Source organism: Falco cherrug, chromosome 18 (assembly GCF_023634085.1).
Source record: "Falco cherrug isolate bFalChe1 chromosome 18, bFalChe1.pri, whole genome shotgun sequence".
Taxonomy (NCBI): domain Eukaryota; kingdom Metazoa; phylum Chordata; class Aves; order Falconiformes; family Falconidae; genus Falco; species Falco cherrug.
Genome location: NC_073714.1, coordinates 432,759 through 569,372, shown reverse-complemented (window position 1 = coordinate 569,372; position 136,614 = coordinate 432,759).

Below are 136,614 nucleotides of genomic sequence, written 5' to 3'. Positions count from 1 at the left end.
GCTGGGGGCGGTCTGTGGTGGGCTCGGACGTGCTGTGATGGGCTGGGACGGGCTATGGTGGACTGGGACGTGCTGTGTTGGGCTGGGACGGGCTGGGACGGGCTGTGGTGTGCTGGGACGGGCTGTGGTGGCCTGGGATGGTCTGTGGTGGGCTGGGACAGGCTGTGACGGTCTGTGGTGGGCTGGGACGGGGCTGTGGTGGGGCCGGTCTGTGGTGGGCTGGGACAGGCTGTGGTGGGCAGGGACAGGCTGGGACAGGCTGGGACGGGCTGTAGTGGGCTGGGACGGGCTGTGGTGTGCTGGGACGGGCTGTGGTGTGCTGGGACGGGCTGTGGTGTGCTGGGACGGGGCTGTGGTGGGCCGGGACGGGCCGTGTTGGGCTGTGGTGCGCCGTGTTTAGCTGGGACGGGCCGTGGTGTTCTGTGATGAGCCATGGCGGGCCGTGGTTGGCCGTGGTGGGCCGGAACGGGCCGTGGTTAGCCGTGGTGGGCTGAAACAGGCTGGGACGGACTCTGGTGTGGTGGGATGGGGCTGCGGTGGGCTGGGACGGGCTGGTACTTGATGTGGTGGGCTGGGACGGACTGGGACGGGGCTGTGACGGGCTAGTGGTGGTCTGGGACGAGCTGGGGAAAAAGCTGTGGGGGGGCTGAGACGGGCTGTGGTGGTCCTGGGACGGGCTGTGGTCGGTCTGGGACGGCCTGTGGTGGTCTGGGACGGCCTGTGGTGTTCTGGGACGGGCTGTGGTGAGCTGGGACGGGCTGTGGGTGAGCTGGGACGGGCTGTGGTGAGCTGGGACGGGCTGTGGTGAGGTGGGACGGCCTGCGACGGGCTGCGACGGGCTGTGGTGGGCTGTGACGGGCTGTGGTGGGCTGCGACGGGCTGTGATGGGCTGCCGTGGGCTGGGACGGGCTGCCGTGGGCTGGGACGGGTTGCCGTGGGCTGGGACGGGCTGGGACGGGCTCCGGTAGTCTGGGACGGGCTGGGACGGGCCGCGGTGGGCTGGGACGGGCCGCGGTGGGCTGGGCGGGCTGGTACTTGATGTGGTGGGCTGGGACAGGCTGGGACGGGCTGTGACGGGCTGTGGTGCTCTGGGACGAGCTGGGAAAAGCTGTGGTGCGGCTGCGACGGGCTGTGGTGGGCTGTGGTTGGCTAGGTACAGGCTGTGGTGGGGCTGGGAATGGGCTGTGGAGGGCTGTGGTGGGCTGGGACGGGCTGTGGTGGGCTGGGACGGGCTGTGGTGCTGCTGTGGTGTCCATTGGTGAGCTGGGATGGGCTGTGGGGGGCTGGTATGGGCTGTGGTGGGCTGTGGTTGTCTGGTACGTGCTGTGGTTGTCTGGGACGGGCTGTGGAGGGCTGTGGTGGGCTGGGACGGGCTGTGGTGGGCCGTGGTGGGCTCTGGCAGGGCGGGGTGGGCCGTGGTAGGCCGTGGCGGGCCGTGGGGGGCCGTGGTGGGCTGCAGTGGGTTGGGACGGGCTGTGGTGGAATGGGATAAGCTGTGGTGGGCTGGGACAGTCTATGGTGGGCTGTGGTGGGATGGGAAAAGCTGTGGTGGGCTGTGGTGGGCTGGGACCGTCTGTGATAGGTTGGGACGGGCTGTGGTGCTGTGGTGGGCTGGTACGGGCTGTGGCGGTCTTGGATGGGCTGTGGCGTGCCAAGACGGGCTGTGGCGGTCTGGGACGGCTGTGGTGGGTTGTGGCAGGCTGTGGTGGGCCGTGGCGGGCCTTGGTGGGCCGTGGCGGGCCGGGCAGTGGTGGGCTGTGGTGGGCCTTGGCGGGCTGTGGAGGGCTGTGGAGGGCTGTGGTGGGCTGTGACGGGCAGTGGTGGGCTGGGACGGGCTGTGGTGGGCCGTGGCGGGCTGTATTGGGACGGGCTGGGACAGGTTGTGGTGGGATGGGATAAGCTGTGGTGGGCTGGGACGGGCTGTGGTGTGCTGGGACGGGCTGTGGTGTTCTGGGACAGGCTGGGACGGGCTGGGACGGGCTGTGGTGGGCTGGGGACGGGCTGGGATGGGCTGGGATGGGTTCTGGGGGGCTGTGGTGATCTCTGGTGTGCTGTGGTGGCCTGTGGTGGGCTCTGGTGGTCTGGAATGGGCTGTGGTGGGCTGGGACGTGCTGGGACGGGCTGTGGTGGGCTGGGACGGGCTGGGACGGGCTGTGGTGTGCTGGGACGGGCTGTGGTAAGCTGTAACGGGCTGTGGTGGACTGGGACGGGCCGTGGTGGACTGGGACGGGCCGTGGTGGGCTGGGACGGGCTCCGCTGGGCTGAGGTGGGCCTTGGTGGGCGGGAACGGGCCATGGTGGGCAGGGACGGGCTGTGGTGTGCTGGGACGGGCTGTGGTAAGCTGTAACGGGCTGTGGTGGGCTGGGATGGGCCGTGGTGGGCTCGGGCGGGCCGTGGTGGGCTGGGACGGTCTGTGGTGGGCTGGGACGGGCCGTGGTGGGCCGGGACGGGCTGTGGTGGGCTGGGACGGTCTGGGACGGGGCTGTGGTGGGCCGGGACGGGCTGTGGTGTGCTGGGACGGGCTGGGACGAGCTGTGGTGGAATGGGACGGGCCGTGGTGGAATGGGATGGGCTGTGGGGGGGCTGGGACGGGCTGTGGTGGGCTGCGGTGGGCTGGGACGGGCTGTGGTGGGCGCGGACGGGCTGGGATGGTCTGTGGTGTGCTGGGACGAGCTGTGGTGGGTTGTGGAGAGCTGGGATGGGCTGTGACGGCCTGTGGTGGGCTGGGACGGGCTCTGGTGGTCTGGGACGGGCTGGGACGAGCTGGGACGGGCTGGGATGGGTTGTGGTGGGCTGGGACGGGCTGTGGTGGGCTGGGATGGCCTTGGACGGGCTGTGGTGTGCTGCGACGGGCTGTGGTGGTCTGTGACAAGCTCTTGTGGGCTGTGGTGGGCTGGGACGAGCTGTGGTGGGCCCTGGTGGGCTCTGGTGGGCTGGGACGGGCTGTCGTGGGCTGGGACAGTCTGGGACGGGCCGTGGTGGGCTGGGACGGGCCGTGGTGGGCTGGGACGGGCTGGGACGGGCTGTGGTGTGCTGGGACGGGCTGTGGTGGCCTGGGATGGTCTGTGGTGGGCTGGGACAGGCTGTGACGGTCTGTGGTGGGCTGGGACAGTCTGTGGTGGGCTGGGACGGGCTGTGGTGGGCCGGTCTGTGGTGGGCTGGGACAGGCTGTGGTGGGCGGGGGACAGGCTGGGACAGGCTGGGACGGGCTGTAGTGGGCTGGGACGGGCTGTGGTGTGCTGGGACGGGCTGTGGTGTGCTGGGACGGGCTGTGGTGTGCTGGGACGGGCTGTGGTGGGCCGGGACGGGCCGTGTTGGGCTGTGGTGCGCCGTGTTTAGCTGGGACGGGCCGTGGTGTTCTGTGATGAGCCATGGCGGGCCGTGGTTGGCCGTGGTGGGCCGGAACGGGCCGTGGTTAGCCGTGGTGGGCTGAAACAGGCTGGGACGGACTCTGGTGTGGTGGGATGGGCTGCGGTGGGCTGGGACGGGCTGGTACTTGATGTGGTGGGCTGGGACGGACTGGGACGGGCTGTGACGGGCTAGTGGTGGTCTGGGACGAGCTGGGAAAAGCTGTGGGGGGCTGAGACGGGCTGTGGTGGTCTGGGACGGGCTGTGGTGGTCTGGGACGGCCTGTGGTGTTCTGGGACGGCCTGTGGTGTTCTGGGACGGGCTGTGGTGAGCTGGGACGGGCTGTGGTGAGCTGGGACGGGCTGTGGTGAGCTGGGACGGGCTGCGACGGGCTGCGACGGGCTGTGGTGGGCTGCGACGGGCTGTGGTGGGCTGCGACGGGCTGTGATGGGCTGCCGTGGGCTGGGACGGGCTGCCGTGGGCTGGGACGGGTTGCCGTGGGCTGGGACGGGCTGGGACGGGCTCCGGTAGTCTGGGACGGGCTGGGACGGGCCGCGGTGGGCTGGGACGGGCCGCGGTGGGCTGGGCGGGCTGGTACTTGATGTGGTGGGCTGGGACAGGCTGGGACGGGCTGTGACGGGCTGTGGTGCTCTGGGACGAGCTGGGAAAAGCTGTGGTGGGCTGCGACGGGCTGTGGTGGGCTGTGGTTGGCTGGTACAGGCTGTGGTGGGCTGGGATGGGCTGTGGAGGGCTGTGGTGGGCTGGGACGGGCTGTGGTGGGCTGGGACGGGCTGTGGTGTGCTGTGGTGTCCATTGGTGAGCTGGGATGGGCTGTGGGGGGCTGGTATGGGCTGTGGTGGGCTGTGGTTGTCTGGTACGTGCTGTGGTTGTCTGGGACGGGCTGTGGAGGGCTGTGGTGGGCTGGGACGGGCTGTGGTGGGCTGGGACGGGCTGTGGTGGGCCGTGGTGGGCTCTGGCAGGGCGGGGTGGGCCGTGGTAGGCCGTGGCGGGCCGTGGGGGGCCGTGGTGGGCTGCAGTGGGTTGGGACGGGCTGTGGTGGAATGGGATAAGCTGTGGTGGGCTGGGACAGTCTATGGTGGGCTGTGGTGGGATGGGAAAAGCTGTGGTGGGCTGTGGTGGGCTGGGACCGTCTGTGATAGGTTGGGACGGGCTGTGGTGGGCTGTGGTGGGCTGGTACGGGCTGTGGTGGGCTGGGACGGGCTGTGGTGGGCTGGGACGGGCTGTAGTGGGCTGTGGTGGGCTGTGGAGGGCTGGGACGGGCTGTAGTGTGCCGTGGTGGGCTGGGCCGGGCCGGGTGGGCTGGGATGGGCTGGGACGGGCTGTGGTGGGTTGTTATGGGTCGTGGTGGGCTGGGACGGGCTGTGGTGTGCTGTGGTAGCCTGTGGTGGGCTGTGATGGGCTGTGGTAAGCTGGGACGGGATGTGGTAAGCTGGGACAGGCTTTCGTGGGCTTGGACGGGCCGTCATGGGCTGGGACGGGCTGTGACGGGCTGTGGTGCTCTGGGACGAGCTGGGAAAAGCTGTGGTGGGCTGCGACGGGCTGTGGTGGGCTGTGGTTGGCTGGTACAGGCTGTGGTGGGCTGGGATGGGCTGTGGAGGGCTGTGGTGGGCTGGGACGGGCTGTGGTGGGCTGGGACGGGCTGTGGTGTGCTGTGGTGTCCATTGGTGAGCTGGGATGGGCTGTGGGGGGCTGGTATGGGCTGTGGTGGGCTGTGGTTGTCTGGTACGTGCTGTGGTTGTCTGGGACGGGCTGTGGAGGGCTGTGGTGGGCTGGAACGGGCTGTGGTGGGCTGGGACGGGCTGTGGTGGGCTGGGACGGGCTGTAGTGGGCTGTGGTGGGCTGTGGAGGGCTGGGACGGGCTGTAGTGTGCCGTGGTGGGCTGGGCCGGGCCGGGTGGGCTGGGATGGGCTGGGACGGGCTGTGGTGGGTTGTTATGGGTCGTGGTGGGCTGGGACGGGCTGTGGTGTGCTGTGGTAGCCTGTGGTGGGCTGTGATGGGCTGTGGTAAGCTGGGACGGGATGTGGTAAGCTGGGACAGGCTTTCGTGGGCTTGGACGGGCCGTCATGGGCTGGGACGGGCTGTGGTGGGCTGTGACGGGCTGTGACATGCTGGTACGGGCTGGGACGGGCTGGGACAAGCTGTAGTGTGTTGGGACGGGCTGCGGTGGGCTGCGAGGGGCTGCGGTGGGCGGGGACAGGCTGCGGTGGGCGGGGACGGGCTGTGGTGGGCTGGGACAGGCTGGGACGGGCTGGTGTGGGCTGGGACGGGGTGTGGTGTGCTGGGACAGGCTGGGACATGCTGGGACGGGCTGGGACGGGCTGGGACAAGCTGTAGTGTTCTGGGACGGGCTGCGGTGGGCGGGGACGGGCTGCTGTGGGCGGGGGATGGGCTGCGGTGGGCGGGGGACGGGCTGGGACAGGCTGGGACGGGCTGTGGTGGGCTGGGACGGGCTGTGGTGGAATGGGACGGGCTGGGACGGGCTGTGGTGGGCTGGGATGGGCTGTGGTGGGCTGGGACGGGCTGGGACGGGCTGTGGTGGGCTTCTATGGGCTGGTACTTTATGTGGTGGGCTGGGACGGGCTGGGACGGGCTGTGGTGGGCTGGGATGAGCTGGGACAAGCTGTGGTGGGCTGGGACGGGCTGTGGTGGGCTGGGACGGGCTGTGGTGGGCTGGGACGGGCTGTGGTGGCCTGTGGTGGGCTGGGACGGGCTGTGGTGGTCTGGGATGGGCTGGGACAGGCTGTGGTGAGCCGTGGTAAGCCATGGGGGGGCTGTGGTGGGCTGGGACGGGCTGTGGTGGGCTGTGGTGTGCCATGGTGGGCTGGGACAGGCTGCGGTGGGCTGGGACAGGCTGTGGTGGGACGGGGACGGGCTGTGGTTCGTTGTGGTGGGCTGGGACGGGCTGTGGTGGGCTGGGACGAGCTGTGATGAGCTGAGACGGGCTGTGATGGGCCGGGGTGGGCCGGGACAGGCTCTGGTGGGCTGTGGAGGGCTGGGCCGGGCTCTGGTGGGCTGGGACGGACTTGGACGCACTGTGGTGGGCTGGGACGGGCTGGGACGAGTTGTGGTGAGTGTGGTGGGCTGGGACGGGCTGGGACGGACTGTGTTTGGCTGGGACGGGCTGTGGTGGGCTGTGTTGGGCTGGGACGGTCTGTGGTGGGCTGGGACGGTCTGTGGAGGGCTAGGGACGGGCTGTGGTGGGCTGGGACGGGCTGTGGTGGTCTGGGACGGGTTGTGGTGAGCTGAGATGGGCTGTGGTGGGCTTTGGTGGGCTGGGGTGGGCTCGGACGGGCCGTAGTGGGCTGGGACGGGCTGTGGTGGGCTTCTATGGGCTGGTACTTTATGTGGTGGGCTGGGACGGGCTGTGACGGGCTGTGGTGGGCTGGGACGAGCTGGGACAAGCTGTGGTGGGCCGGGACGGGCTCTGGTGGGCTGGGACGGGCTGTGGTGAGCTGGGACGGGCTGTGGTGGCCTGTGGTGGGCTGGGACGGGCTGTGGTGGTCTGGAATGGGCTGGGACAGGCTGTGGTGTGCTGGGACGAGCTGTGGTGGGTTGTGGTGGGCTGGGATGAGCTGGGACGGGCTGGGACGGGCTGTGGTGGGCTGTGGTGGGCTGTGGTGGGCTGGGACGGGCTGTGGTGGGCTGTGGTGGGCTGGGACGGGCTGTGGTGGGCTGGGACGGGCTGTGGTGGGCGGGGACGGGCTGTGGTGGGCGGGGGACGGGCGGGGACGGGCTGTGGAGTGCTGGGACAGGCTTGTGGTGGGCTGGGCTGGGCTGGCACGGGCTGTGGTGGCCTGTGGTGGTCTGGGACGGGCTCTGGTGGGCTGGGACGGGCTCTGGTGGGCTCGGACGGGCTGTGGTGGGCCGTGATGGGCTGTGGTGGGCCGGGACGGGCTGGGCCGTGCTGGGACGGGTTGGCATGGGCTCTGACGGGCTGGGACGGGCTGTGGTGGGCTGGGAAGAGCTGTGGTGGGCTGAGGCGGGCTGGGACGGGCTGCGGTGGGCTGGGACGGCCTGCGGCGGGCTGGGACGGCCTGCGGTGGGCTGGAACGGCCTGCGGTGGGCTGGGACGGGATGCGGTGGGATGGGACCGTCTGTGGTGGGCTGGGACGGGCTGTGGTGTGCTGGGAAGGACTGTGGTGGGCTGTGGTAAGCTGTAGCTGGCTCCGGTTGGCTGGGACAGTCTAAGGTGGGCTGGGGTGGGCTGGGACGGGCTGTGGTGGGCTGGGACGGGCTGGGACGGGCTGTGGTGGGCTGGGATGGGCTGTGGTGAGCTGGGAAGGACTGTGGTGGGCTGTGGTAAGCTGTAGCTGGCTCCGGTTAACTGGGACAGTCTAAGGTGGGCTGGGGTGGGCTGGGACGGGCTGTGGTGGGCTGGGACGGGCTGCGGTGGGCTGGGACGGGCTCTGCTGGGCTGAGGTGGGCCTTGGTGGGCGGGAACGGGCCATGGTGGGCGGGGACGGGCTGTGGTGTGCTGGTACGGGCTGGGACGGACTGGGACGGGCTGGGACGGGCTGTGGTGTGCTGGGACGGGCTGTGGTGGGCGGACACAGGCTGTGGTGTGCTGGGACGGGCTGGGACGGGCTGTGGTGGGCGGGGACAAGCTGTGGTGGGCTGGGACGAGATGTGGTGGGCCATGGTGGGCTGGGACGGGCCGTGGTGGGCAGTGGTGGGCTGTGGCGGGCTGGGACGGGCTCTGGTGGGCTGTGGTGTGATGGGACGGGCTGTGGTGGGCTGGGACGGGCTGTGGTGGGCTGGGACGGGCTGTGGTCGGCTGGGACGGGCTGTGGTAAACTGGGACGGGCTGTTATGGGCTGGGGCAGGCTGTGGTGGGCTGCGGTGAGCTGGGGCGGGCTGTGGTGGGCTGGGACATGCTGGGACGGGCTGTGGAAGGCTGCGGTGATCTCTTTTGTGCTGTGGTGGCCTGTGGTGGGCTAGGACGGGCTGGGATAGGATGGGACGGGCTGTGGTGGGCTGGGACGGGCTGTGGTGGGCTGTAGTGGGCTGGGACAAGCTGTGGTGGGCTGGGACAGGCTTTGATGATCTGGGACAGGCTGTGGTGGTCTGGGACGGCCTGTGGTGTGCTGTGGCGGGATGGGACGGGCTGGGACGGGCTGTGGTGGGCTGGGATGGCCTGTGGTGGGCCGTGATGGGCTGGGACGGGCCTTGGTGAAATGTGGTGGGCCGTGGTGGGCTGTGGTGGGCCATGGTGGGTCGTTTTGTGCCGGGATGGGATGGGGTGGGCTGTGGTGGGCCGTGATGGGCTGGGACGGGTCGTGGTGGGCTGCGACGGGCCGTGGTGGGCCGTGGTGGGCGGTGATGGGCCGTGGTGGGCTGGGATGGGCTCTGGTGGTCTCAAACCGGCTGTGGTGGGTTGGGAAGGGCTGGAATGGGCTTTGGTGGGTTGGGACAGGCTGTGGTGGGCTGGGACGGGCTGTGGTGGGCTTGGACCTGATGTGGTGGTCAGGGACGGGTTCTGGTAGGTCCGGGACGGGCTGTGGCGGGCTGGGATGGGCTGTGATAAGCTGTAACCGGCTGTGGTGGGCTGTGGTGGTCTGGGACGGGTTGTGGTGAGCTGAGATGGGCTGTGGTGGGCTTTGGTGGGCTGGGGTGGGCTCGGACGGGCCGTGGTGGGCTGGGACGGGCTGTGGTGGGCTTCTATGGGCTGGTACTTTATGTGGTGGTCTGGGATGGGCTGGGACAGGCTGTGGTGGGCCGTGGTAAGCCATGGTGGGCTGTGGTGGTCTGGGACGGGCTGTGGTGGTCTGTGGTGTGCCATGGTGGGCTGGGACAGGCTGCGGTGGGCTGGAAAGGGCTGTGGTGGGCTGGAACGGGCTGTGGTGGGCTGGGACAGGCTGTGGTGGGATGGGGACGGGCTGTGGTTGGTTGTGGTGGGCTGGGACGGGCTGTGGTGGGCTGGGACGAGCTGTGATGAGCTGAGACGGGCTGTGATGGGCCGGGGTGGGCCGGGACAGGGTCTGGTGGGCTGTGGAGGGCTGGGACGGGCTCTGGTGGGCTGGGACGGACTTGGGCGCACTGTGGTGGGCTGGGACGGGCTGGGACGGCCTGTGTAGGGCTGGGAGGGGCTGTGGTGGGCTGTGGTGGGCTGTGGGGGGCTGGGAAGGGCTGTGGTGGGCTGGGACGGGCTAGAACGGCTATGGTGGGCTGTGGTGGGCTTGGATGGGCTGTGCTGTGCTGGAATGGTCTGGGACGAGTTGTGGTGAGTGTGGTGGGCTGGGACGGATTGTGTTTAGCTGGGACGGGCTGTGGTGGGCCGTGGTGGGCTGGGACAGGCTGTGGTGAGCTGAGACGGGCTGTGGTGGGCTGTGTCGGGCTGGTACGAGCTGTGACGGGGTGGGACGGGCTGTGGTGGTCTGCGGTAGGCTGTGGTGTGCTGTAGTGGCCTGTGATGGGCTGGGTGGGGCTGTGGTGGGCTGGGACGGGCTGTGGTGGGCTGGGACGGGCTGTGGTGGGCTGGGACGGGCTGTGGTGGGCTGGGACGGGCTGTGGTGGGCTGGGACAGGCTGTGGTGGGCTGGGATAAGCTGTGTTGGGCTGGGACGGGCTGTGTTAGGCTGGGATGGGCTGTGGAGGATTGGGACGGGCTATGGAGAGCTGTGGAGAGCTGGGACGGTCTGTGGTGGGCTGGGACAGGCTGTGGTGGGCTTGGACCTGCTGTGGTGGTCGGGGACGGGTTGTGGTAGGTCCGGGATGGGCTGTCGTGGTCCGGGACGGGCTGTGGTGGGCTGGGAAGGCCTGGGACGGGCTGGGACGAGCTGGGACAAGCTGTGGTGGGTGGGGACGGGCTGTGGTGGGCGGGGACGGGCTGGGACGAGCTGGGACGGGCTGTGGTGGGCTGCGGTAGGCTGTGGTGCTCTGTAGTGGTCTGTGGTGTTCTGTAGTGGTCTCTGGTGGGCTGGGACGGGCTGTGGTGGGCTGGGATGGGCTGTCGTGGGCTGGGAAGGGCTGTCGTGGGCTGTGGGGGCCTGGGACATGCTGGGAAGGGCTGTGGTGCGCTGGGACATGCTGTGACGAGCTGGGACGAGCTGTGACGGGCTGTGGTGTGTTGTAGTGGCCTGTGGTATGCTGTAGTGGCCTGTGGTGGGCTGGGACGGGCTGTGGTGGGCTGGGACAAACTGTGGTGGGCTGGGATGAGCTGGGACAGGCTGGGACGGGCTGGGACGGGCTGTGGTGGGCTGTGGTGGGCTGGGACGGGCTGTGGTGGGCTGGGACGGGCTGTGGTGGGCTGTGGAGGGCTGGGACGGGATGTAGTGTGCCGTGGTGGGCTGGGACGGGCCGTGGTGGGCTGGGATGAACTGTGGTGGTCTGTGGTGGGCTGGGGCGGGCTGTGGTGGGCTGGGACGGGCCATGGCGGGCTGGGACGGGCCGTGGCGGGCTGGGACGGGCCGTGGCGGGTTGGGACGGGCCGTGGCGGGCTGGGACGGGCCGTGGCGGGCTGGGACGGGCCGTGGCGGGCCGGGACGGGCCATGGTGGGCCAGGAAAGGCTGTGTTTGGCTGGGACAGGCTGTGGTGGGCCGGGACGGGCCGTGGTGGGCCGGGACGGGCCGTGGTGGGCTGGGACGGGCCGCTAAGTGCCGGGACGGGCCGTGGTGGGCTGGGACGGGCCGTGGTGGGCCGCGATGGGTTGTGGAGGACTGGGACGAACTGTGGTGGTCTGTGGTGGTCTGTGGTGGGCCGTGGTGGGCTGTGATGGGCTGTGGTATGCTGGGACGGGATGTGGTAAGCTGGGACGGGCTTTCGTGGGCTGGGACGGGTTGTCGTGGGCTGGGACGGGCTGGGACGGGCCGTGGTGAGCTGGGACGGGCCGTGGTCGGCTGGGACAGCCCGTGGTGGGCTGGGACAGGTTGTGGTGAGCTGGGACGGGCCGTGGTGGGCCGGGACGGGCCGTGGCGGACTGGGACGAACTGTGGTGGGCTGGGATGAACTGTGGTGGTCTGTGGTGGTCTGGGACGGGCTGTGGTGATCTGGGATGGGCTGTGGTAGGCTGGGACAAACTGTGGCAGGCTGGGACGGGCTGTGGCGGGCTGGGACGGGCTGTGGTGGTTTGGGACGGGCTGTGGTGTGCTGTGGTGGGTTGTGGTGATTTGAGACGGGCTATGGTGGGCTGTGGTGGGCCGGGACGGGCTTTGGTGGGCTGAAACGGGTGGTGGGCCGGGACGGTCTGTGGGGGGCCTAGACGGGCCGTGGTGGGCCAGGACGGGCCGTGGTGGGCTGTGGTGGGCTGTGGCGGTCTGGGACGGTCTATGGTCACTGGGACAGGCTGTGGTGGACTGTGGTGTGCTGGGACGGGCTGTGGCGGGCTGGGACGAGCTGTGGCGGGCGGGGACGGGCTGTGGTGGTCGGGGACGGGCTGTGGTGTACTGGGACGGGCTGTGGTGTGCTGGGACGGGATGGGACGGGCTGTGGTGGGCGGGGACAGTCTGTGGTGGGCTGTGGTGGGCTGGGACGGGCTGTGGTGGGCTGGGACGGGCTGTGGTGGGCCGTGGTGGGCAGGGACGGGCCGTGGTGGGCTCTGGTGGGCCGTTTTGGGCCTGGATGGGAAGGGGTGGGCTGTGGTGGGCCGTGGTGGGATGGGGCAGGCTGTGGTGGGCTGGGACAGGCCGTGGTGGGCTGTGGTGGGCCGTGGCTCGCTGCGGTGGGCCGTGGTGGGCTGGGACGGGCTGGGGCGGTCTGTGGTGGGCTCGGACGTGCTGTGATGGGCTGGGACGGGCTATGGTGGACTGGGACGTGCTGTGTTGGGCTGGGACGGGCTGGGACGGGCTGTGGTGTGCTGGGACGGGCTGTGGTGGCCTGGGACGGTCTGTGGTGGGCTGGGACAGGCTGTGACAGTCTGTGGTGGGCTGGGACGGGCTGTGGTGGGCCGGTCTGTGGTGGGCTGGGACAGGCTGTGGTGGGCGGGGACAGGCTGGGACAGGCTGGGACGGGCTGTAGTGGGCTGGGACGGGCTGGGACGGGCTGTGGTGTGCTGGGACGGGCTGTGGTGGGCTGGGACGGTCTGTGGTGGGCTGGGACAGGCTGTGACGGTCTGTGGTGGGCTGGGACAGGCTGTGGTGGGCTGGGACGGGCTGTGGTGGGCCGGTCTGTGGTGGGCTGGGACAGTCTGTGGTGGGCTGGGACGGGCTGTGGTGGGCGGGGACGGGCTGGGACAGGCTGGGACGGGCTGTGGTGGGCTGGGACGGGCTGTGGTTGGCTGGGACGGGCTGTGGTGGGCTGGGACAGGCTGGGATAGGCTGAGACAGGCTGTGGTGGCCTGGGACATTCTGTGGTGGGCTCTGGTGGTCTGGAACGGGCTGTGGTTGGGCTGGGACGGGCTGTGGTGGGCTGGGACAAGCTGTGGTTTGCGGGAACGGGCTGCGGTGGGCGGGGACGGGCTGTGGTGGGCGGAGACGGGCTGTGGTGGGCGGAGACGGCCTGGGACGGTCTGTGGTGGGCTGGGACATTCTGTGGTGGGCTGGGACGGGCTGGGAGGAGCAGGGACGGGGTGTGGTGGGCTGGGACGGGGTGTGGTGGGCTGGGACGGGCTGTGGTGGGCGGTGACGGGCTGTGGTGGGCCGGTCTGTGGTGGGCTGGGACAGTCTGTGGTGGGCTGGGACGGGCTGTGGTGGGCGGGGACGCGCTGGGACGGGCTGGGTCGGGCCGTGGTGGGCTGGGACAGGGTGTGGTGGGCGGGGAGGGGTTTTGTTGGGTGAGGACGGGCTGTGGTGGGCGGGGACGGGCTTTGGTGGGCTGGGATGGGCTCTAGTGGTCTGGAACGGGCTGTACTGGGCTGGGACGGGCTGGGACGTGTTGGGACGGGCTGAGGTGGGCCGTGGTGGGCCGGGACGGGCCGTGGTGGGCTATGGTGGGCCGTGGTGGGCTGGGACGGGCTGTGGTGGCCTGGGACGGGCTGTGGTGGAGTGTGGTGGGCTGGGATGGGCCGTGGTGTGCTGGGACGGGCTATCGTGGGCTGGAACGGGCTGTGGTGGGCCGGGATGGGCCGTGGTTGGCCCGGATGGACCGTGGTGGGCCGTGGTGGGCCGGGACGGGCCCTGGTGGGTGGGGACGGGCCGTGGTGGGTCGTGGAGGGCTGGGACAGGCTGTTATGGGTCGGAACGTGCTGTGGTGGGCCGGGACGGGCTCTGGTGGGCTGGGACAGGCACTGGTGGGCCGGGACGGGCTGTGGTGTGCTGTGGTGGGTTGTGGTGATTTGAGACGGGCTATGGTGGGCTGTGGTGGGCCGGGACGGGCTGTGGTGGGCTGAAACGGGTGGTGGGCCGGGACGGTCTGTGGGGGGCCTAGACGGGCCGTGGTGGGCCAGGACGGGCCGTGGTGGGCTGTGGTGGGCTGTGGCGGTCTGGGACGGTCTATGGTCACTGGGACAGGCTGTGGTGGACTGTGGTGTGCTGGGACGGGCTGTGGCGGGCTGGGACGAGCTGTGGCGGGCTGGGACGAGCTGTGGCGGGCGGGGACGGGCTGTGGTGGTCGGGGACGGGCTGTGGTGTACTGGGACGGGCTGTGGTGTGCTGGGACGGGATGGGACGGGCTGTGGTGGGCGGGGACAATCTGTGGTGGGCTGTGGTGGGCTGGGACGGGCTGTGGTGGGCTGGGACGGGCTGTGGTGGGCCGTGGTGGGCAGGGACGGGCCGTGGTGGGCTCTGGTGGGCCGTTTTGGGCCTGGATGGGAAGGGGTGGGCTGTGGTGGGCCGTGGTGGGATGGGGCAGGCTGTGGTGGGCTGGGACAGGCCGTGGTGGGCTGTGGTGGGCCGTGGCTCGCTGCGGTGGGCCGTGGTGGGCTGGGACGGGCTGGGGCGGTCTGTGGTGGGCTCGGACGTGCTGTGATGGGCTGGGACGGGCTATGGTGGACTGGGACGTGCTGTGTTGGGCTGGGACGGGCTGTGGTGTGCTGGGACGGGCTGTGGTGGCCTGGGACGGTCTGTGGTGGGCTGGGACAGGCTGTGACAGTCTGTGGTGGGCTGGGACAGTCTGTGGTGGGCTGGGACGGGCTGTGGTGGGCCGGTCTGTGGTGGGCTGGGACAGGCTGTGGTGGGCGGGGACAGGCTGGGACAGGCTGGGACGGGCTGTAGTGGGCTGGGACGGGCTGGGACGGGCTGTGGTGTGCTGGGACGGGCTGTGGTGGGCTGGGACGGTCTGTGGTGGGCTGGGACAGGCTGTGACGGTCTGTGGTGGGCTGGGACAGGCTGTGGTGGGCTGGGACGGGCTGTGGTGGGCCGGTCTGTGGTGGGCTGGGACAGTCTGTGGTGGGCGGGGACGGGCTGGGACAGGCTGGGACGGGCTGTGGTGGGCTGGGACGGGCTGTGGTTGGCTGGGACGGGCTGTGGTGGGCTGGGACAGGCTGGGATAGGCTGAGACAGGCTGTGGTGGCCTGGGACATTCTGTGGTGGGCTCTGGTGGTCTGGAACGGGCTGTGGTTGGGCTGGGACGGGCTGTGGTGGGCTGGGACAAGCTGTGGTTTGCGGGAACGGGCTGCGGTGGGCGGGGACGGGCTGTGGTGGGCGGAGACGGGCTGTGGTGGGCGGAGACGGCCTGGGACGGTCTGTGGTGGGCTGGGACATTCTGTGGTGGGCTGGGACGGGCTGGGAGGAGCAGGGACGGGGTGTGGTGGGCTGGGACGGGGTGTGGTGGGCTGGGACGGGCTGTGGTGGGCGGTGACGGGCTGTGGTGGGCCGGTCTGTGGTGGGCTGGGACAGTCTGTGGTGGGCTGGGACGGGCTGTGGTGGGCGGGGACGCGCTGGGACGGGCTGGGTCGGGCCGTGGTGGGCTGGGACAGGGTGTGGTGGGCGGGGAGGGGTTTTGTTGGGTGAGGACGGGCTGTGGTGGGCGGGGACGGGCTTTGGTGGGCTGGGATGGGCTCTAGTGGTCTGGAACGGGCTGTACTGGGCTGGGACGGGCTGGGACGTGTTGGGACGGGCTGAGGTGGGCCGTGGTGGGCCGGGACGGGCCGTGGTGGGCCGTGGTGGGCTATGGTGGGCCGTGGTGGGCTGGGATGGGCTGTGGTGGCCTGGGACGGGCTGTGGTGGAGTGTGGTGGGCTGGGATGGGCCGTGGTGTGCTGGGACGGGCTATCGTGGGCTGGAACGGGCTGTGGTGGGCCGGGATGGGCCGTGGTTGGCCCGGATGGACCGTGGTGGGCCGTGGTGGGCCGGGACGGGCCCTGGTGGGTGGGGACGGGCCGTGGTGGGTCGTGGAGGGCTGGGACAGGCTGTTATGGGTCGGAACGTGCTGTGGTGGGCCGGGACGGGCTCTGGTGGGCTGGGACAGGCACTGGTGGGCCGGGACGGGCTGTGGTGTGCTGTGGTGGGTTGTGGTGATTTGAGACGGGCTATGGTGGGCTGTGGTGGGCCGGGACGGGCTGTGGTGGGCTGAAACGGGTGGTGGGCCGGGACGGTCTGTGGGGGGCCTAGACGGGCCGTGGTGGGCCAGGACGGGCCGTGGTGGGCTGTGGTGGGCTGTGGCGGTCTGGGACGGTCTATGGTCACTGGGACAGGCTGTGGTGGACTGTGGTGTGCTGGGACGGGCTGTGGCGGGCTGGGACGAGCTGTGGCGGGCTGGGACGAGCTGTGGCGGGCGGGGACGGGCTGTGCCGGGCGGGGACGGGCTGTGGTGTACTGGGACGGGCTGTGGTGTGCTGGGACGGGATGGGACGGGCTGTGGTGGGCGGGGACAATCTGTGGTGGGCTGTGGTGGGCTGGGACGGGCTGTGGTGGGCTGGGACGGGCTGTGGTGGGCCGTGGTGGGCAGGGACGGGCCGTGGTGGGCTCTGGTGGGCCGTTTTGGGCCTGGATGGGAAGGGGTGGGCTGTGGTGGGCCGTGGTGGGATGGGGCAGGCTGTGGTGGGCTGGGACAGGCCGTGGTGGGCTGTGGTGGGCCGTGGCTCGCTGCGGTGGGCCGTGGTGGGCTGGGACGGGCTGGGGCGGTCTGTGGTGGGCTCGGACGTGCTGTGATGGGCTGGGACGGGCTATGGTGGACTGGGACGTGCTGTGTTGGGCTGGGACGGGCTGGGACGGGCTGTGGTGTGCTGGGACGGGCTGTGGTGGCCTGGGACGGTCTGTGGTGGGCTGGGACAGGCTGTGACAGTCTGTGGTGGGCTGGGACAGTCTGTGGTGGGCTGGGACGGGCTGTGGTGGGCCGGTCTGTGGTGGGCTGGGACAGGCTGTGGTGGGCGGGGACAGGCTGGGACAGGCTGGGACGGGCTGTAGTGGGCTGGGACGGGCTGGGACGGGCTGTGGTGTGCTGGGACGGGCTGTGGTGGGCTGGGACGGTCTGTGGTGGGCTGGGACAGGCTGTGACGGTCTGTGGTGGGCTGGGACAGGCTGTGGTGGGCTGGGACGGGCTGTGGTGGGCCGGTCTGTGGTGGGCTGGGACAGTCTGTGGTGGGCTGGGACGGGCTGTGGTGGGCGGGGACGGGCTGGGACAGGCTGGGACGGGCTGTGCTGATCTGGGACGGGCTGGGACGGGCTGGGATGGGCTCTGGTGGGCTGGGACGGGCTGGGACAAGCTGAGACAGGCTGTGGTGGCCTGGGACATTCTGTGGTGGGCTCTGGTGGGCTCTGGTGGTCTGGAACGGGCTGTGGTTGGGCTGGGACGGGCTGGGACGGGCTGTGGTGGGCTGGGACAAGCTGTGGTTTGCGGGAACGGGCTGCGGTGGGCGGGGACGGGCTGCGGTGGGCGGAGACGGGCTGTGGTGGGCGGAGACGGCCTGGGACGGTCTGTGGTGGGCTGGGACATTCTGTGGTGGGCTGGGACGGGCTGGGAGGAGCAGGGACGGGGTGTGGTGGGCTGGGACGGGGTGTGGTGGGCTGGGACGGGCTGTGGTGGGCGGTGACGGTCTGTGGTGTGCTGGGAAGGGCTGGGAAGGGCTGCGACGGGCTGGGATGGGCTGGGACGGGCTGTGGTGGGCGGGGACGCGCTGGGACGGGCTGGGTCGGGCCGTGGTGGGCTGGGACAGGGTGTGGTGGGCGGGGAGGGGTTTTGTTGGGTGAGGACGGGCTGTGGTGGGCGGGGACGGGCTTTGGTGGGCTGGGATGGGCTCTAGTGGTCTGGAACGGGCTGTACTGGGCTGGGACGGGCTGGGACGTGTTGGGACGGGCTGAGGTGGGCCGTGGTGGGCCGGGACGGGCCGTGGTGGGCCGTGGTGGGCTATGGTGGGCCGTGGTGGGCTGGGACGGGCTGTGGTGGCCTGGGACGGGCTGTGGTGGAGTGTGGTGGGCTGGGATGGGCCGTGGTGTGCTGGGACGGGCTATCGTGGGCTGGAACGGGCTGTGGTGGGCCGGGATGGGCCGTGGTTGGCCCGGATGGACCGTGGTGGGCCGTGGTGGGCCGGGACGGGCCCTGGTGGGTGGGGACGGGCCGTGGTGGGTCGTGGAGGGCTGGGACAGGCTGTTATGGGTCGGAACGTGCTGTGGTGGGCCGGGACGGGCTCTGGTGGGCTGGGACAGGCACTGGTGGGCCGGGACGGGCTGTGGTGTGCTGTGGTGGGTTGTGGTGATTTGAGACGGGCTATGGTGGGCTGTGGTGGGCCGGGACGGGCTGTGGTGGGCTGAAACGGGTGGTGGTCTGGGACGGTCTGTGGGGGGCCTAGACGGGCCGTGGTGGGCCAGGACGGGCCGTGGTGGGCTGTGGTGGGCTGTGGCGGTCTGGGACGGTCTATGGTCACTGGGACAGGCTGTGGTGGACTGTGGTGTGCTGGGACGGGCTGTGGCGGGCTGGGACGAGCTGTGGCGGGCGCTGACGGGCTGTGGTGGTCGGGGACGGGCTGTGCCGGGCGGGGACGGGCTGTGGTGGGCTGGGACGGGCTGTGGTGTGCTGGGACGGGATGGGACGGGCTGTGGTGGGCGGGGACAGTCTGTGGTGGGCTGTGGTGGGCTGGGACGGGCTGTGGTGGGCTGGGACGGGCTGTGGTGGGCCGGGACGGGCTGTGGTGGGCCGTGGTGGGCAGGGACGGGCCGTGGTGGGCTCTGGTGGGCCGTTTTGGGCCTGGATGGGAAGGGGTGGGCTGTGGTGGGCCGTGGTGGGATGGGGCAGGCTGTGGTGGGCTGGGACAGGCCGTGGTGGGCTGTGGTGGGCCGTGGCTCGCTGCGGTGGGCCGTGGTGGGCTGGGACGGGCTGGGGCGGTCTGTGGTGGGCTCGGACGTGCTGTGATGGGCTGGGACGGGCTATGGTGGACTGGGACGTGCTGTGTTGGGCTGGGACGGGCTGGGACGGGCTGTGGTGTGCTGGGACGGGCTGTGGTGGCCTGGGACGGTCTGTGGTGGGCTGGGACAGGCTGTGACAGTCTGTGGTGGGCTGGGACAGTCTGTGGTGGGCTGGGACGGGCTGTGGTGGGCCGGTCTGTGGTGGGCTGGGACAGGCTGTGGTGGGCGGGGACAGGCTGGGACAGGCTGGGACGGGCTGTAGTGGGCTGGGACGGGCTGGGACGGGCTGTGGTGTGCTGGGACGGGCTGTGGTGGGCTGGGACGGTCTGTGGTGGGCTGGGACAGGCTGTGACGGTCTGTGGTGGGCTGGGACAGGCTGTGGTGGGCTGGGACGGGCTGTGGTGGGCCGGTCTGTGGTGGGCTGGGACAGTCTGTGGTGGGCTGGGACGGGCTGTGGTGGGCGGGGACGGGCTGGGACAGGCTGGGACGGGCTGTGCTGATCTGGGACGGGCTGGGACGGGCTGGGATGGGCTCTGGTGGGCTGGGACGGGCTGGGACAAGCTGAGACAGGCTGTGGTGGCCTGGGACATTCTGTGGTGGGCTCTGGTGGGCTCTGGTGGTCTGGAACGGGCTGTGGTTGGGCTGGGACGGGCTGGGACGGGCTGTGGTGGGCTGGGACAAGCTGTGGTTTGCGGGAACGGGCTGCGGTGGGCGGGGACGGGCTGCGGTGGGCGGAGACGGGCTGTGGTGGGCGGAGACGGCCTGGGACGGTCTGTGGTGGGCTGGGACATTCTGTGGTGGGCTGGGACGGGCTGGGAGGAGCAGGGACGGGGTGTGGTGGGCTGGGACGGGCTGTGGTGGGCGGTGACGGTCTGTGGTGTGCTGGGAAGGGCTGGGAAGGGCTGCGACGGGCTGGGATGGGCTGGGACGGGCTGTGGTGGGCGGGGACGCGCTGGGACGGGCTGGGTCGGGCCGTGGTGGGCTGGGACAGGGTGTGGTGGGCGGGGAGGGGTTTTGTTGGGTGAGGACGGGCTGTGGTGGGCGGGGACGGGCTTTGGTGGGCTGGGATGGGCTCTAGTGGTCTGGAACGGGCTGTACTGGGCTGGGACGGGCTGGGACGTGTTGGGACGGGCTGAGGTGGGCCGTGGTGGGCCGGGACGGGCCGTGGTGGGCTATGGTGGGCCGTGGTGGGCTGGGACGGGCTGTGGTGGCCTGGGACGGGCTGTGGTGGAGTGTGGTGGGCTGGGATGGGCCGTGGTGTGCTGGGACGGGCTATCGTGGGCTGGAACGGGCTGTGGTGGGCCGGGATGGGCCGTGGTTGGCCCGGATGGACCGTGGTGGGCCGTGGTGGGCCGGGACGGGCCCTGGTGGGTGGGGACGGGCCGTGGTGGGTCGTGGAGGGCTGGGACAGGCTGTTATGGGTCGGAACGTGCTGTGGTGGGCCGGGACGGGCTCTGGTGGGCTGGGACAGGCACTGGTGGGCCGGGACGGGCTGTGGTGTGCTGTGGTGGGTTGTGGTGATTTGAGACGGGCTATGGTGGGCTGTGGTGGGCCGGGACGGGCTGTGGTGGGCTGAAACGGGTGGTGGTCTGGGACGGTCTGTGGGGGGCCTAGACGGGCCGTGGTGGGCTGTGGTGGGCTGTGGCGGTCTGGGACGGTCTATGGTCACTGGGACAGGCTGTGGTGGACTGTGGTGTGCTGGGACGGGCTGTGGCGGGCTGGGACGAGCTGTGGCGGGCGCTGACGGGCTGTGGTGGTCGGGGACGGGCTGTGCCGGGCGGGGACGGGCTGTGGTGGGCTGGGACGGGCTGTGGTGTGCTGGGACGGGATGGGACGGGCTGTGGTGGGCGGGGACAGTCTGTGGTGGGCTGTGGTGGGCTGGGACGGGCTGTGGTGGGCTGGGACGGGCTGTGGTGGGCCGGGACGGGCTGTGGTGGGCCGTGGTGGGCAGGGACGGGCCGTGGTGGGCTCTGGTGGGCCGTTTTGGGCCTGGATGGGAAGGGGTGGGCTGTGGTGGGCCGTGGTGGGATGGGGCAGGCTGTGGTGGGCTGGGACAGGCCGTGGTGGGCTGTGGTGGGCCGTGGCTCGCTGCGGTGGGCCGTGGTGGGCTGGGACGGGCTGGGGCGGTCTGTGGTGGGCTCGGACGTGCTGTGATGGGCTGGGACGGGCTATGGTGGACTGGGACGTGCTGTGTTGGGCTGGGACGGGCTGGGACGGGCTGTGGTGTGCTGGGACGGGCTGTGGTGGCCTGGGATGGTCTGTGGTGGGCTGGGACAGGCTGTGACGGTCTGTGGTGGGCTGGGACGGGCTGTGGTGGGCCGGTCTGTGGTGGGCTGGGACAGGCTGTGGTGGGCAGGGACAGGCTGGGACAGGCTGGGACGGGCTGTAGTGGGCTGGGACGGGCTGTGGTGTGCTGGGACGGGCTGTGGTGTGCTGGGACGGGCTGTGGTGTGCTGGGACGGGCTGTGGTGGGCCGGGACGGGCCGTGTTGGGCTGTGGTGCGCCGTGTTTAGCTGGGACGGGCCGTGGTGTTCTGTGATGAGCCATGGCGGGCCGTGGTTGGCCGTGGTGGGCCGGAACGGGCCGTGGTTAGCCGTGGTGGGCTGAAACAGGCTGGGACGGACTCTGGTGTGGTGGGATGGGCTGCGGTGGGCTGGGACGGGCTGGTACTTGATGTGGTGGGCTGGGACGGACTGGGACGGGCTGTGACGGGCTAGTGGTGGTCTGGGACGAGCTGGGAAAAGCTGTGGGGGGCTGAGACGGGCTGTGGTGGTCTGGGACGGGCTGTGGTGGTCTGGGACGGCCTGTGGTGGTCTGGGACGGCCTGTGGTGTTCTGGGACGGGCTGTGGTGAGCTGGGACGGGCTGTGGTGAGCTGGGACGGGCTGTGGTGAGCTGGGACGGGCTGTGGTGAGGTGGGACGGCCTGCGACGGGCTGCGACGGGCTGTGGTGGGCTGTGACGGGCTGTGGTGGGCTGCGACGGGCTGTGATGGGCTGCCGTGGGCTGGGACGGGCTGCCGTGGGCTGGGACGGGTTGCCGTGGGCTGGGACGGGCTGGGACGGGCTCCGGTAGTCTGGGACGGGCTGGGACGGGCCGCGGTGGGCTGGGACGGGCCGCGGTGGGCTGGGCGGGCTGGTACTTGATGTGGTGGGCTGGGACAGGCTGGGACGGGCTGTGACGGGCTGTGGTGCTCTGGGACGAGCTGGGAAAAGCTGTGGTGGGCTGCGACGGGCTGTGGTGGGCTGTGGTTGGCTGGTACAGGCTGTGGTGGGCTGGGATGGGCTGTGGAGGGCTGTGGTGGGCTGGGACGGGCTGTGGTGGGCTGGGACGGGCTGTGGTGTGCTGTGGTGTCCATTGGTGAGCTGGGATGGGCTGTGGGGGGCTGGTATGGGCTGTGGTGGGCTGTGGTTGTCTGGTACGTGCTGTGGTTGTCTGGGACGGGCTGTGGAGGGCTGTGGTGGGCTGGGACGGGCTGTGGTGGGCTGGGACGGGCTGTGGTGGGCCGTGGTGGGCTCTGGCAGGGCGGGGTGGGCCGTGGTAGGCCGTGGCGGGCCGTGGGGGGCCGTGGTGGGCTGCAGTGGGTTGGGACGGGCTGTGGTGGAATGGGATAAGCTGTGGTGGGCTGGGACAGTCTATGGTGGGCTGTGGTGGGATGGGAAAAGCTGTGGTGGGCTGTGGTGGGCTGGGACCGTCTGTGATAGGTTGGGACGGGCTGTGGTGGGCTGTGGTGGGCTGGTACGGGCTGTGGCGGTCTTGGATGGGCTGTGGCGTGCCAAGACGGGCTGTGGCGGTCTGGGACGGCTGTGGTGGGTTGTGGCAGGCTGTGGTGGGCCGTGGCGGGCCTTGGTGGGCCGTGGCGGGCCGGGCAGTGGTGGGCTGTGGTGGGCCTTGGCGGGCTGTGGAGGGCTGTGGAGGGCTGTGGTGGGCTGTGACGGGCAGTGGTGGGCTGGGACGGGCTGTGGTGGGCCGTGGCGGGCTGTATTGGGACGGGCTGGGACAGGTTGTGGTGGGATGGGATAAGCTGTGGTGGGCTGGGACGGGCTGTGGTGTGCTGGGACGGGCTGTGGTGTTCTGGGACAGGCTGGGACGGGCTGGGACGGGCTGTGGTGGGCTGGGACGGGCTGGGATGGGCTGGGATGGGTTCTGGGGGGCTGTGGTGATCTCTGGTGTGCTGTGGTGGCCTGTGGTGGGCTCTGGTGGTCTGGAATGGGCTGTGGTGGGCTGGGACGTGCTGGGACGGGCTGTGGTGGGCTGGGACGGGCTGGGACGGGCTGTGGTGTGCTGGGACGGGCTGTGGTAAGCTGTAACGGGCTGTGGTGGACTGGGACGGGCCGTGGTGGACTGGGACGGGCCGTGGTGGGCTGGGACGGGCTCTGCTGGGCTGAGGTGGGCCTTGGTGGGCGGGAACGGGCCATGGTGGGCAGGGACGGGCTGTGGTGTGCTGGGACGGGCTGTGGTAAGCTGTAACGGGCTGTGGTGGGCTGGGATGGGCCGTGGTGGGCTCGGGCGGGCCGTGGTGGGCTGGGACGGTCTGTGGTGGGCTGGGACGGGCCGTGGTGGGCCGGGACGGGCTGTGGTGGGCTGGGACGGTCTGGGACGGGCTGTGGTGGGCCGGGACGGGCTGTGGTGAGCTGGGACGGGCTGTGGTGGCCTGTGGTGGGCTGGGACGGGCTGTGGTGGTCTGGGATGGGCTGGGACAGGCTGTGGTGTGCTGGGACGAGCTGTGGTGGGTTGTGGTGGGCTGGGATGAGCTGGGACGGGCTGGGACGGGCTGTGGTGGGCTGTGGTGGGCTGTGGTGGGCTGGGACGGGCTGTGGTGGGCTGTGGTGGGCTGGGACGGGCTGTGGTGGGCTGGGACGGGCTGTGGTGGGCGGGGACGGGCTGTGGTGGGCGGGGACGGGCGGGGACGGGCTGTGGAGTGCTGGGACAGGCTGTGGTGGGCTGGGCTGGGCTGGCACGGGCTGTGGTGGCCTGTGGTGGTCTGGGACGGGCTCTGGTGGGCTGGGACGGGCTCTGGTGGGCTCGGACGGGCTGTGGTGGGCCGTGATGGGCTGTGGTGGGCCGGGACGGGCTGGGCCGTGCTGGGACGGGTTGGCATGGGCTCTGACGGGCTGGGACGGGCTGTGGTGGGCTGGGAAGAGCTGTGGTGGGCTGAGGCGGGCTGGGACGGGCTGCGGTGGGCTGGGACGGCCTGCGGCGGGCTGGGACGGCCTGCGGTGGGCTGGAACGGCCTGCGGTGGGCTGGGACGGGATGCGGTGGGATGGGACCGTCTGTGGTGGGCTGGGACGGGCTGTGGTGTGCTGGGAAGGACTGTGGTGGGCTGTGGTAAGCTGTAGCTGGCTCCGGTTGGCTGGGACAGTCTAAGGTGGGCTGGGGTGGGCTGGGACGGGCTGTGGTGGGCTGGGACGGGCTGGGACGGGCTGTGGTGGGCTGGGATGGGCTGTGGTGAGCTGGGAAGGACTGTGGTGGGCTGTGGTAAGCTGCAGCTGGCTCCGGTTAACTGGGACAGTCTAAGGTGGGCTGGGGTGGGCTGGGACGGGCTGTGGTGGGCTGGGACGGGCTGCGGTGGGCTGGGACGGGCTCTGCTGGGCTGAGGTGGGCCTTGGTGGGCGGGAACGGGCCATGGTGGGCGGGGACGGGCTGTGGTGTGCTGGTACGGGCTGGGACGGACTGGGACGGGCTGGGACGGGCTGTGGTGTGCTGGGACGGGCTGTGGTGGGCGGACACAGGCTGTGGTGTGCTGGGACGGGCTGGGACGGGCTGTGGTGGGCGGGGACAAGCTGTGGTGGGCTGGGACGAGATGTGGTGGGCCATGGTGGGCTGGGACGGGCCGTGGTGGGCAGTGGTGGGCTGTGGCGGGCTGGGACGGGCTCTGGTGGGCTGTGGTGTGATGGGACGGGCTGTGGTGGGCTGGGACGGGCTGTGGTGGGCTGGGACGGGCTGTGGTCGGCTGGGACGGGCTGTGGTAAACTGGGACGGGCTGTTATGGGCTGGGGCAGGCTGTGGTGGGCTGCGGTGAGCTGGGGCGGGCTGTGGTGGGCTGGGACGGGCTGTGGTAGGCCGTGGTGGGCTCTGGCAGTGCGGGGTGGGCCGTGGTAGGCCGTGGTGGTCCGTGGTGGGCTGCAGTGGGCTGGGACGGACTGTGGTGGAATGGGATAAGCTGTGTTGGGCTGGGACAGTCTATGGTGGGCTGTGCTGGGATGGGAAAAGCTGTGGTGGGCTGTGGTGGGCTGCGGTGGGCTGGGACCGTCTGTGATAGGTTGGGATGGGCTGTGGTGGGCTGTGGTGGGCTGGGACGGGCTGTGGCGGTCTTGGATGGGCTGTGGCGTGCCCAGACGGGCTGTGGCGGTCTGGGACGGCTGTGGTGGGTTGTGGCAGGCTGTGGCGGGCCTTGGTGGGCCATGGCGGGCCGGGCAGTGGTGGGCTGTGGTGGGCTGTGGTGGGCCGTGGTGGGCTGTGGTGGGCTGTGGAGGGCTGTGGAGGGCTGTGGAGGGCTGTGACGGGCAGTGGTGGGCCGTGGCGGGCTGTATTGGGCCGTGGTGGGCTGTTGTGGGCTGGGACGGGCTGGGACAGGTTGTGGTGGGATGGGATAAGCTGTGGTGGGCTGGGACGGGCTGTGGTGGGCTGGGACGGGCTGTGGTGTTCTGGGACGGGCTGGCACCACCTGGGACGGGCTGTGGTGGGCTGGGACAGGCTGGGACGGTCTGTGGTGGACTGGGACGGTCTGTGGTGGGCTGGGACAGTCTGTGGTGGGCTGGAACGGGCTGTGGTGGGCGGGGACGGGCTGGGAGGATCTGGGACGGGCTGGGACGGGCTGTGGTGGGCTGGGACGGGCTGTGGTGGGCTGGGACGGGCTGTGATGGGCTGTGATGGGTTCTGGGGGGCTGTGGTGATCTGTGGTGTGCTGTGGTGGCCTGTGGTGGGCTGGGACGGGCTGTGGTGGGCTCTGGTGGGCTCTGGTGGTCTGGAACGGGCTGTGGTGTGCTGGGACGGGCTGTGGTGTGCTGGGACGGGCTGTGGTGGGCTGGGACGGGATGTGGTGGGCCGTGGTGGGCTGTGGCGGGCCGTGGTTGGCTAGGACGGGCCGTGGTGGGCTGTGGTGGGCCGTGGTGTTCAGGGACGGGCTGTGGTGGGCTGTGGCGGGTTCTGGTGAGGTTGAGACGGGCTGTGGTGGGCTGGGACGGGCTGGGACAGGCTGTAATGGGCGGGGACGGCCTGTGGTGGGCTGGGACGGGCTGGGACGGGCTGTGGTGGGCTGTGGTGGGCTGGGACGGGCTGTGGTGGGCTGGGACGGGCTGTGGTGGGCTGGGACGGTCTGGGACAGGCTGTGATGGGCTGGGACGTGTTCTGGGTGGCTGTGGTGATCTCTGGTGTGCTGTGGTGGCCTATGGTGGGCTGGGACGGGCTGTGGTGGGCTCTGCTGGTCTGGAACGGGCTGTGGTGGGCTGTGGTGGGCTGGGACAAGCTGTGGTGGACTGGGACGGGCTGGGACGGGTTGTGGTGGGCTGTGATGGGCTGTGGTGTGCTGGGACGGGCTGTGTTGGGCTGGGACGGGCTGTGGTTTTCTGGGACGAGCTGGGACGGGCTGGAACGGGCTGTGGTGGGCGGGGACGGGCTGTGGTGGGCTGGGACGAGATGTGGTGGGCCGTGGTGGGCTGGGACGGGCCGTGGTGAACTGTGGTGGGCAGTGGTGGGCCGTGGTGGGCTGTGACGGGCTGGGACGGGCTCTGGTGGGCTGTGGTGTGATGGGACGGGCTGTGGTGGGCTGGGATGGGCTGTGGTGGGCTGTGACGGGCTGTGGTGGGCTGTGACAGGCTGTGACATGCTGGGACGGGCTGGGACGGGCTGGGACAAGCTGTAGTGTGTTGGGACGGGCTGCGGTGGGCTGCGAGGGGCTGCGGTGGGCGGGGACAGGCTGCGGTGGGCGGGGACGGGCTGTGGTGGGCTGGGACAGGCTGGGACGGGCTGGTGTGGGCTGGGACGGGGTGTGGTGTGCTGGGACAGGCTGGGACATGCTGGGACGGGCTGGGACAAGCTGTCGTGTTCTGGGACGGGCTGCGGTGGGCGGGGACGGGCTGCGGTGGGCGGGGACGGGCTGCGGTGGGCGGGGACGGGCTGGGACAGGCTGGGACGGGCTGTGGTGGGCTGGGACGGGCTGTGGTGGGCTGGGACGGGCTGGGACGGGCTGTGGTGGGCTTCTATGGGCTGGTACTTTATGTGGTGGGCTGGGACGGGCTGGGACGGGCTGTGGTGGGCTGGGATGAGCTGGGACAAGCTGTGGTGGGCTGTGACGGGCTGTGGTGGGCTGGGACGGGCTGTGGTGGGCTGGGACGGGCTGTGGTGGCCTGTGGTGGACTGGGACGGGCTGTGGTGGTCTGGGATGGGCTGGGACAGGCTGTGGTGAGCCGTGGTACGCCATGGGGGGCTGTGGTGGGCTGGGACGGGCTGTGGTGGGCTGTGGTGTGCCATGGTGGGCTGGGACAGGCTGCGGTGGGCTGGAAAGGGCTGTGGTGGGCTGGGACAGGCTGTGGTGGGACGGGGACGGGCTGTGGTTCGTTGTGGTGGGCTGGGACGGGCTGTGGTGGGCTGGGATGAGCTGTGATGAGCTGAGACGGGCTGTGATGGGCCGGGGTGGGCCGGGACAGGCTCTGGTGGGCTGTGGAGGGCTGGGCCGGGCTCTGGTGGGCTGGGACGGACTTGGACGCACTGTGGTGGGCTGGGACGGGCTGGGACGAGTTGTGGTGAGTGTGGTGGGCTGGGACGGGCTGGGACGGACTGTGTTTGGCTGGGACGGGCTGTGGTGGGCTGTGGTGGGCTGGGACGGTCTGTGGTGGGCTGGGACGGTCTGTGGAGGGCTAGGGACGGGCTGTGGTGGGCTGGGACGGGCTGTGGTGGTCTGGGACGGGCTGTGATGGGCTGGGATGGGCTGTGAAAAGCTGTAACCGGCTGTTGTGGGCTGTGGTGGTCTGGGACGGGTTGTGGTAAGCTGAGATGGGCTGTGGTGGGCTTTGGTGGGCTGGGGTGGGCTCGGACGGGCCGTAGTGGGCTGGGACGGGCTGTGGTGGGCTTCTATGGGCTGGTACTTTATGTGGTGGGCTGTGACGGGCTGTGACGGGCTGTGGTGGGCTGGGACGAGCTGGGACAAGCTGTGGTGGGCCGGGACGGGCTCTGGTGGGCTGGGACGGGCTGTGGTGAGCTGGGACGGGCTGTGGTGGCCTGTGGTGGGCTGGGACGGGCTGTGGTGGTCTGGGATGGGCTGGGACAGGCTGTGGTGTGCTGGGACGAGCTGTGGTGGGTTGTGGTGGGCTGGGATGAGCTGGGACGGGCTGGGACAGGCTGTGGTGGGCTGTGGTGGGCTGGGACGGGCTGTGGTGGGCTGGGACGGGCTGTAGTGGGCTGTGGTGGGCTGGGACGGGCTGTGGTGGGCTGTGGTGGGCTGGGACGGGCTGTGGTGGGCTGGGACGGGCTGTGGTGGGCGGGGACGGGCTGTGGTGGGCGGGGACGGGCGGGGACGGGCTGTGGAGTGCTGGGACAGGCTGTGGTGGGCTGGGCTGGGCTGGCACGGGCTGTGGTGGGCTGTGGTGGTCTGGGACGGGCTGTGGTGGTCTGGGACGGGCTGTGGTGGTCTGGGACGGGCTGTGGTGGGCCGTGATGGGCTGTGGTGGGCCGGGACGGGCTGGGCCGTGCTGGGACGGGTTGGCATGGGCTCTGACGGGCTGGGACGGGCTGTGGTGGGCTGGGAAGAGCTGTGGTGGGCTGAGGCGGGCTGGGGCGGGCTGCGGCGGGATGGGACGGGCTGCGGCGGGCTGGGACGGGCTGCGGCGGGCTGGGACGGCCTGCGGTGGGCTGGAACGGCCTACGGTGGGCTGGGACGGGATGCGGTGGGATGGGACGGTCTGTGGTGGGCTGGGACGGGCTGTGGTGTGCTGGGAAGGACTGTGGTGGGCTGTGGTAAGCTGTAGCTGGCTCCGGTTGGCTGGGACAGTCTAAGGTGGGCTGGGGTGGGCTGGGACGGGCTGTGGTGGGCTGGGACGGGCTGCGGTGGGCTGGGACGGGCTCTGCTGGGCTGAGGTGGGCCTTGGTGGGTGGGAACGGGCCATGGTGGGCGGGGACGGGCTGTGGTGTGCTGGTACGGGCTGGGACGGACTGTGACGGGCTGGGACGGGCTGTGGTGTGCTGGGACGGGCTGTGGTGGGCGGACACAGGCTGTGGTGTGCTGGGACGGGCTGGGACGGGCTGTGGTGGGCGGGGACAAGCTGTGGTGGGCTGGGACGAGATGTGGTGGGCCATGGTGGGCTGGGACGGGCCGTGGTGGGCAGTGGTGGGCTGTGGCGGGCTGGGACGGGCTCTGGTGGGCTGTGGTGTGATGGGACGGGCTGTGGTGGGCTGGGACGGGCTGTGGTGGGCTGGGACGGGCTGTGGTCGGCTGGGACGGGCTGTGGTAAACTGGGACGGGCTGTTATGGGCTGGGACAGGCTGTGGTGGGCTGTGGTGAGCTGGGGCGGGCTGTGGTGGGCTGGGACGGGCTGTGGTAGGCCGTGGTGGGCTCTGGCAGTGCGGGGTGGGCCGTGGTAGGCCGTGGTGGTCCGTGGTGGGCTGCAGTGGGCTGGGACGGGCTGTGGTGGAATGGGATAAGCTGTGTTGGGCTGGGACAGTCTATGGTGGGCTGTGCTGGGATGGGAAAAGCTGTGGTGGGCTGTGGTGGGCTGCGGTGGGCTGGGACCGTCTGTGATAGGTTGGGACGGGCTGTGGTGGGCTGGGACGGGCTGTGGCGGTCTTGGATGGGCTGTGGCGTGCCCAGACGGGCTGTGGCGGTCTGGGACGGCTGTGGTGGGTTGTGGCAGGCTGTGGCGGGCCTTGGTGGGCCGTGGCGGGCCGGGCAGTGGTGGGCTGTGGTGGGCTGTGGTGGGCCGTGGTGCGACGTGGTGGGCTGTGGTGGGCTGTGGAGGGCTGTGGAGGGCTGTGACGGGCAGTGGTGGGCCGTGGCGGGCTGTATTGGGCCGTGGTGGGCTGTTGTGGGCTGGGACGGGCTGGGACAGGTTGTGGTGGGATGGGATAAGCTGTGGTGGGCTGGGACGGGCTGTGGTGGGCTGGGACGGGCTGTGGTGTTCTGGGACGGGCTGGCACCGCCTGGGACGGGCTGTGGTGGGCTGGGACAGGCTGGGACGGTCTGTGGTGGACTGGGACGGTCTGTGGTGGGCTGGGACAGTCTGTGGTGGGCTGGAACGGGCTGTGGTGGGCGGGGACGGGCTGGGAGGATCTGGGACGGGCTGGGACGGGCTGTGGTGGGCTGGGACGGGCTGTGGTGGGCTGGGACGGGCTGTGATGGGTTCTGGGGGGCTGTGGTGATCTGTGGTGTGCTGTGGTGGCCTGTGGTGGGCTGGGACGGGCTGTGGTGGGCTCTGGTGGGCTCTGGTGGTCTGGAAAGGGCTGTGGTGGGCTGGGACGGGATGTGGTGTGCTGGGACGGGCTGTGGTGGGCTGGGACGGGATGTGGTGGGCCGTGGTGGGCTGTGGCGGGCCGTGGTTGGCTAGGACGGGCCGTGGTGGGCTGTGGTGGGCCGTGGTGTTCAGGGACGGCCTGTGGTGGGCTGTGGCGGGTTCTGGTGAGGTTGAGAAGGGCTGTGGTGGGCTGGGACGGGCTGGGATGGGCTGTAATGGGCGGGGACGGCCTGTGGTGGGCTGGGACGGGCTGTGGTGGGCTGGGACGGGCTGGGACGGGCTGTGGTGGGCTGTGGTGGGCTGGGACGGGCTGTGGTGGGCTGGGACGGGCTGTGGTGGGCTGGGACGGTCTGGGACAGGCTGTGATGGGCTGGGACGTGTTCTGGGTGGCTGTGGTGATCTCTGGTGTGCTGTGGTGGCCTATGGTGGGCTGGGACGGGCTGTGGTGGGCTCTGCTGGTCTGGAACGGGCTGTGGTGGGCTGTGGTGGGCTGGGACAAGCTGTGGTGGACTGGGACGGGCTGGGACGGGTTGTGGTGGGCTGTGATGGGCTGTGGTGTGCTGGGACGGGCTGTGTTGGGCTGGGACGGGCTGTGGTTTTCTGGGATGAGCTGGGACGGGCTGGAACGGGCTGTGGTGGGCGGGGACGGGCTGTGGTGGGCTGGGACGAGATGTGGTGGGCCGTGGTGGGCTGGGGCGGGCCGTGGTGAACTGTGGTGGGCAGTGGTGGGCCGTGGTGGGCTGTGACGGGCTGGGACGGGCTCTGGTGGGCTGTGGTGTGATGGGACGGGCTGTGGTGGGCTAGGACGGGCTGTGGTGGGCTGTGACAGGCTGTGACATGCTGGGACGGGCTGGGACGGGCTGGGACAAGCTGTAGTGTGTTGGGACGGGCTGCGGTGGGCTGCGAGGGGCTGCGGTGGGCGGGGACAGGCTGCGGTGGGCGGGGACGGGCTGTGGTGGGCTGGGACAGGCTGGGACGGGCTGGTGTGGGCTGGGACGGGGTGTGGTGTGCTGGGACAGGCTGGGACATGCTGGGACGGGCTGGGACGGGCTGGGACAAGCTGTCGTGTTCTGGGACAGGCTGCGGTGGGCGGGGACGGGCTGCGGTGGGCGGGGATGGGCTGCGGTGGGCGGGGACGGGCTGGGACAGGCTGGGACGGGCTGGGACAGGCTGGGACGAGGTGTGGTGGAATGGGACGGGCTGGGACGGGCTGTGGTAGGCTGGGACGGGCTGTGGTGGGCCGGGATGGGCTGTGGTAGGCTGTGGTGATCTGAGACGGGCTGTGGTAAGCTGGGACGGACTCTGGTTGGCGGGGATGTGCTGTGGTGGGCGTGGATGTGCTGTGGTGGGCGGGGACGGGCTGTGGTGCGCGGGGACGGGCGGGGACGGGCTGTGGAGTGCTGGGACGGGCTGTGGTGGGCTGGGCTGGGCTGGCACGGGCTGTGGTGGGCTGTGGTGGTCTGGGACGGGCTGTGGTGGTCTGGGACGGGCTCTGGTGGGCTGGGACGGGCTGTGGTGGGCCGTGATGGGCTGTGGTGGGCCGGGACGGGCTGGGCCGTGCTGGGACGGGTTGGCATGGGCTCTGACGGGCTGGGACGGGCTGTGGTGGGCTGGGAAGAGCTGTGGTGGGCTGAGGCGGGCTGGGACGGGCTGCGGCGGGCTGGGACGGGCTGCGGCGGGCTGGGACGGGCTGCGGCGGGCTGGGACGGGCTGCGGCGGGCTGGGACGGCCTGCGGCGGGCTGGGATGGCCTGCGGTGGGCTGGAACGGCCTGCGGTGGGCTGGGACGGCCTGCGGTGGGCTGGGACGGGATGCGGTGGGATGGGACGGTCTGTGGTGTGCTGGGACGGGCTGTGGTGTGCTGGGAAGGACTGTGGTGGGCTGTGGTAAGCTGTAGCTGGCTCCGGTTGGCTGGGACAGTCTAAGGTGGGCTGGGGTGGGCTGGGACGGGCTGTGGTGGGCTGGGATGGGCTGGGACGGGCTGTGGTGGGCTGGGATGGGCTGTGGTGAGCTAGGAAGGACTGTGGTGGGCTGTGGTAAGCTGTAGCTGGCTCCGGTTGGCTGGGACAGTCTAAGGTGGGCTGGGGTGGGCTGGGACGGGCTGTGGTGGTCTGGGACGGGCTGTGGTGGGCTGGGACGGGCTGCGGTGGGCTGGGACGGGCTCTGCTGGGCTGAGGTGGGCCTTGGTGGGCGGGAACGGGCCATGGTGGGCAGGGACAGGCTGTGGTGTGCTGGTACGGGCTGGGACGGACTGGGACGGGCTGGGACGGGCTGTGGTGTGCTGGGACGGTCTGTGGTGGGCGGACACAGGCTGTGGTGTGCTGGGACGGGCTGGGACGGGCTGTGGTGGGCGGGGACAAGCTGTGGTGGGCTGGGACGAGATGTGGTGGGCCATGGTGGGCTGGGACGGGCCGTGGTGGGCAGTGGTGGGCTGTGGCGGGCTGGGACGGGCTCTGGTGGGCTGTGGTGTGATGGGACGGGCTGTGGTGGGCTGGGACGGGCTGTGGTGGGCTGGGACGGGCTGTGGTCGGCTGGGACGGGCTGTGGTAAACTGGGACGGGCTGGTACGGGCTGGGACGTGCTGTAGTGTGCTGGGACGGGCTGTTATGGGCTGGGACAGGCTGTGGTGGGCTGCGGTGAGCTGGGGCGGGCTGTGGTGGGCTGGGACGGGCTGTGGTAGGCCGTGGTGGGCTCTGGCAGTGCGGGGTGGGCCGTGGTAGGCCGTGGTGGTCCGTGGTGGGCTGCAGTGGGCTGGGACGGGCTGTGGTGGAATGGGATAAGCTGTGTTGGGCTGGGACAGTCTATGGTGGGCTGTGCTGGGATGGGAAAAGCTGTGGTGGGCTGCGGTGGGCTGGGACCGTCTGTGATAGGTTGGGACGGGCTGTGGTGGGCTGGGACGGGCTGTGGCGGTCTGGGACGGCTGTGGTGGGTTGTGGCAGGCTGTGGTGGGCCGTGGAGGGCCTTGGTGGGCGGTGGCGGGCCAGGCAGTGGTGGGCTGTGGTGGGCTGGGACGGGCTCTGGTGGGCTGTGGTGTGATGGGACGGGCTGTGGTGGGCTGGGACGGGCTGTGGTGGGCTGGGACGGGCTGTGGTGGGCTGTGACAGGCTGGGACATGCTGGGACGGGCTGGGACGGGCTGGGACAAGCTGTAGTGTGTTGGGACGGGCTGCGGTGGGCTGGGACGGGCTACGGTGGGCGGGGACAGGCTGCGGTGGGTGGGGACGGGCTGTGGTGGGCTGGGACAGGCTGGGACGGGCTGGTGTGGGCTGGGACGGGGTGTGGTGTGCTGGGACAGGCTGGGACATGCTGGGACGGGCTGGGACGGGCTGGGACAAGCTGTAGTGTGTTGGGAGGGGCTGCGGTGGGCTGGGAGGGGCTGCGGTGGGCGGGGACGGGCTGCGGTGGGCGGGGATGGGCTGCGGTGGGCGGGGACGGGCTGGGACAGGCTGGGACGGGCTGGGACAGGCTGGGACGAGGTGTGGTGGAATGGGATGGGCTGGGACAGGCTGTGGTGGGCTGGGACGGGCTGTGGTGGGCTGGGACGGGTTGTGGTGGGCCGTGGTGGGCCGTTTTGGGCCGGGATGGGAAGGGGTGGGCTGTGGTGGGTCGTGGTGGGCTGGAACAGGTCATGGTGGGCTGAGACGGCCCGTGGTGAGCTGTGGTGGGCCGTGGTGGGCTGTGGTGGGCCGTGGTTTGCTGTGGTGGGCCGTGGTGGGCTGGGACGGGCCGTGGTGGGCTGGGACAGGCTGTGGTGGGTTCTGGTGGGCTGTGGTGGGCTGTGACGGGCTGTGGAGGGCTGTGGTGGGCTGGGACGGTCTGGGACGGGCTGTGGTGTGTTGGGACGGGCTGTGGTGTGCTGGGACGGGCTGTGGAGGGCTGTAGTGGGCTGGGACAGACTGTGGTGGACTGGGACGGGCTGTGGTGGGCTGGGACGGGCTGTGGTGGGCTGGGATGGGCTGTGGTGGGCCGTGGCAGGCCAGGGTGGGCCGTGGTGGGCTGGCACGGGCTTTGGCAGGCTGCGGTGGGCTGTAGTGGGCTGGGACGGGCTGTGGTGTGCTGGGACGGGCTGCGACGGGCTGTGGTGGGCTGGGACTGGCTGTGGTAAGCTGGGACTGGCTGTGGTGGGCTGGGACTGGCTGTGGTGAGCTGGGACGGGTTGGCACAACCTGGGATGGGCTGGGACGGGCTGTGGTGGGCTGGGACGGGCTGTGGTGTTCTGGGACGAGCTAGGACGAGCTGGGACGGGTTGGGACGGGCTGGGATGGGCTGTGGTGGGCGGGGACGGGCTGGGACAGGCTCTGGTGGTCTGGAACGGGCTGTGGTGGGTGGGACTGGATGGGACGGGCTGTGGTGGGCTGGGATGGGTTGGGACGGGCTGTGGTGGGCTGTGATGGGCTGTGGTGTGCTGGGATGGGCTGTGGTGGGCTGGGACGGGCTGTGGTGTGCTGGGACGGGCTGTGGTGTTCTGGGACGGGCTGACACCGCCTGGGACGGGCTGTGGTGGGCTGGGACAGGCTGGGACGGTCTGTGGTGGACTGGGACGGTCTGTGGTGGACTGGGACGGTCTGTGGTGGGCTGGGACAGTCTGTGGTGGGCTGGAACGGGCTGTGGTGGGCTGGGACGGGCTGGGACAGGCTGGGACAGGCTGTGGTGGGCTGGGACGGGCTGTAGTGGGCTGGGACAGTCTGGGATAGGCTGAGACAGGCTATGGTGGCCTGGGATATTCTGTGGTGGGCTCTGGTGGGCTCTGGTGGTCTGGAACGGGCTGTGGTGGGCTGGGACGGGCTCTGGTGGGCTGGGACGGGCTCTGGTGGGTTGGGAAGGGGCGGGGTGGGCTGTGGTGTGCTGGTACGGGCTGTGGTTGGCTGGGACGGGCTGGGACGGGCTGTGGTGGTCTGGGACGGGCTGTGGTGGGCTGTGGTGAGCTGGGACAGGCTCTGGTGGGTTGGGACGGGCAGTGGTGGGCTGTGGTGTGCTGGGACGGGCTGTGGTGTGCTGGGACTGGCTGTGGTGGGCTGGGACGGGCTGTGGTGGGCTGGGACGAGCTGTGACGGGCTGGGATGGGCTGTGGTGGGCGGGGACGGGCTGTGGTGGGCCGTGGTGGGCTGTGGTGGGCCGTGGTGGGCTGGGACGACCCGTGGTGAACTGTGATGGGCCTTGGTGGGCTGTGGTGGCCGTCGTGGGCCGTTTTGGGCCGGTATGGGAAGGGATGGTCTGTGGTGGGCCGTGGTGGGCTGGGACAGGTCATGGTGGGCTGAGACAGCCCGTGGTGAACTGTGGTAGGCTGTGGTGGGCCGTGGTGGGCTGGGACGGGCCGTGGTGGGCTGTGGTGGGCCGTGGTGGTCTGGGACAGGCTGTGGTGGGCTTTGGTGGGTTCTGGTGAGCTTGAGATGGGCTGTGGTGGGCTGGGACGGGCTGGGACGGGCTGGGACGGGCTGTGGTGGGCTGTGACAGGCTGTGGTGTTCTAGGTTGGGCTGTGGTGGGCTGAAACGGGCTGTGGTGGGCCGTGGTGGGCGGGGACGGGCGTTGGTGAACCGTGGTGGGCTGTGGTGGGCCGTGGTGGGCCGGGATGGGAAGGTGTGGGCTGTGGTGGTCTGTGGTGGGCTGGGACAGGTCGTGGTGAGCTGGGATGGGCCGTGGTGGGCTGTGGTGGGCCATGGTTCGCTGTGGTGGGCCGTGGTGGGCTGGGAGAGCCCGTGGTGGGCCGTGGTGGTCTGAGACGAGCTATGGTGGGCAGTGGTGGGTTCTGGTGAGCTTGAGACGGGCTGTGGTTGGCTGGGACGGGCTGGAACGAGCTCTGGTGGTCTGGGACGGGCTGTGGTGGTCTCGGACAGGCTGGGACGGGCCGTAGTGGGCCGTGGTGGGCTGGGACGGGCCGTGGTGGGCTGGGACGTGCTGGGATGGACTGGGACGGGCTGTGGTAAACTGGGACGGGCTGTGGTGAGCTGGGACGGGCTGTGGTGAACCGTGGTGGTGTGTGGTGGGCCGTGGTGGGCTGGGACGGGCTGTGGTGGGCTGTGGTGGGCCGTGGTGGGCTGGGACAGGCCGTGGTGGCCTGGGACGGGCCGTGGTGGCCTGGGATGGGATGTGGTGGGCCGTGGTGGGCTGTGGCGGGCCGTGGTGGGCTGGGACGGGCCGTGGTGGGCTGTGGTGGGCCGTGGTGGTCTGGGACGGCTGTGGTAAACTGGGACGGGCTGGGACTGCCTGTGGTGGGCTGGGACCGGCTGTGGTGGGCTGGGACTGGCTGTGGTGGGCTAGGACTGGCTGTGGTGTGCTGGGACTGGCTGTGCTGGGCTGGGACTGGCTGTGGTGAGCTGGGACGAGCTGGGACGGGCTGGGATGGGCTGTGGTGGGCTGGGACGGGCTGCGGTGGGTTGTGGTGGGCCGTTTTGGGCCGGGATGGGAAGGGGTGGGCTGTGGTGGGCCGTGGTGGGCTGTGGTGGGCCGTGGTTGGCTGGGACGGGCTGTAGTGGGCTGTGGTGGGCCGAGGTTCCTTGGACGGGCCGTGGTGGACTGGGACGGGCCGTGGTGGCCTGGGACGGGCCGTGGTGGCCTGGGATGGGCTGTGGTGGGCTGGGACGGGATGTGGTGGGCCGTGGTGGGCTGTGGCGGGCCGTGGTGGACTAGGACGGGCCGTGGTGGGCTGTGGTGGGCCGTGGTGGTCTGGGACGGGCTGTGGTGGGCTGTGGTGGGTTCTGGTGAGCTTGAGACGGGCTGTGGTGGTCTGGGACGGGCTGGGATGGGCTGTAATGGGCGGGGACGGGCTGTGGTGGGCTGGGACGGGCTGTGGTGGGCTGGGACGGGCTGTGGTGGGCTGGGATGGGCCGTGGTGAACTGTGGTGGGCTGTGGTGGGCAGTGGTGGGCTGGGACGGGCCGTGTTGGGCTGTGGGGGGATGTGGTGGGTTCTGGTGAGCTTGAGTCGGGCTGTGGTGGGCTGGGACGGGCTGGGACGGGTTCTGGTGGTCTGGGACGGGCTTGGACGGGCTGTGGTGGGCGGGGACGGGCTGTGGTGTGCGGGGACAGGCTGGGACGGGCTGTGGTGGGCTGGGACGGGCTGTGGTGAACTTTGGTGGGCTGGGGCGGGTTGAGGCGGGCTGTGGTGTGCTGGGACGGGCTGTGGAGGGTTGGGATGGGCCGTGGTGGGCCGTGGTGGGCTGGGACAGGCTGTGGTGGGCTGGGACGGGACGGGCTGGGCTAGGACGGGACAGGCTGGGACGGGCTGTGCTGGGAAGGGACGGGACGGGTTGTGGTGGGCTGGGACGGGACGGGCTGTTCTGGGACGGGACGGGCTGTGGTGGGACGGGACGGGCTGTGGTGGGACGGGACGGGACGGGCTGGGATGTGCCGGGACTGGCTTTGGTGGGCCGGGCCGGCTGTGGTGGGCTGGGACGGGCTGTGGTGGGCTGGGACGGGACGGGCTGGGACGGGACGGGACAGGCTGGGACGGGCTGTGCTGGGAAGGGACGGGACGGGTTGTGGTGGGCTGGGACGGGACGGGCTGTTCTGGGACGGGACGGGCTGTGGTGGGACGGGACGGGACGGGCTGGGATGGGCCGGGACTGGCTTTGGTGGGCCGGGACAGGCCGTGGTGGGCGGGACGGGCCGGGACGGGCCGTGGGGGGCTGGGATGGGCCGTGGTGGGGTGGGACGGGCTGTGGTGGGCTGGAACAGGCTGGGAAGGGCTGTGGTGGGTGTGGTGGGCTGGGAAGGGCTGTGGTGAGCTGAGACGGGCTGTGGTGGGCTGCGATGGAAAAAGATGGTGGCAGACCTGGTAAGGAGGTCTGCCTGCTCTTCCCTCCTACGTGCCTGGATAACCCTGGGGCAAAGCAGAGCTCTACTGGCTTGGGTAGAGCTAAAACACCTCAAGAGGAGGGAGCTGTCGGCGCTGTTTTGACTGAATGGAGGCAGGGGGTAGTACCTGTTATGTGAAGGCTATAGGGGAACGTCCTTGCCTTTGTTTAGTCTTACAAAAGTCCCTCGTATAGAGAACTTCCTTGGGTCTAAGCCTCTTTTCAAAAGCTCGTTTATCAGAGCTCCTGAAGTCGGGCCTCCCTTGCCACGACAGTGTAATCTTTAGCTCTCCCTTCCTTTCTCCCTTAGGTTGAAAACAGCTTTTCTATTTCTGTCCCCATCTGCAAACAGTTCCACAAGAACATCGTAGGGAAAGGAGGTGCCAACATGAAGAAGGTGAGATATTGTTGCTAACACAGGTGGGCTGGGACGGGCCGAGGTGGGCCAGGACGGGCCATGGTGGGCCGGAATGGGCTGTGGTGGGCCGGGACTAGTCGGGCTAGGCCAGGCCGTGGTGGGCCGGGACTAGCTGGGCCGGGCCGGGCCGTGGTGGGCCGGGCCGGGCTGGGACGGGCCGGGCCGGGCTGGGACGGGCCGCGGTGATCTGGGACAGGTTGTGGTGGGCTCGGACGGGCTGCGACGGGCTGGGACGGGCCGTGGTGGGCTGGGACGGTCTGAGGCGGGCTGGTATGGGCTGTGGTGGGCTGTGACCGGCTGTGGTGGGCTGTGGTTGGCTGGTACGGGCTGTGGTGGGCTCATACGGGCTGTGGAGGGCTGTGGTGGGCTGGGACAGGCTGTGGTGGGCTAGGACGGGCTGGGAAGGATTGGGACAGTCTGGGACATGCTGTGGTGGGCTGTGGTGGGCTGGAACGGGCTATGTCTGGCTGGGATGAGCTGGGACGGGCTGTGGTGGGCTGGGACGGGCTGTGGTGGGCTGGGACGGGCTGTGGTGGGCTGGGACGGTCTGGGACAGGCTGTGATGGGCTGGGACGTGTTCTGGGTGGCTGTGGTGATCTCTGGTGTGCTGTGGTGGCCTATGGTGGGCTGGGACGGGCTGTGGTGGGCTCTGCTGGTCTGGAACGGGCTGTGGTGGGCTGTGGTGGGCTGGGACAAGCTGTGGTGGACTGGGACGGGCTGGGACGGGTTGTGGTGGGCTGTGATGGGCTGTGGTGTGCTGGGACGGGCTGTGTTGGGCTGGGACGGGCTGTGGTTTTCTGGGACGAGCTGGGACGGGCTGGAATGGGCTGTGGTGGGCGGGGACGGGCTGTGGTGGGCTGGGACGAGATGTGGTGGGCCGTGGTGGGCTGGGACGGGCCGTGGTGAACTGTGGTGGGCAGTGGTGGGCCGTGGTGGGCTGTGACGGGCTGGGCCGGGCTCTGGTGGGCTGTGGTGGTCTGTGGTGGTCTGGGACGTGCCGTGGTGGGCTGGGACAGGCTGTGGTGGCCTGGGACGGGCCGTGGTGGGCCGGGACGGGCCGTGGTGGGCTGGGACGGGTTGTGGCGGGCTGGGACGAACTGTGGTGGTCTGTGGTGGGCTGGGACGGGTTCTGGTGGTATGGACCGGGCTGTGGTGGGCTGGGAAGGGCTGGAATGGGCTGTGGTGTGTTGGGACGGGCTGTGGTGGGCTGGGACGGGCCGTGGTGGGCTGGGACGGGCCGTGGTGGGCTGGGACGGGCCGTGGTGGGCTGGGACGGGCTCTGGTGGGCTGGGACGGGCTGTGGTGGGCTGGGACGGGCTGTGGTAAGCTGGGACGGGCCGTGATGGGTTGTTATGGGCCGTGGTGGGCTGGGACGGGCTGTGGTGGTCTGTGGTGGACCGTGGTGGGCTGTGATGGGCTGTGGTAAGCTGGGACGGGATGTGGTAAGCTGGGACGGGCTGTGGTGGGCTGGGATAAGCTGTGTTGGGCTGGGACGGTCTGTGGTGGGCTGGGACAGGCTGTGGTGGGCTTGGACCTGCTGTGGTGGTCGGGGACGGGTTGTGGTAGGTCCGGGACGGGCTGGGAAGGCCTGGGACGGGCTGGGACGAGCTGGGACGGGCTGTGGTGGGCGGGGACGGGCTGTGGTGGTCTGGAACGGGCTGTGATGGGCTGGGATGGGCTGGGACATGCTGGGACGGTCTGTGGTGGACTGGGACGGTCTGTGGTGTGCTGGGACGGGCTGGGATGGGCTGTGACGGGCTGGGATGGGCTGGGACGGGCTGTGGCTGGCGGTGACAGGCTGTGGTGGGCTGTGGTGGGCTGGGACGGGCTGTGGTGTGCGGTGACGGTCTGTAGTGAGCTGGGACAGGCTGGGAAGGGCTGTGGTGGGCTGTGGTGGGCTGGAACGGTTTGTGTTGATATGGAACGGGCTGTGATGGGATGGGACGGGCTGGGACATGCTGGGACGGTCTGTGGTGGACTGGGACGGTCTGTGGTTTGGTGGGACGGGCTGGGACGGGCTGTGGTGTGCTGGGACGGGCTGTAGTGGGCTGTGGTGGGCTGGGACGGGCTGGGACAGGCTGTGGTGGGCTGTGGTGGGTTCTGCAGAGCTTGAGACGGGCTGTGGTGGGCTGGAACGAGCTGGGACGGGCTGTGGTGGGCTGGGACGGGCTGTGGTGGTCTGGGACGGGCTGTGGTGGGCGGGGACATTCTGTGGTGGGCGGGGACGGGCTGTGGTGGTCTGGAACGGTCTGTGGTGGGCTGGGACGGTCTGTGGTGGGCTGGGACGGGATGCGGCGGGCTGCAACGGGCTAGGACGGGCTGGGACGGGCTGTGGTGTGCTGGGACGGGCTGTGCTGGTCTGTGGTGGGCTGGGACGGGCGGGGACAGGCTGTGGTGGGCTGGGACGAGCTGGGATGGGCTGCGACGGGCTGGGAAGGGCTGGGACGGGCTGGGATGGGCTGTGGTGTGCTGGGACGGGCTGTGGTGGGCTGGGACAGGCTGGGACGGGCTGTGGTGGGCTGTGGTGGACAGGGACGGTCTGTGGTGTGCTAGGACAGGCTGTGGTGGGCTGTGACGGGCTGCGATGGGCTGGGACGGGCTGGGACGTGCTGTGGTGTGCTGGGACGGGCTGGGACGGGCTGTGGTGGGCTGTGGTGGGCTGGGACGGGCTGTGGTGGGCTGGGACAGGCTGGGATAGGCTGAGACAGGCTGTGGTGGCCTGGGACATTCTGTGGTGGGCTGGGACGGGCTCTGGTGGTCTGGAACGAGCTGTGGTGGGCGGGGACGGGCTGTGGTGGGCCGGGACGGGCTGTGGTGGGCGGGGATGGGCTGTGGTGGGCGGGGATGGGCTGTGGTGGGCGGAGACGGGTTGTGGTGGGCTGTGACGGTGTGTGGTGGGCTGGGACGGTCTGTGGTGGGCTGGGACATTCTGTGGTGGGCTGGGACATTCTGTGACGGGCTGTGGTGGGCCGGGACGGGCTGTGGTGGGCCAGGACGGGCTGTGGTGGGCCGGGGCGGGCTGTGACATTCTGTGGTGGGCTGGGACGGGCTGGGACGGGCTCTGGTGGGCTGGGATGGGCTGTGGTGGGCTGGGACGGGCTGTGTTGTGCAGGGACGGGCTGTGGCTGGTGGTGACGGGCTGTGGTGGGCTGGGACAGGCTGGGAAGGGCTGTGGTGTGCGGTGACGGTCTGTAGTGAGCTGGGACAGGCTGGGAAGGGCTGTGGTGGGCTGTGGTGGGCTGGAACGGTTTGTGTTGATCTGGCACGGGCTGTGATGGGCTGGGACGGGCTGGGACGGGCTGGGACATGCTGGGACGGTCTGTGGTGGACTGGGACGGTCTGTGGTTTGGTGGGACGGGCTGGGACGGGCTGGGACGGGCTGTGGTGTGCTGGGACGGGCTGTGGTGGGCTGTGGTGGGCTGGGACGGGCTGGGACGGGCTGTGGTGGGCTGTGGTGGATTCTGCTGAGCTTGAGACGGGCTGTGGTGGGCTGGAACGAGCTGGGACGGGCTGTGGTGGGCTGGGACGGGCTGTGGTGGGCGGGGACGGGCTGTGGTGGTCTGGAACGGTCTGTGGTGGGCTGGGACGGGCTGTGGTGGGCTGGGACGGGCTGCGACAAGCTGTGACGGGCTGGGACGGGCTGTGGTGTGCTGGGACGGGCTGTGCTGGTCTGTGGTGGGCTGGGACAGGCGGGGACGGGCTGTGGTGGGCTGGGACGGGCTGGGATGGGCTGGCACGGGCTGGGACGGGCTGTGTTGGGCTAGGGACGGGCTGTGGTGTGCTGGGACGGGCTGTGGTTCGCTGGGACGGGCCATGGTAATCCGGGACGGGCTCTGGTAGGCCGGGACGGGCTGTGGTGGGCTGTGGTGAGTTGGGACGGGCTGTGGTCGACTGTGGTGGGCTGGGACGGGCTGCGGTGGGCTGGGAGGGGATGTGGTGGACAGGGACGGGCTGTGGTGGGTGGGGACGTGCTGTGGTGGGCTTGGACGGGCTGGGACAGTCTGTAGTGGGCTGTGGTGGGCTGGCACGGTCTGGGACGGGATGTGGTGAGCTGGGACGGGCTGTGGGCTGGGACGGGCTCGGACGGGCCGTGGTGGGCCGGGACGGGCCGTGGTGGGCTGGGACGGGCTGTGGTAAGCCGGGATGGGCTCTGGTGGGCCGGGACGGGCTGTGGTGGGCTGTGGTGGGTTGGGACTGGCTGTGGTGGGCTGTGGTGGGCTGTGATGAGCTGGGACAGGCTGGGACGGTCTGTGGTGGGCTGGGACGGGCTGTGGTGGGCTGGGACGGGCTGGGACTGGCTGTGGTGGGCTGTGGTGGGCTGGGACGCGCTGTGGTGGGCTGCGACAAGCTAGGACTGGCCGTGGTGGGATGGGACGAGCTGTGGTGGGCTGGGACGGGCTGCGGTAGGCTGGGACGGGCTGCGGTGGGCTGGGACGGGCCATGGTAGGCCGGGACGGGCCGTGGTGCGCTGGGACGGGCCTTGGTGGGCTGGGACAGGCTGTGGTGTGCCGGGACGGGCCGTGGTGGGCCAGGACAGGCCGTGGTGGACCGGGACGGGCTGTGTTTGGCTGGGACAGGCTGTGGTGGGCTGGGACGGGCCGTGGTGGGACGGGACGAGCCGTGGTGGGCCGGGACGGGCCGTGGTGGGCTGGGACAGGCCGTGGCGGGCTGGGACGGGTTGTGGAGGACTGGGACGAACTGTGGTGGTCTGTGGTGGGCTGGGACGGGCCGTGGTGGGCTGGGACGGGCTGGGACGAGCTGTGCCGGGCTGGCACGGGCTGTGGTGGGCTGCGGTAGGCTGTGGTGTGCTGTAGTGGTCTGTGATGGGTGGGACGGGTTGTGGTGGGCTGGGACGGGCTGTCGTGGGCTGGGACGGGCTGTCGTGGGCTCGGACCAGCTGTCGTGGGCTGTGGGGGCCTGGGACATGCTGTGGTGGGCTGGGAAGGGCTGGGACGAGCTGTGACGGGCTGGGACGAGCTGTGACGGGCTGTGGTGTGCTGTAGTGGCCTGTGGTGGGCTGTAGTGGCCTGTGGTGGGCTGGGACGGGCTGTGGTGGGCTGGGACAAACTGTGGTGGGCTGTGGTGGGCTGGGACGGGCTGTGGTGCGCTGGGATGGGCTGTAGTGGGCTGTGGTGTGCTGTGGAGGGCTGGGACGGGCTGTGATGTGCCGTGGTGGGCTGGGACGGGCCGTGGTGGGCTGGGATGGGCTAGGACAGGCTGTGGTGGGCTGGGGCGGGCTGTGGTGGGCTGTGGTGGGCTGGGACTGGCTGTGGTGGGCTGTGGTGGGCTGGGACGCGCTGTGGTGGGCTGCGACAAGCTGGGACGGGCCGTGGTGGGCTGGGACGGGCCGTGGTGGGCTGGGACAGGCTGTGGTGGGCTGGTACGGGCTGTGGCGGGCTGGAGCGGGCTGTGGTGGGTTGTGGTGAGCTGGGACGGGCTGACATGGGCTGTGGTGGGCTGTGGTAAGCTGGGACGGGTTGTGGTGGGCTGGGATGGGCTGGGACTTTCTATGGTGAGCTGCGACGGTCTGTGGTGGGCTGGAACGGGCTGTGGTGGGCTGGGACAGGCTGTGGTGGTCTGTGGTGGGCTGGGACGGGCCGTGGTGGGCTGGGACGAGCTGTGCCGGGCTGGGACGGGCTGTGGTGGGCTGCGGTAGGCTGTGGTGTGCTGTAGTGGTCTGTGATGGGCTGGGTCGGACTGTGGTGGGCTGGGACGGGCTGTGGTGGGCTGGGACGGGCTGTCGTGGGCTGGGACGGGCTGTGGTGGGCTGGGACGGGCTGTCATGGGCTGTGGGGGCCTGGGACATGCTGTGGTGGGCTGGGAAGGGCTGGGACGAGCTGTGACGGGCTGGGACGAGCTGTGACGGGCTGTGGTGTGCTGTAGTGGCCTGTGGTGGGCTGGGACGGGCTGTGGTGGGCTGGGACAAACTGTGGTGGGCTATAGTGGGCTGGGATGAGCTGGGACAGGCTGGGACGGGTTGTGGTGGGCTGTGGTGGGCTGGGACGGGCTGTGGTGCGCTGGGATGGGCTGTAGTGGGCTGTGGTGTGCTGTGGAGGGCTGGGACGGGCTGTGATGTGCCGTGGTGGGCTGGGACGGGCCGTGGTGGGCTGGGATGGGCTAGGACGGGCTGTGGTGGGCTGGGGCGGGCTGTGGTGGGCTGGGACGCGCTGTGGTGGGCTGCGACAAGCTGGGACTGGCCGTGGTGGGCTGGGACGGGCTGTGGTGGGCTGGGACGGGCTGTGGTGGGCTGGTACGGGCTGTGGCGGGCTGGAGCGGGCTGTGGTGGGTTGTGGTGAGCTGGGACGGGCTGACACGGGCTGTGGTGGGCTGTGGTAAGCTGGGACGGGTTGTGTTGGGCTGGGATGGGCTGGGACTTTCTGTGATGAGCTGCGACGGTCTGTGGTGGGCTGGAACGGTCTGTGGTGGGCTGGAACGGGCTGTGGTGGGCTGGGACAGGCTGTGGTGGGCCGGGACGGGCCGTGGTGGGCCGGGACGGGCCGTGGTTGGCCGGGACAGGGCGTAGTGGGCCGGGCCGGGCCGTGGTGGGCCGGGACGGGCCTTGTTTGGCTGGGACGGGCCGTGGCGGTTTGGGACGGGTTGTGGCGGGCTGGGACGAACTGTGGTGGTCTGTTGTGGCCTGGGACGGGCCGCGGTGGGCTGGGACGGTCTGGGACGAGCTGTGACGGGCTGGGACGAGCTGTGACGGGCTGGGACGAGCTGTGACGGGCTAGGACGGGCTGGGACGGGCTGTGGTGGGCTGCGGTAGGCTGTGGTGTGCTGTAGTGGTCTGTGGTGGGCTGGGACGGGCTGTCGTGGGCTGGGACGGGCTGTCGTGGGCTGGGACGGGCTGTCGTGGGCTGTGGGGGCCTGGGACATGCTGTGGTGGGCTGGGAAGGGCTGGGACGAGCTGTGCCGGGCTGGGGCGAGCTGTGATGGGCTGTGGTCTGTTGTAGTGGCCTGTGGTGGGCTGGGGTAGGCTGTGGTGGGCTGGAACAAGCCGTAGTAGTCCGGGACGGGCCGTGGTGGGCCGGGACGGGCCATGGTGGGTTGTTATGGGCCATGGTGGGCTGGGACAGGCTGTGGTGGGCTGTGGTGGACCGTGGTGGGCTGTATGGGCTGTGGTAAGCTGGGACGGGCTTTCACGGGCTGGGACGGGCTGGGACGGGCCGTGGTGAGCTGGGACGGGCCGTGGTGGGCTGGGACAGCCCGCGGTGGGCTTTGACAGGCTGTGGTTGGCCGCGACGGGACGTGGTGGGCTGGGCCGGGCCGTGGTGGGCCGGGCCGGGCCGTGGCGGGCTGGGACGAACTGTGGTGGGCTGGGATGAACTGTGGTGGTCAGTGGTGGGCTGGGACGGGCTGTGGTGAGCTGGGACGGGCTGTGGTGGGCTGGGACGGGCCGTGGCGGGCTGGGACGGGCCGTGGCGAGCTGGGACAGGCTGTGGTGGGCTGGGACGGGCCGTGGCGGGATGGGATGGGCCGTGGCGAGCTGGGACGGGCCGTGGCAGGCTGGGACGGGCCGTGGTGGGCTGTGGTGGGCTGTGGTGGGCTGGGGCAGGCTGTGGTGGGCCGTAGTGGGCTGTGGTCAGCCGTGTTGGGCCGGGACGAGCTGTGGTGGGCTGGGACGGGCTGTGGTGGGCTGGGACGGGCTGTGGTGGGCTGGGACGGGCTGGGACGGGTTGCGGTGGGCTGGGACGGGCTGCGCTGGGCTGGGATGGGCTGCGCTGGGCTGGGACGGGCTGTGCTGGGCTGGGACGGGCTGCGGTGGGCTGGGACATGCTGGGACGGGCTGTGGTAGGCTGAGACAGGCTGGTACGTGCTGTGGTGAGAGGAGACGGGCCGTGGTGGGCTTGGACGGGCCGTGGTGGGCTAGGACAGACTGGTACTTGATGTGGTGGGCTGGTACGGGCTGTGGTGGGCTGGTACGGGCTGTGGTGGTCTGGGACAAGCTGGGACTGGCTGTTGTGGGCTGGGACGGGCTGTGGTGGGCTGGGACGGGCTGTGGCTGGTGGTGACGGGCTGTGGTGGGCTGGGACAGGCTGGGAAGGGCTGTGGTGTGCGGTGACGGTCTGTAGTGAGCTGGGACAGGCTGGGAAGGGCTGTGGTGGGCTGTGGTGGGCTGGAACGGTTTGTGTTGATCTGGCACGGGGTGTGATGGGCTGGGACGGGCTGGGACATGCTGGGACGGTCTGTGGTGGACTGGGACGGTCTGTGGTTTGGTGGGACGGGCTGGGACGGGCTGGGACGGGCTGTGGTGTGCTGGGACGGGCTGTGGTGGGCTGTGGTGGTCTGGGACGGGCTGGGACGGGCTGTGGTGGGCTGTGGTGGGTTCTGCTGAGCTTGAGACGGGCTGTGGTGGGCTGGAACGAGCTGGGACGGGCTGTGGTGGGCTGGGACAGGCTGTGGTGGTCTGGGACGGGCTGTGGTGGGCGGGGACGGGCTGTGGTGGGCGGGGACGGGCTGTGGTGGTCTGGAACGGTCTGCGGTGGGCTGGGACGGGCTTTGGTGGGCTGGGACGGGCTGGGACGGGCTGTGGTGTGCTGGGACGGGCTGTGCTGGTCTGTGGTGGGCTGGGACAGGCGGGGACGGGCTGTTGTGGGCTGGGACGGGCTGGGATGGGCTGGCACGGGCTGGGACGGGCTGTGTTGGGCTAGGGACGGGCTGTGGTGTGCTGGGACGGGCTGTGGTTCGCTGGGACGGGCCATGGTAATCCGGGACGGGCTCTGGTAGGCCGGGACAGGCTGTGGTGGGCTGTGGTGAGTTGGGACGGGCTGTGGTCGACTGTGGTGGGCTGGGACGGGCTGCGGTGGGCTGGGAGGGGATGTGGTGGACAGGGACGGGCTGTGGTGGGTGGGGACGTGCTGTGGTGGGCTTGGATGGGCTGGGACGGTCTGTAGTGGGCTGTGGTGGGCTGGCACGGTCTGGGACGGGATGTGGTGAGCTGGGACGGGCTGTGGGCTGGGACGGGCTCGGACGGGCCGTGGTGGGCCAGGACGGGCCGTGGTGGGCCGGGACGGGCTGTGGTAAGCCGGGATGGGCTCTGGTGGGCCGGGACGGGCTGTGGTGGGCTGTGGTGGGTTGGGACTGGCTGTGGTGGGCTGTGGTGGGCTGGGATGAGCTGGGAAAGCTGGGACGGGTTGTGGTGGGCTGGGACGGGCTGTGGTGGGCTGGGACGGGCTGGGACTGGCTGTGGTGGGCTGTGGTGGGCTGGGACGCGCTGTGGTGGGCTGCGACAAGCTGGGACTGGCCGTGGTGGGATGAGACGAGCTGTGGTGGGCTGGGACGGGCTGCGGTGGGCTGGGACGGGCCATGGTGGGCCGGGACGGGCCGTGGTGCACCGGGACGGGCCTTGGTGGGCTGGGACAGGCCGTGGTGGGCCGGGACGGGCCGTGGTGGGCCAGGACAGGCCGTGGTGGACCGGGACGGGCTGTGTTTGGCTGGGACAGGCTGTGGTGGGCTGGGACGGGCCGTGGTGGGACGGGACGAGCCGTGGTGGGCCGGGACGGGCCGTGGTGGGCTGGGACGGGCCGTGGCAGGCTGGGACGGGTTGTGGAGGACTGGGACGAACTGTGGTGGTCTGTGGTGGGCTGGGACGGGCCGTGGTGGGCTGGGACGGGCTGGGACGAGCTGTGCTGGGCTGGGACGGGCTGTGGTGGGCTGCGGTAGGCTGTGGTGTGCTGTAGTGGTCTGTGATGGGCTGGGACGGGTTGTGGTGGGCTGGGACGGGCTGTCGTGGGCTGGGACGGGTTGTCGTGGGCTGGGACCGGCTGTCATGGGCTGTGGGGACTGGGACATGCTGTGGTGGGCTGGGAAGGGCTGGGACGAGCTGTGACGGGCTGGGACGAGCTGTGACAGGCTGTGGTGTGCTGTAGTGGCCTGTGGTGGGCTGTAGTGGCCTGTGGTGGGCTGGGACGGGCTGTGGTGGGCTGGGACAAACTGTGGTGGGCTATGGTGGGCTGGGATGAGCTGGGACAGGCTGGGACGGGTTGTGGTGGGCTCTGGTGGGCTGGGACAGGCTGTGGTGCGCTGGGATGGGCTGTAGTGGGCTGTGGTGTGCTGTGGAGGGCTGGGACGGGCTGTGATGTGCCGTGGTGGGCTGGGACGGGCCGTGGTGGGCTGGGATGGGCTAGGACGGGCTGTGGTGGGCTGGGGCGGGCTGTGGTGGGCTGTGGTGGGCTGGGACTGGCTGTGGTGGGCTGTGGTGGGCTGGGACGCGCTGTGGTGGGCTGCGACAAGCTGGGACGGGCCGTGGTGGGCTGGGACGGGCCGTGGTGGGCTGGGACGGGCTGTGGTGGGCTGGTACGGGCTGTGGCGGGCTGGAGCGGGCTGTGGTGGGTTGTGGTGAGTTGGGACGGGCTGACACGGGCTGTGGTGGGCTGTGGTAAGCTGGGACGGGTTGTGGTGGGCTGGGATGGGCTGGGACTTTCTGTGGTGAGCTGCGACGGTCTGTGGTGGGCTGGAACGGGCTGTGGTGGGCTGGGACAGGCTGTGGTGGTCTGTGGTGGGCTGGGACGGGCCGTGGTGGGCTGGGACGAGCTGTGCCGGGCTGGGACGGGCTGTGGTGGGCTGCGGTAGGCTGTGGTGTGCTGTAGTGGTCTGTGATGGGCTGGGTCGGACTGTGGTGGGCTGGGACGGGCTGTGGTGGGCTGGGACGGGCTGTCGTGGGCTGGGACGGGCTGTGGTGGGCTGGGACGGGCTGTCGTGGGCTGTGGGGGCCTGGGACATGCTGTGGTGGGCTGGGAAGGGCTGGGACGAGCTGTGACGGGCTGGGACGAGCTGTGACGGGCTGTGGTGTGCTGTAGTGGCCTGTGGTGGGCTGGGACGGGCTGTGGTGGGCTGGGACAAACTGTGGTGGGCTATGGTGGGCTGGGATGAGCTGGGACAGGCTGGGACGGGTTGTGGTGGGCTGTGGTGGGCTGGGACGGGCTGTGGTGCGCTGGGATGGGCTGTAGTGGGCTGTGGTGTACTGTGGAGGGCTGGGACGGGCTGTGATGTGCCGTGGTGGGCTGGGACGGGCCGTGGTGGGCTGGGATAGGCTAGGACGGGCTGTGGTGGGCTGGGGCGGGCTGTGGTGGGCTGGGACGGGCTGGGACTGGCTGTGGTGGGATGGGACGCGCTGTGGTGGGCTGCGACAAGCTGGGACTGGCCGTGGTGGGCTGGGACGGGCTGTGGTGGGCTGGGACGGGCTGTGGTGGGCTTGGACGGGCTGTGGTGTGCTGGGACGGGCTGGGACGGGCTGTGGTGGGCTGGGACGGGCTGACACGGGCTGTGGTGCGCTGTGGTAAGCTGGGACGGGTTGTGTTGGGCTGGGATGGGCTGGGACTTTCTGTGGTGAGCTGCGACGGTCTGTGGTGGGCTGGAACGGGCTGTGGTGGGCTGGAACGGGCTGTGGTGGGCTGGGACAGGCTGTGGTGGGCTGGGACGGGCCGTGGTGGGACGGGACGAGCCGTGGTGGGCCGGGACGGGCCGTGGTGGGCTGGGACAGGCCGTGGCGGGCTGGGACGGGTTGTGGAGGACTGGGACGAACTGTGGTGGTCTGTGGTGGGCTGGGACGGGCCGTGGTGGGCTGGGACGGGCTGGGACGAGCTGTGCCGGGCTGGCACGGGCTGTGGTGGGCTGCGGTAGGCTGTGGTGTGCTGTAGTGGTCTGTGATGGGTGGGACGGGTTGTGGTGGGCTGGGACGGGCTGTCGTGGGATGGGACGGGCTGTCGTGGGCTGGGACCGGCTGTCGTGGGCTGTGGGGGCCTGGGACATGCTGTGGTGGGCTGGGAAGGGCTGGGACGAGCTGTGACGGGCTGGGACGAGCTGTGACGGGCTGTGGTGTGCTGTAGTGGCCTGTGGTGGACTGTAGTGGCCTGTGGTGGGCTGGGACGGGCTGTGGTGGGCTGGGACAAACTGTGGTGGGCTATGGTGGGCTGGGATGTGCTGGGACAGGCTGGGACGGGTTGTGGTGGGCTGTGGTGGGCTGGGACGGGCTGTGGTGCGCTGGGATGGGCTGTAGTGGGCTGTGGTGTGCTGTGGAGGGCTGGGACGGGCTGTGATGTGCCGTGGTGGGCTGGGACGGGCCGTGGTGGGCTGGGATGGGCTAGGACGGGCTGTGGTGGGCTGGGGCGGGCTGTGGTGGGCTGGGACGCGCTGTGGTGGGCTGCGACAAGCTGGGACTGGCCGTGGTGGGCTGGGACGGGCTGTGGTGGGCTGGGACGGGCTGTGGTGGGCTGGTACGGGCTGTGGCGGGCTGGAGCGGGCTGTGGTGGGTTGTGGTGAGCTGGGACGGGCTGACACGGGCTGTGGTGGGCTGTGGTAAGCTGGGACGGGTTGTGTTGGGCTGGGATGGGCTGGGACTTTCTGTGGTGAGCTGCGACGGTCTGTGGTGGGCTGGAACGGTCTGTGGTGGGCTGGAACGGGCTGTGGTGGGCTGGGACAGGCCGTGGTGGGCCGGGACGGGCCGTGGTGGGCCGGGACGGGCCGTGGTTGGCCGGGACAGGGCGTAGTGGGCCGGGACGGGCCGTGGTGGGCCGGGACGGGCCTTGTTTGGCTGGGACGGGCCGTGGCGGTTTGGGACGGGTTGTGGCGGGCTGGGACGAACTGTGGTGGTCTGTTGTGGGCTGGGACGGGCCGCGGTGGGCTGGGACGGTCTGGGACGAGCTGTGACGGGCTGGGACGAGCTGTGACGGGCTGGGACGAGCTGTGACGGGCTAGGACGGGCTGTGACGGGCTGTGGTGGGCTGCGGTAGGCTGTGGTGTGCTGTAGTGGTCTGTGGTGGGCTGGGACGGGCTGTCGTGGGATGGGACGGGCTGTCGTGGGCTGGGACGGGCTGTCGTGGGCTGTGGGGGCCTGGGACATGCTGTGGTGGGCTGGGAAGGGCTGGGACGAGCTGTGCCGGGCTGGGGCGAGCTGTGATGGGCTGTGGTCTGTTGTAGTGGCCTGTGGTGGGCTGGGGTAGGCTGTGGTGGGCTGGAACAAGCCGTAGTAGTCCGGGACGGGCCGTGGTGGGCCGGGACGGGCCATGGTGGGTTGTTATGGGCCATGGTGGGCTGGGACAGGCTGTGGTGGGCTGTGGTGGACCGTGGTGGGCTGTGATGGGCTGTGGTAAGCTGGGACGGGCTTTCACGGGCTGGGACGGGCTGGGACGGGCCGTGGTGAGCTGGGACGGGCCGTGGTGGGCTGGGACAGCCCGCGGTGGGCTTTGACAGGCTGTGGTTGGCCGCGACGGGACGTGGTGGGCTGGGCCGGGCCGTGGTGGGCCGGGCCGGGCCGTGGCGGGCTGGGACGAACTGTGGTGGGCTGGGATGAACTGTGGTGGTCAGTGGTGGGCTGGGACGGGCTGTGGTGAGCTGGGACGGGCTGTGGTGGGCTGGGACGGGCCGTGGCGGGCTGGGACGGGCCGTGGCGAGCTGGGACAGGCTGTGGTGGGCTGGGACGGGCCGTGGCGGGATGGGATGGGCCGTGGCGAGCTGGGACGGGCCGTGGCAGGCTGGGACGGGCCGTGGTGGGCTGTGGTGGGCTGTGGTGGGCTGGGGCAGGCTGTGGTGGGCCGTAGTGGGCTGTGGTCGGCCGTGTTGGGCCGGGACGAGCTGTGGTGGGCTGGGACGGGCTGTGGTGGGCTGGGACGGGCTGTGGTGGGCTGGGACGGGCTGGGACGGGTTGCGGTGGGCTGGGACGGGCTGCGCTGGGCTGAGACGGGCTGCGCTGGGCTGGGACGGGCTGTGCTGGGCTGGGACGGGCTGCGGTGGGCTGGGACATGCTGGGACGGGCTGTGGTAGGCTGAGACAGGCTGGTACGTGCTGTGGTGAGAGGAGACGGGCCGTGGTGGGCTTGGACGGGCCGTGGTGGGCTAGGACAGACTGGTACTTGATGTGGTGGGCTGGTACGGGCTGTGGTGGGCTGGTACGGGCTGTGGTGGTCTGGGACAAGCTGGGACTGGCTGTTGTGGGCTGGGACGGGCTGTGGTGGGCTGGGACGGGCTGTGGCTGGTGGTGACGGGCTGTGGTGGGCTGGGACAGGCTGGGAAGGGCTGTGGTGTGCGGTGACGGTCTGTAGTGAGCTGGGACAGGCTGGGAAGGGCTGTGGTGGGCTGTGGTGGGCTGGAACGGTTTGTGTTGATCTGGCACGGGGTGTGATGGGCTGGGACGGGCTGGGACATGCTGGGACGGGCTGTGGTGTGCTGGGACGGGCTGTGGTGGGCTGTGGTGGTCTGGGACGGGCTTGGACGGGCTGTGGTGGGCTGTGGTGGGTTCTGCTGAGCTTGAGACGGGCTGTGGTGGGCTGGAACGAGCTGGGACGGGCTGTGGTGGGCTGGGACGGGCTGTGGTGGGCTGGGACGGGCTGTGGTGGGCTGGGACGGGCTGTGGTGGGCGGGGACGGGCTGTGGTGGGCGGGGACGGGCTGTGGTGGTCTGGAACGGTCTGTGGTGGGCTGGGACGGGCTGTGGTGAGCTGCGACGGTCTGTGGTGGGCTGGAACGGGCTGTGGTGGGCTGGGACAGGCTGTGGTGGTCTGTGGTGGGCTGGGACGGGCCGTGGTGGGCTGGGACGAGCTGTGCCGGGCTGGGACGGGCTGTGGTGGGCTGCGGTAGGCTGTGGTGTGCTGTAGTGGTCTGTGATGGGCTGGGTCGGACTGTGGTGGGCTGGGACGGGCTGTGGTGGGCTGGGACGGGCTGTCGTGGGCTGGGACGGGCTGTGGTGGGCTGTGACGGGCTGTGACGGGCTGTCGTGGGCTGGGATGGGCTGGGATGGTCTGGGACGGGCTGTGGTGGGCTGTGGTGGTTTGTGGTGAGCTGTGGTGGGCTGGGACGGGCTGTGGTAGGCGAGGACAGGTTGTGGTGGGCGGAGACGGGCTGGGACGGGCTGTGGTGGGCTGTGGTGGGCTGGGACGGGCTGTGGTGTGCTGGGACGAGCTGTGGTGTGCTGGCACGGGCTGTGGTGGGCTGGCACGAGCTGCGCTGAACTGGGACGGGCTGTGGTGGTCTGGGACAAGCTGGGACTGGCTGTGGTGGGCTGTGACGGGCTGTGACGGGCTGTCGTGGGCTGGGGTGGGCTGGGACAGGCTGTGGTGGGCTGTGGTGGGCTGGGACGGGCTGTGGTGGGCAGGGACAGGCTGGGACCAGCTGTGGTGGACTGGGACGAGCTGGGACGGGCTGTGGTGGGCTGGGACGAGCTGTGACGGGCTGTGGTGGGCTGGGACGAGCTGTGACGGGCTGTGGTGGGCTGGGACAAGCTGGGACGGGCTGTGGTGGGCTGGGACGAGCTGGGACGGGCTGTGGTGGGCTGGGACAGGCTGTGGTGGGCTGGGACGAGCTGGGACGGGCTGGCACGGGCTGTGGTGGGCTGGTACGGTCTGTGGTGGGCTGGGACGGGCTGTCGTGGGCTGGGGTGGGCTGGGACAGGCTGTGGTGGGCTGTGGTGGGCTGGGACGGGCTGTGGTGGGCTGGGACGATCTGGGACGAGCTGGGACGGGCTGTGGTGGGCTGGGATGGGCTGTGGTGAGCTGGGACGGGCTGGGACGGGCTGTGGGTGGCTGGGACGGGCTGTGGTGGGCTGGGACTTGCTGTGGTGTGCTGTGGTTTGTCCATCAAACAGCTTCTCTGTTTTTCTGTCTCTCAGGCCAACAGTTTTACCGTCTCCTCGGTCTCTGCCCCCTCTTGGCTTCATCGTTTCATTATTAGAAAGAAAGGACAGAACCGGGCCAAAATAACTCAGCAGATGCCAAAGGTATGGGTGAGCTGGTTAGCTTAGCACCCCCGGCGTAGAAAAAGGTTTAGTCCAGATCACTCGTCACGAAAGAGAGAGGTGTATTCTAGCGTGGGTAAACCCAGGGGGAAATGACACAGATCTTTGCCGTTCAAGGGAACCCTCTCTTTTACTGCTGCAAACACGGTTCCTCCTATGCTATTGTCATGGGTTGAGCCCTTCCAAGGAAGCTTTATGTGGTGCTGTTTTGAGAACTGATGTAGTAGGATACCTGGAAATGGCGAGTGCAGCAAGGCTTCTCCCTGGGGAGTTAGACGGTATCTAGATAAAGGCTAAATGAGTAAACTTCTCCAAAGCCCTTGCAGAAACCGGGACGGCACCAGAGCCTTGGGCTCTAGGCACTGCCATATGGCCGAAATTGTTAAGTTTCTGACTTGTAAAATTGTGGGGATTTGCTCTGGGCTTTTTGGGAAGGAGCGCATCTCTCAGTGGCAGGGATCGATGGTGTAGGCCTGACCAAAAGCATTGGCCTGGCTTGGATCTTGGCAAATTCTGAAGAGATTCATTGTCCTTCACCTCAAGGTTCACATCAAATTCACTGGAGGAGAGGATAACATCACTTTGGAAGGACCTACAGAAGATGTGCATGTGGCTCAGGAACAGATTGAAGCCATGCTCAAGGAACTGGTGAGCTGCAGTTACTAGTTCCAGTAAGAAACTGGGGGAAGAAGGGGCAACAGAGCAGAGGTGATGAGGTGTTTGTCACATCCATAGGATGTCTTGGCATGCTTAATCGAACTTGCAGGAGACAAATTGTGTGGCAGGTGGATGACACCCCTTGGTCATCCATAGCATCCTTGAAAAGTCAGCATTAATTTTTTTGGTGCGGAGAAGGAAGGATTCTCTTTGTTATAGCTGGAGAGGCATAGAAGTGAGTCTTTTCAATGTTTCATGAGCACAATGCTCTCTTCTCAAAGCAGAGGAATGCTTGTGCTCTGCTGAAGAGCAGAAGTGCTTGTAGCTGACCGCTGGTGAGTCAGTGCCAATACTGGCAGTAGGCAGTTACTTAGGGCACGAGACAGAAGCGGTGGCCTGTCCTACCTGGCCCTATATAATATAATATATAATATTGGACATACATACATATATAGATATAGATATAAAAATATAATTCTTTTTAGATCCACGGGATGGATTACGCAATAATCAAGGCTGACCGCCAATTCCACCGACACCTCATTGGCAAGAACGCAGCTAAACGGTAAGTGGAGTGCCTTTCTAGTCCTTCCCATGCTCACACTCTTCGTGTTTAGTAGATGGTATCAGGGGCTCTGTAGCTCACCCAGTGTGCTGTCTCCATCACGTTTCCTCTGCTTTCCTGGAGTGGTGGTGGTACAAGGAGAGAAATGGGCCGTGAGGCCTTGCGATGGCTTTAACGTGTGAAAGTACCTTGGGAGCCTGAACAGTAGTGGAATTACTTCTCTGTGCGAATGACATTTTAGCAGCCAGTTGTGGGTGGTGGAAATGTGCTTGGTGAGCTTCTCCCTGTAGAGGAATGAAGGCGGTGGGTTGATTAGCATTGATAACACGCAGCTGTGGCCTTGCCTCAGAGGCAGTGGGTTGATTGACGTGGATGACGTGCAGGTGTAGCTGGTTCCCGCTAAGGGGTTAAATAGCCCTGTGGCTTGTGGGAGAGGGTGTCAGCTGGAGGAGGAGCAGTGTGGTCTGGCCTCTGGAGGAAGGCGCTACAGCACCGGCAGTAGAATATGGCCAACGCTAAAGCCTTGTTGCGGTCTGCTAGTTTGATAGCACTGCAACGTGTCCCCAGCCAAGAGTTTGGGGTAGAAAGGAACGATTATCCTCTGCTCTAAATGTGATACTGTTTGGGGAAGAAACACGCCTCGCTCTGACAAGGGAACAATGGGCTCTGTAGATGCCACGGTATTTACTTGGACAGGCTCTCGTGTGGCACAGGTCTGCTCTCACTGAACTCCAGGGGGAAGAGGCAATTTCCCCTGTCTCAACCCTACCCCACCGAGCCCTTCCCAGAGGCGGCTTTACTTCTTCAACAGCCTCTGAGCAGTGATAATCAAGGTGCCTTGCTTCCAGGTCTTTGCCTAGCAGACGGCGTCACCACAGTCCTTGCCTCGAAGTGAACAGGATGAAGGATCTGTACAAGGTGTCTGTGCGCATTCCCCCGGACAACGAGAAGAGCAACCCGATCAGAATGGAAGGAGACCCACAGGGGGTCCCACAGGCCAAGAAAGAGCTGCTGGAACTCGCTTCCCGTATGGTGAGTGGGTAGGACGTGATGTTTGGGAGACTGCAGGGTTTGCGCTCTCGTGTTCCCTTGTAACCTTCTGGTGCGAGTGTGTGCCCCTTGCCCACGGAGCACTTGGATCTCATGACAAGTGCAAGTTCCTCTTCACAAATGTCTTCCCCTGTTCCCTTGGGTAGCCTTTCTCTGTCAACGCAGAGTGAATTTTGTCTGGAGAAAAGAGGGACAGTGCTGGCAAGTAAACCGTCGGGCAGCAAACCGCTAAGTCAAAGTAGATGGCTCTCCGGCTGAACACTCAGTGTGCCCTCTGTTCCCATCAGGAAAATGAACACGCTGCGGACCTAATCGTTTTGGGCCGGTATGGGAAGGGATGGGCTGTGGTGGGCCGTGGTGGGCTGGGACAGGTCATGGTGGTCTGAGATGGCCCGTGGTGAACTGTGGTGGGCTGTGGTGGGCCGTGGTGGGCTGGAATGGGCCGTGGTGGGCTGTGGTGTGCCGTTTTGAGCCGGTATGGGAAGGGATGTTCTGGGACAGGTCATGGTTGGCTGGGACAGGTCATGGAGGGCTGAGATGGCCCGTGGTGAACTGTGGTGGGCTGTGGTGGGCCGTGGTGGGCTGGGCTGGGCCGTGGTGGGCCGTGGTGGTCTGGGACAGGCTGTGGTGGGCTGTGGTGGGTTCTGGTGAGCTTGAGACGGGCTGTGCTGGGCTGGGACGGGCTGTGGTGGGCTGGGACGGGCTGTGGTGGGCTGGGACGGGCTGTGGTGGGCAGGGACGGGCTGTGGTGGGCTTGGACGGGCTGTGGTGTGCTGGGACGGGCTGGGACGGGCTGTGGTGGGCTGGGACGGGCTGTGGTGGGCTGGGACGGGCTGTGGTGGGCTGGGACGGGCTGTGGTGGGCTGGGACGGGCTGTGGTGGGCTGGGACGGGCTGTGGTGGGCTGGGACAGGCTGTGGTGGGCGGGGACGGGCTGTGGTGGGCTGGGACGGGCTTTGGTAAGCTGTAACGGGCTGTGGTAAGCTGTAACGGGCTGTGGTGGGCGGGGACGGGCTGTGGTGGGCGGGGACGGGCTGGGACGAGGTCTGGTGGGCGGAGACTGGCTGTGGTGGACTGGGACGGGCTGTGGTCGGCGGGGATGGGCTGTGGTGGGCCGTGGTGGTCTGGGACAGGCTGTGGTGGGCTGTGTTGGGTTCTGGTGAGCTTGAGACGGGCTGTGCTGGGCTGGGACGGGCTCTGGTGGGCTGGGACGGGCTCTGGTGGGCTGGGACGGGCTGGGACGGGCTGGGACGGGCTGTGGTGGGCAGGGACGGGCTGTGGTGGGCAGGGACGGGCTGTGGTGGGCTTGGACGGGCTGTGGTGTGCTGGGACGGGCTGGGACGGGCTGTGGTGGGCTGGGCCGTGCTGGGACGGGCTGGGCCGTGCTGGGACGGGCTGTGGTGGGCTGGGACGGGCTGTGGTGGGCTGGGACGGGCTGTGGTGGGCTGGGACGGGCTTTGGTAAGCTGTAACGGGCTGTGGTAAGCTGTAACGGGCTGTGGTGGGCGGGGACGGGCTGTGGTGGGCGGGGACGGGCTGGGAGGAGCTCTGGTGGGCGGAGACTGGCTGTGGTGGACTGGGACGGGCTGTGGTCGGCGGGGATGGGCTGTGGTGGGTGGGGACGGGCTGTGCTGGTCTGTGGTGGGCTGGAACGTGCTGTGGTGATCTGGGACGGGCTGTGGTGATCTGGGACGGGCTGTGGTAAGCTGTAACGGTCTGTGGTGGGCTGGGACTGGCTGTGGTTAGCTGGGACGGGCTGCGATGAGCTGAGATTGGCTGGGACGGGCTGGGATGGGCTGTGGTGGGCTGGGACGGGCTGTGGTGGGCCGTGGTGGGCGGGGACGGGCCGTGGTGAATTGTGGTGCGCCGTGCTTGGCCGTTTTGGGCCGGGATGGGAAGGGGTGGGCTGGGACAGGTCGTGGTGGGCTGGGATGGGCCGTGGGTGGGCGGTGGCGGGCTGGGACGGGCTGTGGCGGGCTGGGACGGGCTGTGGCGGGCTGGGACGGGCTGTGGTAAACTGGGACGGGTTGGGACAGGCTGGGATGGGCTGTGGTGGGCTGGGACGGGCTGTGGTGGGCCGTGGTGGGCGGGGACGGGCCGTGGTGAACCGTGGTGGGCCGTGTTGGGCCGTTTTGGGCCGGGATGGGAAGGGGTGGGCTGGGACGGGCCGTGGTGGGCTGGGACGGGCCGTGGTGGGCTGGGACGGGCCGTGGTGGGCTGTGGTGGGCCGTGGTTCGCTGTGGTGGGCCGTGGTGGGCTGGGACGGGCCGTGGTTATCTGTGGTGGGCCGTGGTGGTCTGGTACGGGCTATGGTGGGCTGTGGTGGGTTCTGGTGAGCTTGAGATGGGCTGTGGTGGGCTGGGACAGTCTGGGACGAGCTCTGGAGGTCTGGGACAGGCTGTGGTGGGCTCGGACGGGCTGGGACGGGCCGTGGTGGGCCGTTGTGGGCTGGGACGGTCCGTTGTGGGCTGGGACGGGCTGTGGTGGACTGGGACGGGCTGTGGTGGGCTGGAACGGGCTGTGGTGAGCTGGGACGGGCTGTGGTGGTGCATGGTGGGCTGGGACGGGCCGTGGTGAACCGTGGTGGGCTGTGGTGGGCCGTCGTGGGCCGTTTTGGGCCGGTATGGGAAGGGATGGGCTGTGGTGGGCCGTGGTGGGCTGGGACAGGTCATGGTGGTCTGAGACGGCCCGTGGTGAACTGTGGTGGGCCGTGGTGGGCTGTGGTGGGCCGTGGTGGGCTGGGACAGGCCGTGGTGGGCTGTGGTGGGCCGTGGTGGTCTGGGGCAGGCTGTGGTGGGCTTTGGTGGGTTCTTGTGAGCTTGAGATGGGCTGTGGTGGGCTGGGACGGGCTGGGACGGGCTGTGGTTGGCTGCGACGGACTGTGGTGGGCTGCGACGGGCTGTGGTGGGCTGGGACGGGCTGTGGTGGGCTGGGACGGGCTGTGGTGGGCTGGGACGGGCTGTGGTGGGCTGGGACGGGCTGTGGTGGGCGGGCATGGGCTGTGGTGGGCTGGGACGGGCTGTGGTGGGCGGAGACGGGCTGTGGTGGGCTTTCGTGGGCTGTGGTGGACGGGGACGGGCTGTGGTGGGCTGGGACGGGCTTTGGTAAGCTGTAACGGGCTGTGGTGGGCGGGGATGGACTGTGGTGGGCAGGGACGGGCTGGGACGAGCTCTGGTGGGCGTAGACTGGCTGTGGTGGACTGGGACGGGCTGTGGTCGACGGGGATGGGCGGGGACGGGCTGTGGTGGGCTGTGGTGGGCTGGAACGGGCTGTGGTGATCTGGGACGGGCTGTGGTGATCTGGGACGGGCTGTGGTGATCTGGGACGGGCTGTGGTGATCTGGGACGGGCTGTGGTGATCTGGGACGGGCTGTGGTAAGCTGTAACGGTCTGTGTTGAGCTGGGACTGGCTGTGGTTAGCTGGGACTGGCTGTGGTTAGCTGGGACGGGCTGGGATGAGCTGGGATTGGCTGGGACGGGCTGGGAGGGGCTGTGGTGGTCTGGCACGGGCTGTGGTGGGCCGTGGTGGGCGGGGACGGGCCTTGGTGAATTGTGGTGCGCCGTGGTTGGCCGTTTTGGGCCGGGATGGGAAGGGGTGGGCTGTGCTGGGCCGTGGCGGGCTGGGACAGGTCGTGGTGGGCTGGGACGGGCTGTGGTGGGCTGGGACGGGCTGTGGTGGGCTGGGACTGGCTGTGGTGGGCTGCAGTGAGTAGGGACGGGCTGTGGTGGGCCAGGACAGGCTGTGGTGGCCGGGGATGAACTGTGGTGGGCGGGGATGGGTTGTGGTGGGCGGAGACGGGTTGTGGTGGGCTGGGACGGTCTGTGGTGGGCTGTGATGGGCTGTGGTGGGCTGTGGTGTGCTGGGACGGGCTTTGGAGGGTTGGGATGGGCTGGGACGGGCAGTGGTGGGCTGTGGTGGGTTCTGCTGAGCTTGAGACGGGCTGTGGTGGGCTGGGACGGGCTGAGACGAGTTCTGGTTGTCTGGAATGAGCTGGGACGGGCTGTGGTGGGCTGGGACGGGCTGTGGTGGGCAGGCACAGGCTATGGTGGGCGGGGACGGGCTGTGGTGGTCTGGAATGGTCTGTGGTGGGCTGGGACGGGCTGCGGCAGGCTGGGATGGGCTGTGCTGGTCTGTGGTGGACTGGGACGGGCTGTGGTCGACGGGGACAAGCGGGGACGGGCTGTGGTGGGCTGTGGTGGGCTGGAACGGGCTGTGGTGATCTGGGACGGGCTGTGGTGATCTGGGACGGGCTGTGGTAAGCTGTAACGGTCTGTGTTGGGCTGGGACTGGCTGTGGTTAGCTGGGACAGGCTGGGATGAGCTGGGATTGGCTGGGACGGGCTGGGAAGCGCTGTGGTGGGCTGGGACGGGCTGTGGTGGGCCGTGGTGGGCGGGGACGGGCCGTGGTGAATTGTGGTGCGCCGTGGTTGGCCGTTTTGGGCCGGGATGGGAAGGGGTGGGCTGTGGTTGGCCGTGGTGGGCTGGGACAGGTCGTGGTGGGCTGTGGTGGGCCGTGGTGGGCTGGGACGGGCCGTGGTGGGCTGGGACGGGCCGTGGTGGGCTGGGACGGGCCGTGGTGGGCTGGGACGGGCTGTGGTGTGCTGGGACGAGCTGTGGTGGGCGGGGACGGGCTGTGGTGGGCTGTGGCGGGCTGGAACGGGCTGTGGCAAGCTGGGACGGGCTGTGGTGGACTGGGACAGGCTGTGGTCGACAGGGACGGGCGGGACGGGCTGTGGTGGGCTGGGACGGGCTGTGGTGAGCTTTGGTGGGCCGTGGTTCGCTGTGGTCGACCGTGGTGGGCTGGGACGGGCCATGGTGGGCTGTGGTGGGCCGTGGTGGTCTGGGACAGGCTGTGGTGGGCTGTGGTGGGTTCTGGTGAGCTTGAGACGGGCTGTGGTGGGCTGGGACGGGCTGGGACGTGCTCTGGTGGTCTGGGACGGGCTGGGACGGGCTGTGGTGGGCTGGGATGGGCTGGGACGGGCTGTGGTGGGCTGGGACGGGCTGTGGTGGGCTGGGACGGGCTGTGGTGGACTGGGACGGGCTAGTGGTGGGCTGGGACTGGCTAGTGGTGGGCTGGGACGGGCTGTGGTGGGCTGGGACGGGCTGGGACGGGCTGTGGTGTGCTGGGACGGGCTGTGGTGGTCTGGGACGGGCTGTGGTGGGCTGTGGTGGTCTGGGACGGGCTGTGGTGGGCTGTGGTGGGTTCTGCTGGGCTTGAGACGGGCTGTGGTGGGCTGGGACGGGCTGAGATGAGTTCTGGTTGTCTGGAACGAGCTGGGACGGGCTGTGGTGATCTGGGACGGGCTGTGGTGATCTGGGACGGGCTGTGGTGATCTGGGACGGGCTGTGGTGATCTGGGACGGGCTGTGGTGATCTGGGACGGGCTGTGGTAAGCTGTAACGGTCTGTGTTGAGCTGGGACTGGCTGTGGTTAGCTGGGACGGGCTGGGATGAGCTGGGATTGGCTGGGACGGGCTGGGAGGGGCTGTGGTGGTCTGGCACGGGCTGTGGTGGGCCGTGGTGGGCGGGGACGGGCCTTGGTGAATTGTGGTGCGCCGTGGTTGGCCGTTTTGGGCCGGGATGGGAAGGGGTGGGCTGTGCTGGGCCGTGGCGGGCTGGGACAGGTCGTGGTGGGCTGGGACGGGCTGTGGTGGGCTGGGACGGGCTGTGGTGGGCTGGGACTGGCTGTGGTGGGCTGCAGTGAGTAGGGACGGGCTGTGGTGGGCCAGGACAGGCTGTGGTGGCCGGGGATGAACTGTGGTGGGCGGGGATGGGTTGTGGTGGGCGGAGACGGGTTGTGGTGGGCTGGGACGGTCTGTGGTGGGCTGTGATGGGCTGTGGTGGGCTGTGGTGTGCTGGGACGGGCTTTGGAGGGTTGGGATGGGCTGGGACGGGCAGTGGTGGGCTGTGGTGGGTTCTGCTGAGCTTGAGACGGGCTGTGGTGGGCTGGGACGGGCTGAGACGAGTTCTGGTTGTCTGGAATGAGCTGGGACGGGCTGTGGTGGGCTGGGACGGGCTGTGGTGGGCAGGCACAGGCTATGGTGGGCGGGGACGGGCTGTGGTGGTCTGGAATGGTCTGTGGTGGGCTGGGACGGGCTGCGGCAGGCTGGGATGGGCTGTGCTGGTCTGTGGTGGACTGGGACGGGCTGTGGTCGACGGGGACAAGCGGGGACGGGCTGTGGTGGGCTGTGGTGGGCTGGAACGGGCTGTGGTGATCTGGGACGGGCTGTGGTGATCTGGGACGGGCTGTGGTAAGCTGTAACGGTCTGTGTTGGGCTGGGACTGGCTGTGGTTAGCTGGGACAGGCTGGGATGAGCTGGGATTGGCTGGGACGGGCTGGGAAGCGCTGTGGTGGGCTGGGACGGGCTGTGGTGGGCCGTGGTGGGCGGGGACGGGCCGTGGTGAATTGTGGTGCGCCGTGGTTGGCCGTTTTGGGCCGGGATGGGAAGGGGTGGGCTGTGGTTGGCCGTGGTGGGCTGGGACAGGTCGTGGTGGGCTGTGGTGGGCCGTGGTGGGCTGGGACGGGCCGTGGTGGGCTGGGACGGGCCGTGGTGGGCTGGGACGGGCCGTGGTGGGCTGGGACGGGCTGTGGTGTGCTGGGACGAGCTGTGGTGGGCGGGGACGGGCTGTGGTGGGCTGTGGCGGGCTGGAACGGGCTGTGGCAAGCTGGGACGGGCTGTGGTGGACTGGGACAGGCTGTGGTCGACAGGGACGGGCGGGACGGGCTGTGGTGGGCTGGGACGGGCTGTGGTGAGCTTTGGTGGGCCGTGGTTCGCTGTGGTCGACCGTGGTGGGCTGGGACGGGCCATGGTGGGCTGTGGTGGGCCGTGGTGGTCTGGGACAGGCTGTGGTGGGCTGTGGTGGGTTCTGGTGAGCTTGAGACGGGCTGTGGTGGGCTGGGACGGGCTGGGACGTGCTCTGGTGGTCTGGGACGGGCTGGGACGGGCTGTGGTGGGCTGGGATGGGCTGGGACGGGCTGTGGTGGGCTGGGACGGGCTGTGGTGGGCTGGGACGGGCTGTGGTGGACTGGGACGGGCTAGTGGTGGGCTGGGACTGGCTAGTGGTGGGCTGGGACGGGCTGTGGTGGGCTGGGACGGTCTGTGGTGGGCTGGGACGGGCTGGGACGGGCTGTGGTGTGCTGGGACGGGCTGTGGTGGTCTGGGACGGGCTGTGGTGGGCTGTGGTGGTCTGGGACGGGCTGTGGTGGGCTGTGGTGGGTTCTGCTGGGCTTGAGACGGGCTGTGGTGGGCTGGGACGGGCTGAGATGAGTTCTGGTTGTCTGGAACGAGCTGGGACGGGCTGTGGTGGGCTGGGACGGGTTGTGGTGGGCTGGGACGGGTTTCGGTGGGCTAGGGACGGGCTGTGGTGGGCTAGGGACGGGCTGTGGTGTGCTGGGACGGGCTGTGGTGGGCTGGGACGGGCTGTGGTGGTCTGGAACAGGCTGTGGTGGGTTGGGACAAGTTGGGACATGCTGGGACGGTGTGTGGTGGACTGGGATGGTCTGTGGTGGGGCGTGGTGGGCTGCGACGGGCCGTGGTGAACCGTGGTGGGCTGTGGTGGGCCGTGCTGGACCGTTTTGAGCCGGTATGGGAAGGTATGGGCTGTGGTGGGCCGTGGTGGGCTGGGACAGGTCATGGTGGTCTGAGATGGCCCGTGGTGAACTGTGGTGGGCCGTGGTGGTCTGTGGTGGGCCGTGGTGGTCTGGGACAGGCTGTGGTGGGCTTTGGTGGGTTCTGGTGAGCTTGAGATGGGCTGTGGTGGGCTGGGACGGGCTGGGACGGGCTCTGGTGGTCTGGAACGGGCTGTGGTGGGCCAGGACAGGCTGTGGTGGGCGGGGATGAACTGTGGTGGGCGGAGACGGGTTGTGGTGGGCTGGGACGGTCTGTGGTGGGCTGTGATGGGCTATGGTGGGGTGTGGTGTGCTGGGACGGGCTTTGGAGGGTTGGGACGGGCTGGGACGGGCAGTGGTGGGCTGTGGTGGGTTCTGCTGAGCTTGAGACGGGCTGTGGTGGGCTGGGACGGGCTGAGACAAGTTCTGGTTGTCTGGAACGAGCTGGGACGGGCTGTGGTGGGCGGGGACGGGCTGGGACGGGCCGTGGTGGGCTGGGACGGGCTGGGACGGGCCGTGGTGGGCTGGGACGGGCCGTGGTGGGCTGGGACGGGTTGGGATAGGCTGCGGTGGGCCGTGGTGTGCTGTGGTGGGCCGTGGTGGGCTGGGATAGGCTGTGGTGAGCTGAGACGGGCTCTGGAGGTCTGTGGTGGGCTAGGACGGCTTGTGGTGGGCTGGGACGGGCTGTGGTGAACTTTGGTGGCCTGTGGTGTGCTGGGACGGCCTGTGGTGTGCTGGGACGGCCTGTGGTGGGCTGGGACGGCCTGTGGTGGGCTGGGACGGCCTGTGGTGGGCTGGGACGGCCTGTGGTGGGCTGGGACGGCCTGTGGTGGGCTGGGACGGGCTGTGGTGGGCTGGGACGGGCTGGGACGGGCTGTGGTGTGCTGGGACGGGCTGTGGTGGTCTGGGACGGGCTGTGGTGGGCTGTGGTGGTCTGGGACGGGCTGTGGTGGGCTGTGGTGGGTTCTGCTGGGCTTGAGACGGGCTGTGGTGGGCTGGGACGGGCTGAGATGAGTTCTGGTTGTCTGGAACGAGCTGGGACGGGCTGTGGTGGGCGGGGACGGGCTGTGGTGGGCGGGGACGGGCTGTGGTGGGCTAGGGACGGGCTGTGGTGTGCTGGGACGGGCTGTGGTGGGCTGGGACGGGCTGTGGTGGTCTGGAACAGGCTGTGGTGGGTTGGGACAAGTTGGGACATGCTGGGACGGTGTGTGGTGGACTGGGATGGTCTGTGGTGGGGCGTGGTGGGCTGCGACGGGCCGTGGTGAACCGTGGTGGGCTGTGGTGGGCCGTGCTGGACCGTTTTGAGCCGGTATGGGAAGGGATGGGCTGTGGTGGGCCGTGGTGGGCTGGGACAGGTCATGGTGGTCTGAGATGGCCCGTGGTGAACTGTGGTGGGCCGTGGTGGTCTGGGACAGGCTGTGGTGGGCTTTGGTGGGTTCTGGTGAGCTTGAGATGGGCTGTGGTGGGCTGGGACGGGCTGGGACGGGCTCTGGTGGTCTGGAACGGGCTGTGGTGGGCCAGGACAGGCTGTGGTGGGCGGGGATGAACTGTGGTGGGCGGAGACGGGTTGTGGTGGGCTGGGACGGTCTGTGGTGGGCTGTGATGGGCTATGGTGGGCTGTGGTGTGCTGGGACGGGCTTTGGAGGGTTGGGACGGGCTGGGACGGGCAGTGGTGGGCTGTGGTGGGTTCTGCTGAGCTTGAGACGGGCTGTGGTGGGCTGGGACGGGCTGAGACAAGTTCTGGTTGTCTGGAACGAGCTGGGACGGGCCGTGGTGGGCGGGGACGGGCTGGGACGGGCCGTGGTGGGCTGGGACGGGCTGGGACGGGCCGTGGTGGGCTGGGACGGGCCGTGGTGGGCTGGGACGGGCCGTGGTGGGCTGGGACGGGTTGGGATAGGCTGCGGTGGGCCGTGGTGTGCTGTGGTGGGCCGTGGTGGGCTGGGATAGGCTGTGGTGAGCTGAGACGGGCTCTGGAGGTCTGTGGTGGGCTAGGACGGCTTGTGGTGGGCTGGGACGGGCTGTGGTGAACTTTGGTGGGCTGGGGCGGGTTGAGGCGGCCTGTGGTGTGCTGGGACGGCCTGTGGTGTGCTGGGACGGCCTGTGGTGGGCTGGGACGGCCTGTGGTGGGCTGGGACGGGCTGTGGTGGGCTGGGAGGGGCCGTGGTGGGCTGGGAGGGGCTTTGGTGGGCTGGGACGGGCTGTGGTGGGCTGTGGTGGTCTGGGACGGGCTGTGGTGGGCTGTGGTGGGTTCTGCTGGGCTTGAGACGGGCTGTGGTGGGCTGGGACGGGCTGAGATGAGTTCTGGTTGTCTGGAACGAGCTGGGACGGGCTGTGGTGGGCTGGGACGGGCTGTGGTGGTCTGGAACAGGCTGTGGTGGGTTGGGACAAGTTGGGACATGCTGGGACGGTGTGTGGTGGACTGGGATGGTCTGTGGTGGGGCGTGGTGGGCTGCGACGGGCCGTGGTGAACCGTGGTGGGCTGTGGTGGGCCGTGCTGGACCGTTTTGAGCCGGTATGGGAAGGGATGGGCTGTGGTGGGCCGTGGTGGGCTGGGACAGGTCATGGTGGTCTGAGATGGCCCGTGGTGAACTGTGGTGGGCCGTGGTGGGCTGGGACGGGCCGTGGTGGTCTGTGGTGGGCCGTGGTGGTCTGGGACAGGCTGTGGTGGGCTTTGGTGGGTTCTGGTGAGCTTGAGATGGGCTGTGGTGGGCTGGGACGGGCTGGGACGGGCTCTGGTGGTCTGGAACGGGCTGTGGTGGGCCAGGACAGGCTGTGGTGGGCGGGGATGAACTGTGGTGGGCGGAGACGGGTTGTGGTGGGCTGGGACTGTCTGTGGTGGGCTGTGATGGGCTATGGTGGGCTGTGGTGTGCTGGGACGGGCTTTGGAGGGTTGGGACGGGCTGGGACGGGCAGTGGTGGGCTGTGGTGGGTTCTGCTGAGCTTGAGACGGGCTGTGGTGGGCTGGGACGGGCTGAGACAAGTTCTGGTTGTCTGGAACGAGCTGGGACGGGCTGTGGTGGGCGGGGACGGGCTGGGACGGGCCGTGGTGGGCTGGGACGGGCTGGGACGGGCCGTGGTGGGCTGGGACGGGCCGTGGTGGGCTGGGACGGGTTGGGATAGGCTGCGGTGGGCCGTGGTGTGCTGTGGTGGGCCGTGGTGGGCTGGGATAGGCTGTGGTGAGCTGAGACGGGCTCTGGAGGTCTGTGGTGGGCTAGGACGGCTTGTGGTGGGCTGGGACGGGCTGTGGTGAACTTTGGTGGGCTGGGGCGGGTTGAGGCGGCCTGTGGTGGGCTGGGACGGCCTGTGGTGGGCTGGGACGGCCTGTGGTGGGCTGTGGTAAGCTGGGACGGGCTGTGGTGGGCTGTGATGGGCTGTGGTGGGCTGTGGTGTGCTGGGACGGGCTGTGGTGGGCCGGGACGGGCCGTGGTGGGCTGTGGTGCGCCTTGTTTATCTGGGACGAGCTGTGGTGGGCCATGGCGGGCCGTGGTGGGCTGGGACGGGCCGTAGTTTGCCGTGGTGGGCTGAAACAGGCTGTGGTGACCGGTGGTAAGCTGTGGTGGGCTGGGACGGGTTGTGGTGGGCTGGGACGGGTTTCGGTGGGCTGGGATAAGCTGTGTTGGGCTGCGACGGGCTGTGGTAGGCTGGGATGAGCTGTGGAGGGTTGGGACGGGCTGTGGAGGGTTGTGGAGGGCTGTGCTGGGCATGGACAGGCTGTGGTGGGCTGAGATGGGCCGTGGTGGTCCGTGGTGGGCTGGGACGGGCCGTGGTGGGCTAGGACGGGCTGTGGTGAACTGTGGTGGGCTGTGATGGGCCGTGGTGGGCTGTGATGGGCCGTGGTGGGCTGGGACGGGCCGTGGTGGGCTGGGACGGGCCGTGGTGGGCTGGGACGGGCTGTGGTGGGCTGGGACGGGCTGTGGTGGTCTGTGACAAGCTCTTGTGGGCTGTGGTGGGCTGGGATGAGCTGTGGTGGGCTCTGGTGAGCTCTTGTGGGCTGGGACGGGCTGTCGTGGGCTGGGGCGGGTTGGGACGGGCTGGGACTGGCTTTGGTGGGCTGTGGTGGGCTGGGACGGGCTGTGGTGGGCTGGGACGGGCTGGGACGGGCCGTGGTGGGCTGGGACGGGCTCTGGTGGGCTGGGACGGGCTCTGGTGGGCTGGGACGGGCCGTGGTGGGCTGGGACGAGCCGTAGTGGGCCGGGACGGGCCGTGGTGGTTTGTTATGGGCCGTGCTGGGGCGGGTCGGGCCGTGCTGGGGCGGGTCGGGCCGTGGTGGGCGGGGTCGGGCCGTGGTGAGCGGGGTCGGGCCGTGGTGGGCCGGGACGGGCCGTGGTGGGCCGGGACGGGCCGTGGTGGGCTACGACGGGCCGTGGTGGGCCGTGGTGGTCTGGGACGGGTTGTGGTGGTCTGGGACGGGCCGTGGTGGGCTGGGACGGGCCGTGGTGAGCTGGGACGGGCCGTGGTGGGCTGGGACGGGCCGTGGTGGGCTGGGACGGGCCGTGGTGAGCTGCGACGGGTTGGGACCGACCGTGGTGAGCTGGGACCAGCCGTGGTGGGCTGGGACGGGCTCTGGTGGGCTGGGACGGGCTCTGGTGGGCTGGGACGGGCTGTCGTGGGCTGGGACGGGTTCTGGTGGGCTGGGACGGGCTCTGGTGGGCTTGGACAGGCTGTGGTGGGCTGGGACGAGCCGTAGTAGGCCGGGACGGGCCGTGGTGGGTTGTTATGGGCCGTGGTGGGATGGGACGGTCTGTGGTGGGCTGTGGTAGACCGTGGTGGTCTGTGATGGGCTGTGGTAAGCTGGGACGGGATATGGTAAGCTGGGACAGGCTTTCGTGGGCTGGGACAGGCCGTCGTGGGCTGGGACGGGCCGGGACGAGCCGTGGTGGGCCGGGACGGGCCGTGGGGGGCCGGGACGGGCTGTGGTGGGCTGGGACGAACTGTGGTGGTCTGTGGTGGGCTGGGACGGGCCGTGGTGGGTTGGGACGGGCCGTGGTGGGTTGGGACGGGCCGTGACGGGCTGGGACGGGCTGTGGTGGCCTGGGACGGGCCGTGGTGGGCTGGGATGGGCCGTGGTTGGCCGTGGTAAGCTGTGACGGGCCGTTGTGGGCTGGGATGGACTCTGGTGTGGTGGGACGGGCTGCCGTGGGGTGTGGTGGGCTGGGACCGGCTGCGGTGGGCTGTGGTGGGCTGGGACCCACTGCGGTTAGCTGTGGTGGGTTGTGGTGAGCTGGGACAGGCTGTGGTGGGCTGGAATGGGCTGGGACGGGCTGTGGTCGGTGTGGTGGTCTGGGAAGCGCTGTAGTGAGCTGAGACGGGCTGTGGTGGGCTGGGATTTGCTGGGACGGGCTGCGGTGGGCTGGGACGGGCTGCGGTGGGCTGGGGCGGGCTGCGGTGTGCTGGGAAGTGCTGGGACGGTCTGGGATGAGCTGGGACGGGCTGTGGTGGGCGGGGACGGGCTGTGGTGGGCTGGTACGGGCTGTGGCCAGCTGGAGCACGCTGTGGTGGTTTGTGGTGAGCTGGGACGGGCTGCGACGGGCTGTGGTGGGCTGTGGTAAACTGGGACGGGCTGTGTTGGGCTGGGACGGGCTGTGTTGGGCTGGGACGGGTGTGGTGGGCTGGGACGGGCTGTGGTGGGCTGGGACGAGCTGTGATGAGCTGAGACGGGCTGTGATGAGCTGAGACGGGCTGTGATGGGCCGTGGTGGGCCGGGACAGGCTCTGGTGGGCTGTGGAGGCTGGGACGGGCTCTGGTGGGCTGGGACGGACATGGACGCACTGTGGTGGGATGGGACAGGCTGGGACGGGCTGTGTCGGGCTGGGAGGGGCTTTGGGGGGCTGGGACGGGCTGTGGTGGGCTGGAATGGGCTGCGGTGGGCTGGGACGGGCTGCGGTGGGCTGGGACGGGCTGCGGTGGGCTGGGACGGGATGCGGTGGGTGGGGACGGGCTGTGGTGGGCGGGGATGGGCTGTGGTGGGCTGGGACGGGCTGTGGTGGGCAAGGACACACTGTCGCAGGCCGGGAAGGGCTGTGGTGGGCTGAGACGGTCTGTGGTGGGCTGTGGTGGGCCGTGATGGGCTGTGGTGGGCCTGGACGGGCTGGGCCGTGCTGGGACGGGTTGGCATGGGCTCTGACGGGCTGGGACGGGCTGTGGTGGGCTGGGAAGAGCTGTGTTGGGCTGAGGCTGGCTGTGGTGGGCTGGGACGGGCTGTGGTCATCTGGAACGGGCTGTGGGGGGCTGGGACGGGCTGGAACGGGCTGTGGTGGGCTGGGACGGCCTGTGGTGGTCTGGGACGGCCTGTGGTGGTCTGGGACGGGCTGTGGTGGGCTGGGAAGGGCTGTGGTGGGCTGGGACGGGCTGTGGTGTGCTGGGAAGGGCCGTGGTGGGCTGAGGTGGGCCATGGTGGGCTGCGACAGACCGTGGTTGGCCGGGACGGACCACTGTGGGCCGTAGTAGGCCGGGACGGGCTGTGGTGGGCCGGGAAGGGCTGTGGTGGGCCGGGAAGGGCTGTGGTGGGCTGGGACGGGCTGTGGTAAGCCGGGACGGGCTGTGGTGGGCCGGGACGGGCTGTGGTGGGCTGACTCGGGCTGTGGTGAGCTGGTTCGGGCCGTGGTGGGCTGGGACAGGCCGTGGTGGGCTGGACTGCGCCGTGGTGGGCCGTGGTGGGCTGGGACGGGCCGTGGTGGGCTGTGGTGGGCTGTGGTGGGCCGGGACGGGCCGTAGTGGGCAGGGACAAGTTGTGGTGAGCTTGGACGTGCTGGGACGGTCTGTAGTGGGCTGTGGTGGGCTGGGACGGGCTGTGGTGGGCTTGGACGAGCTGTGGTGGGCTGGGACGGGCTGTGGTGGGCTGGGACGGGCTGTGGTGGGCTGGGACAAGCTGTGGTGAGCTGAGACGGGCTGTGGTGGGTTGGGACCGGCTGTGGTGGGCTCCGACGGGCTCTGGTAGGCTGGGACGGGCTGTGGTGGACTGGGCCGGGCTGTGGTGAGCTGGGACGGGCTCGGACAGGCTGTGGTGGGCTGGGACGGGCTGGGACGAGCTGTGGTGGGCTGGGACGGGCTGTGGTGGTCTGCGGTAGGGTGTGGTGGGCTGGGACGGGCTGTGGTGGGCTGGGACGGGCTGTGGTGGGTTGGGACGGGCCGTGGTGGGTTGGGACGGGCCGTGGCGGGCTGGGACGGGCTGTGGTGGCCTGGGACGGGCCGTGGTGGGCTGGGATGGGCCGTGGTGGGCCGTGGTAAGCTGTGACGGGCCGTTGTGGGCTGGGATGGACTCTGGTGTGGTGGGACGGGCTGCGGTGGGGTGTGGTGGGCTGGGACCGGCTGCGGTGGGCTGTGGTGGGCTGGGACCGCCTGCGGTTAGCTGTGGTGGGTTGTGGTGAGCTGGGACAGGCTGTGGTGGGCTGGAATGGGCTGGGACGGGCTGTGGTCGGTGTGGTGGACTGGGAAGCGCTGTAGTGAGCTGAGACGGGCTGTGGTGGGCTGGGATTTGCTGGGACGGGCTGCGGTGGGCTGGGACGGGCTGCGGTGGGCTGGGGCGGGCTGCGGTGTGCTGGGAAGTGCTGGGACGGTCTGGGATGAGCTGGGACGGGCTGTGGTGGGCGGGGACGGGCTGTGGTGGGCTGGTACGGGCTGTGGCCAGCTGGAGCACGCTGTGGTGGTTTGTGGTGAGCTGGGACGGGCTGCGACGGGCTGTGGTGGGCTGTGGTAAACTGGGACGGGCTGTGTTGGGCTGGGACGGGCTGTGTTGGGCTGGGACGAGCTGTGATGAGCTGAGACGGGCTGTGATGAGCTGAGACGGGCTGTGATGGGCCGTGGTGGGCCGGGACAGGCTCTGGTGGGCTGTGGAGGGCTGGGACGGGCTCTGGTGGGCTGGGACGGACATGGACGCACTGTGGTGGGATGGGACGGGCTGGGACGGCCTGTGTCGGGCTGGGAGGGGCTGTGGGGGGCTGGGACGGGCTGTGGTGGGCTGGAATGGGCTGCGGTGGGCTGGGACGGGCTGTGGTGGGCTGGGACGGGCTGTGGTGGGCTTGGACGGGATGCGGTGGGTGGGGACGGGCTGTGGTGGGCGGGGATGGGCTGTGGTGGGCTGGGACGGGCTGTGGTGGGCAAGGACACACTGTCGCAGGCCGGGACGGGCTGTGGTGGGCTGAGACGGTCTGTGGTGGGCCGTGGTGGGCTGTGGTTGGCCGTGGTGGGCTGGGACGGGCAGTGGTGGGCTGGGACGGACTGTGGTGGGCCGTGATGGGCTGTGGTGGGCCGGGACGGGCTGGGCCGTGCTGGGACGGGTTGGCATGGGCTCTGACGGGCTGGGACGGGCTGTGGTGGGCTGGGAAGAGCTGTGTTGGGCTGAGGCTGGCTGTGGTGGGCTGGGACGGGCTGTGGTCATCTGGAACGGGCTGTGGGGGGCTGGGACGGGCTGGAACGGGCTGTGGTGGGCTGGGACGGGCTGTTGTGGGCTGGGACGGGCTGTGGTGGTCTGGGACGGGCTGTTGTGGGCTGGGAAGGGCCGTGGTGGGCTGCGACAGACCGTGGTTGGCCGGGACGGACCACTGTGGGCCGTGGTAGGCCGGGACGGGCTGTGGTGGGCTGGGACGGGCTGTGGTGGGCCGGGACGGGCTGTGGTAAGCCGGGACGGGCTGTGGTGGGCCGGGACGGGCTGTGGTGGGCCGGGACGGGCTGTGGTGGGCTGACTCGGGCTGTGGTGAGCTGGTTCGGGCCGTGGTGGGCTGGGACAGTCCGTGGTGGGCTGGACTGCGCCGTGGTGGGCCGTGGTGGGCTGGGACGGGCCGTGGTGGGCTGTGGTGGGCTGTGGTGGGCCGGGACGGGCCGTAGTGGGCAGGGACAAGTTGTGGTGAGCTTGGACGTGCTGGGACGGTCTGTAGTGGGCTGTGGTGGGCTGGGACGGGCTGTGGTGGGCTTGGACGAGCTGTGGTGGGCTGGGACGTGCTGTGGTGGGCTGGGACGGGCTGTGGTGGGCTGGGACAAGCTGTGGTGAGCTGAGACGGGCTGTGGTGGGTTGGGACCGGCTGTGGTGGGCTCCGACAAGCTCTGGTAGGTTGGGACGGGCTGTGGTGGACTGGGCCGGGCTGTGGTGAGCTGGGACGGGCTCGGACAGGCTGTGGTGGGCTGGGACGGGCTGGGACGAGCTGTGGTGGGCTGGGACGGGCTGTGGTGGTCTGCGGTAGGGTGTGGTGGGCTGGGACGGGCTGTGGTGGGCTGGGACGGGCTGTGGTGGGCTGCAACGGGCTGTGGTGGGCTGGGACGGGCTGTGGTGGGCCGGGACAGGCCGTGGTGGGCTTTGGTGCACCGTGTTTGGCTGGGATGGGCCGTGGTGGGCTGTGGTGGGCCGTGGTGTGTTGGGACGAGCTGTGGTTAGCTGTGGTGGGCTGAAACGGGCTGGACGGGCTGTGGTGGGCTGGGACGGGCTGGGACAGACTGTGGTGGGCTGGGACGGGCTGGGAAAGGCTGTGGTGGGCTGGGACGGGCTGGGACAGACTGTGGTGGCCTGTGGTGGCCTGTGGTGTCCTGGGACAAGCTGGGACGGGCTGTAGTGGGCTGGGACGGGCTGTGGTAAGCTGCAACGGGCTGTGGTGGGCTGTGATGGGCTGTGGTGAGCTGGGACGTGCCGTGGTGGGCTGAGACGTACTGTGGGGTGCTGTGGTGTGCTGTGGTGTGCTGTGGTGGGCTGTGGTGGGCTGTGGTGGGCTGTGGTGGGCTGTGCTTGGCTGGGACGGGCTGGGACGGGCCGTGGTGGGCTGGGACGGGCCGTGGTGGGCTTGGACGGGCCGTGGTGGGCTGTGATGGGCCCTGGAGGGCTGTGGTAGGCCGCGGTGGGCTGGGACGGGCCGCGGTGGGCTGGGACGGGTCGCGGTGGGCTGGGACGAACTGCGTTGGGCTGGGTCGGGCTGCGGTTGGCTGGGACGGGCTGCGGTGGGCTGGGACGGGCTGCGGTGGGCTGGGACGGGCTGCGGTGGGCTGGGACGGGCTGGGACGGGCTGTGGTGGGTGGGGATGGGCTGTGGTGGGCGGGGATGGGCTGTGGTGGGCTGGGACGGGCTGTGGTGGGCAAGGACACACTGTCGCAGGCCGGGACGGGCTGTGGTGGGCTATGGTGAGCTGGGACGGGCTCTGGTGGGCTGAGACGGTCTGTGGTGGGCCGTGGTGGGCTGTGGTTGGCCGTGGTGGGCTGGGACGGACTGTGGTGGGCTGTGGTGGGCCGTGATGGGCTGTGGTGGGCCGGGACGGGCTGGGCCGTGCTGGGACGGGTTGGCATGGGCTCTGACGGGCTGTGACGGGCTGTGTTGGGCTGGGACGGGCTGTGGTGGGCTGGGACGGGCTGTGGTGGGCTGGGACGGGCTGTGGTGTGCTGGGACGGACTGTGGTGGGCTGTGGTGGGCCGTGATGGCCTGTGGTGAGCCGGGACGGGCTGGGCCGTGCTGGGACGGGTTGGCATGGGCTCTGACGGGCTGGGACGTGCTGTGGTGGGCTGGGAAGAGCTGTGTTGGGCTGAGTCGGGCTGTTGTGGGCTGGGACGGGCTGTGGTCGTCTGGAACGGGCTGTGTGGGGCTGGGACGGGCTGGAACGGTCTGTGGTGGGCTGGGACGGGCTGTGGTGGGCTTGGACGGGCTGTGGTGGGCTGGGACGGGCTGTGGTGTGCTGGGACGGGCCGTGGTGGGCTGGGACGGGCCGTGGTGGGCTGGGACGGGCTATGGTGGGTTGGGAGGGGCTCTGGTGGGCCGTGGTGGTCCGGGACAGGCCCTGGTGGGCTGTGGTGGGCTGGGACGGGCTCTGGTGGGCTGGGACGGACTTGGACGCACTGTGGTGGGATCGGACGGGCTGGGACGGCCTGTGGTGGGCTGGGACGGGCTGTGGTGGGCTGGGACAAGCTGGGACGGGCTTTGGTGAGCTGGGACGGGCTCGGACAGGATGTGGTGGGCTGGGACGAGCTGTGGTGGGCTGGGACGGGCTGTGGTGGTCTGCGGTAGGCTGGGACGGGCTGGGACGGGCCGTGGTGGGCTTTGACGGGCCGTGGTGGGCTGGGACGGGCCGTGGTGGGCTGGGACGGGCTATGGTGGGTTGGGAGGGGCTCTGGTGGGCCGTGGTGGGCCGGGACAGGCCCTGGTGGGCTGTGGTGGGCTGGGACGGGCTCTGGTGGGCTGGGACGGACTTGGACGCACTGTGGTGGGATCGGACGGGCTGGGACGGCCTGTGGTGGGCTGGGACGGGCTGTGGTGGGCTGGGACAAGCTGGGACGGGCTTTGGTGAGCTGGGACGGGCTCGGACAGGATGTGGTGGGCTGGGACGAGCTGTGGTGGGCTGGGACGGGCTGTGGTGGTCTGCGGTAGGCTGTGGTGGGCTGGGGCGGGCTGTGGTGGGCTGGGACGGGCTTTGGTGGGCTGCAACGGGCTGTGGTGGGCTGGGACGGGCTGTGGTGGGCCGGGACAGGCCGTGGTGGGCTTTGGTGCACCGTGTTTGGCTGGGATGGGCCGTGGTGGGCTGGGACGAGCTGTGGTTAGCTGTGGTGGGCTGGGACGGGCTGTGGTGGGCTGGGACGGGCTGGGACAGGCTGTGGTGGGCTGGGACGGGCTGGGACAGGCTGTGGTGGGCTGGGACGGGCTGGGACAGACTGTAGTAGGGTGGGACGGGCTGTGGTGGGCTGGGACGAGCTGTGACCGGCTGTGGTGGCCTGTGGTGGCCTGTGGTGGCCTGGGACAAGCTGGGACGGGCTGTAGTAGGCTGGGACGGGCTGTGGTAAGCTGCAACGGGCTGTGGTGGGCTGTGATGGGCTGTGGTGAGCTGGGACGTGCCGTGGTGGGCTGAGACGTACTGTGGTGGGCTGTGGTGGGCTGTGGTGTGCTGTGCTTGGCTGGGATGGGCTGGGACGGGCCGTGGTGGGCTGGGACGGGCCGTGGTGGGATGGGACGGGCCATGGTGGACTGGGACGGGCCGTGGTGGGCTGTGACGGGCCCTGGAGGGCTGTGGTAGGCCGCGGTGGGCTGGGACGGGCCGCGGTGGGCTGGGACGGGCCGCGGTGGGCTGGGACGAACTGCGGTGGGCTGGGTCGGGCTGCGGTGGCCTGGGACGGGCTGCGGTGGGCTGGGACGGGATGCGGTGGGCTGGGACGGGATGCGGTGGGTGGGGACGGGCTGTGGTGGGTGGGGACGGGCTGTGGTGGGCGGGGATGGGCTGTGGTGGGCTGGGACGGGCTGTGGTGGGCAAGGACACACTGTCGCAGGCCGGGACGGGCTGTGGAGGGCTATGGTGAGCTGCGACGGGCTCTGGTGGGCTGAGACGGTCTGTGGTTGGCCGTGGTGGGCTGTGGTTGGCCGTGGTGGGCTGGGACGGGCAGTGGTGGGCTGGGACGGACTGTGGTGGGCTGTGGTGGGCCGGGACGGGCTGGGCCATGCTGGGACGGGTTGGCATGGGCTCTGACGGGCTGGGACGGGCTGTGGTGGGCTGGGAAGAGCTGTGTTGGGCTGAGGCTGGCTGTGGTGGGCTGGGACGGGCTGTGGTCATCTGGAACGGGCTGTGGGGGGCTGGGACGGGCTGGAACGGGCTGTGGTGGGCTGGGACGGGCTGTTGTGGGCTGGGACGAGCTGTGGTGGTCTGGGACGGGCTGTGGTGGGCTGGGAAGGGCCGTGGTGGGCTGAGGTGGGCCATGGTGGGCTGCGACAGACCGTGGTTGGCCGGGACGGACCACTGTGGGCCGTGGTAGGCCGGGACGGGCTGTGGTGGGCCGGGAAGGGCTGTGGTGGGCAGGGACGGGCTGTGGTAAACCGGGACGGGCTGTGGTGGGCCGGGACGGGCTGTGGTGGGCTGACTCGGGCTGTGGTGAGCTGACTCAGGCTGTGGTGAGCTGGCTCGGGCCGTGGTGGGCTTGGTCGGGCCATGGTGGGCTGGACTGGGCCGTGGTGGGCCGTGGTGGGCTGGGACGGGCCGTGGTGGGCTGGGAAGGGCTGTGGTGGGCCGGGACGGGCCGTAGTGGGCAGGGACAAGTTGTGGTGAGCTGGGACGTGCTGGGACGGTCTGTAGTGGGCTGTGGTGGGCTGGGACGGGCTGTGAAGGGCTTGGACGAGCTGTGGTGGGCTGGTGTGGGCTGGGACGTGCTGTGGTGGGCTGGGACGGGCTGTGGTGGGCTGGGACAAGCTGTGGTGAACTGAGACGGGCTGTGGTGGGCTGGGACCAGCTGTGGTGGGCTCCGACGGGCTCTGGTAGGCTGGGACGGGCTGTGGTGGACTGGGACGGGCTGTGGTGGGCTGGGAAAGGCTCTGCTGGGCTGAGGTGGGCCTTGGTCGGCAGGGACGGGCCATGGTGGGCGGGGACGGGCCGTGGTGGGTGGGGACGGGCTGTGTTTGCTGGGACGGACTCTGGTGAGTCTGGGACGGGCTGTGCTGATCTGGGACGGGCTGTGGTGGGCTGGGACGGACTCTGGTGAGTCTGGGACGGGCTGTGGTGGGCTTGGACGGGCTGTGGTGGGCTGTAGTGGGCTGGGACGGGCTGTCGTGGGCTGGGACGGGCTGTCATGGGCTGGGACGGGCCATGGTGGGCCGGGACGGGCCGTGGTGGGCCGGGACCGGCTGTGGTGGGCTGGGACGGTCTGGGACGGGCTGTGGTGGGCCGGGACGGGCTGTGGTGTGCTGGGACGGGCTGGGACGGGCTGGGACGAGCTGTGGTGGGCTGGGACGGGCTGTGGTGGGCTGGGACGGACTGTGGTGGGCTGGGACGGACTGTGGTGTGCTGGGACGGGCTGTGGTGTGCTGAGACGGGCTGTGACGGGCTGTGGTGGGCGGGGACGGGCTGTGGTGGGCGGGGACGGGCTGTGGTGGGCTGGGACGGGCTGTGGTGGGCCGTAGTGGGCTGTGGTGGGCTGGGACGGGCTGTGGTGGTCTGTGACAAGCTCTTGTGGGCTGTGGTGGGCTGGGACGAGCTGTGGTGGGCTCTGGTGGGCTGGGACGGGCTGTCGTGGGCTGGGACGGGCTGTCATGGGCTGGGACGGGCTGGGACGGGCCGTGGTGGGCTGGGACGGGCCGTGGTGGGCTGGTACAGGCCGTGGTGGGCTGGGACGGGTTGGTATAGGCTGCGGTGGGCCGTGGTGTGCTGTGGTGGGCCGTGGTGGGCTGGGATAGGCTGTGGTGAGCTGAGATGTGCTCTGGAGGGCTGTGGTGGGCTGGGACGGCTTGTGGTGGGTGGGGACGAGCTGTGGTGGGCTTTCGTGGGCTGTGGTGGGCTTTCGTGGGCCGTGGTGGGCTGGGACGGGCTGTGGTGGGCTGGGACGGGCCGTGGTGGGCTGGGACGGGCCGTGGTGGGCTGGGACGGGCTGTGGTGGGCTGCAGTGAGTAGGGACGGGCTGTGGTGGGCTGGGACAGGCTGTGGTGGGCCGTGGTGGGCTGGGACGGGCCGCGGTGGGCTGGGACGAGCCGCGGTGGGCTGGGACGGGCCGTGGTGGGCTGGGACGGGCTGTGGTGGAATGGGATGGGCTGTGGTGGGATGGGACGGGCTGTGGTGGGCTGCGGTGGGACGGGACGGGCTGTGATGGGCGCGGACGGGCTGGGATGGTCTGTGGTGTGCTGGGACGAGCTGTGGTGGGTTGTGGAGAGCTGGGATGGGCTGTGACGGCCTGTGGTGGGCTGCGACGGGCTCTGGTGGTCTGGGACGAGCTGGGATGGGCTGGGACGGGCTGCGGTGGGCTGGGACGGGCTGCGGTGGGCTGGGACGAGCTGTGGTGGCTGGGACAGGCTGTGGTGTGCTGGGACGGGCTGTGGTGGGCTGGGACGGGTTGTGTTGGGCGGGGGACAGTTTGTGTTGGGCGGGGACGGGCTGTGGTGGGCTGTGGTGGGCTGTGGTGAGCTGTGGTGAGCTGGGACGGGCTGTGGTGGGCTGTGGTGGGCTGTGGTGGGCTGGGACGGGCTGCGGTGGGCTGTGGTGGGCTTGGACGGGCTGTGGTGGGCTGGGACGGGCTGTGGTGGGCTGTGGTGGACTGTGGTTGGCTGTGGTGGCCTGTGACAGGCTGTGGTGGGCTGTGGTGGGCTGTGTCGGGCTGTGGTGGGCTGTGGTGGGCTGGGATGGGCTGTGGTGTGCTGGGACGGGCTGGGACGGGCTGTGGTGGGCTGGGACGAGCTGTGGTGGGCTGTGGTGGGTTCTGGTGAGCTTAGACGGGCTGTGGTGGGTTGGGACGGTCTGTGGTGTGTTGTTGTGGGCTGGGATGGGTTGTGTTGGGCTTGGGCGGGCTGTGGTGGGCTGGGACGGGTTGTGGAGGGCTGGGACGGGCTGTGGTGGGCTGGGACGGGCTGTGGTTGGCTGGGACCGTCTGTTTTGCGCTGGGATGGCCTGCGGTGGCCTGTGGTGGGCTGTGGTGGGCTGAAATAGGCTGGGACAGGCTCTGGTGGCTGGGACGGGCCGTGGTGGGCTGGGACGGGCCGTGGTGGGCTGTGGTGGGCTGGGACGGGCCGTGGTGGGCTTTGGTGGGCTGAGACGGGCTGGGGCGGGCTGTGGTGGGCTGGGACGGGCTGCGGTAGTCTGGGACGGGCTGGGACGGGCCGCGGTGGGCTGGGACGGGCCGCGGTGGGCTGGGACGGGCCGCGGTGGGCTGCGACGGGCCGCGGTGGGCTGCGACGGGCCGTGGTGGGCTGCGACGGGCCGTGGTGGGCTGGGACAGGCCGTGGTGTTCTGGGACGGTCCGTGGTGGGCTGGGTCGAGCTGTGGTGGGCTGGGACGGGCTGTGGTGGGCCGCGGTGGGCCGGGACGGGCCGTGTTGGGCTGTGGTGCGCCGTATTTAGCTGGGACGGGCCGTGGTGTTCTGTGATGGGCCATGGCGGGCCGTGGTTGGCCGTGGTGGGCCGGAACGGGCCGTGGTGGGCTGAAACAGGCTGGGACGGACTCTGGTGTGGTGGGATGGGCTGCGGTGGGCTGGGACGGGCTGGTACTTGATGTGGTGGGCTGGGACGGACTGGGACGGGCTGTGACGGGCTAGTGGTGGTCTGGGACGAGCTGGGAAAAGCTGTGGTGGTCTGGGACGGGCTGTGGTGGTCTGGGACGGGCTGTGGGGGGCTGGGACGGGCTGTGGGGGGCTGGTATGGGCTGTGGTGGGCTGTGGTTGTCTGGTACGGGCTGTGGTGGGCTGGGACGGGCTGTGGAGGGCTGTGGTGGGCTGGGACGGGCTGTGGTGGGCCGTGGTGGGCTCTGGCAGGCCGTGGTGGGCCGTGGGGGGCCGTGGTGGGCTGCAGTGGGTTGGGACGGGCTGTGGTGGAATGGGATAAGCTGTGGTGGGCTGGGACAGTCTATGGTGGGCTGTGGTGGGATGGGAAAAGCTGTGGTGGGCTGTGGTGGGCTGGGACCGTCTGTGATGTGTTGGGACGGGCTATGGTGGGCTGTGGTGGGCTGGTACGGGCTGTGGCGGTCTTGGATGGGCTGTGGCGTGCCAAGACGGGCTGTGGCGGTCTGGGACGGCTGTGGTGGGTTGTGGCAGGCTGTGGTGGGCCGTGGCGGGCCTTGGTGGGCCGTGGCGGGCCGGGCAGTGGTGGGCTGTGGTGGGCTGTGGTGGGCCTTGGCGGGCTGTGGTGGGCTGTGACGGGCAGTGGTGGGCTGGGACGGGCTGTGGTGGGCTGGGACGGACTGTGGTGTGCTGGGACGGGCTGTGGTGTTCTGGGACGGGCTGGGACGGGCTGTGGTGGGCGGTGACGGGCTCTGGTGGGCTGGGATGGGTTCTGGGGGGCTGTGGTGGGCTGTGGTGTGCTGTGGTGGCCTGTGGTGGGCTCTGGTGGGCTCTGGTGGTCTGGAACGGGCTGTGGTGGGCTGGGACGGGCTGGGACGGGCTGTGGTGGGCTGGGACGGGCTGGGACGGGCTGTGGTGTGCTGGGACGGGCTGTGGTAAGCTGTAACGGGCTGTGGTGGACTGGGACGGGCCGTGGTGGACTGGGACGGGCCGTGGTGGACTGGGACGGGCCGTGGTGGGCTGGGACGGACCGTGGTGGGCTGGGATGGGCCGTGGTGGGCTGGGGCGGGCCGTGGTGGGCTGGGACGGTCTGTGGTGGGCTGGGACGGGCCGTGGTGGGCCGGGCCGGGCCGTGGTGGGCCGGGACGGGCTGTGGTGGGCTGGGACGGTCTGGGACGGGCTGTGGTGGGCCGGGACGGGCTGTGGTGTGCTGGGACGGGCTGGGACGGGCTGGGACGGGCTGTGGTGGGCTGGGACGGACTGTGGTGTGCTGGGACGGGCTGTGGTGTTCTCGGACGGGCTGGGACGGGCTGTGGTGGGCGGGGACGGGCTGTGGTGGGCTGGGACGGGCTGTGGTGGGCCGTAGTGGGCTGTGGTGGGCTGGGACGGGCTGTGGTGGTCTGTGACAAGCTCTTGTGGGCTGTGGTGGGCTGGGACGAGCTGTGGTGGGCTCTGGTGGGCTGGGACGGGCTCTGGTGGGCTGGGACGGGCTGTCATGGGCTGGGACGGGCTGGGACGGGCCGTGGTGGGCTGGGACGGGCCGTGGTGGGCTGGTACAGGCCGTGGTGGGCTGGGACGGGTTGGGATAGGCTGCGGTGGGCCGTGGTGTGCTGTGGTGGGCCGTGGTGGGCTGGGATAGGCTGTGGTGAGCTGAGATGTGCTCTAGAGGGCTGTGGTGGGCTGGGACGGCTTGTGGTGGGCGGGGACGAGCTGTGGTGGGCTTTCGTGGGCTGTGGTGGGCTTTCGTGGGCCGTGGTGGGCTGGGACGGGCTGTGGTGGGCTGGGCCAGGCCGTGGTGGGCTGGGACGGGGCTGTGGTGGGCTGCAGTGAGTAGGGACGGGCTGTGGTGGGCTGGGACAGGCTGTGGTGGGCCGTGGTGGGCTGGGACGGGCCACGGTGGGCTGGGACGAGCCGCGGTGGGCTGGGACGGGCCGTGGTGGGCTGGGACGGGCTGTGGTGGAATGGGATGGGCTGTGGTGGGATGGGACGGGCTGTGGTGGGCTGCGGTGGGATGGGACGGGCTGTGATGGGCGCGGACGGGCTGGGATGGTCTGTGGTGTGCTGGGACGAGCTGTGGTGGGTTGTGGAGAGCTGGGATGGGCTGTGACGGCCTGTGGTGGGCTGCGACGGGCTCTGGTGGTCTGGGACGACCTGGGACGGGCTGCGGTGGGCTGCGACGGGCTCTGGTGGTCTGGGACGAGCTGGGACGGGCTGGGACGGGCTGCGGTGGGCTGGGACGGGCTGCGGTGGGCTGGGACGAGCTGTGGTGGCTGGGACAGGCTGTGGTGTGCTGGGACGGGCTGTGGTGGGCTGGGACGGGTTGTGGTGGGCGGGGACAGTTTGTGTTGGGCGGGGACGGGCTGTGGTGGGCTGTGGAAGGCTGGGACGGGCTGTGGTGGGCTGTGGTGAGCTGTGGTGAGCTGGGACGGGCTGTGGTGGGCTGGGACGGGCTGTGGTGGGCTGTGGTGGGCTGTGGAAGGCTGGGACGGGCTGTGGTGGGCTGTGGTGGGCTGTGGTGAGCTGTGGTGGGCTGTGGTGGGCTGTGGTGGGCTGTGGTGGGCTGGGACGAGCCGCGGTGGGCTGGGACGGGCCGTGGTGGGCTGGGACGGGCCGTGGTGGAATGGGATGGGCTGTGGTGGGATGGGACGGGCTGTGGTGGGCTGCGGTGGGCTGGGACGGGCTGTGATGGGCGCGGACGGGCTGGGATGGTCTGTGGTGTGCTGGGACGAGCTGTGGTGGGTTGTGGAGAGCTGGGATGGGCTGTGACGGCCTGTGGTGGGCTGGGACGGGCTCTGGCGGTGTGGGACGAGCTAGGACGGGCTGGGACGGGCTGCGGTGGGCTGGGACGAGCTGTGGTGGCTGGGACAGGCTGTGGTGTGCTGGGACGGGCTGTGGTGGGCTGGGACGGGTTGTGGTGGGTGGGGACAGTTTGTGTTGGGCGGGGACGGGCTGTGGTGGGCTGTGGAAGGCTGGGACGGGCTGTGGTGGGCTGTGGTGAGCTGTGGTGAGCTGGGATGGGCTGTGGTGAGCTGGGACGGGCTGTGGTGGGCTGTGGTGGGCTGGGACGGGCTGCGGTGGGCTGTGGTGGGCTTGGACGGGCTGTGGTGGGCTGGGACGGGCTGTGGTTGGCTGTGGTGGGCTGTGGTGGACTGTGGTGGACTGTGGTGGACTGTGGTGGACTGTGGTGGCCTGTGACAGGCTGTGGTGGGCTGTGTCGGGCTGTGGTGGGCTGTGGTGGGCTGTTGTGGGCTGTGGTGTGCTGGGACGGGCTGGGACGGGCTGTGGTGGGCTGGGACGAGCTGTGGTGGGCTGTGGTGGGTTCTGGTGAGCTTAGACGGGCTGTGGTGGGTTGGGACGGTCTGTGGTGTGTTGTTGTGGGCTGGGATGGGTTGTGTTGGGCTTGGGCGGGCTGTGGTGGGCTGGGACGGGCTATGCCGGGCTAGGACGGGCTGTGGTGACCTGGGACAGGCTGTGGTGGGCTGTGGAGGGCTGGGACGGGCTGTGGTGGGCTCGACGGGCTGTGGTTGGCTGGGACCGTCTGTTTTGGGCTGGGATGGCCTGCGGTGGCCTGTGGTGGGCTGTGGTGGGCTGAAATAGGCTGGGACAGGCTCTGGTGGCTGGGACGGGCCGTGGTGGGCTGGGACGGGCCGTGGTGGGCTGGGATGCGCTGTGGTGGGCTGGGACGTCCTGTGGTGGGCTGGGAAGGGCTGGGGCGGGCTGTGGTGGCCTGGGACGGCCTGTGGTGAGCTGGGACGGTCTGGAGCGGGCTGTGGTGGGCTGGGACAGGCTGTGGTAGGACAGGGACGGGCTGTGGTGGGTTATGGGGGGCTGGGACGGGCTTTGGTGGGCTGGGACGGGCCGTGGTGGGCTGGGACGGGCCGTGGTGGGCTGGGACGGGCTGTGGTGGGCTGTAGTGGGCTGGGACAAGCTGTGGTGGGCTGGGACAGGCTTTGATGAGCTGGGACAGGCTGTGGTGGCCTGGTACGGGCTGTGGTGGGCTGGGACAGGCTGTGGTGGTCTCGGATGGCCTGTTGTTGTCTGGGACGGCCTGTGGTGGTCTGGGACGGCCTGTGGTGGTCTGGGACGGCCTGTGGTGGTCTGGGACGGCCTGTGGTGTTCTGGGACGGGCTGTGGTGAGCTGGGACGGGCTGTGGTGAGCTGGGACGGGCTGTGGTGAGCTGGGACGGGCTGTGTTGAGGTGGGACGGGCTGTGGTGAGGTGGGACGGGCTGTGGTGAGGTGGGACGGGCTGCGACGGGCTGCGACGGGCTGTGGTGGGCTGTGACGGGCTGCGGTGGGCTGCGACGGGCTGTGATGGGCTGCCGTGGGCTGGGACAGGCTGCCTTGGGCTGGGACGGGTTGCCGTGGGCTGGGACGGGCTGGGACGGGCTGCGGTAGTCTGGGACGGGCTGGGACGGGCCGCGGTGGGCTGGGACGGGCCGCGGTGGGCTGGGACGGGCCGCGGTGGGCTGCGACGGGCCGCGGTGGGCTGCGATGGGCCGTGGTGGGCTGCGACGGGCCGTGGTGGGCTGGGACAGGCCGTGGTGTTCTGGGACGGTCCGTGGTGGGCTGGGTCGGGCCGTGGTGGGCTGGGACGGGCTGTGGTGGGCCGCGGTGGGCCGGGACGGGCCGTGTTGGGCTGTGGTGCGCCGTGTTTAGCTGGGACGGGCCGTGGTGTTCTGTGATGGGCCATGGCGGGCCGTGGTTGGCCGTGGTGGGCCGGAACGGGCCGTGGTTAGCCGTGGTGGGCTGAAACAGGCTGGGACGGACTCTGGTGTGGTGGGATGGGCTGCGGTGGGCTGGGACGGGCTGGTACTTGATGTGGTGGGCTGGGACGGACTGGGACGGGCTGTGACGGGCTAGTGGTGGTCTGGGACGAGCTGGGAAAAGCTGTGGGGGGCTGAGACGGGCTGTGGTGGTCTGGGACGGGCTGTGGTGGTCTGGGACGGGCTGTGGTGGTCTGGGACGGCCTGTGGTGGTTTGGGACGGGCTGTGGTGTTCTGGGACGGCCTGTGGTGTTCTGGGACGGGCTGTGGTGGGCTGGGACGGGCTGTGGTGAGCTGGGACGGGCTGTGGTGAGGTGGGACGGGCTGCGACGGGCTGCGACGGGCTGTGGTGGGCTGCGACGGGCTGTGGTGGGCTGCGACGGGCTGTGATGGGCTGCCGTGGGCTGGGACGGGCTGCCGTGGGCTGGGACGGGTTGCCGTGGGCTGGGACGGGCTGGGACGGGCTGCGGTAGTCTGGGACGGGCTGGGACGGGCCGCGGTGGGCTGGGCGGGCTGGTACTTGATGTGGTGGGCTGGGACAGGCTGGGACGGGCTGTGACGGGCTGTGGTGCTCTGGGACGAGCTGGGGAAAGCTGTGGTGGGCTGCGACGGGCTGTGGTGGGCTGTGGTTGGCTGGTACAGGCTGTGGTGGGCTGGGATGGGCTGTGGAGGGCTGTGGTGGGCTGGGACGGGCTGTGGTGGGCTGGGACGGGCTGTGGTGTGCTGTGGTGTCCATTGGTGAGCTGGGATGGGCTGTGGGGGGCTGGTATGGGCTGTGGTGGGCTGTGGTTGTCTGGTACGGGCTGTGGTGGGCTGGGACGGGCTGTGGAGGGCTGTGGTAGGCTGGGACGGGCTGTGGTGGGCCGGGACGGGCTGTGGTGTGCCGGGACGGGCTGTGGTGGGCTGTGGTGGGCTGGGACGGGCTGTGGTGGGTTGGGACGGGCTGTGGTGGGCCGGGACGGGCTGTGGTGGGCCGGGACGGGCTGTGGTGGGCTGTGGTGGGCTGCGGTGGGCTGGGACGGGCTGTGGTGGGCGCGGACGGGCTGGGATGGTCTGTGGTGTGCTGGGACGAGCTGTGGTGGGTTGTGGAGAGCTGGGATGGGCTGTGACGGCCTGTGGTGGGCTGGGACGGGCTCTGGTTGTCTGGGACGGGCTGGGACGAGCTGGGACGGGCTGGGACGGGTTGTGGTGGGCTGGGACGGGCTGTGGTGGGCTGGGATGGCCTTGGACTGGCTGTGGTGTGCTGCGACGGGCTGTGGTGGTCTGTGACAAGCTCTTGTGGGCTGCGGTGGGCTGGGACGAGCTGTGGTGGGCTCTGGTGGGCTCTGGTGGGCTGGGACGGGCTGTCGTGGGCTGGGACAGTCTGGGACGGGCCGTGGTGGGCTGGGACGGGCCGTGGTGGGCTGGGACGGGTTGGGATAGGCTGCGGTGGGCCGTGGTGTGCTGTGGTGGGCCGTGGTGGGCTGGGATAGGCTGTGGTGAGCTGAGACGGGCTCTGGAGGTCTGTGGTGGGCTAGGACGGCTTGTGGTGGGCTGGGACGGGCTGTGGTGGGCCGTGGTGGGCTGTGGTGGGCTTTCGTGGGCCATGGTGGGCTGGGATGGGCTGTGGTGGGCTGGGACGGGCTGTGGTGGGTTGTGGAGAGCTGGGACGGGCTGTGACGGGCTGTGGTGGGCTGCGACGGGCTCTGGGGGTCTGGGACAGGCTTGGACGAGCTGGGACAGGCTGTGGTGGGCTGAGACGGGCTGGGAGGGGCTGGGACGGGCTGTGGTGGGCTGGGACGGGCTGTGGTGGGCTGTGGTAAGCTGGGACGGGCTGTGGTGGGCTGGGACGGGCTGTGGTGGGCTGGGACGGGCTGTGGTGGGCTGTGGTGGGCTGGGACGAGTTGTAGTGGGCCGGGACGGACTGTGGTGGGCTGTGGTGCTTTGGGACGGGCTGTGGTGGTCTGTGGTGGGCTGGGACGGGTTGTGGTGGGCTGGGACGGGCTGTGGTGAGCTCGGACGGGCTGTGGTGGGCCGGGACGGGCTGTGGTGGGCTGTGGTGGGCTGGGACGAGTTGTAGTGGGCCGGGACGGGCTGTGGTGGGCTGTGGTAAGGTGGGATGGGCTGTGGTGTGCTGGGATGGTCTGTGGTGGGCTGGGACGGGCTGTGGTGGGCTGGGACGGGCTGTGGTGTGCTAGGACGGGCTGGGGTGGGCTGGGACGGGCTGTGGTGTGCTGGGACGGGCTGTGGTGTGCTGGGACGGGCTGTGGTGGGCTGTGATGGGTTCTGGGGGTCTCGGACAGGCTTGGACGAGCTGGGACAGGCTGGGACAGGCTGTGGTGGGCTGACACGGGTTGGGAGGGGCTGGGACGGGCTGTGTTGGGTGGGGACGGGCCGTGGTGGGCTGGGATGGGCTTTGGTGGGCTGGGACGTGCCGTAGTAGGCCGGGACGGGCCGTGGTGGGTTGTTATGAGCCGTGGTGGGCTGGGACGGGCTGTGGTGGGCTGTGGTGGACCGTGGTGGGCTGTGATGGGCTGTAGTAAGCTGGGACAGAATGTGGTAAGTTGGGACGGTCTGTCGTGGGCTGGGACGGCCTGGGACGGGCCGTGGTGACCAGGGACGGGCTCTGGTGGGCGGAGACGGGGTCTGGTGGTCTGGAACGGGCTGTGGTGGGCTGGGACGGGCTGTGGTGGGCTGCGGTGAGTAGGGACGGGCTGTGGTGGGCTGGGACAGGCTGTGGTGGGCCGTGGTGGGCTGGGACGGGCCGCGGTTGGCTGGGACGGGCCGCGGTGGGCTGGGACGGGCCGTGGTGGGCTGGGACGGGCTGGTACTTGCTGTGGTGGGCTGTTACGGGCTGTGGTGTGCTGTGAGAGGCTGTGGTGGTCTGGGACGAGCTGGGACGGGCTGTGGTGGGCTGGGACGGGCTGTGGTGGGCTGGGACGGGCTGTGGTGGGCTGTGGTGGGCTGTGGTGGGCTGTGGTGGGCTGGGACAGGCTGTGGTGGGCCGTAGTAGGCTGTGGTGGGCTGTGGTGGGCTGTGGTGGTCTGTGACAAGCTCTTGTGGGCTGTGGTGGGCTGGGACGAGCTGTGGTGGGCTCTGGTGGGCTGGGACGGGCTGGGACGGGCCGTGGTGGGCTGGGGTGGGCTGGGACGGGCCGTGGTGGGCTGGGATGGGTTGGGATAGGCTGCGGTGGGCCTTGGTGTGCTGTGGTGGGCCGTGGTGGGCTGGGATAGGCTGTGGTGAGCTGAGACGGGCTCTGGAGGTCTGTGGTGGGCTAGGACGGCTTGTGGTGGGCTGGGACGGGCTGTGGTGGGCCGTGGTGGGCTGTGGTGGGCTTTCGTGGGCCGTGGTGGGCTGTGGAGAGCTGGGACGGGCTGTGACGGGCTGTGGTGGGCTGCGACGGGCTCTGGGGGTCTGGGACAGGCTTGGACGAGCTGGGACAGGCTGGGACAGGCTGTGGTGGGCTGACACGGGCTGGGAGGGGCTGGGACGGGCTGTGGTGGGCTGGGACAGTCTGTGGTGGGCTGTGGTAAGCTGGGACGGGCTGTGGTGGGCTGTGATGGGCTGTGGTGGGCTGTGGTGTGCTGGGACGGGCTGTGATGGGCCGGGACGGGCCGTGGTGGGCTGTGGTGCGCCGTGTTTATCTGGGACGAGCTGTGGTGGGCCATGGCGGGCCGTGGTGGGCTGGGACGGGCCATGGTTTGCCGTGGTGGGCTGAAACAGGCTGTGGTGACCTGTGGTGGGCTGTGGTGACCGGTGGTGGGCTGTGGTGACCGGTGGTGGGCTGTGGTGACCTTTGGTGGGCTGTGGTGGGCTGGGACAGGTTGCGGTGGGCTGGGACGGGTTTCGGTGGGCTGGGATAAGCTGTGTTGGGCTGCGACGGGCTGTGGTAGGCTGGGATGAGCTGTGGAGGGTTGGGACGGGCTGTGGAGGGTTGTGGAGGGCTGTGCTGGGCTTGGACAGGCTGTGGTGGGCTGAGATGGGCCGTGGTGGTCCGTGGTGGGCTGGGACGGGCCGTGCTGGGCTAGGACGGGCTGTGATGGGCCGTGGTGGGCTGGGACGGGCCGTGGTGGGCTGGGACGGGCCGTGGTGGGCTGGGGTGGGCCGTGGTGGGCTGGGACAGGCTGTGGTGGGCTGTGGTGGACTGGGAAGGGCCGTGGTGGGCCGTGGTGTGCTCTGGTGGGCCATGGTGGACCGTGGTTGGCCGTGGTGGGCCGGAACAGGCTGGGACGGGCTCTGGTGGGCTGGGACGGGCTCTGGTGGGCTGGGACGGGATGTGGTGGGTTGGGACGGGCTGGGACGGGCTGGGACGGGCAGTGGTGGTCTGGAACGGGCTGTGGTGGGCTGGGACGGGCTGTGGTGGGCTGGGATGGTCTGTGGTGGGCTGTGGTAAGCTGGGACGGGCTGTGGTGAGCTGAGACGGGCTGGGACGGGCTGTGGTTGGCTGGGACGGGCTGTGGTGGGCTGGGACGGGCTGTGGTGGGCTGTGGTGGGCTGGGACGAGTTGTAGTGGGCCGGGACGGACTGTGGTGGGCTGTGGTGGTTTGGGACGGGCTGTGGTGGTCTGTGGTGGGCTGGGACGGGTTGTGGTGGGCTGGGACGGGCTGTGGTGAGCTGGGACGGGCTGTGGTGGGCCGGGACGGGCTGTGGTGGGCTGTGGTGGGCTGGGACGAGTTGTAGTGGGCCGGGACGGGCTGTGGTGGGCTGTGGTAAGGTGGGACGGGCTGTGGTGTGCTGGGATGGTCTGTGGTGGGCTGGGACGGGCTGTGGTGGGCTGGGACGGGCTGTGGTGGGCTAGGACGGGCTGGGGTGGGCTGGGACGGGCTGTGGTGTGCTGGGACAGGCTGTGGTGTGCTGGGACAGGCTGTGGTGGGCTGAGACGGGCTGGGAGGGGCTGGGACGGGCTGTGTTGGGTGGGGACAGGCCGTGGTGGGCTCGGACGGGCTGTGGTGGGCTGGGACGTGCCGTAGTAGGCCGGGACGGGCCGTGGTGGGTTGTTATGAGCCGTGGTGGGCTGGGACGGTCTGTCGTGGGCTGGGACGGCCTGGGACGGGCCGTGGTGACCAGGGACGGGCTCTGGTGGGCGGAGACGGGGTCTGGTGGTCTGGAACGGGCTGTGGTGGCCTGGGACGGGCTGTGGTGGGCTGCGGTGAGTAGGGACGGGCTGTGGTGGGCTGGGACAGGCTGTGGTGGGCCGTGGTGGGCTGGGACGGGCCGCGGTTGGCTGGGACGGGCCACGGTGGGCTGGGACGGGCCGTGGTGGGCTGGGACGGGCTGTGGTGGGCCGCGGTGGGCCGTTGTGGGCTGGGACGGGCCGTGGTTTGCCGTGGTGGGCTGAAACAGGCTGTGGTGACCTGTGGTGGGCTGTGGTGGGCTGGGACGGGTTGCGGAGGGCTGGGGCGGGTTTCGGTGTGCTGGGATAAGCTGTGTTGGGCTGCGACGGGCTGTGGTAGGCTGGGATGAGCTGTGGAGGGTTGGGACGGGCTGTGGAGGGTTCTGGAGGGCTGTGCTGGGCTTGGACAGGCTGTGGTGGGCTGAGATGGGCCGTGGTGGTCCGTGGTGGGCTGGGACGGGCTGTGGTGGGCTGCGACGGGCTGTGGTCGTCTGGGACGGGTTGTGGTGAGCTGAGACGGGCCGTGGTTGGCTGAGACGGGTAGTGGTGGGCTGGGACGGGCTGGTACTTGCTGTGGTGGGCTGTTACTGGCTGTGGTGTGCTGTGAGAGGCTGTGGTGGTCTGGGACGAGCTGGGACGGGCTGTGGTGGGCTGGGACGGGCTGTGGTGGGCTGGGACGGGCTGTGGTGGGCCGTAGTGGGCTGTGGTGGGCTGTGGTGGTCTGTGACAAGCTCTTGTGGGCTGTGGTGGGCTGGGACGAGCTGTGGTGGGCTCTGGTGGGCTGGGACGGGCTGTCGTGGGCTGGGACGGGCTGGGACGGGCCGTGGTGGGCTGGGACGGGCCGTGGTGGGCTGGGACGGGTTGGGATAGGCTGCGGTGGGCCGTGGTGTGCTGTGGTGGGCCGTGGTGGGCTGGGATAGGCTGTGGTGAGCTGAGACGGGCTCTGGAGGGCTGTGGTGGGCTAGGACGGCTTGTGGTGGGCTGGGACAGGCTGTGGTGGGCCCTGGTGGGCTGTGGTGGCTTTTGTGGGCCGTGGTGGGCTGGGACGGGCTGTGGTGGGCTGGGATGGGCTGCGGTGGGTTGTGGAGAGCTGGGAGGGGCTGGGACGGGCTGTCGTGGGCTGGGACGGTCTGTGGTGGGCTGTGGTAAGCTGGGACGGGCTGTGGTGGGCTGTGATGGGCTGTGGTGGGCTGTGGAGTGCTGGGACGGGCTGTGGTGGGCCGGGACGGACTGTGGTGGGCTGTGGTGCGCCGTGTTTATCTGGGACGAGCTGTGGTGGGCCATGGCGGGCCGTGGTGGGCTGGGACGGGCCGTGGTTTGCCGTGGTGGGCTGAAACAGGCTGTGGTGACCTGTGGTGGGCTGTGGTGACCGGTGGTGGGCTGTGGTGACCTGTGGTGGGCTGGGATGGGTTGCGGTGGGCTGGGACGGGTTTCGGTGGGCTGGGATAAGCTTTGTTGGGCTGCGACGGGCTGTGGTAGGCTGGGATGAGCTGTGGAGGGTTGGGACGGGCTGTGGAGGGTTGTGGAGGGCTGTGCTGGGCTTGGACAGGCTGTGGTGGGCTGAGATGGGCCGTGGTGGTCCGTGGTGGGCTGGGACGGGCTGTGCTGGGCTAGGACGGGCTGTGGTGAACTGTGGTGGGCTGTGATGGGCCGTGGTGGGCTGGGACGGGCCGTGGTGGGCTGGGACGGGCCGTGGTGGGCTGGGACGGGCCGTGGTGGGCTGGGGTGGGCCGTGGTGGGCTGGGACGGGCAGTGGTGGGCTGGGACAGGCTGTGGTGGGCTGTGGTGGACTGGGAAGGGCCGTGGTGAGCCGTGGTGTGCTCTGGTGGGCCGTGGTGGACCGTGGTTTGCCGTGGTGGGCCGGGACAGGCCGTGGTTAGCCGTGCTGGGCTGAAACAGGCTGGGACGGGCTCTGGTGGGCTGGGACGGGCTGTGGTGGGCTGGGACGGGCCGTGGTGGGCCGGGACGGGCTGTGGTGGGCTGTGGTGGGCTGGGACGGGCTGTGGTCGTCTGGGACGGGTTGTGGTGAGCTGAGACGGGCCGTGGTGGGCTGAGACGGGCCGTGGTTGGCTGAGACGGGCCGTGGTGGGCTGGGACGGGCTGGTACTTGCTGTGGTGGGCTGTTACGGGCTGTGGTGTGCTGTGAGAGGCTGTGGTGGTCTGGGACGAGCTGGGACGGGCTGTGGTGGCCTGGGACGGGCTGTGGTGGGCCGTAGTGGGCTGTGGTGGGCTGTGGTGGTCTGTGACAAGCTCTTGTGGGCTGTGGTGGGCTGGGATGAGCTGTGGTGGGCTCTGGTGGGCTGGGACGGGCTGTCGTGGGCCGTGGTGGGCTGGGACGGGCCGTGGTGGGCTGGGACGGGCCGTGGTGGGCTGGGACGGGTTGGGATAGGCTGCGGTGGGCCGTGGTGTGCTGTGGTGGGCCGTGGTGGGCTGTGATAGGCTGTGGTGAGCTGAGACGGGCTCTGGAGGTCTGTGGTGGGCTAGGACGGCTTGTGGTGGGCTGGGACAGGCTGTGGTGGGCCCTGGTGGGCTGTGGTGGGCTTTTGTGGGCCGTGGTGGGCTGGGACGGGCTGCGGTGGGTTCTGGAGAGCTGGGAGGGGCTGGGATGGGCTGTCGTGGGCTGGGACGGTCTGTGGTGGGCTGTGGTAAGCTGGGACGGGCTGTGGTGGGCTGTGATGGGCTGTGGTGGGCTGTGGTGTGCTGGGACGGGCTGTGGTGGGCCGGGACGGACTGTGGTGGGCTGTGGTGCGCCGTGTTTATCTGGGACGAGCTGTGGTGGGCCATGGCGGGCCGTGGTGGGCTGGGACGGGCCGTGGTTTCCCGTGGTGGGCTGAAACAAGCTGTGGTGACCTGTGGTGGGCTGTGGTGACCGGTGGTGGGCTGTGGTGACCTGTGGTGGGCTGGGATGGGTTGCGGTGGGCTGGGACAGGTTTCGGTGGGCTGGGATAAGCTGTGTTGGGCTGCGATGGGCTGTGGTAGGCTGGGATGAGCTGTGGAGGGTTGGGACGGGCTGTGGAGGGTTGTGGAGGGCTGTGCTGGGCTTGGACAGGCTGTGGTGGGCTGAGATGGGCCGTGGTGGTCCGTGGTGGGCTGGGACGGGCTGTGCTGGGCTAGGACGGGCTGTGGTGAACTGTGGTGGGCTGTGATGGGCCGTGGTGGGCTGGGACGGGCCGTGGTGGGCTGGGACGGGCCGTGGTGGGCTGGGGTGGGCCGTGGTGGGCTGGGCCGGGCAGTGGTGGGCTGGGACAGGCTGTGGTGGGCTGTGGTGGACTGGGAAGGGCCGTGGTGAGCCGTGGTGTGCTCTGGTGGGCCATGGTGGACCGTGGTTTGCCGTGGTGGGCCGGGACAGGCCGTGGTTAGCCGTGCTGGGCTGAAACAGGCTGGGACGGGCTCTGGTGGGCTGGGACGGGCCGTGGTGGGCTGGGACGGGCCGTGGTGGGCCGGGACGGGCTGTGGTGGGCTGTGGTGGGCTGGGACGGGCTGTGGTCGTCTGGGACGGGTTGTGGTGAGCTGAGACGGGCCGTGGTGGGCTGAGACAGGCCGTGGTTGGCTGAGACGGGCCGTGGTGGGCTGGGACGGGCTGGTACTTGCTGTGGTGGGCTGTTACGGGCTGTGGTGTGCTGTGAGAGGCTGTGGTGGTCTGGGACGAGCTGGGACGGGCTGTGGTGGGCTGGGACGGGCTGTGGTGGGCCGTAGTGGGCTGTGGTGGGCTGTGGTGGTCTGTGACAAGCTCTTGTGGGCTGTGGTGGGCTGGGATGAGCTGTGGTGGGCTCTGGTGGGCTGGGACGGGCTGTCGTGGGCCGTGGTGGGCTGGGACGGGCCGTGGTGGGCTGGGACGGGCCGTGGTGGGCTGGGACGGGTTGGGATAGGCTGCGGTGGGCCGTGGTGTGCTGTGGTGGGCCGTGGTGGGCTGGGATAGGCTGTGGTGAGCTGAGACGGGCTCTGGAGGTCTGTGGTGGGCTAGGACGGCTTGTGGTGGGCTGGGACAGGCTGTGGTGGGCCCTGGTGGGCTGTGGTGGGCTTTTGTGGGCCGTGGTGGGCTGGGACGGGCTGCGGTGGGTTGTGGAGAGCTGGGAGGGGCTGGGATGGGCTGTCGTGGGCTGGGACGGTCTGTGGTGGGCTGTGGTAAGCTGGGACGGGCTGTGGTGGGCTGTGATGGGCTGTGGTGGGCTGTGGTGTGCTGGGACGGGCTGTGGTGGGCCGGGACGGACTGTGGTGGGCTGTGGTGCGCCGTGTTTATCTGGGACGAGCTGTGGTGGGCCATGGCGGGCCGTGGTGGGCTGGGACGGGCCGTAGTTTGCCGTGGTGGGATGAAACAAGCTGTGGTGACCTGTGGTGGGCTGTGGTGACCGGTGGTGGGCTGTGGTGACCTGTGGTGGGCTGGGATGGGTTGCGGTGGGCTGGGACGGGTTTCGGTGGGCTGGGATAAGCTGTGTTGGGCTGCGATGGGCTGTGGTAGGCTGGGATGAGCTGTGGAGGGTTGGGACGGGCTGTGGAGGGTTGTGGAGGGCTGTGCTGGGCTTGGACAGGCTGTGGTGGGCTGAGATGGGCCGTGGTGGTCCGTGGTGGGCTGGGACGGGCTGTGCTGGGCTAGGACGGGCTGTGGTGAACTGTGGTGGGCTGTGATGGGCCGTGGTGGGCTGGGACGGGCCGTGGTGGGCTGGGACGGGCCGTGGTGGGCTGGGGTGGGCCGTGGTGGGCTGGGACGGGCAGTGGTGGGCTGGGACAGGCTGTGGTGGGCTGTGGTGGACTGGGAAGGGCCGTGGTGGGCCGTGGTGTGCTCTGGTGGGCCATGGTGGACCGTGGTTGGCCGTGGTGGGCCGGGACAGGCCGTGGTTAGCCGTGCTGGGCTGAAACAGGCTGGGACGGGCTCTGGTGGGCTGGGACGGGATGTGGTGGGCTGGGACGGGCCGTGGTGGGCCGGGACGGGCTGTGGTGGGCTGTGGTGGGCTGGGACGGGCTGTGGTCGTCTGGGACGGGTTGTGGTGAGCTGAGACGGGCCGTGGTGGGCTGAGACGGGCCGTGGTGGGCTGAGACGGGCCGTGGTGGGCTGGGACGGGCTGGTACTTTCTGTGGTGGGCTGTTACGGGCTGTGGTGTGCTGTGAGAGGCTGTGGTGGTCTGGGACGAGCTGGGACGGGCTGTGGTGGGCTGGGACGGGCTGTGGTGGGCCGTAGTGGGCTGTGGTGGGCTGGGATGGGCTGTGGTGGTCTGTGACAAGCTCTTGTGGGCTGTGGTGGGCTGGGACGAGCTGTGGTGGGCTCTGGTGGGCTCTGGTGGGCTGGGACGGGCTGTCGTGGGCTGGGACGGGCTGGGACGGGCCGTGGTGGGCTGGGACGGGCCGTGGTGGGCTGGGATGGGTTGGGATAGGCTGCGGTGAGCCGTGGTGTGCTGTGGTGGGCCGTGGTGGGTTGGGATAGGCTGTGGTGAGCTGAGACGGGCTCTGGAGGTCTGTGGTGGGCTAGGACGGCTTGTGGTGGGCTGGGACGGGCTGTGGTGGGCCGTGGTGCGCTGTGGTGGGCTTTCGTGGGCCGTGGTGGGCTGGGACGGGCTGTGGTGGGCTGGGACGGGCTGCGGTGGGTTGTGGAGAGCTGGGACGGGCTGTGACGGGCTGTGGTGGGCTGCGACGGGCTCTGGGGGTCTGGGACAGGCTTGGACGAGCTGGGACAGGCTGGGACAGGCTGTGGTGGGCTGAGACGGGCTGGCAGGGGCTGGGACGGGCTGTGGTGGGCTGGGACAGTCTGTGGTGGGCTGTGGTAAGCTGGGACGGGCTGTGGTGGGCTGTGATGGGCTGTGGTGGGCTGTGGTGTGCTGGGACGGGCTGTGGTTGGCCGGGACGGGCCGTGGTGGGCTGTGGTGCGCCGTGTTTATCTGGGACGAGCTGTGGTGGGCCATGGCGGGCCGTGGTGGGCTGGGACGGGCCGTGGTTTGCCGTGGTGGGCTGAAACAGGCTGTGGTGACCTGTGTTGGGCTGTGGTGACCGATGGTGGGCTGTGGTGACCTGTGGTGGGCTGTGGTGGGCTGGGACGGGTTGCGGTGGGCTGGGATAAGCTGTGTTGGGCTGCGACGGGCTGTGGTAGGCTGGGATGAGCTGTGGAGGGTTGGGACGGGCTGTGGAGGGTTGTGGAGGGCTGTGCTGGGCTTGGACAGGCTGTGGTAGGCTGAGATGGGCCGTGGTGGTCCGTGGTGGGCTGGGACGGGCCGTGCTGGGCTAGGACGGGCTGTGGTGAACTGTGGTGGGCTGTGATGGGCCGTGGTGGGCTGGGATGGGCCGTGGTGGGCTGGGACGGGCCGTGGTGGGCTGTGGTGGGCCGTGGTGGGCTGGGACGGGTCGTGGTGGGCTGGGACAGGCTGTGGTGGGCTGTGGTGGACTGGGAAGGGCCGTGGTGGGCCGTGGTGTGCTCTGGTGGGCCATGGTGGACCATGGTTGGCCGTGGTGGGCCGGGACAGGCCGTGGTTAGCCGTGCTGGGCTGAAACAGGCTGGGACGGGCTCTGGTGGGCTGGGACGGGCTGTGGTGGGCTGTGGTGGGCTGGGACGGGCTGTGGTCGTCTGGGACGGGTTGTGGTGAGCTGAGACGGGCCGTGGTGGGCTGAGACGGGCCGTGGTGGGATGAGACGGGCCGTGGTGGGCTGGGACGGGCTGGTACTTGCTGTGGTGGGCTGTTACGGGCTGTGGTGTGCTGTGAGAGGCTGTGGTGGTCTGGGACGAGCTGGGACGGGCTGTGGTGGGCTGGGACGGGCTGTGGTGGGCTGGGACGGGCTGTGGTGGGCTGGGACGGGCTGTGGTGGGCTGGGACGGGCTGTGGTGGGCTGTGACAAGCTCTTGTGGGCTGTGGTGGGCTGGGACGAGCTGTGGTGGGCTCTGGTGGGCTGGGACGGGCTGTCGTGGGCTGGGACGGGCTGTCGTGGGCTAGGACGGGCTGGGACGGGCCGTGGTGGGCTGGGACGGGCCGTGGTGGGCTGGGATGGGTTGGGATAGGCTGCGGTGGGCCGTGGTGTGCTGTGGTGGGCCATGGTGGGCTGGGATAGGCTGTGGTGAGCTGAGACGGGCTCTGGAGGTCTGTGGTGGGCTAGGACGGCTTGTGGTGGGCTGGGACGGGCTGTGGTGGGCCGTGGTGGGCTGGGACGGGCTGTGGTGGGCTGGGACGGGCTGCGGTGGGTTGTGGAGAGCTGGGACGGGCTGGGACGACCTGTGGTGGGCTGCGACAGGCTCTGGGGGTCTGGGACAGGCTTGGACGAGCTGGGACAGGCTGGGACAGGCTGTGGTGGGCTGAGACGGGCTGGGAGGGGCTGGGACGGGCTGTGTTGGGTGGGGACGGGCTGTGGTGGGCTGGGACGGGCTGTGGTGGTCCGGGACGGGCTCTGGTGGGCTGTGGTGGGTTGGGACGGGCTGTGGTGAGCTGAGCCGGGCTGGGACGGGCTGTGGTGGGCTGGGACAGGCTGTGGTGGGCTGTGGTGGGCTGGGACGAGTTGTAGTGGGACGGGACGGGCTGTGGTGAGCTGAGACGGGCTGGGACGGGCTGTGGTGTGCTGGGACGGGCTGCGGTGGGCCGGCACGGGCTGTGGTGGGCCGGCAAAGCTGCGGTGTGCCGGGCGGGGCTGCGGTGGGCCAGGCCGGGTCGTGGTGGGCCGAGACAGGCTGTGGTGGGTTGTGGTAAGCTGGGACGGGACGTGGTGGGCGGGGACGGGCCGTGGTGGGCTGGGACGGGCTATGGTGGGTGAGGACGGGCTGCGGTGGGCCGGGACCTGCTGTGGTGGGTTGTGGTAAGCTGGGACGGGCTGTGGTGGGCTTGGACGGGCTATGGTGGTCTGGGACGGCCTGGGACGGGCTGTGGTAGGTAGGGATGGGCTGTGGTGGGCTGGCACGGGCTGTGGTGCTCTGGGACGGGCTCTGGTGGTCTGGAATGTGCTCTGTTGGGCTGGGACGGGCTGTGGTGGGCTGTGGTGTGCCGTGGTGGGTCATGGTGGGCCGTAGTGTACTGTGGTGAGCTGGGACGGGCTGTGGTGAGCTGAGACAGGCTGTGGTGGCCTGGGACGGGTTGTGGTGGGCTGGGACGGGCTGTGGTGGGCTGGGACGGGCTGTGGTGGGCTGGGACGGGCTGTGGTGGGCTGTGGTGGGCTGGGACGGGCTGTGGTGGGCTGGGACGTGCAGTGGTGGGCTGGGACTGGTTGGGATGAACTGGGACTGGCTGTGGTGGGAGGGGCCGAGCTGTGGTGAGCAGGGAAGGGCTGTGGTTTGCGGGGACGGGCTTTGGTGGGCTGGGACGGGCTGTGGTGGGCCATGTTGGGCTGTGGTAAGCTGGGACGGGCTGTGGTGAGCCATGGTGGGCTGTGGTAAGCTGGGATGGGCTGTGGTGGGCTGGAACGGGCTCTGGTGGGCTGGGACGGGATGTGGTAAGCTGTAATGGGCTGTGGTGGGCTGTGGTGGGCTGGGACGGGCTGTGGTGGGTTGTGGTGAGCTGAGATGGGCTGGGACGGGCTGTGGTGGGCTGGGACGGGCTGTGGTGGGCGGGGAGGGGATTTGTTGGGTGAGGACTGGCTGTGGTGGGTGGGGACGGGCTTTGGTGGGCTGGGACGGGCTCTAGTGGTCTGGAACGGGCTGTAGTGGGCTGGGACATACTGGGACGTGTTGGGACGGGCTGAGGTGGGCAGTGGTTGGCTATGGTGGGCCGTGGTGGGCTGGGACGGGCTGTGGTGGGCCATGGTGGGCTGTGGTAAGCTGGGATGGGCTGTGGTGGGCTGGAACGGGCTCTGGTGGGCTGGGACGGGATGTGGTAAGCTGTAATGGGCTGTGGTGGGCTGTGGTGGGCTGGGACGGGCTGTGGTGGGTTGTGGTGAGCTGAGATGGGCTGGGACGGGCTGTGGTGGGCTGGGACGGGCTGTGGTGGGCGGGGAGGGGATTTGTTGGGTGAGGACGGGCTGTGGTGGGTGGGGACGGGCTGTGGTGGGCTGCGACGGGCTCTAGTGGTCTGGAACGGGCTGTAGTCGGCTGGGACGTGCTGGGACGTGTTGGGACGGGCTGAGGTGGGCAGTGGTTGGCTATGGTGGGCCGTGGTGGGCTGGGACGGGCTGTGGTGGCCTGGGACGGTCTGTGGTGGGCTGGGACGGGCCGTGGTGGGCCGGGACGGGCCCTGGTGGGTGGGGACGGGCCGTGGTGGGTCGTGGTGGGCTGGGATGGGCTGTTATGGGTCGGAACGTGCTGTGGTGGACCGGGATGGGCTCTGGTGGGCTGGGACAGGCACTGGTGGGCCGGGACGGGCTGTGGTGGGCTGTGGTAGAGCTGGGACGGGCCATGGTGGGCCGGGATGGGCCATGGTGGGCTGGGACGGGCCGTGGAGGGCCGGGCCGGGCCGTGGTGGGCCGGGACGGGCGGGGACGGGTCGTGGTGGGCGGGGACGGGCCGTGGTGGGCGGGGACGAGACGGGACGGGCTGTGGTGGGCTTGGACGGGCTCTGGTGGGCTGTGGGGAGCTGGGACGGGCTGTGGTGCGCTGTGGTGGGTTGTGGTGAGCTGAGACGGGCTATGGTGGGCTGTGGTGGGTCGGGACGGGCTGTGATGGGCCGGGACGGTCTGTGGGGGGCCGGGACGGGCCGTGGTGGGCCGGAACGGGCCGTGGTGGGCTGAGACGGGCTGTGGTGGGCTGAGGCGGGCTGTGGTGGGCTGGGACGGGCTGTGGTGGTCTGGGACGGGCTATGGTCGCTGGGACGGGCTGTGGTGGGATGGTACGGGCTGTATTGGGCTGGGACAGGCTGTGTTGGGCTGGGACGGGCTGTGGTGGGATGGGACGGGTTGTATTGGGCTGGGACAAGCTGTGGTGGGCTGTGGTGGGCCGGGACGGGCTGTGGTGGGTTGTGGTTAGCTGTGGTAAGCTGGAATGGGCTGTGGTGGGCTGGGACAAGCTACGGTGGATAGGGACTGGCTGTGGTGGGCTGGGACGGGCTGGGACGGCCTGAGACGGGTTGGTACGGGCTGGGATGGGCTGTGGGGGGCTGGGACGGGCTGTGGTGGGCTGGGACGGTCTGTGGTGTGCTGGGACGGTCTGTGGTGTGCTGGGACGGGCTGTGACGGGCTGGGACGAGCTGTGTTGGCCTGTGGTGGGCTGTGGTAGGCTGGGACGGGTTGTGGTGGGCTGGGACAGGCTGTGGTGGGCTGTGACGGGCTGTGCTGTGCTGGGACGGGCTGTGGTGTGCTGGGACAGGCTTGGATGGGCTGGGACGGGCTGGGACGAGCTGTGGTGGGCGGAGACGGGCTGCGGTGGGCGGGGACGGGCTGCGGTGGACTGGGACAAGCTGTGGTCGACGGGGACGGGCGGGGACGGGCTGTGGTGGGCGGGGACGGGCCGTGGTGGGCTGTGGTGGGCTGTGGTGGTCGGGGACGGGCTGTGGTGGGCTGTGGTAGGTTCTGGTGAGCTTGAGACGGGCTGTGGTGGTCTGGGACGGGCTGGGATGGGCTGTAATGGGCGGGGACGGCCTGTGGTGGGCTGGGACGGGCTGTGGTGGGCAGGGACGGGCTGGGACGGGCTGTGGTGGGCTGGGACGGGCTAGTGGTGGGCTGGGACGGGCTGTGGTGGGCTGAGACGGGCCTTGGTGGGCTGGGACGGGCTGTGGTGGGTTGTGGAGAGCTGTGACGGGCTGTGGTGGGCTGCGACGGGCTCTGGTGGTCTGGGACGGGCTTGGACAGGCTGGGACGGGCTGTGGTGGGCTGGGACGGGCTGTGTTGGGCGGGGACGGGCTGTGGTGGGCTGGAACGGACTGTGGTGGTTCTGGACGGGCTCTGGTGGGCTGTGGTGGGCTGGGATGGGCTGTGGTGAGCTGGGACGGGCTGGGACGGGCTGTGGGTGGCTGGGACGGGCTGTGGTGGGCTGGGACTTGCTGTGGTGTGCTTTGGTTTGTCCATCAAACAGCTTCTCTGTTTTTCTGTCTCTCAGGCCAACAGTTTTACCGTCTCCTCGGTCTCTGCCCCCTCTTGGCTTCATCGTTTCATTATTAGAAAGAAAGGACAGGACCTGGCCAAAATAACTCAGCAGATGCCAAAGGTATGGGTGAGCTGGTTAGCTTAGCACCCCCGGCGTAGAAAAAGGTTTAGTCCAGATCACTCGTCACGAAAGAGAGAGGTGTATTCTAGCGTGGGTAAAACCAGGGGGAAATGACACAGATCTTTGCTGTTCAAGGGAACCCTCTCTTTTACTGCTGCAAACACTTCTCCTCCTATGTTATTGTCATGGGTTGAGCCCTTCCAAGGAAGCTTTATGTGGTGCTGTTTTGAGAACTGATGTAGTAGGATACCTGGAAATGGCGAGTGCAGCAAGGCTTCTCCCTGGGGAGTTAGACGGTATCTAGATAAAGGCTAAATGAGTAAACTTCTCCAAAGCCCTTGCAGAAACCGGGACGGCACCAGAGCCTTGGGCTCTAGGCACTGCCATATGGCCGAAATTGTTAAGTTACTGACTTGTAAAATTGTGGGGATTTGCTCTGGGCTTTTTGGGAAGGAGCACATCTCTCAGTGGCAGGGATCGATGGTGTAGGCCTGACCAAAAGCATTGGCCTGGCTTGGATCTTGGCAAATTCTGAAGAGATTCATTGTCCTTCACCTCAAGGTTCACATCAAATTCACTGGAGGAGAGGATAACATCACTTTGGAAGGACCTACAGAAGATGTGCATGTGGCTCAGGAACAGATTGAAGCCATGCTCAAGGAACTGGTGAGCTGCAGTTACTAGTTCCAGTAAGAAACTGGGGGAAGAAGGGGCAACAGAGCAGAGGTGATGAGGTGTTTGTCACATCCATAGGATGTCTTGGCATGCTTAATCGAACTTGCAGGAGACAAATTGTGTGGCCAGGTGGATGACACCCCTTGGTTATGAACCTCATCCATAGCATCCTTGAAAAGTCAGCATTAATTTTTTTGGTGCGGAGAAGGAAGGATTCTCTTGGTTATAGCTGGAGAGGCATAGAAGTCAGTCTTTTCAATGTTTCATGAGCACAATGCTCTCTTCTCAAAGCAGAGGAATGCTTGTGCTCTGCTGAAGAGCAGAAGTGCTTGTAGCTGACCGCTGGTGAGTCAGTGCCAATACTGGCAGTAGGCAGTTACTTAGGGCACGAGACAGAAGCGGTGGCCTGTCCTACCTGGCCCTATATAATATAATACATAATAGTGGACATACATACATATATAGATATAGATATAAAAATATAATTCTTTTTAGATCCACGGGATGGATTACGCAATAATCAAGGCTGACCGCCAATTCCACCGACACCTCATTGGCAAGAACGCAGCTAAACGGTAAGTGGAGTGCCTTTCTAGTCCTTCCCATGCTCACACTCTTCGTGTTTAGTAGATGGTATCAGGGGCTCTGTAGCTCACCCAGTGTGCTGTCTCCATCACGTTTCCTCTGCTTTCCTGGAGTGGTGGTGGTACAAGGAGAGAAATGGGCCGTGAGGCCTTGCGATGGCTTTAACGTGTGAAAGTACCTTGGGAGCCTGAACAGTAGTGGAATTACTTCTCTGTGCGAATGACATTTTAGCAGCCAGTTGTGGGTGGTGGAAATGTGCTTGGTGAGCTTGTCCCTGTAGAGGAATGAAGGCGGTGGGTTGATTAGCATTGATAACACGCAGCTGTGGCCTTGCCTCAGAGGCAGTGGGTTGATTGACGTGGATGACGTGCAGGTGTAGCTGGTTCCCTCTAAGGGGTTAAATAGCCCTGTGGCTTGTGGGAGAGGGTGTCAGCTGGAGGAGGAGCAGTGTGGTCTGGCCTCTGGAGGAAGGCGCTACAGCACCGGCAGTAGAATATGGCCAACGCTAAAGCCTTGTTGCGGTCTGCTAGTTTGATAGCACTGCAACGTGACCCCAGCCAAGAGTTTGGGGTAGAAAGGAACGATTATCCTCTGCTCTAAATGTGATACTGTTTGGGGAAGAAACACGCCTCGCTCTGACAAGGGAACAATGGGCTCTGTAGATGCCACGGTATTTACTTGGACAGGCTCTCGTGTGGCACAGGTCTGCTCTCGCTGAACTCCAGGGGGAAGAGGCAATTTCCCCTGGCTCAACCCTACCCCACTGAGCCCTTCCCAGAGGCGGCTTTACTTCTTCAACAGCCTCTGAGCAGTGATAATCAAGGTGCCTTGCTTCCAGGTCTTTGCCTAGCAGACGGCGTCACCACAGTCCTTGCCTCGAAGTTAACAGGATGAAGGATCTGTACAAGGTGTCTGTGCGCATTCCCCCGGACAACGAGAAGAGCAACCCGATCAGAATGGAAGGAGACCCACAGGGGGTCCCACAGGCTAAGAAAGAGCTGCTGGAACTCGCTTCCCGTATGGTGAGTGGGTAGGACGTGATGTGTGGGAGACTGCAGGGTTTGCGCTCTCGTGTTCCCTTGTAACCTTCTGGTGCGAGTGTGTGCCCCTTGCCCACGGAGCACTTGGATCTCATGACAAGTGCAAGTTCCTCTTCACAAATGTCTTCCCCTGTTCCCTCGGGTAGCCTTTCTCTGTCAACGCAGAGTGAATTTGGTCTGGAGAAAAGAGGGACAGTGCTGGCAAGTAAACCGTCGGGCAGCAAACCGCTAAGTCAAAGTAGATGGCTCTCCGGCTGAACACTCAGTGTGCCCTCTGTTCCCATCAGGAAAATGAACACGCTGCGGACCTAATCGTCGAGCAGAAATTCCACCGGACCATCATTGGGCAGAAGGCTGAGCGGGTCTGGGAAATCCGGGAGCAATTCCCAGAGGTAAGGCTTTGTAGGAGAGGAGGAATCCAGAGGGGTTCTTTCCTACATGGGTAGTAGGCCTGTCGTCACAGAAGTCGTAACTTTAGTGGCTCTGTAGCGCAAGTGTCTGAGAAGATAGTTCTTTTAGCCAGAGGCCGCTAACACGGTTCCCCGTTTCTGAATGGGAAAAGGGCATGAGTAGGATCCCCCCAACCTTTGCATGTGTCTGACACAAGGGTTCTTGCTTTTGCTTGAGCTAACTATAAATGACCGCTCCTGCAGGTTATCATCAGCTTCCCAGACCCTGCACACAAGAGTGACATCGTCCAACTCCGAGGTCCCAAAAACGAGGTGGAGAAGTGCACCGAGTACATGCAAAAGATGGTGGCAGACCTGGTAAGGAGGTCTTCTGCCTGCACTTCCCTCCTACGTGCCTGGATAACCCTGGGGCAAAGCAGAGCTCTACTGGCTTGGGTAGAGCTAAAACACCTCAAGAGGAGGGAGCTGTCGGCGCTGTTTTGGCTGAATGGAGGCAGGGGGATAGTACCTGTTATGGGAAGGCTATAGGGGAACGTCCTTGCCTTTGTTTAGTCTTACAAAAGTCCCTCGTATAGAGAACTTCCTTGGGTCTAAGCCTGTTTTCAAAAGCTCGTTTATCAGAGTTCCTGAAGTCGGGCCTCCCTTGCCACGACAGTGTAATTTTCAGTTCTCCCTTCCTTTCTCCCTTAGGTTGAAATCAGCTTTTCTATTTCTGTCCCCATCTGCAAAGAGTTCCACAAGAACATCATAGCGAAAGGAGGTGCCAAAATCAAGAAGGTGAGATACTGTTCCTAACACAGGTGGGCCGGGACGGGCCGCGGTGGGCCGGGACGGGCCGCGGTGGGCCGGGACGGGCTGGGACAGGCTGTAACCGGCTGTGGTGGGCCGTGGTGGGCGGGGACGGGCCGTGGTGGGCGGGGACGGGCCGTGGTGGGCTGTGGTGGGTTCTGGTGAGCTTGAGACGGGCTGTGGTGGGCTGTGGTGGGCTGGGACGGGCTGTGGTGGGCTGGGACGGGCTGTGGTGGGCTTGGACGGGCTGTGGTGTGCTGGGACAGGCTGGGACGGGCTGTGGTGTGCTGGGACGGGCTGTGGTGGGCTGGGCCATGCTGGGACGGGCTGTGGTGTGCTGGGACGGGCTGTGGTGGGCTGGAACGGGCTGTGGTGGGGCGTGGTTGGCTGGGACGGGCCTTGGTGAACTGTGGTGGGCTGTGGTGGGCCGTGGTGGACCATTTTGGGCCGGTATGGGAAGGGATGGTCTATGTTGGGCCGTGGTGGGCTGGGACAGGTCATGGTGGTCTGAGACGGCCCGTGGTGAACTGTGGTGGGCTGTGGTGGGCCGTGGTGGTCTGGGAAAGGCCGTGGTGGGCTGTGGTGGGCCGTGGTGGTCTGGGACAGGCTGTGGTGGGCTTTGGTGGGTTCTTGTGAGCTTGAGATGGGCTGTGGTGGGCTGGGACGGGCTGGGACGGGCTCTGGTGGTCTGGAACGAGCTGTGGTGGGCTGCAATGGGCTGTGGTGGGCTGGGACGGGCTCTGGTGGGCTGGGACGGGCTCTGGTGGGCTGTGGTGGGCTGGGACGGGCTGTGGTGTGCTGGGACGGGCTGTGGTGTGCTGGGACAGGCTGTGGTGTGCTGGGACGGGCGGGGACGGGCTGTGGTGGGCGGGGACGGGCTGTGGTGGGCTAGGGACGGGCTGGAACGGGCTGTGGCAAGCTGCGACGGGCTGTGGTGGACTGGGACGGGCTGTGGTCGACAGGGACGGGCGGGGACGGGCTGTGGTGGGCTTGGACGGGCTGTGGTGAGCTTTGGTGGGCCGTGGTTCGCTGTGGTCGGCCGTGGTGGGCTGGGACGGGCCATGGTGGGCTGTGGTGGGCCGTAGTGGGCCGTTTTGAGCCGGTATGGGAAGGGATGGGCTGTGGTGGGCCGTGGTGGGCTGGGACAGGTCATGGTGGTCTGAGACGGCCCGTGGTGAACTGTGGTGGGTTGTGGTGGGCCGTGGTGGGCTGGGATGGGCCGTGGTGGGCTGTGGTGGGCCGTGGTGGTCTGGGACAGGCTGTGGTGGGCTGTGGTGGGTTCTGGTGAGCTTGAGACGGGCTGTGGTGGGCTGGGACGGGCCGTGGTGGGCTGGGACGGGCCGTGGTGGGCTGGGACGGGCCGTGGTGGGCTGGGACGGGCTGTGGTGGGCTGGGACGGGCTGTGGTGGGCTGGGACGGGCTGTGGTGGGCTGGGACGGGCTGTGGTGGGCTGCGACGGGCTGTGGTGTGCTGCGACGGGCTGTGGTGGGCTTGGACGGGCTGTGGTGTGCTGGGCCGTGCTGGGACGGGCTGTGGTGGTCTGGGACGGGCTGTGGTGGTCTGGGACGGGCTGTGGTGGGCTGGGACATGATGGGATGTGCTGTGGTGTGCTGGGACGGGCTGTGGTGGGCTGCAACGGGCTGGGCCGTGCTGCAACGGGCTGGGCCGTGCTGCAACGGGCCGTGCTGGGCTGGGACGGGCCGTGGTGGGCTGGGACGAGCCGTGGTGGGCTGGGACGGGCCGTGGTGGGCTGGGACGGGCCGTGGTGGGCTGGGAGGGGCCGTGGTGGGCTGGGAGGGGCCGTGGTGGGCTGGAACGGTCTGTGGTGGGCTGTGCTGGTCTGTGGTGGGCTGGGACGGGCTGTGCTGGTCTGTGGTGTGCTGGGACGGGCTGTGCTGGTCTGTGGTGGGCTGGGATGGGCGGGGACGGGCTGTGGTGGGCTGGGACGGGCTGGGACGGGCTGTGGCGGGCTGGGACGGGCTGTGGTGGGCTAGGGACGGGCTGTGGTGTTCTGGGACGGGCTGTGGTGGTCTGGAACAGGCTGTGGTGGGTTGGGACAGGCTGGGACATGCTGGGACGGTGTGTGGTGGACTGGGATGGTCTGTGGTGTGCTGGGACGGGCTGTGGTTGGCAGGGATGGGCTGTGGTGGGGCGTGGTGGGCTGGGACGGGCCGTGGTGAACCGTGGTGGGCTGTGGTGGGCCGTGGTGGGCCGTTTTGAGCCGGTATGGGAAGGGATGGGCTGTGGTGGGCCGTGGTGGGCTGGGACAGGTCATGGTGGGCTGGGACAGGTCATGGAGGGCTGAGATGGCCCGGGGTGAACTGTGGTGGGCTGGGACGGGCCGTGGTGGGCTGGGACGGGCCGTGGTGGGCTGGGACGGGCCGTGGTGGGCTGGGACGGGCCGTGGTGGGCTGGGACGGGCCGTGGTGGGCTGGGACGGGCCGTGGTTGCCTGGGACGGGCCGTGGTTGCCTGGGACGGGCCGTGGTGGGCTGGGACGGGCCGTGGTGGGCTGGGACGGGCCGTGGTGGGCTGGGACGGGCTGTGGTGGGCTGGGACGGGCTGTGGTGGGCTGGGACGGGCTGTGGTGGGCTGGGACGGGCTGCGACGGGCTGGGACGGGCTGCGACGGGCTGGGACGGGCTGTGGTGTGCTGGGACGGGCTGTGCTGGTCTGTGGTGGGCTGGGACGGGTGGGGACGGGCTGTGGTGGGCTGGGACGGGCTGGGACGGTCTGTGGCGGGCTGGGACGGGCAGTGGTGGGCTAGGGACGGGCTGTGGTGTGCTGGGACGGGCTGTGGTGGGCTGCGATGGGCTGTGGTGGTCTGGAACAGGCTGTGGTGGGTTGGGACAGGCTGGGACATGCTGGGACGGTGTGTGGTGGACTGGGATGGTCTGTGGTGTGCTGGGACGGGCTGTGGTGGGCAGGGATGGGCTGTGGTGGGGCGTGGTGGGCTGGGACGGGCCATGGTGGGCTGTGGTGGGCCATGGTGTGCCGTTTTGAGCCGGTATGGGAAGGGATGGGCAGTGGTGGGCCGTGGTGGGCTGGGACGGGCTGGGACAGGCTCTGGTGGGCTGGGACGGGCTGGGACGGGCTGTGGTGGGCTGGGACGGGGTCTGGTGGGCTGGGACATTCTGTGGTGGGCTGGGACGGGCTGTGGTGGGCTGGGACGGGCTGTGGTGGGTTGGGACAGGCTGGGACATGCTGGGACGGTGTGTGGTGGACTGGGATGGTCTGTGGTGGTCTGGGACGGGCTGTGGTGGGCAGGGATGGGCTGTGGTGGACCGTAGTGGGCTGGGACGGGCTTTGGTGGGCCGGGACGTGCTGTTGTAGGCTGTGGTGTGCTGGGACGGGCTGTGGTAGGCTGGGACGGGCTGGGACAGGCTGGGACGGGCTGTGGTGGGCTGGGACGGGCTGCGACGGGCTGGGACGGGCTGCGACGGGCTGGGACGGGCTGTGGTGTGCTGGGACGGGCTGTGCTGGTCTGTGGTGGCCTGGGACGGGTGGGGACGGGCTGTGGCGGGCTGGGACGGGCTGGGACAGGGTGTGGTGGGCTGGGACGGGGTGTGGTGGGCTGGGACAGGGTGTGGTGGGCTTGGACGGGCTGTGGTGTGCTGGGACGGGCTGGGACGGGCTGTGGTGTGCTGGGACGGGCTGTGGTGGGCTGGGACGGGCTGTGGTGGGCTGGGACGGGCTGGGACGGGCTGTGGTGGGCTGGGACGGGCTGTGGTGGGCTGGGACGGGCTGTGGTGGGCTGGGACGAGCTGTGGTGGGCTGGGACGGGCTGTGGTAAACTGGGACGGGCTGTGGTAAACTGGGACGGGCTGTGGTAAACTGGGACGGGTTGGGACGGGCTGGGACAGGCTGGGACGGGCTGTGGTGGGCTGGGACTGGCTGTGGTGGGCTGGGACGGGCTGGGACGAGCTGGGACTGGATGGGACGGGCTGGGATGGGCTGTGGTGGGCTGGGACGGGCTGTGGTGGGCCGTGGTGGGCGGGGACGGGCCGTGGTGAACCGTGGTGGGCCGTGTTGGGCCGTTTTGGGCCGGGATGGGAAGGGGTGGGCTGTGGTGGGCCGTGGTGGGCTGGGACAGGTCGTGGTGGGCTGGGACTGGCCGTGGTGGGCTGTGGTGGGTTCTGGTGAGCTTGAGACGGGCCGTGGTGGGCTGGGACGGGCCGTGGTTATCTGTGGTGGGCCGTGGTGGTCTGGTACGGGCTATGGTGGGCTGTGGTGGGTTCTGGTGAGCTTGAGACGGGCTGTGGTGGGCTGGGACGGGCTGGCACGGGCTGTGGTGTGCTCGGATGGGCTGTGGTGGGCTGGGACGGGCTGTGGTGGGCTGGGACGGGCTGTGGTGTGCTGGGACGAGCTAGTGGTGGGCTGGGACGGGCTGTGGTGGGCTGTTACGGGCTGTGGTGTGCTGGGAGAGGCTGTGGTGTGCTGGGACAAGCTTTGGTGGGCGGGGAGGGGCCGTGGAGGGCTATGGTGGGCCGTGGTGGGCTGGGACGGGTCCTGGTGGGCTGGGACGGGCTGTGGTGGGCTGGCACGGGCTATGGTGGGCGGGGACGGGATGTGGTGATCTGGAACGGTCTGTGGTGGGCTGGGACGGTCTGTGGTGGGCTGGGACGGGCTGCGGCAGGCTGTGACGGTCTGGGACGGGCTGTGGTCGACGGGGACGGGCTGTGGTGGGCTGTGGCGGCTGGAACGGGCTGTGGCAAACTGGGACGGGCTGTGGTGGACTGGGACGGGCTGTGGTCGACAGGGACGGGAGGGGACGGGCTGTGGTGGGCTGGGACGGGCTGTGGTGTGCTGGGACGGGCTGTGGTGAGCTTTGGTGGGCCGTGGTTCGCTGTGGTCGGCCGTGGTGGGCTGGGACGGGCCATGGTGGGCTGTGGTGGGCCGTGGTGGTCTGGGACAGGCTGTGCTGGGCTGTGGTGGGTTCTGGTGAGCTTGAGACGGGCTGTGGTGGGCTGGGACGGGCTGGGACGGGCTCTGGTAGGTCTGGAACAGGCTGGGACGGGCTGTGGTGGGCTGTGGTGTGCTGGGACGGGCTGTGGTGTGCTGGGACGGGCTGTGGTGGGCTGGGACGGGCTGTGGTGGGCTGGGACGGGCTGTGGTGTGCTGAGACGAGCTAGTGGTGTGCTGGGATGGGCTGTGGTGGGCTGGGACGGGCTGGGACGGGCTGTGGTGTGCTGGGACGGGCTGTGGTGGGCTGGGACGGGCTGAGACGAGTTCTGAATGTCTGGAACGAGCTGGGACGAGCTGTGGTGGGCTGGGACGAGCTGTGGTGGGCTGGGACGGGCTGTGGTGGGCGGGGACGGGCTGTGGTTGGCTGGAACGGGCTCTGGTGGGCGGGCACGGGCTCTGGTGGGCGGGGACGGGATGTGGTGGTCGGGAACGGGCTGTGGTGGGCTGGGACGGGCTGCGGCAGGCTGCGACGGGCTGGGACGGGCTGTGCTGGTCTGTGGTGGGCTGGGACGGGCGGGGACAGGCTGTGGTGGGCTGGGACGGGCTGTGGTGGGCTAGGGACGGACTGTGGTGTGCTGGGACGGGCTGTGGTGGGCTGGGACGGGCTGTGGTGGTCTGGAACAGGCTGTGGTGGGTTGGGACAGGCTGGGACATGCTGGGACGGTGTGTGGTGGACTGGGATGGTCTGTGGTGGGGCGTGGTGGGCTGGGATGGGCCGTGGTGAACCGTGGTGGGCCGTGGTGGGCTGGGACGGGCCGTGGTGGTCTGTGGTGAGCCGTGGTGGTCTGGGACAGGCTGTGGTGGGCTTTGGTGGGTTCTGGTGAGCTTGAGATGGGCTGTGGTGGGCTAGGAAGGGCTGGGACGGGCTCTGGTGGTCTGGAACGAGCTGTGATGTGCTGGGACGGGCTGTGGTGGGCTGGGATGGGCTGGGACGGGCTCTGGTGGGCTGGGACGGGCGGGGACGGGCTGTGGTAGTCTGGGACGGGCTGTGTTGGGCTGGGACGGGCTGGGATGGGCTGGGACGAGCTGGGACGGGCTGTGGTGGGCTGGGACGGGCTGTGGTGGTCTGGAACGGTCTGTGGTGGGCTGGGACGGTCTGTGGTGGGCTGGGACGGGCTGCGACGGGCTGGGATGGGCTGGGACGGGCTGTGGTGTGCTGGGACGGGCTGTGCTGGTCTGTGGTGGGCTGGGACGGGCGGGGACAGGCTGGGACGGGCTGGCACGGGCTGGGACGGGCTGTGGTGGGCTAGGGACGGGCTGTGGTGTGCTGGGACAGGCTGTGGTGGGCTGCGTCGGGCTGTGGTGGTCTGGAACAGGCTGTGGTGGGCTGGGACAGGCTGGGACATGCTGGGACGCTGTGTGGTGGGCTGGGATGGTCTGTGGTGTGCTGGGACGGGCTGTGGTGGGCAGGGATGGGCTGTGGTGGGGCGTGGTGGGCTGGGACGGGCCGTGGTGAACCGTGGTGGGCTGTGGTGGGCCGTGGTGGGCCGTTTTGCGCCGGTATGGGAAGGGATGCGCTGTGGTGGGCCGTGGTGGGCTGGGACAGGTCATGGTGGGCTGGGACAGGTCATGGAGGGCTGAGATGGCCCGTGGTGAACTGTGGTGGGCTGGGACGGGCCGTGGTGGGCTGGGACGGGCCGTGGTGGGCTGGGACGGGCCGTGGTGGGCTGGGGCGGTCTGTGGTGGGCTGGGATGGTCTGTGGTGGGCTGGGATGGTCTGTGGTGGGCTGGGACGGGCTGTGGTGGGCTGGGACGGGCTGTGGTGGGCTGGGACGTGCTCGGACGGGCTGGGACGTGCTGTGGTGGGCTGGGACGGGCTGGGACGGGCTGTGGTGGCCTAGGGACGGGCTGTGGTGTGCTGGGACGGGCTGTGATGGTCTGGAACAGGCTGTGGTGGGTTGGGACAGGCTGGGACATGCTGGGACGGTGTGTGGTGGACTGGGATAGTCTGTGGTGTGCTGGGACGGGCTGTGGTGGGCAGGGATGGGCTGTGGTGGGGCGTGGTGGGCTGGGACGGGCCGTGGTGAACCGTGGTGGGCTGTGGTGGGCCATGGTGTGCCGTTTTGAGCCGGTATGGGAAGGGATGGGCTGTGGTGGGCCATGGTGGTCTGGGACAGGTCATGGAGGGCTGAGATGGCCCGTGGTGAACTGTGGTGGGCTGTGGGGGGCCGTGGTGGGCTGGGACGGGCTGGGACAGGCTCTGGTGGGCTGTGGTGTGATGGGACGGGCTGTGGTTTGCTGGGATGGGCTGCGGTGGGCTGGGACGGGATGTGGTGGGCTGGGACGGGCTGTGGTGTGCTGGGACGGGCTGGGACGGGCTGGGACGGGCTGTGGTGTGCTGGGACGGGCTGTCGTGGGCTGGGACGGGCTGTGGTGGGCTGTGGATGACAGGGACGGTCTGTGGTGTGCTGGGACGGGCTGTGGTGGGCTGGGACGGGCTGGGACGTGCTGTGGTGTGCTGGGACGGGCTGGGATGGGCTGTGGTGGGCTGTGGTGGGCTGGGACAGGCTGTGGTGGGCTGGGACAGGCTGGGATAGGCTGAGACAGGTTGTGGTGGCCTGGGACATTCTTTGGTGGGCTGGGACGGGCTCTGGTGGTCTGGAACGGGCTGTGGTGGGCCAGGACAGGCTGTGGTGGGCTGGGACGGTCTGTGGTGGGCTGGGACGGTCTGTGGTGGGCTGGGACATTCTGTGGTGGGCTGGGACGGGCTGCGACTGGCTGTGGTGGGCCGGGACGGGCTGTGGTGGGCCGGGGCAGGCTGTGGTGGGCTGGGACATTCTGTGGTGGGCTGGGACGGGCTGTGGTGGGCGGAGACGGGCTGTGGTGGGCTGGGACGGGCTGTGTTGTGCGGGGACAGGGTGTGGCTGGCGGTGACGGGCTGTGGTGGCCTGGGAGAGGCTGGGAAGGGCTGTGGTGGGCGGTGACGGTTGTAGTGAGCTGTGGTGGGCTGGGAAGGGCTGTGGTGGGCTGGAACGGGCTGTGGTGGTCTGGAACGGGCTGGGATGGGCTGGGATGAGCTGGGATGGGCTGGGACGGTCTGTGGTGTGCTGGGACGGTCTGTGGTGTGCTGGGACGGGCTGTGGTGGGCTGCGACGGGCTGGGATGGGCTGGGATGGGCTGGGACGGGCTGTGGTGTGCTGGGACGGGCTGTGGTGGGCTGGGACGGGCTGGGACGGGCTGTGGTGGGCTGTGGTGGACAGGGACGGTCTGTGGTGTGCTGGGACGGGCTGTGGTGGGCTGCGATGGGCTGGGACGGGCTGGGACGTGCTGTGGTGTGCTGGGACGGGCTGGGACGGGCTGTGGTGGGCTGTGACGGGCTGTGGTGGGCTGGGACAGGCTGGGATAGGCTGAGACAGGCTGTGGTGGCCTGGGACATTCTGTGGTGGGCTGGGACGGGCTCTGGTGGTCTGGAACGGGCTGTGGTGGGCCGGGACGGGCTGTGGTGGGCCAGGACGGGCTGTGGTGATCCGGGACAGGCTGTGGTGGGCGGGGATGAACTGTGGTGGGTGGGGATGGGCTGTGGAGGGTGGAGACGGTCTGTGGTGGGCTGGGACGGTCTGTGGTGGGCTGGGACGGGCTGTGGTGGGCTGGGACGGGCTGTGGTGGGCAGGGATGGGCTGGGACGGGCTCTGGTGGGCTGGGGTGGGCTGGGACGGGCCGTGGTGGGCTGTGGTGTGTTGGGACGGGCTGTGGTGTGGTGGGCTGGGACGGGCTGGGATGGGCTGGGACAAGCTGTAGTGTGCTGGGACGGGCTCTGGTGGGCTGGGACGGGCTGCGGTGGGCGGGGACGGGCTGCGGTGGGCTGGGGCGGGCTGCGGTGGGCGGGGACGGGCTGGGACGGGCTGGTGTGGGCTGGGACGGGGTGTGGTGTGCTGGGACAGGCTGGGACATCCTGGGACGGGCTGGGATGGGCTGGGACAAGCTGTAGTGTGCTGGGAAGGGCTGCGATGGGCGGGGACGGGCTGTGGTGGGCTGGGACGGGCTGTGGTGGTCTGTGACAAGCTCTTGTGGGCTGTGGTGGGTTGGGACGAGCTGTGGTGGGCTCTGGTGGGCTGGGACGGGCTGGGACGGGCCGTGGTGGGCTGGGGTGGGCTGGGACGGGCCGTGGTGGGCTGGGATGGGTTGGGATAGGCTGCGGTGGGCCGTGGTGTGCTGTGGTGGGCCGTGGTGGGCTGGGATAGGCTGTGGTGAGCTGAGACGGGCTCTGGAGGTCTGTGGTGGGCTAGGACGGCTTGTGGTGGGCTGGGACGGGCTGTGGTGGGCCGTGGTGGGCTGTGGTGGGCTTTCGTGGGCCGTGGTGGGCTGGGATGGGCTGTGGTGGGCTGGGACGGGCTGCGGTGGGTTGTGGAGAGCTGGGACGGGCTGTGACGGGCTGTGGTGGGCTGCGACGGGCTTTGGGGGTCTGGGACAGGCTTGGACAAGCTGGGACAGGCTGGGACGGGCTGTGGTGGGCTGGGACGGGCTGTGGTGGGCTGGGACGGGCTGTGGTGGGCTGTGGTAAGCTGGGACGGGCTGTGGTGGGCTGTGATGGGCTGTGGTGGGCTGTGGTGTGCTGGGACGGGCTGTGATGGGCCGGGCCGGGCCGTGGTGGGCTGTGGTGCGCCGTGTTTATCTGGGACGAGCTGTGGTGGGCCATGGCGGGCCGTGGTGGGCTGGGACGGGCCATGGTTTGCCGTGGTGGGCTGAAACAGGCTGTGGTGACCTGTGGTGGGCTGTGGTGACCGGTGGTGGGCTGTGGTGACCGGTGGTGGGCTGTGGTGACCTGTGGTGGGCTGTGGTGGGCTGGGACGGGTTGCGGTGGGCTGGGACGGGTTTCGGTGGGCTGGGATAAGCTGTGTTGGGCTGCGACGGGCTGTGGTAGGCTGGGATGAGCTGTGGAGGGTTGGGACGGGCTGTGGAGGGTTGTGGAGGGCTGTGCTGGGCTTAGACAGGCTGTGGTGGGCTGGAACGGGCCGTGGTGGTCCGTGGTGGGCCAGAACAGGCCGTGCTGGGCTAGGACGGGCTGTGATGGGCCGTGGTGGGCTGGGACGGGCCGTGGTGGGCTGCGACGGGCCGTGGTGGGCTAGGGTGGGCCGTGGTGGGCTGGGACAGGCTGTGGTGGGCTGTGGTGGACTGGGAAGGGCTGTGGTGGGCCGTGGTGTGCTCTGGTGGGCCATGGTGGACCGTGGTTGGCCGTGGTGGGCCGGAACAGGCTGTGGTTAGCCGTGGTGGGCTGAAACAGGCTGGGACCGGCTCTGGTGGGCTGGGACGGGCTCTGGTGGGCTGGGACGGGATGTGGTGGGTTGGGACGGGCTGGGACGGGCTGGGACGGGCAGTGGTGGGCTGGGACGGGCTGTGGTGGGCTGGGATGGTCTGTGGTGGGCTGTGGTAAGCTGGGACGGGCTGTGGTGAGCTGAGACGGGCTGGGACGGGCTGTGGTTGGCTGGGACGGGCTGTGGTGGGCTGGGACGAGTTGTAGTGGGCCGGGACGGACTGTGGTGGGCTGTGGTGGTTTGGGACGGGCTGTGGTGGTCTGTGGTGGGCTGGGACGGGTTGTGGTGGGCTGGGACGGTCTGTGGTGAGCTGGGACGGGCTGTGGTGGGCCGGGACGGGCTGTGGTGGGCTGTGGTGGGCTGGGACGAGTTGTAGTGGGCCGGGACGGGCTGTGGTGGGCTGTGGTAAGGTGGGACGGGCTGTGGTGTGCTGGGACAGGCTGTGGTGGGCTCGGACGGGCTGTGGTGGGCTGGGACGGGCTGTGGTGGGCTAGGACGGGCTGGGGTGTGCTGGACGGGCTGTGGTGTGCTGGGACGGGCTGTGGTGTGCTGGGACGGGCTGTGGTGGGCTGAGACGGGCTCTGGGGGTCTCGGACAGGCTTGGACGAGCTGGGACAGGCTGGGACAGGCTGTGGTGGGCTGAGACGGGCTGGGAGAGGCTGGGACGGGCTGTGTTGGGTGGGGACGGGCCGTGGTGGGCTGGGACGGGCTGTGGTGGGCTGGGACGTGCCGTAGTAGGCCGGGACGGGCCGTGGTGGGTTGTTATGAGCCGTGGTGGGCTGGGACGGGCTGTGGTGGGCTGTGGTGGACCATGGTGGGCTGTGATGGGCTGTAGTAAGCTGGGACGGAATGTGGTAAGTTGGGACGGGCTTTCGTGGGCTGGGACGGTCTGTCGTGGGCTGGGACGGCCTGGGACGGGCCGTGGTGACCAGGGACGGGCTCTGGTGGGCGGAGACGGGGTCTGGTGGTCTGGAACGGGCTGTGGTGGGCTGGGACGGGCTGTGGTGGGCTGCGGTGAGTAGGGACGGGCTGTGGTGGGCTGGGACAGGCTGTGGTGGGCCGTGGTGGGCTGGGACGGGCCGCGGTTGGCTGGGACGGGCCGTAGTGGGCTGGGACGGGCTGGTACTTGCTGTGGTGGGCTGTTACGGGCTGTGGTGTGCTGTGAGAGGCTGTGGTGGTCTGGGACGAGCTGGGACGGGCTGTGGTGGGCTGGGACGGGCTGTGGTGGGCTGGGACGGGCTGTGGTGGGCTGGGACGGGCTGTGGTGGGCTGGGACAGGCTTTGGTGGGCCGTAGTGGGCTGTGGTGGGCTGGGACGGGCTGTGGTGGTCTGTGACAAGCTCTTGTGGGCTGTGGTGGGCTGGGACGAGCTGTGGTGGGCTCTGGTGGGCTCTGGTGGGCTGGGACGGGCTGTCGTGGGCTGGGACGGGCTGGGACGGGCCGTGGTGGGCTGGGACGGGCCGTGGTGGGCTGGGACGGGCCGTGGTGGGCTGGGATGGGTTGGGATAGGCTGCGGTGGGCCGTGGTGTGCTGTGGTGGGCCGTGGTGGGCTGGGATAGGCTGTGGTGAGCTGAGACGGGCTCTGGAGGTCTGTGGTGGGCTAGGACGGCTTGTGGTGGGCTGGGACGGGCTGTGGTGGGCCGTGGTGGGCTGTGGTGGGCTTTCGTGGGCCGTGGTGGGCTGGGATGGGCTGTGGTGGGCTGGGACGGTCTGCGGTGGGTTGTGGAGAGCTGGGACGGGCTGTGACGGGCTGTGGTGGGCTGCGACGGGCTCTGGGGGTCTGGGACAGGCTTGGACGAGCTCGGACAGGCTGGGACAGGCTGTGGTGGGCTGACACGGGCTGGGAGGGGCTGGGACAGGCTGTGGTGGGCTGGGATGGTCTGTGGTGGGCTGTGGTAAGCTGGGATGGGCTGTGGTGGGCTGTGGTGTGCTGGGACGGGCTGTGATGGGCCGGGCCGGGCCGTGGTGGGCTGTGGTGCGCCGTGTTTATCTGGGACGAGCTGTGGTGGGCCATGGCGGGCCGTGGTGGGCTGGGACGGGCCATGGTTTGCCGTGGTGGGCTGAAACAGGCTGTGGTGACCTGTGGTGGGCTGTGGTGACCGGTGGTGGGCTGTGGTGACCTGTGGTGGGCTGTGGTGGGCTGGGACGGGTTGCGGTGGGCTGGGACGGGTTTCGGTGGGCTGGGATAAGCTGTGTTGGGCTGCGACGGGCTGTGGTAGGCTGGGATGAGCTGTGGAGGGTTGGGACGGGCTGTGGAGGGTTGTGGAGGGCTGTGCTGGGCTTGGACAGGCTGTGGTGGGCTGAGATGGGCCGTGGTGGTCCGTGGTGGGCTGGGACGGGCCGTGCTGGGCTAGGACGGGCTGGGACGGGCCGTGGTGGGCTGGGACGGGCCGTGGTGGGCTGGGACGGGCCGTGGTGCGCTGGGGTGGGCCGTGGTGGGCTGGGGTGGGCCGTGGTGGGCTGGGACAGGCTGTGGTGGGCTGTGGTGGACTGGGAAGGGCCGTGGTGGTCCGTGGTGTGCTCTGGTGGGCCATGGTGGACCGTGGTTGGCCGTGGTGGGTCGGAACAGGCCGTGGTTAGCCGTGGTGGGCTGAAACAGGCTGGGACGGGCTGTGGTGGGCTGGGACGGGCCGTGGTGGGCTGGGACGGGCCGTGGTGGGCCGGGACGGGCTGTGGTGGGCTGTGGTGGGCTGGGACGGGCTGTGGTGGGCTGGGACGGGCTGTGGTGGGCTGGGACGGGCTGTGGTGGGCCGTGGTGGGCTGTGGTGGGCTTTCGTGGGCCGTGGTGGGCTGGGACGGGCTGTGGTGGGCTGCGACAGGCTCTGGGGGTCTGGGACAGGCTTGGACGAGCTGGGACAGGCTGGGACAGGCTGGGAAGGGCTGAGACGGGCTGGGAGGGGCTGGGACGGGCTGTGGTGGGCTGGTACGGTCTGTAGTGGGCTGTGGTAAGCTGGGACGGGCTGTGGTGAGCTGTGATGGGCTGTGGTGGGCTGTGGTGGGCTGGGACGGGCTGTGGTGGGCCGGGACGGGCCGTGGTGGGCTGGGAAGGACTGTGGTGGGCTGGGACGGTCTGTGGTGGGGTGTGGTAAGCTGGGACGGGCTGTGGTGAGCTGTGATGGGCTGTGGTGGGCTGTGGTGTGCTGGGACGGGCTGTGGTGGGCCGGGACGGGCCGTGGTGGGCCGGGACAGGCCGTGGTTAGCCGTGCTGGGCTGAAACAGGGTGGGACGGGCTCTGGTGGGCTCGGACGGGATGTGGTGGGCTGGGACGGGCCGTGGTGGGCTGGGACGGGCTGTGGTGGGCTGGGACGGGCTGTGGTCGTCTGGGACGGGTTGTGGTGAGCTGAGACAGGCCGTGGTGGGATGAGACGGGCCGTGGTGGGCTGAGACGGGCCGTGGTGGGCTGGGACGGGCTGGTACTTGCTGTGGTGGGCTGTTACGGGCTGTGGTGTGCTGTGAGAGGCTGTGGTGGTCTGGGACGAGCTGGGACGGGCTGTGGTTGGCTGGGACGGGCTGTGGTGGGCTGGGACGGGCTGTGGTGGGCCGTAGTGGGCTGTGGTGGGCTGGGACGGGCTGTGGTGGTCTGTGACAAGCTCTTGTGGGCTGTGGTGGGCTGGGACGAGCTGTGGTGGGCTCTGGTGGGCTGTGGTGGGCTGGGACGGGCTGTCGTGGGCTGGGACGGGCTGGGACGGGCCGTGGTGGGCTGGGACGGGCTTGGACGAGCTGGGACAGGCTGGTACAGGCTGTGGTGGGCTGAGACGGGCTGGGAGGGGCTGGGACGGGCCGTGGTGGGCTGTGGTGCGCCGTGTTTATCTGGGACGAGCTGTGGTGGGCCATGGCGGGCCGTGGTGGGCTGGGACGGGCCGTGGTTTGCCGTGGTGGGCTGAAACAGGCTGTGGTGACCTGTGGTGGGCTGTGGTGACCGGTGGTGGGCTGTGGTGACCTGTGGTGGGCTGTGGTGGGCTGGGACCGGTTGCGGTGGGCTGGGACGGGTTTTGGTGGGCTAGGACGGGCTGCGGTGGGCTGGGATAAGCTGTGTTGGGCTGCGACGGGCTGTGGTAGGCTGGGATGAGCTGTGGAGGGTTGGGACGGGCTGTGGAGGGTTGTGGAGGGCTGTGCTGGGCTTGGACAGGCTGTGGTGGGCTGAGATGGGCCGTGGTGGGCTGTGGTGGGCTGTGGTGGTCCGTGGTGGACTAGGACGGGCTGTGGTGAACTGTGGTGGGCTGGGATGGGCCGTGGTTGGCTGGGATGGGCCGTGGTGGGCTGGGACGGGTTGGGGTGGGCTGTGGTGGGCCGTGGTGGGCTGGGACGGGCCGTGGTGAGCTGGGACAGGCTGTGGTGGGCTGTGGTGGACTGGGAAGGGCCGTGGTGTGCTCTGGTGGGCCATGGTGGACCGTGGTTGGCCGTGCTGGGCTAGGACGGGCTGTGATGGGCCGTGGTGGGCTGGGACGGGCCGTGGTGGGCTGGGACGGGCCGTGGTGGGCTGGGACAGGCTGTGGTGGGCTGTGGTGGACTGGGAAGGGCCGTGGTGGGCCGTGGTGTGCTCTGGTGGGCCATGGTGGACCGTGGTGGGCCGGGACAGGCCGTGGTTAGCCGTGCTGGGCTGAAACAGGCTGGGACGGGCTCTGGTGGGCTGGGACGGGCCGTGGTGGGCTGGGACGGGCTGTGGTGGGCTGTGGTGGGCTGGGACGGGCTGTGGTCATCTGGGACGGGTTGTGGTGAGCTGAGACGGGCCGTGGTGGGCTGAGACGGGCCGTGGTGGGCTGAGACGGGCCGTGGTGGGCTTGGACGGGCTGGTACTTGCTGTGGTGGGCTGTTACGGGCTGTGGTGTGCTGTGAGAGGCTGTGGTGGTCTGGGACGAGCTGGGACGGGCTGTGGTGGGCTGGGACGGGCTGTGGTGGGCTGGGACGGGCTGTGGTGGGCTGGGACAGGCTGTGGTGGGCTGGGACGGGCTGTGGTGGGCCGTAGTGGGCTGTGGTGGTCTGTGACGGGCTGTGGTGGTCTGTGACAAACTCTTGTGGGCTGTGGTGTGCTGGGACGAGCTGTGGTGGGCTCTGGTGGGCTCTGGTGGGCTGGGACGGGCTGTCGTGGGCTGGGACGGGCTGGGACGGGCCGTGGTGGGCTGGGACGGGCCGTGGTGGGCTGGGACGGGTTGGGATAGGCTGCGGTGGGCCGTGGTGTGCTGTGGTGGGCCGTGGTGGGCTGGGATAGGCTGTGGTGAGCTGAGACGGGCTCTGGAGGGCTGTGGTGGGCTAGGACGGCTTGTGGTGGGCTGGGACAGGCTGTGGTGGGCTGTGGTGGGCTTTTGTGGGCCGTGGTGGGCTGGGACGGGCTGTGGTGGGGTGGGACGGCCTGCGGTGGGTTGTGGAGAGCTGGGACGGGCTGTGACGGGCTGTGGTGGGCTGCGACGGGCTCTGGGGGTCTGGGACAGGCTTGGACGAGCTGGGACAGGCTGGGACAGGCTGTGGTGGGCTGAGACGGGCTGGGAGGGGCTGGGACGGGCTGTGGTGGGCTGGGACGGTCTGTGGTGGGCTGTGGTAAGCTGGGACGGGCTGTTGTGGGCTGTGATGGGCTGTGGTGGGCTGTGGTGTGCTGGGACGGGCTGTGGTGGGCCGTGGTGGGCTGTGGTGGGCCGTGGTGGGCTGTGGTGGGCTGTGGTGGGCTGGGACGGGCTGTGGTCGTCTGGGACGGGTTGTGGTGAGCTGAGACGGGCCGTGGTGGGCTGAGACGGGCCGTGGTGGGCTGAGACAGGCCGTGATTGGCTGAGACGGGCCGTGGTGGGCTGGGACGGGCTGGTACTTGCTGTGGTGGGCTGTTCGGGCTGTGGTGTGCTGTGAGAGGCTGTGGTGGTCTGGGACGAGCTGGGATGGGCTGTGGTGGGCTGGGACGGGCTGTGGTGGGCCGTAGTGGGCTGTGGTGGGCTGGGACGGGCTGTGGTGGTCTGTGACAAGCTCTTGTGGGCTGTGGTGGGCTGGGACGAGCTGTGGTGGGCTCTGGTGGGCTGGAACGAGCTGTCGTGGGCTGGGACGGGCTGGGACGGGCCGTGGTGGGCTGGGACGGGCCGTGGTGGGCTGGGACGGGTTGGGATAGGCTGCGGTGGGCCGTGGTGTGCTGTGGTGGGCCGTGGTGGGCTGGGATAGGCTGTGGTGAGCTGAGACGGGCTCTGGAGGTCTGTGGTGGGCTAGGACGGCTTGTGGTGGGCTGGGACAGGCTGTGGTGGGCCCTGGTGGGCTGTGGTGGGCTTTTGTGGGCCGTGGTGGGCTGGGACGGGCTGCGGTGGGTTGTGGAGAGCTGGGAGGGGCTGGGACGGGCTGTCGTGGGCTGGGACGGTCTGTGGTGGGCTGTGGTAAGCTGGGACGGGCTGTGGTGGGCTGTGATGGGCTGTGGTGGGCTGTGGTGTGCTGGGACGGGCTGTGGTGGGCCGGGACGGACTGTGGTGGGCTGTGGTGCGCCGTGTTTATCTGGGACGAGCTGTGGTGGGCCATGGCGGGCCGTGGTGGGCTGGGACGGGCCGTGGTTTGCCGTGGTGGGCTGAAACAGGCTGTGGTGACCTGTGGTGGGTTGGGATGGGTTGCGGTGGGCTGGGACGGGTTTCGGTGGGCTGGGATAAGCTGTGTTGGGCTGCGACGGGCTGTGGTAGGCTGGGATGAGCTGTGGAGGGTTGGGACGGGCTGTGGAGGGTTGTGGAGGGCTGTGCTGGGCTTGGACAGGCTGTGGTGGGCTGAGATGGGCCGTGGTGGTCCGTGGTGGGCTGGGACGGGCTGTGCTGGGCTAGGACGGGCTGTGGTGAACTGTGGTGGGCTGTGATGGGCCGTGGTGGGCTGGGACGGGCCGTGGTGGGCTGGGACGGGCCGTGGTGGGCTGGGACGGGCAGTGGTGGGCTGGGACAGGCTGTGGTGGGCTGTGGTGGACTGGGAAGGGCCGTGGTGGGCCGTGGTGTGCTCTGGTGGGCCATGGTGGACCGTGGTTTCCGTGGTGGGCCGGGACAGGCCGTGGTTAGCCGTGGTGGGCTGAAACAGGCTGGGACGGGCTCTGGTGGGCTGGGAAGGGCTGTGGTGGGCTGGGACGGGCCGTGGTGGGCCGGGACGGGCTGTGGTGGGCTGTGGTGGGCTGGGACGGGCTGTGGTCGTCTGGGACGGGTTGTGGTGAGCTGAGACGGGCCGTGGTGGGCTGAGACGGGCCGTGGTGGGCTGAGACGGGCGGTGGTGGGCTGGGACGGGCTGGTACTTTCTGTGGTGGGCTGTTATGGGCTGTGGTGTGCTGTGAGAGGCTGTGGTGGTCTGGGACGAGCTGGGACGGGCTGTGGTGGGCTGGGACGGGCTGTGGTGGGCTGGGATGGGCTGTGGTGGGCCGTAGTGGGCTGTGGTGGGCTGGGACGGGCTGTGGTGGTCTGTGACAAGCTCTTGTGGGCTGTGGTGGGCTGGGACGAGCTGTGGTGGGCTCTGGTGGGCTCTGGTGGGCTGGGACGGGCTGTCGTGGGCTGGGACGGGCTGGGACGGGCCGTGGTGGGCTGGGACGGGCCGTGGTGGGCTGGGACGGGCCGTGGTGGGCTGGGATGGGTTGGGATAGGCTGCGGTGGGCCGTGGTGTGCTGTGGTGGGCCGTGGTGGGTTGGGATAGGCTGTGGTGAGCTGAGACGGGCTCTCGAGGTCTGTGGTGGGCTAGGACGGCTTGTGGTGGGCTGGGACGGGCTGTGGTGGGCCGTGGTGCGCTGTGGTGGGCTTTCGTGGGCCGTGGTGGGCTGGGAAGGGCTGCGGTGGGTTGTGGAGAGCTGGGACGGGCTGTGACGGGCTGTGGTGGGCTGCGACGGGCTCTGGGGGTCTGGGACAGGCTTGGACGAGCTGGGACAAGCTGGGACAGGCTGTAGTGGGCTGAGACGGGCTGGGAGGGGCTGGGACCGGCTGTGGTGGGCTGGGACGGTCTGTGGTGGGCTGTGGTAAGCTGGGACGGGCTGTGGTGGGCTGTGATGGGCTGTGGTGGGCTGTGGTGTGCTGGGACGGGCTATGGTGGGCCGGGACGGGCCGTGGTGGGCTGTGGTGCGCCGTGTTTAGCTGGGACGAGCTGTGGTGGGCCATGGCGGGCCGTGGTGGGCTGGGACGGGCCGTGGTTTGCCGTGGTGGGCTGAAACAGGCTGTGGTGACCTGTGGTGGGCTGTGGTGACCGATGGTGGGCTGTGGTGACCTGTGGTGTGCTGTGGTGGGCTGGGAAGGGCTGTGGTGGGCTGTGGTGGGCTGGGACGGGCTGTGGTCGTCTGGGACGGGTTGTGGTGAGCTGAGACGGGCCGTGGTGGGATGAGACGGGCCGTGGTGGGCTGAGACGGGCCGTGGTGGGCTGGGACGGGCTGGTACTTGCTGTGGTGGGCTGTTACGGGCTGTGGTGTGCTGTGAGAGGCTGTGGTGGTCTGGGACGAGCTGGGACGGGCTGTGGTGGGCTGGGACGGGCTGTGGTGGGCTGGGACGGGCTGTGGTGGGCCGTAGTGGGCTGTGGTGGGCTGGGACGGGCTTTGGTGGTCTGTGACAAGCTCTTGTGGGCTGTGGTGGGCTGGGACGAGCTGTGGTGGGCTCTGGTGGGCTGGGACAGGCTGTCGTGGGCTGGGACGGGCTGTCGTGGGCTAGGACGGGCTGGGACGGGCCGTGGTGGGCTGGGACGGGCCGTGGTGGGCTGGGACGGGCCGTGGTGGGCTGGGACGGGTTGGGATAGGCTGCGGTGGGCCGTGGTGTGCTGTGGTGGGCCGTGGTGGGCTGGGATAGGCTGTGGTCAGCTGAGACGGGCTCTGGAGGTCTGTGGTGGGCTAGGACGGCTTGTGGTGGGCTGGGACGGGCTGTGGTGGGCCGTGGTGGGCTGGGACGGGCTGTGGTGGGCTGGGACGGGCTGCGGTGGGTTGTGGAGAGCTGGGACGGGCTGTGACGACCTGTGGTGGGCTGCGACGGGCTCTGGGGGTCTGGGACAGGCTTGGACGAGCTGGGACAGGCTGGGACAGGCTGTGGTGGGCTGAGACGGGCTGGGAGGGGCTGGGACGGGCTGTGTTGGGTGGGGACGGGCTGTGGTGGGCTGGGACGGGCTGTGGTGGTCCGGGACGGGCTCTGGTGGGCTGTGGTGGGGTGGGACGGGCTGTGGTGAGCTGAGCCGGGCTGTGACGGGCTGTGGTTGGCTGGGACGGGCTGTGGTGGGCTGGGACAGGCTGTGGTGGGCTGTGGTGGGCTGGGACGAGTTCTAGTGGGCCGGGACGGGCTGAGGTGAGCTGAGACGGGCTGGGACGGGCTCTGGTTGGCTGGGACGGGCTGCGGTGGGCCGGCACGGGCTGCGGTGGGCCGGCACGGGCTGTGGTGGGCCGGCAAAGCTGCGGTGTGCCGGGCGGGGCTGCGGTGGGCCAGGCCGGATCGTGGTGGGCCGAGACAGGCTTGGGTGGGTTGTGGTAAGCTGGGACGGGACGTGGTGGGCGGGGACGGGCCGTGGTGGGCTGGGACGGGCTATGGTGGGTGAGGACGGGCTGCGGTGGGCCGGGACCTGCTGTGGTGGGTTGTGGTAAGCTGGGACGGGCTGTGGTGGGCTTGGACTGGCTATGGTGGGCTGGGACGGCCTGGGACGGGCTGTGGTAGGTAGGGATGGGCTGTGGTGGGCTGGCACGGGCTGTGGTGTTCTGGGACGGGCTCTGGTGGTCTGGAATGTGCTCTGTTGGGCTGGGACGGGCTGTGGTGGGCTGTGGTGTGCCGTGGTGGGTCATGGTGGGCCGTAGTGTACTGTGGTGAGCTGGGACGGGCTGTGGTGAGCTGAGACAGGCTGTGGTGGCCTGGGACGGGCTGTGGTGGGCTGGGACGGGCTGTGGTGGGCTGGGACGTGCAGTGGTGGGCTGGGACTGGTTGGGATGAACTGGGACAGGCTGTGGTGGGAGGGGCCGAGCTGTGGTGAGCAGGGAAGGGCTGTGGTTTGCGGGGACGGGCTTTGGTGGGCTGGGACGGGCTGTGGTGGGCCATGTTGGGCTGTGGTAAGCTGGGACGGGCTGTGGTGAGCCATGGTGGGCTGTGTTAAGCTGGGATGGGCTGTGGTGGGCTGGAACGGGCTCTGGTGGGCTGGGACGGGATGTGGTAAGCTGTAATGGGCTGTGGTGGGCTGTGGTGGGCTGGGACGGGCTGTGGTGGGTTGTGGTGAGCTGAGATGGGCTGGGACGGGCTGTGGTGGGCTGGGACGGGCTGTGGTGGGCGGGGAGGGGATTTGTTGGGTGAGGACTGGCTGTGGTGGGTGGGGACGGACTTTGGTGGGCTGGGACGGGCTCTAGTGGTCTGGAACGGGCTGTAGTGGGCTGGGACATACTGGGACGTGTTGGGACGGGCTGAGGTGGGCAGTGGTTGGCTATGGTGGGCCGTGGTGGGCTGGGACGGGCTGTGGTGGGCCATGGTGGGCTGTGGTAAGCTGGGATGGGCTGTGGTGGGCTGGGACGGGATGTGGTAAGCTGTAATGGGCTGTGGTGGGCTGGGACGGGCTGTGGTGGGTTGTGGTGAGCTGAGATGGGCTGGGACGGGCTGTGGTGGGCTGGGACGGGCTGTGGTGGGCTGGGACGGGCTGTGGTGGGCGGGGAGGGGATTTGTTGGGTGAGGACGGGCTGTGGTGGGTGGGGACGGGCTTTGGTTGGCTGCGACGGGCTCTAGTGGTCTGGAACGGGCTGTAGTCGGCTGGGACGTGCTGGGACATGTTGGGACAGGCTGAGGTGGGCAGTGGTTGGCTATGGTGGGCCGTGGTGGGCTGGGACGGGCTGTGGTGGCCTGGGACGGTCTGTGGTGGGCTGGGACGGGCCGTGGTGGGCCGGGACGGGCCCTGGTGGGTGGGGACGGGCCGTGGTGGGTCGTGGTGGGCTGGGATGGGCTGTTATGGGTCGGAACGTGCTGTGGTGGGCCGGGACGGGCTCTGGTGGGCTGGGACAGGCACTGGTGGGCCGGGACGGGCTGTGGTGGGCTGTGGTAGAGCTGGGACGGGCTGTGGTGCGCTGTGGTGGGTTGTGGTGAGCTGGGACGGGCCATGGTGGGCCGGGATGGGCCATGGTGGGCTGGGACGGGCCGTGGAGGGCCGGGCCGGGCCGTAGTGGGCCGGGACGGGCGGGGACGGGTCGTGGTGGGCGGGGACGGGCCGTGGTGGGTTGGGACGAGACGGGACGGGCTGTGGTGGGCTTGGACGGGCTCTGGTGGGCTGTGGGGAGCTGGGACGGGCTGTGGTGCGCTGTGGTGGGTTGTGGTGAGCTGAGACGGGCTATGGTGGGCTGTGGTGGGTCGGGACGGGCTGTGATGGGCCGGGACGGTCTGTGGGGGGCCGGGACGGTCTGTGGGGGGCCGGGACGGTCTGTGGGGGGCCGGAACGGGCCGTGGTGGGCTGAGACGGGCCGTGGTGGGCTGAGACGGGCTGTGGTGGGCTGGGACGGGCTGTGGTGGTCTGGGACGGGCTATGGTCGCTGGGACGGGCTGTGGTGGGATGGTACGGGCTGTGTTGGGCTGGGACAGGCTGTGTTGGGCTGGGACGGGCTGTGGTGGGATGGGACGGGTTGTATTGGGCTGGGACAAGCTGTGGTGGGCTGTGGTGGGCCGGGACGGGCTGTGGTGGGTTGTGGTTAGCTGTGGTAAGCTGGAATGGGCTGTGGTGGGCTGGGACAAGCTACGGTGGATAGGGACTGGCTGTGGTGGGCTGGGACGGGCTGGGACGGCCTGAGACGGGTTGGTACGGGCTGGGACGGGCTGTGGGGGGCTGGGACGGGCTGTGGTGGGCTGGGACGGTCTGTGGTGTGCTGGGACGGGCTGGGACGGGCTGGGACGAGCTGTGTTGGCCTGTGGTGGGCTGTGGTAGGCTGGGACGGATTGTGTTGGGCTGGGACAGGCTGTGGTGGGCTGTGACGGGCTGTGCTGTGCTGGGACAGGCTGTGGTGTGCTGGGACAGGCTTGGATGGGCTGGGACGGGCTGGGACGAGCTGTGGTGGGCGGAGACGGGCTGCGGTGGGCGGGGACGGGCTGCGGTGGACTGGGACAAGCTGTGGTCGACGGGGACGGGCGGGGACGGGCTGTGGTGGGCGGGGACGGGCCGTGGTGGGCGGTGGTGGGCTGTGGTGGTCGGGGACGGGCTGTGGTGGGCTGTGGTAGGTTCTGGTGAGCTTGAGACGGGCTGTGGTGGTCTGGGACGGGCTGGGATGGGCTGTAATGGGCGGGGACGGCCTGTGGTGGGCTGGGACGGGCTGTGGTGGGCAGGGACGGGCTGGGACGGGCTGTGGTGGGCTGGGACGGGCTAGTGGTGGGCTGGGACGGGCTGTGGTGGGCTGAGACGGGCCTTGGTGGGCTGGGATGAGCCGTGGTGGGCTGGGACGAGCCGTGGTGGGCTGGGACGGGCTGTGGTGGGCGGGGACGGGCCGTGGTGGGCTGGGATGGGCTGTGGTGGGCTGTGGTGGGCTGGGACGAGTTGTACTGGGCTGGGACGGACTGTGGTGGGCTGTGGTGGGCCGTGGTTCACTGTGGTGGGCCGTGGTGGGCTGGGACGGGCCGTGGTTATCTGTGGTGGGCCATGGTGGTCTGGTACGGGCTATGGTGGGCTGTGGTGGGTTCTGGTGAGCTTGAGACGGGCTGTGGTGGGCTGGGACAGGCTAGGACGAGCTTTGGTGGTCTGCGACAGGCCGTGGTGGGCTCTGACGGGCTGGGAGGGGCCGTGGTGGGCTGGGATGGGCTGTGGTGTGCTGGGACGAGCCGTGGTGGGCTGGGACGGGCTGTGGTGCTCAGGGACGGGCTGTGGTGGGCTGGGATGGGCTGTGGTGGGCTGTGGTGGGCTGGGATGAGTTGTACTGGGCTGGGACGGACTGTGGTGGGCTGTGGTGGGCCGTGGTTCGCTGTGGTGGGCCGTGGTGGGCTGGGACGGGCCGTGGTTATCTGTGGTGGGCCGTGGTGGTCTGGTACGGGCTATGGTGGGCTGTGGTGGGTTCTGGTGAGCTTGAGACGGGCTGTGGTGGGCTGGGACAGGCTAGGACGAGCTTTGGTGGTCTGGGACAGGCTGTGGTGGGCTCGGACGGGCTGGGACGGGCTGTGGTGGGCTGTGGTGGGCTGGGACGGGCCGTGGTGGGCTGGGACGTGCTGGGATGGACTGGGACGGGCTGTGGTGGGCTGGGACGGGCTGTGGTGGGCTGGGACGGGCTGTGGTGGGCTGGGACGGGCTGTGGTGTGCTGTGGTTTGTCCATCAAACAGCTTCTCTGTTTTTCTGTCTCTCAGGCCAACAGTTTTACCGTCTCCTCGGTCTCTGCCCCCTCTTGGCTTCGTCGTTTCATTATTGGAAAGAAAGGACAGAACCTGGCCAAAATAACTCAGCAGATGCCAAAGGTATGGGTGAGCTGGTTAGCTTAGCACCCCCGGCGTAGAAAAAGGTTTAGTCCAGATCACTTGTCACGAAAGAGAGAGGTGTATTCTAGCGTGGGTAAAACCAGGGGGAAATGACACAGATCTTTGCCGTTCAAGGGAACCCTCTCTTTTACTGCTGCAAACACTGCTCCTCCTATGTTATTGTCATGGGTTGAGCCCTTCCAAGGAAGCTTTATGTGGTGCTGTTTTGAGAACTGATGTAGTAGGATACCTGGAAATGGCGAGTGCAGCAAGGCTTCTCCCTGGGGAGTTAGACGGTATCTAGATAAAGGCTAAATGAGTAAACTTCTCCAAAGCCCTTGCAGAAACCGGGATGGCACCAGAGCCTTGGGCTCTAGGCACTGCCATATGGCCGAAATTGTTAAGTTACTGACTTGTAAAATTGTGGGGATTTGCTCTGGGCTTTTTGGGAAGGAGCACATCTCTCAGTGGCAGGGATCGATGGTGTAGGCCTGACCAAAAGCATTGGCCTGGCTTGGATCTTGGCAAATTCTGAAGAGATTCATTGTCCTTCACCTCAAGGTTCACATCAAATTCACTGGAGGAGAGGATAACATCACTTTGGAAGGACCTACAGAAGATGTGCATGTGGCTCAGGAACAGATTGAAGCCATGCTCAAGGAACTGGTGAGCTGCAGTTACTAGTTCCAGTAAGAAACTGGGGGAAGAAGGGGCAACAGAGCAGAGGTGATGAGGTGTTTGTCACATCCATAGGATGTCTTGGCATGCTTAATCGAACTTGCAGGAGACAAATTGTGTGGCAGGTGGATGACACCCCTTGGTCATCCATAGCATCCTTGAAAAGTCAGCATTAATTTTTTTGGTGCGGAGAAGGAAAGATTCTCTTTGTTATAGCTGGAGAGGCATAGAAGTGAGTCTTTTCAATGTTTCATGAGCACAATGCTCTCTTCTCAAAGCAGAGGAATGCTTGTGCTCTGCTGAAGAGCAGAAGTGCTTGTAGCTGACCGCTGGTGAGTCAGTGCCAATACTGGCAGTAGGCAGTTACTTAGGGCACGAGACAGAAGCGGTGGCCTGTCCTACCTGGCCCTATATAATATAATATATAATATTGGACATACATACATATATAGATATAGATATAAAAATATAATTCTTTTTAGATCCACGGGATGGATTACGCAATAATCAAGGCTGACCGCCAATTCCACCGACACCTCATTGGCAAGAAAGCAGCTAAACGGTAAGTGGAGTGCCTTTCTAGTCCTTCCCATGCTCACACTCTTCGTGTTTAGTAGATGGTATCAGGGGCTCTGTAGCTCACCCAGTGTGCTGTCTCCATCACGTTTCCTCTGCTTTCCTGGAGTGGTGGTGGTACAAGGAGAGAAATGGGCCGTGAGGCCTTGCGATGGCTTTAACGTGTGAAAGTACCTTGGGAGCCTGAACAGTAGTGGAATTACTTCTCTGTGCGAATGACATTTTAGCAGCCAGTTGTGGGTGGTGGAAATGTGCTTGGTGAGCTTGTCCCTGTAGAGGAATGAAGGCGGTGGGTTGATTAGCATTGATAACACGCAGCTGTGGCCTTGCCTCAGAGGCAGTGGGTTGATTGACGTGGATGACGTGCAGGTGTAGCTGGTTCCCGCTAAGGGGTTAAATAGCCCTGTGGCTTGTGGGAGAGGGTGTCAGCTGGAGGAGGAGCAGTGTGGTCTGGCCTCTGGAGGAAGGCGCTACAGCACCGGCAGTAGAATATGGTCAACGGTAAAGCCTTGTTGCGGTCTGCTAGTTTGATAGCACTGCAACGTGACCCCAGCCAAGAGTTTGGGGTAGAAAGGAACGATTGTCCTCTGCTCTAAATGTGATACTGTTTGGGGAAGAAACACGCCTCGCTCTGACAAGGGAACAATGGGCTCTGTAGATGCCACGGTATTTACTTGGACAGGCTCTCGTGTGGCACAGGTCTGCTCTCAGTGAACTCCAGGGGGAAGAGGCAATTTCCCCTGTCTCAACCCTACCCCACTGAGCCCTTCCCAGAGGCGGCTTTACTTCTTCAACAGCCTCTGAGCAGTGATAATCCAGGTGCCTTGCTTCCAGGTCTTTGCCTAGCAGATGGCGTCACCACAGTCCTTGCCTCGAAGTGAACAGGATGAAGGATCTGTACAAGGTGTCTGTGCGCATTCCCCCGGACAACGAGAAGAGCAACCCGATCAGAATGGAAGGAGACCCACAGGGGGTCCCACAGGCCAAGAAAGAGCTGCTGGAACTCGCTTCCCGTATGGTGAGTGGGTAGGACGTGATGTTTGGGAGACTGCAGGGTTTGGGCTCTCGTGTTCCCTTGTAACCTTCTGGTGCGAGTGTGTGCCCCTTGCCCACGGAGCACTTGGATCTCATGACAAGTGCAAGTTCCTCTTCACAAATGTCTTCCCCTGTTCCCTCGGGTAGCCCTTCTCTGTCAAGGCAGAGTGAATTTGGTCTGGAGAAAAGAGGGACAGTGCTGGCAAGTAAACCGTCGGGCAGCAAACCGCTAAGTCAAAGTAGATGGCTCTCCGGCTGAACACTCAGTGTGCCCTCTGTTCCCATCAGGAAAATGAACACGCTGCGGACCTAATCGTTGAGCAGAAATTCCACCGGACCATCATTGGGCAGAAGGCTGAGCGGGTCTGGGAAATCCGGGAGCAATTCCCAGAGGTAAGGCTTTGTAGGAGAGGAGGAATCCAGAGGGGTTATTTCCTACATGGGTAGTAGGCCTGTCGTCACAGAAGTCGTAACTTTAGTGGCTCTGTAGCGCAAGTGTCTGAGAAGATAGTTCTTTTAGCCAGAGGCCGCTAACACGGTTCCCCTTTTCTGAATGGGGAAAGGGCATGGGTAGGATCCCCCCAACCTTTGCATGTGTCTGACACAAGGGTTCTTGCTTTTGCTTGAGCTAACTAGAAATGACCGCTCCTGCAGGTTATCATCAGCTTCCCAGACCCTGCACACAAGAGTGACATCGTCCAACTCCGAGGTCCCAAAAACGAGGTGGAGAAGTGCACCGAGTACATGCAAAAGATGGTGGCAGACCTGGTAAGGAGGTCTTCTGCCTGCACTTCCCTCCTCCGTGATTGGATAACCCTGGGGCAAAGCAGAGCTCTACTGGCTTGGGTAGAGCTAAAACACCTCAAGAGGAGGGAGCTGTCGGCGCTGTTTTGGCTGAATGGAGGCAGGGGGATAGTACCTGTTATGGGAAGGCTATAGGGGAACGTCCTTGCCTTTGTTTAGTCTTACAAAAGTCCCTCGTATAGAGAACTTCCTTGGGTCTAAGCCTGTTCTCAAAAGCTCGTTTATCAGAGCTCCTGAAGTCGGGCCTCCCTTGCCACAACAGTGTAATCTTCAGTTCTCCCTTCCTTTCTCTATTAGGTTGAAAAAAGCTTTTCTATTTCTGTCCCCATCTGCAAACAGTTCCACAAGAACATCATAGCGAAAGGAGGTGCCAACATCAAGAAGGTGAGATACTGTTCCTAACACAGGTGGGCCGGGACGGGCCGTGGTGGGCTGGGACGGACTGGGACGGGCTATGGTGGGCTATGGTGGCCTGGGACATGCTGTGGTGGGCTGGGACGAGCTGTGACGGGCTGGGACGGGCTGTGGTGGGCTGTGGTAGGCTGTGGTGTGCTGTAGTGGTCTGTGGTGGGCTGGGACGCGCTGTGGTGGGCTGGCACAAGCTGTGGAGGGCTGTGGTGGGCTGGGACGGGCTGTGGTGGGCTGGGACGGGCTGTGGTGGGCTGGGACGGGCTGTGGTGGGCTGTGGTGGGCTGGGACGGGCGTTCGTGGGCTGGGACATGCTGTGGTGGGCTGGGACGGGCTGGGACGAGCTGTGACGCGCTGTGACGAGCTGTGACGGGCTGTGGTGGGTTGTGGTGGGCTGTAGTGGTCTGTGGTGGGCTGTAGTGGTCTGTGGTGGGCTGGGACGGGCTGTCGTGGGCTGGGACGGGCTGTCGTGGGCTGGGACGGGCTGTCGTGGGCTGGGACGGGCTGTCGTGGGCTGGGACGGGCTGTGGTGGGCTGTGGGGGTCTGGGACATTCTGTGGTGGGCTGGGAAGGGCTGGGACGAGCTGTGACGGGCTGGGGCGAGCTGTGACGGGCTGTGGTCTGTTGTAGTGGCCTGTGGTGGGCTGGGACGGGCTGTGGTGGGCTGGGACAAACTGTGGTGGGCTGTGGTGGGCTGGGACAAACTGTGGTGGGCTGTGGTGGGCTGGGATGAGCTGGGACAGGCTGGGACGGGCTGTGGTGGGCTGGGACGGGCTGTAGTGGGCTGTGGTGGGCTGTGGAGGGCTGGGACGGGCTGTAGTGTGCGGTGGTGGGCTGGGGCGGGCCGTGGTGGGTTGGGATGGGCTGGGACGGGCCGTGGTGGGCTGGGGCGGGCCGTGGTGGGCTGGGGCGGGCCGTGGTGGGCTGCGGTAGGCTGTGGTGTACTGTAGTGGTCTGTCGTGGGCTGGGACGGGCTGTCGTGGGCTGGGACAGGCTGTCGTGGGCTGGGACGGGCTGTCGTGGGCTGTGGGGGCCTGGGACATGCTGTGGTGGGCTGGGACGAGCTGTGCCGGGCTGGGGCGAGCTGTGACGGGCTGTGGTCTGTTGTAGTGGCCTGTGGTGGGCTGGGACGGGCTGTGGTGGGCTAGGACAAACTGTGGTGGGCTGTGGTGGGCTGGGATGAGCTGGGACAGGCTGAGACGGGCTGGGACGGGCTGTAGTGGGCTGTGGTGGGCTGTGGAGGGCTGGGACGGGCTGTAGTGGGCCGTGGTGGGTTGGGACGAGCCGTAGTAGGCCGGGAAGGGCCGTGGTGGGCCTGGACGGGCCGTGGTGGGTTGTTATGGGCCGTGGTGGGCTGGGACGGGCCGTGGTGGGCTGTGGTGGACCGTGGTGGGCTGTGATGGGCTGTGGTAAGCTGGGACGGGATGTGGTAAGCTGGGACTGTCTGCGGTGGGCTGGGACGGGCTGCGGTGGGCGGGGACGGGCTGTGGTGGGCTGGGAAGGCCTGGGACGGGCTGGGACGACCTGGGACAGGCTGTGGTGGGCGGGGACTAGCTGTGGTGGGCGGGGACTAGCTGTGGTGGGCTGGGACGGGCCGTGGTGGTCTGGAACGGGCTGTGGTGGGCTGGGAAGGGCTGGTATGGGCTGTGGTGGGTTCAGACGGGCTGTGGTGGGTTGGGACGGGCTGTGGTGGGCTTGGACCTGCTGTGGTGGTCAGGGACGGGTTCTGGTAGGTCCGGGACGGGCTGTCGTGGTCCAGGACGGGCTGTGGTGGGCTGGGAAGTGCTGGGACGGTCTGGGACGAGCTGGGACGGGCCGTGGTGGGCTGGGACGGGCTGTGGCGGGCTGGAGCGGGCTGTGGTGGGTTGTGGTGAGCTGGGACGGGCTGACACGGGCTGTGGTGGGCTGTGGTAAGCTGGGAAGGGTTGTGGTGGGCTGGGACGGCCTGGGACAGGCTGTGGTGGGCTGGGACGGTCTGTGGTGGGCTGGAACTGCTGTGGTGGGCTGGGACGGGCTGTGGTGAGCTGGAACGGGCTGTTGTGAGCTGGGACGGGCTGTGCTGGGCTGGGACGGTCTGTGGTGGGCTGGGACGGGCTCTGGTGGGCTGGGACAGGCTGGGACGGGCTGTGATGGGCTGGGATGTGCTGTGGTGGGCTGGGACGGGCTGTGGTGGGCTGGGACAGGCACTCCTGGGCTGAGGTGGGCCGTGGTGGGCGGGGACGGGCCGTGGTGGGCGGGGACGGGCCGTGGTGGGTGGGGACGGGCCGTGGTGGGCGGGGACGGGCTGTGGTGTGCTGTGGTAAGCTGGGACTGGCTCTGGTGGGCTGGGATGGACTCTGGTGGGCTGTGGTGTGCTGGGACGGGCTGGGACGGGCTGTGGTGGCCTGGGACGGGCTGTGGTGGCCTGGGACGGGCTGTGGTGGCCTGGGACGGGATGTGGTTGCCTGGGACGGGATGTGGTTGGCTTGGACAGGCTGGGACGGGCTGCGGTGGGCTGGGACGAGCTGGGACGGGATGCGGTGGGCTGGGACGGGCTGGGACGGGCTGTGGTGGGCTGGGACGGGCTCTGGTGGGCTGGGACGGGCTTTGGTGGGCTGGGACAAGCTGGGATGGGCTGTGGTGGGCTGGGACGGGCTGTGGTAAGCTGTAATGGGTTGGGACGGGCTGGGATGGGCTGGGACGGGCTGTGGTGGGCTGGCACGGGCTGTGGTGGGCTGGCACGGGCTGTGGTGGGCTGGCACGGGCTGTGGTGGGCTGGCACGGGCTGTGGTGGGCTGGGACATGCTGGGACGGGCTGTGGAAGGCTGCGGTGATCTCTGGTGTGCTGTGGTGGCCTGTGGTGGGCCGGGACGGGCTGTGGTGGGCTGGGATGGGCCGGGACAGGCTGGGACGGGCTGAGACAGGCTGTGGTGGGCTGTGGTGGCCTGGGACATTCTGTGGTAAGCTGTGGTGGATTGGGACAGGCTCTGGTGGTCTGGAACGGGCTGTGGTGGGCTGGGACGAGCTGGGACGGGCTGTGGTGGGCTAGGACGGTCTGTAGTGGGCTGGGACAGTCTGTGGTGGGTTGGGACGGCCTGTGGTGTGCTGTGGCGGGATGGGACGGGGTGGGACGGGCTGTGGTGGTCTGGGACAGGCTGTGGTGGGCTGGGACGAGCCGTAGTAGGCCGGGAAGGGCCGTGGTGGGCCGGGACGGGCCGTGGTGGGTTGTTATGGGCCGTGGTGGGCTGGGACGGGCTGTGGTGGACCGTGGTGGGCTGTGATGGGCTGTAGGAAGCTGGGACAGGATGTGGTAAGCTGGGACGGGCTTTCGTGGGCTGGGACGGGCTGCGGTGGGCTGGGACGGGCTGCGGTGGGCTGGGACGGTCTGCGGTGGGCTGGGACGGGCTGCGATGGGCTGGGACGGGCTGGGACAGGCTGTGGTGGGATGGGACGGGCTGTGGTGGGCTGGGACGGGCTGTGGTGAGCTGGAACGGGCTGTTGTGAGCTGGGACGGGCTGTGCTGGGCTGGGACGGGCTCTGGTGGGCTGGGACAAGCTGGGACGGGCTGTGGTGGGCTGGGACGGGCTGTGTTGGGCTGGGACGGGCTGTGTTGGGCTGGGATGTGCTGTGGTGGGCTGGGACGGGCTGTGGTGGGCTGGGACAGGCACTCCTGGGCTGAGGTGGGCCGTGGTGGGCGGGGACGGGCCGTGGTGGGCGGGGACGGGCCGTGGTGGGCTGGGACGGGCTGTGGTGTGCTGTGGTAAGCTGGGACTGGCTCTGGTGGGCTGGGATGGACTCTGGTGGGCTGTGGTGTGCTGGGACGGGCTGTGGTGGGCTGTAATGGGTTGGGACGGGCTGGGATGGGCTGGGACGGGCTGTGGTGTGCTGGCACGGGCTGTGGTGGGCTGGCACGGGCTGTGGTGGGCTGGCACGGGCTGTGGTGGGCTGGCACGGGCTGTGGTGGGCTGGGACATGCTGGGACGGGCTGTGGAAGGCTGCGGTGATCTCTGGTGTGCTGTGGTGGCCTGTGGTGGGCCGGGACGGGCTGTGGTGGGCTGGGATGGGCCGGGACAGGCTGGGACGGGCTGAGACAGGCTGTGGTGGGCTGTGGTGGCCTGGGACATTCTGTGGTAAGCTGTGGTGGATTGGGACAGGCTCTGGTGGTCTGGAACGGGCTGTGGTGGGCTGGGACGAGCTGGGACGGGCTGTGGTGGGCTAGGACGGTCTGTAGTGGGCTGGGACAGTCTGTGGTGGGTTGGGACGGCCTGTGGTGTGCTGTGGCGGGATGGGACGGGGTGGGACGGGCTGTGGTGGTCTGGGACAGGCTGTGGTGGGCTGGGACGAGCCGTAGTAGGCCGGGAAGGGCCGTGGTGGGCCGGGACGGGCCGTGGTGGGTTGTTATGGGCCGTGGTGGGCTGGGACGGGCTGTGGTGGACCGTGGTGGGCTGTGATGGGCTGTAGGAAGCTGGGACAGGATGTGGTAAGCTGGGACGGGCTTTCGTGGGCTGGGACGGGCTGCGGTGGGCTGGGACGGGCTGCGGTGGGCTGGGACGGTCTGCGGTGGGCTGGGACGGGCTGCGATGGGCTGGGACGGGCTGGGACAGGCTGTGGTGGGATGGGACGGGCTGTGGTGGGCTGGGACGGGCTGTGGTGAGCTGGAACGGGCTGTTGTGAGCTGGGACGGGCTGTGCTGGGCTGGGACGGGCTCTGGTGGGCTGGGACAAGCTGGGACGGGCTGTGGTGGGCTGGGACGGGCTGTGTTGGGCTGGGACGGGCTGTGTTGGGCTGGGATGTGCTGTGGTGGGCTGGGACGGGCTGTGGTGGGCTGGGACAGGCACTCCTGGGCTGAGGTGGGCCGTGGTGGGCGGGGACGGGCCGTGGTGGGCGGGGACGGGCCGTGGTGGGCTGGGACGGGCTGTGGTGTGCTGTGGTAAGCTGGGACTGGCTCTGGTGGGCTGGGATGGACTCTGGTGGGCTGTGGTGTGCTGGGACGGGCTGTGGTGGCCTGGGACGGGCTGTGGTGGCCTGGGACGGGCTGTGGTGGCCTGGGACGGGCTGTGGTTGCCTGGGACGGGATGTGGTGGGCTTGAACAGGCTGGGACGGGCTGCGGTGGGCTGGGACGAGCTGGGACGGGATGCGGTGGGCTGGGACGGGCTGTGGTGGGCTGGGACGGGCTGTGGTGGGCTGGGACGGGCTCTGGTGGGCTGGGACAAGCTGGGATGGGCTGTGGTGGGCTGGGACGGGCTGTGGTAAGCTGTAATGGGCTGGGACGGGCTGGGACGGGCTGTGGTGGGCTGGCACGGGCTGTGGTGGGCTGGCACGGGCTGTGGTGGGCTGGCACGGGCTGTGGTGGGCTGGGACATGCTGGGACGGGCTGTGGAAGGCTGCGGTGATCTCTGGTGTGCTGTGGTGGCCTGTGGTGGGCTGGGACGGGCTGTGGTGGGCTGGGATGGGCTGGGACGGGCTGAGACAGGCTGTGGTGGGCTGTGGTGGCCTGGG